Raw genomic sequence first — 139,302 nt, forward strand, 5'->3', positions numbered from 1 at the left:
AAGAAGAAAAAAAATTATTTGTTTTTATGGAAAGGCTGTGAAACAGTTTCTTTTGTAGAAGAGCTGCCTGAGGAGGGTTTCACGTGTGCCCTCAAAGACAAGCTCCAGCACCTCCATAGAAGCTTTTGTTTCTCTTTCTTCCTGTCATGGATTGTGAGAGTATAAATGTGGCTGGAAAACACAGCTCCAAATAAAAATCCTTACCTCCGTTTCACCTGAGGGAGCAAAGCACCAAGAGAAGAGAGTTCTCTGCTGTCAAAAAGAGATTTCAATAAAGAGATACTTGTGATATCAGAGAGATGCTGCCAAAAGCGAAGGCTTAAATACTGGTGTAGTTTTCACAGAAAGCAATAAAAAGTATTTTCTCAACAGGGAGGGGAACAGATAATAAGCTCAAGTAATTTCTGCCTCAAGCCTTGAGGGCAACATAGTGGCAACCTAAAATTGCTTAAAAGCAAATAAAATCTGGTAGCTTTCGGGGCTGTTTACCACAAGGACCAGGTAGGCTCAAGTGCTTGTTGTCCTGCGAGTGATAAAACTTAAGGACTGAAAAGTAGAAGAGGTTTTTGGGGATGCATGTTTAGCACTGCAAATCTCTCTGACTTTTGAAAAACTGGTTTTCCTCCTATCTGCTCCGAGGTGCTTTTTCCCCTCCCTTTTCCAATGGTATGTGGAAAGATGTGAGTGCACCTGCTCCATTTATGCTCTCTGATGCTGAATATTATAAGTACAAAGGGAATAACAAGCAATAGGGAAAGTGATAAACAAACACAACAACATAAACTAGACAGGCTAGGGATAAAGGGCACAGTATCTGAGACTAAAATCCTTCAGCCATTAGTTGATGGCTACTGAAACTAAAAGGCATAGCCTCAAAGGGGTTCATCCTGGACTTCGTAACTGATAGAAGGGAAAGAAGATTACTAGGAACATTATGGGATACTCAAGGGGAAACTCTGGGACTGTGCAAAAACTTTTAAGGAAATCTCCTTGATTTATATGTCTGAGCAAAGAGACCCTGCAGACGCTGATGTCATCAATAACATTATATATCTGTAGGAAATGCTACATATTTGTGGCCAGAGGGACTCAGACCCACCATTTCACTTGCGTGACCTCTGCTTCAGAAGCAGCTGATAAATCAAGGGAAAGGGAAAAGGATCTGCTGGTGTGGGTGTGTTGCTTATTTTGAGTGCATCAGGCTGTGGCCTCTCAGTGGGAGAGCATAAAACCTTGCAATTACCTGAAATGCTGCTGTTTTGTGCATGCTGGAAACAGCAAAGTGAAGGAAACAGTGAAACCCAGAGATTGCTGGAGTGGATGGAATGCTGAACAGTTTTACTTTTAACAAGGACAGGAGATGGTTGGAGGGACAGGTCACTCCCAAGTGACAGCAGGATGGGCTTTACCTCTTTCTGCCTTATACAGCCCTCCAGCTCTGTATCATTAAGCTTTGGGCCTCAGTGACTCCAAAACACACTTTGGTCTTGTGCTGTAAAATATTACTAGGGGTGGCTGTCAGTGCAGCTACCAGATGCATACAGGGATATTTATTAGATATTTTGGACAGGAAAAACATTAAAAATAAGATCTCCCAGCGTGCATGAGCCATTTTAGGCTACAGGTTAACAGAAAGGGCACCAGCTCTTCCACAGAGTGCAAGGAAACAGCTGTAAGATATGAAAGATGCCTCATATTGACTTTTTCTTTTTTGCACAAGGATAATATTTCCCTTTGTCTTTACAGAAAACCATCAGCTAAACCTTGGCATGCCTTGGGATTGACTTGCTTTATGGTGGAGAACAGGAAACTTTGCTCCTAGTAAAGGCAGTGGTAAGTTCTGCATATATTGTGTTTTATTTCTTATTTTTTATTTCCCTTTTCTCAATTTTTTGTTTCAAGGACTGTGCTGAAATTGCTGTTGGTGTTTGTAAAACTGCTTCATTTAGGTAATTCTAACAGAAAACAGGCCTGTGGCTTATAAAGTGACCTGCAGAGGGTATCTATGCACTATTTAAAAAAAAATGCAGGACTATAAGCTGCCTATAAGAGCTGACCCAGGTAGGGGTGACCTGGATGGCTGCTTCCCACACTGATGACCCTGAAGCATCATGAAGGGACACAGCTTTGTCCAGTGTTCACATGGATGATTTCCTCCAGGAAACTGGAGATACCAGCGACAATGCTCTCGCTGCCAAAACATAGACACTGATCTCTTTCCTTGTATTATCCCTTGCAGGGTAAAACTTTATCACATTCTGCCAAACCCAGAACGGAGACAGCTCATATGAAATCTCTGTGTATGGTTCAGGCACATTTGCCATCCTGGAGTGAAGTTAATTTATGTTATCTGACATCGCCTTGTAGCAAGCTGAATGTAAATAGAGAATTAAACATAGCTGTGGGCAAGTAGTCTTTTTGTGCACAATTGCAGTAATAATTTAGAGTTATTTCTTTTGATATTTTGTTATGTTCAGGTTTTTAACATTTGTAAGCCATTTAAGATTAAAAGGCATAAAAGGGGAGGTTGTTATAAAAATGCCTCGAGATGCCATTTAGAATGATTGTGATACTCCGGCTCTGTGCAAACCTTTCACAGGGAGGAGGTAAATAACACTTTACTTAAACAGGAAATGGCCACAACAAAGGTCAACATTAAATGACTGCAGGAAGCAACATAACAATCACTTCTTTCAAAATTAATTCCTTTTGATGAGCCTCCAACCCTGGCACAATTTTGCCTTAAGCACTGGGTTCTAAACTAAAGGAAACCATTTAAGGAGAAAAAGTGTGAACTGTCAATTATGTATGAAAATCAGAGTTGATCATTTAACAGCTTTTATACTGTAGGGGATGCTTCGAGATCAGGAATTGACTGGGAAATAAGCAGTCTCTGTGTTTATTGGGACTTTCTTCTTTTTTTAAGCAAGGACACTGTACTGAAAAACAGTGTCCTGCGAGTGAGTATCTGGCTGTGCTGTATAGTGGGACTTTCTTTTCTTACAGGCTTTGGTTTGGCCCTTCATTTTGTCATTGGAAATGTGAAATTCACTCTCAGAACTGCAACTTTGCATAAGTGAACTATGACTGAAGAACATTTCAGCCACTAATCTTTACTAAGTGTTACAAACTCATCTAGACAGAAAGCTAAGGGAAAAGATTTATTCCATTTTTGTTTGGTTTGGTTTTTGCAAACCTCTTAATAGTGCCAGGAACATGGGAGGTGGGTCACAGAAAGTACCAGTGAAACTCCCACTATCCATTCTGTGATATTATATGCACATTCTGGAAAATTGGTCTGAAGTTTTTCACATTTCCCTCACTCTGTCTGGAAACTAGGAAAAAAAAAAAAGCTTTGTAGTGATAGATGGAATAAGATTAATGAAGTTCAGCAGTTCAATTCAATCTGATCCCTGTTAGTTTTTGAACTTTCAGTGAATCCATGAAATAAATTGCATGGGACACTGGAAGGAAAATTGTACATCTTTACCTGACTCCTAATGACTTGTGAGATTTACAGTAAAACAATGCCGGTAAATTTTGTCCTTTCTAAAGATGGTATCCATACTTTTATACAAATTATTTTACAGCAAGAAGTAATTTTTCACATTAAATGGCTTGCACATAAAAACTGATAGTAATCCTGAGAGTAAAAAAGGAGTAGAATTCAGAGAATGGGGTTATAGTTTGTGTGACAAGCTGTGAAGTTCTAGCACTGCAGTGGATGTGAAAATGGCAAAGCTGATTGAAGTAACTGCAGCAAAAATACATGTGGAATTTTGCATACAAAACCAGCAAGCCCAGCCCTGAGCCAGAAGAAGGTTGAATTTGAGAGATCACCAGATAGTGTCAAACTACTGTGGTCTGAAAGCAAAGAGCACATGGATGAGGTGGAGAGGATATGCTAAAAATAAGTGATGATGAAAGGATAAATTGGTCCAGACACCTCAAGACAACTGGGAACATGTAACTTGGGCACAGTCTGTTCTGATGTAAAGCAGGAGCCCCGTGGTATTAGGGAAATGCAGACAAGTGATATGAAGTGTTCCCCTCCTCTGCTCCCAAGGACAACATGATACAGCAGTGACAACCAGGACCAGGGTTTAGCAAAAGGAGCATCATGGGCTGCAAATTCCAGCACTGCTGGACCAGGTCCTTCCTTAGGGAGCTGCAACCAGTGGTAACCACAGCTAAGGACTACAACAGGGCAAGAGCTGTTCCACGTGCCTGAGACCCACCAGGAGATTTAAAGGCAGCTTTTCTCTATCATCTCCCTCAACTCCATTTTCTCTCCACAAATGAGATTCATATTTTCCTGGCAGATCCTTCCTAATTCCTTGACTCAACCTGCCAGGCATCAGAGAGAATTTGTGGCATCATGGAGAAAAGGGGAATTAATCTTGAAATTCGTCTCATTACAGGGTACTTGGTCTCCTTTTTTCCAGCTAGCACTGGGGATCCATATGTCCCTAATGCACCTCCTTCAAATCACACAGTTGACTGCGCAGTAACAAACAGCTTTCTATTTGCATTAGGGAGTCACAAAATAATACTATGTTTGGGGGATCAAGCAGTGACCCCAAATTAATTCTGCATGACCACACTTGGAGAATTCGCCTTGAGTGTTTAGGAAATCTTATCTAAAGGCTGATGCAATGAATTCAGAGTAAATTATGACTGGTTTCCTTTTGTCAGGTACTAGACTCCTGTAAATGCTAGCATGGTTCAGGGTGCAGTTATTTCGTGTCCTTCAAGAAGTAACCTGAGACCCAAAATTTTAGTCCATGAAAAATACTTGGCTTTCAGGCAGAATCAATACAGGAGGCTATTGGGTAGTTCTGCAGTGGATGCTGAGGGATGCTTTTTGTACTTTCAAAAGCAAAGACCATGGCATTAGGAGCATTGCCTCATGTGATGGCACCTCAAAGTCCTCTTTGCTTCAGGGGTCACAAAGGTGAGGGCAGACAGGACAGTGTGGCCCTTCTGCTTGATGGAGATCTTGGCATTTCTTCTCTCTTCCTCCATTTCAGTCTGTGTCATATATTTAAGCTGTAGGATCTTGGCATTTTGGCTTTTTTTTCACTGCCAAATCCCAGAGGACTGAGGATCAGAGACATTGTCTGTGTTAAAATCAATACCAGTGTCTTTCACATTAATTCAAGAGGCAACTGGTCCCTCACCAGCTGCCAGCACCCTCGGATTTATTTGCATAATGATCTGATCTTTTTTGTGCTGAAAAGTTGGTAGCAGTCTTTTGGAATGATAATGGTCTATGTGAGCGTTTCTGTGCACCTTATTAACTTTATAAAGACAACCAACTCTGCATTTGTAGCCTTAAGCTTGATGGTTTATTATGACACAAGTAAGTTATTTTTTTTAACAAAATTGGGCATTTTTTGTGTTCTGGAAGATTTCTAATTATTAAATATTCACAGAGCAATCTAACTGGGTAAACAAGTAATTATTTGTCTCAACAGTGGAGCTGTGATTTGAGTATGTTTTCACAATGTGACAGTCACCTTGATAAACCCAATTAGAGAAATATTAATTCTAATAATCTAGACTTTTTCACATCTATGATCCTGAAGGGATGCCCTGTTTTTTATTGTTATTTTCTTATAGAAAATAACCTTTGTCATTTCATCTGTATAGGGGATCTCAAAAAGGAAAGAAAACTGTAGTGTTTCTCGCTGCTGGGAAGATTTTATTTTTTCTGATTTTGAGTTCATTTCAGAAGCTTTATCCAACTGATAGCCACCTCAGACCACTACCTTGTTTTTTGCTGGTGATATTTAGATGCAATCAAAACTGGAGGCGTGATGACAGACAAGGGGACCAGCAAGAAAATCTCCTATGACTCAGGTCACAGCAACACTGGTATAAGCAGATCAATTAAAAGGCTAATTAGGATCATGTCCTTGAAGAGGTATTTTCCAGCACTGTTCTGAAGCTAGAGACAAGTGTAGGTGTGTGCTTCACGTCACAAGTGCCCCTTCTAAGTTTTCCAACAACCACTTTGCAAAGTACAGGAGCTTTGAAGTGCATTTTAGTCAGAGAGACAGTGAGGTGTTTAACTAGATGATTCATAACAGGCTATACTAAGACCCAAATAAAAAACCCTGGCCATTTATTTCTGAGATGATAATCAGCAGCAATCACTGGGCAGAGTAATGAAGTAACCTTTGGATAAGCTGCTCTTTACCATCTTGCTTCCAAATACCTGCACAGTTCAGAAGTGAATGCAATGGTAAAATCCAGGAGTGACCCCTTCTCTGCATTGGAGAAGAGTGATGGTAGTTCTGCAGAGCGGCACAGAGCAGCTGAGGGTGGGGGTAGACCATGTTTTGGTCTACTTCTGCTATGCTGCCTTTGTGAAGACCTGTGAACCTACAGGGTGGGTGTTTTCACATCTCTGTGGATGCTTGGGGGTTCCAAAAAAGCTCTATACCAGTGATTCAGCTGCCAGAAAGGCCTTATAAGCTGTTGGGAGGAAGGAGAGGCTGGAAAACCTAAAAAACACTTGGTGTTTCCGGGAGCTTGTTCTTCAAATACTCAGAGACTAGTCAAACAAGAATTGTCGTTATTCCCCAAAAATCTGAAATGGCCACCCAAGCCCTTCATGGCAATCTGCTCTTAGCAGGAACCAGTCAGAAACAGGCTTGGAAGAAACAGGACTCTGATTTTTACTTCAATACCTATGAATGTCAGTGATTAATGACCAACTTCTCCCTGATGTGGGAAATCAGAGAGATGAACAAGAGACTCTGCAAATGGCTTTGTAATGTGGAAAACTTTGGATTTATAGTGATAGCTAATGTTTTCCCCTATATGTATCAACCTAATTTCTTTCTATATTTGTAGTCTGTGTGTCCTTTACCCAGTCTTACTCCATAGCAACAATATCAAGCTGATTGCTGTACTATTGCAACCAGTGTCGATGGCAGTGAACAGATGTATTGTTTATTCAACAATAGCGAGGGTTTTATTTCTAAAAAATACTGTTTAAGTCTTCTAATCCAATCACAGACATTATCTTTTTGTTTCCTGAACTTTTAGTGAAGGAGTACTAAAAAAGTGCTTTATGTTTCATGTTTAATGGGATTCATGGCAGGCGGAGATGAAAAGCAATACAAACAGAAAGGGAGATAATTTTTTTTCAGCTCTTCTTTATTCAGAACTTCTTAATTTATCCTTTGCATGTCTTACATACTGTACCATTTCCACTTTCTGTTTTGGTGAAATTAGGGCAAGAGTAGAAGAAAACACTAATTTGTGCGCCTGATGTGATTTTTTTTTTTTTTTTAAAAAAACTCTTCTCTGATTGATCGTTTTTGTTGCAACCAGTGAATTCTGTTTCCTCAAGCCAAAAACCTCTTTGTTGTTTACTTCTCTCTCTCTAGGTTTCAGTTTGCTGCTAGACCTGCCTTTGGCAGCTGTAAGAGCAGAGTGATTTTCCAGAAAGACAGGACGGGTTTTAAAATTGCTTTTTGAATTAGAACCTATCTGCTTCACTCCTGTGACACTGCACTGGAGATGTGATCCAGGAAAAATCAGTCCTGCTCAGTACCTTTTGTTATATGTCTGCTACTGGAGAGAATTCAAGCATCTTATCTAGTTTTATTAACTTCTGAGAACTTAAGGCAGGATTTTAGCAGTTCTCTGCTAAATATTCAAGGAGGGACAGAGGGGAAGAAAAATAAATAGCATGTGTTTAGAACTTCTTCTCTGTGCAGAGTGTGTGTAAGATTTCATTTCATTTTGGCGTTTTGTATTCAGCTCCAGCATCGTGATGAGACATTGTTGAGACGTGTCTGACAGTACCTCCCCAAGGCGAGCAAACACCCCTGTGTGGATGCTGTTAGGAAAAACATCATCATTTGCCAGTTGTGTGGGTTTTGACTGGATTTCTGGGCAGCAAAAGGCAAGAACAGCTGTCGGCATCAGAGACAGGGAAGAGGTGCTGTGTGCACTCTGGTGCTGCTGGGGAGGAAAGAGACCAGTTTCTGGCTACCTTCTCGCTCCGTTTTTTGGTCTGTGAGGGCAGGAAGGGCTCATCATCTCTGAATGCCAGTTTAACCTGGCTGACTTTGGTAGCTGTGAGGACCAGAGTCAGCTTTTCAGATTTGTATGTGCTGGAGTGTGTGTGGCCTGTGGTTCCACTCCTCTTCCTCCTCCTCTTCCTCTGTGAAGGCAGCTGAAAGCAGTCATCTGTAGTTCCCAAGACACTGAACCACCCCTGGGGCAGAGACAGGAGAGGAGTGGTTGTTCTAGTCATCCTCCTCCTCTCTCCCCAATCTGCTGGAGGCTCCTGGCCCTGTTTGCCATGCTGGACCTCCTACCACCTCCACTGCTGAGATGCCACCAGCTCTTCCTCTGTATCACCGTTAGTAGCGTTACCCAAACAGCTTGGCATGTGCAGACAGCTGTTCTATACCAGCCCAAATTAAAATTTATCCTTTTGACCCCATTTTTAGGCTTTTCTTGTCTCCCTTCCTCAATTCTGTTACTTCATTCCTTTGGGGTGTTTTTATTTCACATCTCCTCTGGCTCCTGTTTTCCTTGTTTTGTTACAGGAATTCAGATTATTGCCTGCAGGGTTCAGGTGGAGTCCAGATTCAGTTCAGCTGTCTTTTCACTTTCTTCCTGCCCCCAGGAAATCAAGCACCCTCTCAGAAAACAAAGCTTCCTGCTCTTTTTTCCTGGGTGTAAGGAAAAACCATGTGGTTTATGAGGCACGCTATGTCTTTTTTTTTTCACATATTATGAACTCATCAGTGACAAAACTGTCTTTATTTTCTCTCTTTTATGCTGTGAAATATATTATTAGTCCTATAGAATTTTTATATCAATTACAATGTTTTTCCCCTCAAAAAAAAGGAATTGTCCAAATAAATTTTTTTGTGGTTTGAAGTACCAAGAAAATAGTCACAGTACTTTAAGCTTCTGAGTCAAGTTCTTACCAATGTTATTTCCACAAAGACTAAATAAGTATTGCAGTTTTCAGTGGTTTCAGGGTGACAACATGCAGACATAAGAGAGTATGTCCAAAATGTTCTGTTCTTCCAAATAATCAATAGTATTAAATAATGAAGTGTATGGATAAGGGGCCGTCCTGTGCCCCAAGTAAAGGGATGTTGAATGCTCAAAGGAGTGTTATCTGCATTTAGCTCAAACTTTCTTCTCACTTTCCTCAGTTCCACCTTTTTTCCAGGAGGTCTGAGGTCTAAACCAACTGTCATCTGTCAGATACCTCATTTATTTTTGATATGTTGTCCCTTGCTGCTTTGTACATTATTCAGAAAGGGAAAGAAAAAATTCCAGGTGGTTAGACTAAAAAGAAAGTAGAAAATTGAAAAGAAAATCCCAAGGATTTACCGACTTTTCACATCTGATCCTATAACTGAAAGAGCATCTTTCAGAGTGGCATTTCTTCTGGTTCACAGCCAAAATGAAGGGAAAAAACCTCTCAGCTTAACTTGGTAAAACTTGTCTACCTAACACTGTAATTGGGAAACTTAGTTACTTACTACCACAGACTTGCTAGGACAAAACAGGCACAAATTTACTGCTATTTGATTTTCTTTATGATCCCTACAGAAAATTAATCTGATTCCTGAAACCATGCCTAGCTCTCTGAAGAGCACAGCTGAGCACCAGATCTGTGCAGCAGACTTTCTGCTGGCCTGGTGGGAGCTTAGCAAAGCATCTATCCCAGGGCTGCTGTTACTTTGGGGTGTTTGTTTGAGCTGGTGTGGAGGGAGATGTGTCCTGAGCAATGCAGCAGATACACAGATACATTTACATCAGCCTATTCATAACCCTTGGAAGACTCTTGCTCGCCCCTTGACTGTTGCAGGGTTTGATCCCCTTGAGCAGAAGCAACAGCTTATTGCAGCACATCCACTATCACAACTAGGACAAAACCCAGCTTGTTTCATACCTCAGAGTAAATTCTCTGCAAGAATCGCTGGTCAGGGACTGGTGCACATGGTGCTGAATCTCCAATCCACAGCCTGTTCCTGCTGTAGGACTACAGCCCTCTGGTGGTACCAAATAATTTATTTTGTTAAAAGCTTTGTAACATTATCACTAAAATTCACCTTTGGACCCTGACTGATGGGGCTAAGAATATCTCTAGGGGAAAAGTCCAAAAAACAGGGTACAAGTCAGCATCCAGCTGTGATGCACAGCATGGATGCCACCCATCAGCTAAAAATTTCTAAGGCAAATAGAGAGACTGAATGCAAGTGTTCTTAGAAAATGGGAGAATATTTATCTCACAGGACTGGGAGAGACCTCAGAAATCATTGTTGGGGCACTAAGAGGCCAGTAAGGTTCCCCCCCCTTAGTGTCCTGATAGTCATCAACTATTCTCCTTCCTAAAGGAGGATTAATCAAATATCCCTTAGTCCTGGATGATGTTTGCTTAGCCTGATCTTTAAAGTGCTTCGGTGCCTGAGATTTTGCAATATTTTATTTCCTATGCTTCATTAGAGGAACAATTAGACTGTTTTTCTTGTATTTTGTTAATATCCTGTATTGATCTGTTTAAACTCATTATATCTTGTCCTATTCACTGTCTTCATGGAAAAGAAAAAAAAATCAAAACCCTTTATCTGTGTGCTGAACTCTTCCATATTTGAATATATGTCCTTTGAGCCCTCCTTGAATCTACTCCATCTTTCTCATTGATCATTTTCACAAAGAAGTTCTGCTTTGGATGCCTCACAGCAGCTCTTTTTAGCCACGTGATGTGATGTACTTGGACGTGGCTCTTGAGCATCGGTTTTCAAAATGAAGAATAACCTCCATTTCTATCCGATGAGATCTTGCCATGAACCACTGGTGACATATTTCATTAGTATGCCCTGCTCTGAAGTTTTGTTCTGGACTACAGGAAGAGGAGACTTTGGGCTGCAGTACTAGGCTCTGAATAAAACAAAATAACTGGAAAAGACAACAAAGATGAACTGAGTGCCTCAGCTGGCTGTACTGGTAGATGTGATCATTTTATATAGTTGTACCAACAAGCTGTCATGTTATTACTGAGAAAACACTGAGCTTGGAGGATTAATGTGAAAACCCTGAGCAGACTGCCTGAGGGGATATATTTTGGCTCTTACCCTGTCTCAACCCACTGATGTAGAAAGGGTTTTCCCTGTGACAAAAGGAGCAGAGCTGGAAGTCCCCTGGGTAAGGAGAGTACAGGAGCCCAAGAACTGTCTTGCAGCCATGGCCATCACAATCTGGCTGAATCACAGCTAAGGCTGGACTTGTTTGTACCAGAAAGATAATGTTAATTTGGATTGTGGTTTTTAATTTATAGTTTATAGAGTTTATAGAAATACAAGCAATTAAAGAAGAAACAAACCCTCTTGTACCATGGATTTATTGAGCTGTGCAGCACCAGGTAAATACACATTCTGGGGTGATGGTGATGTATGTGCATTTAAACAGCAAAGAACCAACCTTCCGATTCTGTTATTGGAAGAATAAGTCACACATATTCTGGGGACAAAAAGGGAAAAATGCAAATTGTTTCTGTATGTTCCTTCTTGTTTATACTGAAGGCATTAAGATAAAAAGGTTACATTTTTTTGTATAGAAATGTTCTAGTGTACACAATCATTGATTTAAATTTAAAAAACTTTCAAGCAGTTTGTCAGGCACTTCATTAATGTGTATATAGATAACCTTTCACTGTTTGGTGTTTGAGCCCCCTCTAAATAGGAAACAGTGGGCAGGATCCCTTTGTAGGAAATTCACCTTGGTGGTCCATTAGATGAACCAAATAACTCAGTGCGTGACAGGACCAGATTGATTTTTCTGTGGTGTTTTTGATTTTCTCTTTTTTAAAAGAATAGCAGCTGCAATCTGTTCCAAATTGTTTTTTCTTTCAGGCTGTCTCATCCTGTTTTGCTTTATTTGTGTTCAGTTTGGGGCTCCTCACTACAAGAAGGACACTGAGGTGCTGGAGTGTGTCCAGAGAAAGGCAATGAAGATGGTGAAGGGTCTGGATCATGAGTCTGATGAGGAAAGCTGAGGAAGCTGGGGATGTTTATCCTGGAGAAAAGGAGGCTCGGGGAAGACTTTATCACACTCTACAACTTCCTGAGAAGAGGTTGTAGTGAGGTGGGTGTCGGTCTCTTCTCCCAGGGAGAGAAAATGGCCTTAAGTTTTGCCAAGGGAGGTTTAGATTGGATATTAGGAAAAAATTTTTTGCTGAAAGGATTATCAAGCCTTGGAACAGGGTGCCTGGGGAAGTGGTGGTGTCACCATCCCTGGAACTGTTCAAAAATGTGCAGATGTGACACTTGGGGACATGGTTTAGTGGCGAATATGGTAGTGCTGTGTTGATGGTTGAATTGATGATCCTGGAGGTCTTTACCAACCTTAAAAATTCTAAGATTCTATGATTTGAATGGTCAGGAGCTGTCTCCTTAAGCCACCTCCATCTCAAAAAGTCAGTAACACAGAGCCTGGTCCTGGTAAAGCTGTGTGTATAGTAAGTCAACAGAGGAAACTGCCAAATGTGAGGTCTTGGAATCAGATATCCCACCTTAGAGACATGCATGTAATAGCAAAACATGCTATAGCAAACCCAGATTTTCCTAGTACAAAGCATGGGCTAAATTTTAATAACAAAAATTGGGACTGCAAGTGTTCCCCTGCAGACAGACCACTCTGTTTAGGGACATGGTGGGTCACTGAGAGGCCTGTACAGAAATTTTCCTGTAATTACCTAAGGAGTTAAGGTGCGTGGTCAGCATGGAGTCAGTGCTGCTTCCAACCTCAGAGAGAGGGATGGAATAGCACTCACACAGGCTATTATTGTACTGAAAGGCTGTTTGAAGCCAAAAAACCTCTTGCCATGAAAATACACTGCCCACAGTCCAGCAGAATCTACCTTCTGATCTCTTCTGGAAGACTAACTTTGTAAAAAGCTCAGCTACATTGTTGGGCTGGGCAGGCTGGTCCAGCCAAAGAGCTGCAAATGCTGATGTGTTCGTGCAACATGGAGACTAGAGGTTTCACGTCTGATAAAGATCCCAAACATTTCTGAAAGCTCTACCCCTGTTTTGCCATTTATGTAGTTCTGAGGCAGTCTGTGGAGCTGCACAGTGTGTGTGTGCTGCCTACTTTGATATTCTGAAAGATCGTTTGATGCTTCCCCATTGCACTTCCAGATAATCTGAAGCAGAATAAGAAAGACGAAGAAAACTTTTAATGGATTTTTTTTCCTTTTGATTTGGATTCAATAACACAGAACCCAAATCATAGACTCATCTGAGCACCAGATTCTTTCTTCACCTCTGCACTTGCCATCAGTGAGGCTGCTCTCTGTCGAGCTTCCAACATGTGTGATTTAGATAGTCATTAAACATATGTTCATTAAAAAAATGAAAGTGACCTATAGGAATTATTAACAGAGATCTCAACATTGGACTGTCTTGATGTTGTGCTTTTTGGCTGGGCGAGTAGATGTGCTTCTGGAAGAACAGGCCCAAGAAACAGGATTTTTCAAAAGGAAAGACTGGAGGAAAAAAAAGTACTAGAGGAGGTACATCCATGATTTCCAGAATAATTAAAGCGTCTCAGGGAATGTCAGCACACAGAACTCAATTATGGTAGGAGTGAAGGAAGGAAGGAAGGATGGCGGGTCCCCATGGGATAATATGGTATGTCCACCAAGTCAGGAGAGGAGATGGCTTCTGTCTAGTCCCGAGGAAACTGGCCTCCTAATGAGGCCTTGTTAAGCCTGTTAAGTATTTAGTGCCACTGCTGCCTTGGTGCCTCTTGTGTCAGGTAGAATTAACCTGCAGAAAAGCCTGACATGAAGTGAGAACCAAACGACTAAATCTTGTCCTTGGAGCAGGAGTCATATTAACTTTTATACACCCATCCCATCATCCTAAATGATCACAAAACTGTCAAATAACAAAAAATCAAGCCCTACCATCCACTTGCACCATAATCCTGGCTCAGCAGAAGGCCTCTGCACACAGCCCTGGGGACACCACCATGGGACAAAGCTCTACCCCACAGCACAGCCATGAAAGGCTTTGAGCTCAGCCTCTGAAACTGCAAAGTGCTTGTTTTGTTGTCCATGGATAATGCTTTAATCCGCCGGGTGAAAGCTGGACGTTGCTCTCTTTTATTCTGGCCGTATGCAATTGCAACACTCGAAAAGAAAAGCCCCTCACCCTCCCATGCCCACTGCTCCTCTGAACTGCTGACGCCTGGATGGGCAGCTCCAAGGCGGGGCCTTTGGGATTTATTTAGTTCACTGCTGCAGACGATGCCTTTAGTGCCACAAACCGCCCTGGAGACAAGCCCTAATCATCTGGGGGGGTGATTATGTTCAGTTCTTCCTCCCCAAACCCCCCAGACACAATTCAGATCCAAACTGGAGAGACAGGCAGGCACACAAGAGGGGAACCCGGCACCGTGCAACCCCTCTGAAGCCATGTACAGGAGCAGCTTCCTCCGCGAGGTGCGCAAGGAGAAGTATGAGCGGTCGGATGCCTATGATGAGCTGCGAGGCTCCCCTGAATTTGACAGTTTGGCCCAAGCCCGGGGCCTGGAGAACCTGCAGGAGCTCAACGAGCGCTTCGCCAGCTACATCAACCGGGCGCGTGTGCTGGAGCAGCGCAACACCATCCTGCGTAAGCAGCTGGAGACCTTCCAGCGCATGGATGAGCTGGTGGGCCTGGACGAAGCATTCGCCGGGCAGATCGAGTTCAACCGGCAGCGGATGCGGGAGCTGGCCTCAGACAGAGCCAAGCTGGAGCGGGAGGAGAAGGATGCCCAGCGCATGCTCGATGAGTATCGCAACAAGTAAGGTTTGGGATGGGTGGAAGGTGGGTGGCGTCATTTCTGTGGCTACTCTTTGTGATAAGGACGGTTTTGGTGTTACTGGGCTGCTGCTTGTGTATTTGTGATGCCTCTCCATGTGTATCAGGCTTGTAGATAGGGATGTTGTAAGGGTCAAATGCACGCAGGTACCCCTAAAGTACCAGGCAGTGGAAGGATAGAGGAGAATTTATTTCCAAATTCGAGAACACTTAAGATCTCAGCATAAATCTGCACTGGGCCTAAGAAAGAGACACCCACTTGTTGTTCTCAGGGCTTTTATGATTCCCTGGCCCCCCTGCTGTGGAGCCTTCAGACATGTCTGCAAGAGCTTCTCTTTTCTTGTACCAGGGAGTCAGCTCCACTGGAATGCAGGAGGAGAAAACATCTACAACTGTCTCTGGGAAAGATGCCTTTTTCCAGGCGGGAAATCTTCCTTAAGTGAAAAACCCTAATCTCCTTGCAGTAACATCTTCCAGAAGGGTCTTTTACACTTACAGATGCCATGGTGAAAAGTAAGGTGTCAAGGAGCTCCAGTTTTGCATTTCATGGTCCATCTGCTACTAGAGGGACAATTGCCCTCTCCATTCCACAGTGGCAGGTCCTCACTGTGACACACGTTGGTTGCTATCGTTCATTAGTTTTAGAAGCATTTTGTTCTTAACTGCAAAGAGGAAATAACCCAGTTGAAAAACAGATGTCTCAAAGCAAGTCTTGTGTGTGAGCAGCACAGAGCTGCATGACCCCAAACACCTCCCGAAATGTGCAGAATCTGTCTGAGAAACTCTTATTTACAGGGGTTGTGAGGCACCTGGGCCTGGCTGTGCCAACCAGTACAGATGTGAGATGAAAAGAATGTAGACACATTTCTTTTCTTGGTATGTTGAAATTTGCCCTCCTCTTCTTCCTTGCATCCTTCATTGCCACATCATGCCACTAGAGCAATAGCTGTAAGAATAGGCTTCCCCTAATTCCACCTTTTGAACCTCAGTGGCATCATAAATCAAAGAGCAGGAGCATCAAGGGCTGGGGCAGATGAATGACTTCAAACACCTCTAGCCCCTTCCCTTCAGCAACGGGCAGTTTTGGCCCAATACTTGATTAATTATGTGAGAGTTGGTGAGAATTGCTCATAAAAGGGCTGCTTACAGGAGAGAAGGGTCTAATCCTCTTGTTACTTATTGGTCAGTGTTTCTTTTTACCCCCTAAAATGTCTATCTGGCTAATTCACCCTTGAAAATTTGGCACCCAATTCAGTATGCTGCCATGTGAACTGGTCGTGGGGGCTGTGAGCTACAGCACAGCTATAGAAATGCCAAGTCCTGATCTCACTTTCTCCCTTGACAGCAGAGAATAGCCCATCCATGTGCACTCAGCTTTATTGCTGCCAATGGTCAGATGTCCAAGATGTCTTAACTCAGTGCCAGCGAGTAATAAGCACCTAATTAGGCAGCTTTGTATTCCAATATTTATGAGCAGTAAATTCAGCTATGAGCCAATGCTATAATTTAGCTGTCAACTCTGGTACTTGCTCATACGTTTTTATTATATGGTGTCCATGAGATTTTGACTAAACTTGGTACTTAAGTGTCTAGCTGCATATTAGTTAAAAATCTGTGCAAACTGTGCAGGATTAGTGATGTGACACAAAGATAATTTAGTTTTATTAGAGCTGCTTTATGCAAGCTGTACAAAGATGGGGAAGAATACAGGGCATTGAAAGGGTGGGAAACATCCACAGGGTGGGAAACACACACGGAAAGGGCTGTGCTTTAAAAAGTAATATTTAAGATCTGCTACAGGGGTAGTTAATGACTTCCTAGAGAAAATGGGAATGTTTTGTCCATCCCATGTCCTGGAATATTCACTCAGCAGCTGTAAACAAAATAAAACTTTTAAACATAAAAATGAAACTTTGACCATATCTAAGCCAAAAATTGCAAAGATACATAAGGCCATTACAATGGAAGGGCAGGGGCTGCTTTTTGACCAAATTGCCTTCAGTTTATACTAAGAAGAGAATTTTGGGTTTATTTTTTTCCTTTTGGGAGCTGCTGAATTTGACTGGAAGACAGACATGAAAGCTTCTTCAGCATCTGACAAAAATTGATTGGGTTTTGAGTTTCAGGTGTTAAAACAAGACCAGTGCTCTACCATCCTGATGGTTCCGATTTCAGCTACTGACAGGTATAAATAAAGCTCTCTAAACAAAATATGGGAGGAAAAATTCTCTGTGCCATATTAGGATCTACCGAAACCAGAAGCATTCCTGTGCTGAAGACCTACCCTCCTCCCTGAGTCTGCGCTCAGTCGTCAACAGGCACTATGGGTTTCTTGCTTCATTTTGAACCATAAAGCATCTACTTTTGGCACACTGGGATTAATAATATCTCTTAGAGTGGAGCATTGTCATTCAATTAATTGACAAATGTCTGTGTCCTTCACTAATGCAAAGAATTTTACCTCTTGCAACCCATTCTTTCACTCACCTTTGCAATCTGGGAAATAGATTTATAGATATAAGTAAACCTCTTAAAGCTACATTTTTATAGATAGACCTTTTAAAGCTACATTTATATAAATAGGCCTTTTAAAGCTACATTTAAACACAGCAGGACCTGAGACTACTGGATCTTTACAATTAAATGTACATGAACCATTAAAAAGTAGACCTTATGTTAAAATTTATTTTTAAATTCTCTGTAGTCACATTCATAGCTTTTCACATTAACGTGAATAATTCAGATTCTGTATTGGGGAGAATTCTTTCTCTTGAAATTGCAAAAAAAAGAAGCATTGCTAGTAACTATTTGGATGCGTTTCATAAAGTCTAATTATGCTAATTTTATTGACCATCATTGTTATAGCAACATTGCATCTGGCTGTGGGAAAGTGTATTTCTCTCTCCATGATAGTAGGAAAGATGCTGAAATCCAGATTTTTAGCAGCCTTGACAGAGCAGGATTAATTAACTTCAGAAACTAAAAGTCTTGCTAATCAATTGTTTCATTTAAAAGTTCATTCACTGCTAATCTAGTGGGTTTTGCACATGCAGTATGATTCCCTGGAAGTTGCTAGCCATGGAAATTGGCAGTATGTTCTCCAAGCTGTGCTGCGTGAGGATGCTCTGATGAGCCTGACACCCTGTGTGGCCAAAGTAGAAACCCAGTACTTGTGACAGAAAACAAAAAAAAGAAGCAGGAAAACATGATATCTGGGATATGGGGACTCCACTGGCAAAACTGCCTTCCAACCCTGTCTGCAAGGATTGTCTCTACACTGCTGCTGCTTCTCTAATGATAGGAAGGACTTTATCCTGCTGCATCTGAAATGAGGAGGTTCTGTCTGCCCTCCGCCCCCTCCTTGGACCACTGCAAGCTTGCCCTGTGGCTGTCAGCCACTCCATAGTGTCTTCTTGATAACACAGGTAGCCACCCGCTCATAAATCAGCAGAGCACAGCCCTCATGGGGCTCATCTGAGCCTTCAGGGTATGAACCACAAACACTATTGGCCAGTGCCTCATCCTTGTGGGACCAGTGTTTTGTAGTCTGTGCTCTCTTTGGCACTTAAATTGCTGCTATCTCTGTTGAGAGAAGGTTAGTGAAGTGCTCAGGGCAAGGAAAAAGGAGAGAAATAGTAGCCAAGAGGCTTCATACATTGCTGGAAGAGTTTGGTAGGGTTCAACAGAGAAACACCATATAAAAGGCTCAGGTTTGACACCAAATTGGTTATCTGGCCATTGAGTACTGCTTGGATGGATTGTGACTGTTTTCTCTTTGGAGAGGAGCAAGCCCTTGCACTGCAGCAGAGGCAAGGTCCAAAAACAGAGGTGACAGAAACCTTTAATCCTCTCATTTGCTTGCTTTCAGCTTGGCAGCCCCCTCTACTCCATTACTTTCCCCTTATGCAAAAAAATTAACATCCCTTTTTTTTTTTAAACAGTCCAAAAAGGTTTGTTGCAGACCTAAAGCTACTTGACTAGGCAAGAGGTTTAGTGTTTGTTTGTTTGTCTGTTTGTTTTTGTAATGAAGCAAATTAACTTCATGCCTCTTAAGCTCCAGGAAAGTCTGACCAGCAACCATCTAAAAAAAACTTTTCAACAAGTCCAACCAATTACTTGAACACTGAAATTAGCTTTGAAGCATAACAGGGTTCTAATTTGTCAGCAATTGCACTTACACAGATATGTTTCAGTAGGCACAGAAGTGTCCTGAGGTCTCTAAAGCATTTCAAAGAGGTCCTTAACCCTTTTGCACTGAGTAGCTTCTGGAGTAGACTGAACATCACTTAAAAGCGATCCTCCTTCAAAGGATAATCACACAATACTAACTCTTTCAAGACTGCCAGGTGGACTTATGGCTGTGTGGCACAGCAGGTATTTTGGTTATCTGAGAGTGAAGGAAAATGTAGCTGAATACTTTAGTCATTGAAAGAATTTCTGAGTGACGATCTAGCAATGAGGCAGATCTGAGCAGGTTTGAATGACTTTAGGGCTGTCGTTTAGACCCTGACTCCATCAGATGGTTGTATATTACTGGGAGTGTAAAACCAGCCTTTTTTTGTAGCTGTGTATTTGATTTTCACAAGCTGCCACAATCTGCTTCCTCCTTTCTCGGTTGTCAGAAAGTATCTAAGTTAGTGAAGTGTTTACTGTCAGTTGCACACAAAAATTTCATGAGATAGATAGAAAACTGGTTGGAGATGAGCTACTTGTCAAGCAACAGAAACAAAGGCAGTCTCACTGCATATTCTTGTTGTATCCTGGGAAGTGAACCTGGTGTTAATACTATTTGGCAAAAAAAGACATTGTTTTAGATTTATCAGCAATTTGTAGGAGTGATAATGAAATGAAACCTCAGCATTTTCATGTGTTTCTTTGCTGCTCATGGTAAGAATTGAAAACAGACCAGCACCCCCTGCTAATATTATGGGATTTCAGAAGAAGGGAAAGTTGGGAAACCAAAGCACCAAGTCTATTTCTTTGTTCTGCCAAGTTCTTCCTTTGTGGTCCTAGTCAGTTCATGAGTGACATCATCCCTTCAGCTTTCCAGTACATGTTGAAAGAGATGATGATAACATTGGTTGTTCAACCTTTGGGAGACAAAAGGACCCAAGGTTGACACCATCATTTAAATTTGATCCTTGCCGTGTTCAGTCCAGGACCTGTCAAGTTCCCTGTTGACACAAACAAATCCTTTAGATACCAACGGCACATCTGGGCCAAATCAATGATTTCAGAAGAGAGACGAGGGCTTATGTTCAATTCTGAATTTCAACCGTGGTTCGCGCTTGTGTTGATGACCGCTGCTTGTACTGCAAATGAGTGAGAGTCACCACCAAAGATCACTTGTCACCCACTCTGAGGGTTTCTGGTAGCAAGTAAGAAAATGACAGCTTTTTATAACTCTGCATCTCTATTGTTTTAGGGAAAGTAAAGGGATAAACAGGAATAGGCTGTATTTCTGTACTTTGTCAGTGGCAGTTGTTGGAGTTTGATGAGACACTTGTTCAGTACTGATGGCAAAGGCTCATTGCCTTGTACTATAAAGACGCTTCTGGGTGATTATATTTTATTTTGTTGTTGTGTTTTTAATGATGTGGGTTTTTTTCGTTTGGTTTGGTCTTTTTTTTTATGGAATCTCATTAAACCACATTTATTACTAAACATTTTATATGCAGATTATTTAGGAGAGGAATAAACAACAATAATCAACAATTAGGAAGATTTGTACTCTGGGACCAAAAGGACTTACTAAAAGATAATTCTATCTAACATACAAAGACAGAACCCTAATTCTTAAAGAGTATGTGCTGTTTCCTCAAACCAAAGATAAACACAATATACATCCAAGGTTCACTCAGCACAGGAACATGCACTTGTGGACATTTTGTAAATGCATAAGAATAGAGGATAAATGCTGTCCTTACTAAGGCTCACATGTGATTTTGACTAAACTAAAATACGAATTGTCATTAAAGAGGACACAAAGCTTGTTGCATCAAAGCATCCTAATGCAACATTATTCATACACAGTCAACATATGAAATTGCAACCTTTGTGTTTAATGTGTCTGTCATGAAAATGCTTATTGAACAACAGCAGGTAGGACAGAAAACCAGAGGCAATGTAATGAAATGCTAATGTGCCAGTGTAGCAAATCCTCATGTAGTAACCACTGATGAACGGCTGTCACTGTAGTCCAATGCCAATGGAATATGCTTTTATTGTAAATAATCTGTTCTTGGGAGTTCCAAGTAAAAACGTGATAGCAAATGTGTGACATTTCATTGTATTCTGTAATGTTAATAGAAGACAAGCAGTTAATCAGTTCTGAAATGAGTCTCAGCATCCAGGACTAAAAAACAATTAATGCTAATGTATAAATAAATCTTTTGGGTCTCTTCAAGGTTCATATCCTCCTTTAGTGAGAAGTATATCTTGTGCATGACAGTGCAGATGAAAATGCAGTTCACAGAAGGATGAACCACTGACTTTTATCTCCTTTTCTCTATTTGCAGGTATAGAAATGAACGTGAATATCAGCAGAGGTTAAAAGAAACCCTTGAGCGCCTTAATAAGGTAAGCCTGAGAAAATGGCAAGGGAAAGGTCTCTATAATTTTTTTCCTTCGGCTGCATTTACTACAGCAAGCTGCTTTCAAGAAGCAGTGGGAAGATAAAATGTCAGAGCAAGACATTTCTTGTCATTACGCCCTGATGAAAAGTTCTCCTTCCCTTTCATCCCCCTCCCCAGGTCTTGTGCAAGTGTCAGAACCTCGATGTGTGTGTAGGCACTGTGTAATCCCTACTTTGCACAGTCCTGCTGATTTTGGTCCTGTAGCATGTGCCGCCCACAGACTCAGCTGTGCTCAGGACTTCATTAATTTTTCAGTGAGACCGAAGACTGGGAGGATCTACTGTTTAACACTCCTTTTAGAGCATCAGCAACTAGCCCTTGCACTCATTTCAGGACCTGTAGCTGACATAAGTGTCACAAATTCACCTTTGCTGAAGATCTGGAATATTTTTAGGTGCCTTTAATAGCTCTTCTTAATTCTTTTAACATGCTTTCACTTGGAAAATAATCTCTCTGAATGAACACAGGTAGGAAAAGTCCATTTATTAGTCATACTGTGCAGCCAATACACATATCTGAGAGTCCAAAATGTGACTGGAGAAAATGTGTTTGTTGCTAAAAACCTTTTAAAATTCAGCTGCTGTATTAAAATACTTTTAGTACTGATATCATGGCGTGAAAAATTGCTGATTGAGTCCAGGTTTTGAAATCTGGTGTGTCTCAAAACTCCTCAGTTCCTTGCAGGATATGATCAGCCCTTCCTTAGACAGATCCTCAGCTTCCCCTTAGGTAAAAACTGTACTTTTTTGAACTAATACCATGGAAAAGAAATAATAGTAATAACAATAACATCATATAATTAAATATAATAATAGTGATGCTCAGAGAAAAGATAAAAGTTGGCTAACTTCTTTTGGAAGTTTCCAGACCAGGTCTGTGAAACTGAGAAAGCCTGATTCATCCTTTCTTGTTGCTAGCTGTCATCTGAGTGAAGAAAGTAGTATTATGTCTTTTCACAGTTCTATTTTTCACAGATTACCTTTCATTTTCTGCATTGGGAAACAATTACAAGTGGATTAAATAGAGGCTATTATTTTATTTCCTCACTATAAATGACAGAAGCTGTTCTGTTTGAGCACTGTCATATCAATGATATGCATGTTTTATATTAAAAAAAGACAAAGTGCATTTTATCATTTCTATCTACAGTGAGCTCTAGACGTCCTAATGTCCAATAGCATTGGTGCTATTTTCCAGTGTACTAACAGGGCTCTTGGAAACCCGGCAAGCCCTTAAAAGTATTTGTGGAGGCAAATCCTTTGTTAAAGGTTGGTGTAGCTGGTAGGTCTTCACAGTTCCTCTCAGCTAATCTGTGGCTAAAGAAAAGTGAATTGATTCAAGTCCCAGGTACAGTTCAAAAAATCTTGAGAGACGGGGTGGGGGTTCTATCCTAGGATTTTCCTGGGCTGCCCCTGTTGCAACAACTCCTTGCACTGGAGCACCAAGTGGTGGTTTTCTCTACAGTGCCCAAGATGTAGCCTGAAATATGCATGTGCAGGTGTAAACCTATGCTTTATCCAACAGATGGAGAATCAGGTTGGAAAAATAGCAAACACTCATTCTGGAGAGATCCAAGGGATTTCTCTCCCAAGATAAATGAAAATGCTGCTTCAGCACATGGATCAGTGTTCTGGAATCAACACCTAAAGCAGAATGGTTTTTCAGAAGTTGAGTGAATAGCAAACTGCAAAATTCAGAAGAAAACATGTAGCCGCTGCACTGTTCTGACATGCAGCTTCATCAGTGAAGCTGGGCTCTCTGAAAGTGCAGAATAAGAGCAAAAATATTTTTCCCTCTTAAAGTATTTTTCCCATTTGGAAAGTCAAACGCGGCTTTTGTTTATCACATGCAGAAATATTTGCTTATCGGTATCATCTGGGGGCTTTTATTGGCTCCCCCCCCAAACCTCCCAGCATGGCCATTGTCCTACTGATCTGCCTCTCAATAGGAAGGCAGAGGAGTGCAGAAAAGCATCGGGCATTCCTGATGGCTGGCTCCGAATGTGCTGGGCTGGATGTGTCTGAATTAGCCACTGGCTCACAAAGCAGAGCCGGCTGGAGAGTTCTCTGCCCGGGAGGCTCAGCAGCACAATGGGACAGCTAGCATCGACACATTTTTGGAATAGCTCGTGCTGTGCACGTGCAAAAAAGAAAAATCCCCTGCTACCAGTCATATGCTGCACTCACAGATCTCAGTGGTTTACTTGCAACCCCTGATCCACTCGCTAAGATATTTTTACAGCTAGTAATGGCACATAGGCAATTTGAAACACACCTTTAAATTCTTTTTATGTTATTATTATTTTTTCCACTTTGAGTTAAATGCGTAAATCAAGACTTTCTTGAAGCAAATTGCGAACTGGTTGAGGAACTTAAAAGTTTTGTGGAGTTGCAGGGAAGATCCAGCTGACAACTTTTAAGATACTTCCTCAAAAGTGATATTTTACAATCTTAGCTCATGATAAACCTAACCAAGAATTCATGCATTAAGTAGGAAAATAAAACTTATTATTCGCACTTACATATTTGTAAAATATATTGCCAAGTATCATGGAAATTACTCTGTATTCAAGGATTTGTATTAAATAACATGACAGGAAAAATCTAAATTAGGCCTTTAAACAGAAATGGAGATGTCACTGGGTTTAAATACCAGTGCCACTCATCTCTGAGATTGTGATTGGTAGTCATACAGCTTGTGCTCTGAATTAATTAGATATTATGAACTTTGGTCCTTGCAAATCCCAATGTATTAGAAACTTCTGCAGCAAGATGATTCTTTTCTAGACCTGGTCATCTGTCATTTTATTTCCAGAAATGGCTCCAAATTTGTGTATTTGTGGCATTTGACAACACACCAAACAGAGTGCAAATACTTTGGACCATCATGGGATTTTATAAGGATTTATTTACTGGGAATATTAAAAAGGCATCAGGATACCTCAGATCTTGTCATAAATACTAGAGGAATCAATGCCTTAGTCTGCTGATGTCATTTGTTTAACACTTATGCACCATTCCAAGCTTTTAGCATCAAACTGGTATTTCATAGTGTCTACCACTTGGCTTCCAGCATTCATAAAAGCATATGGTAAACATATTTTGACAGTGCCAGCACCAAACTGTATCATTAATCATATTTGTGCAGAACATTGTGAATAAGATGCCTCTTTATTGCTGTTTTCATGATACTTCTGTATCTCCCAGTAGGTTTCACTATTCCATACAGGCTGATGGCTTGCATTATGCCTACATGGCTGCTGTGATTTTGGCACTCCAGCCACATGTGCTGACCATGACACGTGTCTCTGCATTGTAGGAAGCTGATGAAGCACTGCTGTGCAACCTGGAGCTGCAGATAGAGTCCCAGTTCCTGCAGGATGATATTAATGCCACAAAGGACAGATACAAGAAGGTAACTGGCTGAATTTGCCATCTTTCTTCACTCTTCCTTCTAGAGATAGATGTGAAGCCTTGCCTTTCTCTGGGATCAAATGGTGGCAAATTAAAGCAAATCCTAGTTGTGCTTTGGTGGGTACATGTAGAACCTTTTATTTTCAGTGGGCACAACAGCTGGATGGTTGCCAGTATCCAAACAAACTCCCTCAGGGTCCAGTGCCCACAGCTGCAGCAATGTCTTGAATTTGTTAACCTGCTATCATGGTTCAACCCAAAGTGCTGGACAAGCTGTCTTATATTTCACACTAAGAAAGCTGTTGCTTTCATCACCCAATTTTCTAGGCGAGAGCATCCCAGTTGATCAACAGGCATAAGCCTGTGGCTGTATGATTCCAGTGCAGCCTCCTTTTCCTGGGAATGCTGTGAGGCTTGAGATCAGGCCACTGCCCCATCTTTGCTGCTTTTGAAAGAAGAGACTCACTTTTTCAGACCATGTGCAAAGGTATTTGTGGTTCTCATTTTGAAAATCTCCTGTGAAATCAGAACTCATGGAATCTTTAAAAAGACTATGAACTGTATAGTCACTTAGCTAAAATGCCAGTAATGTATCCTCAGCATGATGAAACTGTTAGCACTCATGCCCTCAAAATCAGGTCTAAAATCACGCTGCAAAATCAGATCTGAACATGAACTGGACCTTTATATGCTGAAAGAAGTAAATATCTAGAAATAATCCCTAGAGGGGGAGCACCTTACTGTGGCATTTTCTGATGAAAATGGTTTTTACTTCACCACAGAACCTCATGGAAATCCAGACCTATGTCAATGTTTTGCAGCAGATCATCCAGACAACCCCTCGCGTGTCCCCCATAACCACTGGCATATGTGAGGCAAGTATTGCAGTTGGTAAATACTACTCAAAGTAAGAAAGAGATGAAGTTTACTCCTAAAGTGTCCTAGATCCTTTAACTCCCATTCCAAGGTTAAGTGAAAACTGTCACAACTATGCATAAGTACTGAATATGAGAGAAAAAAATTACCTGTAGCTTTGAAAAACTCTATCGATCTGGAAAGAGAGATTGCATCTGGTCAGGTGCACTCCAGCATATGTATTAGCCCCCAAAAAGTGCAGTTCTAAGGCAGTTGATGTAGTTGTGCTTCCTCTCTGAGGAGGAGCTGCAGGATAAATGAATATTTGAAGAGAAAGTAAATCTTGCCCTGAAGGGGTGAGAGGTGGTGAAAACTTGTAAATCAAATAAATTGATACAGACTAGATGAAAATTCGGTGATTCACACCAATATGACTGGCTATGCCAAGAACACGTATTAGTTGGAAGAAAGTGTGAAGAGCTGTATCTACAGGGTCTAATTTCAACGTAAGCTGTACTGTTACAGCCCTGCCATGTGACATCTTTATTCTTAAAGCCGTGCCACAGAAGTTGACTCGAGGTTCAATACCTATCTTTTTATCTATCTTTTGTAATTTTCTGTTTGTCTTTACAGTTTATTTCCAGTAGTGGAATTTCTTTTGGCTCTTTTTAAAAGAGTGAAACATACTTTCCTGTACACACGTTATTTTCTTCTAACCAGGAAAAAGTGATAGCAGAGAGGAGGATCCCTGTTCTGCAGAGCCAGCTGGAGGAATACAAGAGCATCCTCTGCCAGCTACAGGCCCAGAAATACAAGCTGCAGACAGAGGTACTGCCATCACTGACTATAAACACAACCATGATGCTCATGAATTGTTCTTTTTATGGTCACATGGTAAAGTCTGAGTGGCCTCTAACAGGGTCTTGTGAACTCGGTTGACCTGGAGGTGTGTTTTCCTTTCAGATTTCCATGTTTTCCTTCAGCTGTTTCATTCTCATTCTCTCAGTGGTCCAAATTGTCAAGTTTAAGATGGCCAGGGAGGGCTGTAGGGTAGCATAGGTGCAATGAAGCTGTCTTTGGTTATCAGAGTTGCTGGTGAGAGAATGTTTCTCCAGTGCAACTAGATTCCTGTAGGACAGAGCCAGCAGGAAGTGTGGATGGAAAAGTCCCAAGGGCTCTAGTGACTCTCACTTGCTGAACTCTGGCTGGAAATTGGCTCCATAAATCCGTGGGGGATCTTCAAGGCTCTGCCCAATCCTTTCTATCACTGCCCCATCCAATGATAAGCTTGCTGTGAGAGGACTGGACAGATTTGGTAATCAAAACTGAGATAGTTGTTGAGCTACATTTGGCATCCTGCAGTTATCCTTGTCACTCTAAGCACTAAGAAAGGATCTGCGCCTCTCCTGTGCTTGGACCATAATCATCTGCTTTTTGCCAGTTCCTGACTTGCAGAAAATATCTGGCCAAGACTTTGACTAGTTGTCCATCCGGGTGAGAGGAGTGAAATACTGGCATAAAACATCTTTTTTTGTGGGATTTTGGACTCCTTTGGACAGCCATAGCAGCAGCTCCTAACTTCCTGAGCATAACTTCTTTCCTTAGAGTTGGTGTGGACAGTGCTACCCCCAGGTCTTTTCCTTAGTCTCTTCCTCATGTCTGATGCTCTGGTGGAAAGGTCACATGTGCTCTGGGAAGGGCAAGAATCAATATAGAGATAAGTGAGATTATAAATCAATATAGAAAAAAACAGGAGAAAATCATCCTTCCGGCACCCTTTGGGGAATTAATCGTCCAGCTTTCAAAATCAAATCATCACATCCTGTTTAGAAAGAGTTTATTAACTGATTCATTCTTGTGCCTTGAGATTAAAAGAGTGAAATACCTTTATGAGTGGAGGTCAGTGACAGTGTTGCTTGTCATGGTGAAGGCTGGATCTGATGACTGAGATGTCATCAAGGTCCTTTGCTTTCCTCTTTCTGGACCTGAGAGCTCTGTTGCTGAGTGGTTGTGGACCCCACCTTGTGAGCACTGAACTGTAAAGGGACTTTGTCCGCTCGTACTCTGCAGTAGAACAAAACTAATGCCAAGGGACCTAGCTCCTAAATTTAGGCTCTTAAAAGGATTTTAAAAAACCCTTTGCCTGAAACAAATAGAAATAAATCTATTATTAAAGAACCCATTAGTCACTTATTGCCCCATTAGCTTTTTGTGAGTACATCTCTTTAAAAGCTCTTTGAAATGGGGGGGGGGGGGGCAAAAGTGATAAAAGAACTGTAATAAATAGCTGAAAATAGCAGAAGAAAGTGAGAGCAGAATTTCAACGTGAAATATCCCACCTGTAACTCTTGCTCCTTGATTTTGGAAGGTGCCTATCGCCACCTCCTGGCTGATGTGCTTGTTGGTTTTATCGCCAAAGTAAAAAAGCTGGGGAACTGAATTCAAAAGACGATCTGTTTATTTAAAATAAGACCTTTGGTCTTATTTGCTTGGTCTGCGGACCACAGCGAAGGAAGAATAGGTTTTTCCTTGGAACATCTTCCCGGCTAAGCACTTTTGCTGTCCCGGTAAGACACTGCCTGCTCTGCCAAGGAAGGGCACGGGGTACTGCAGGTCACACAGTGAGGCATCAGCCAGCCTCGTGTGCATGAGGAGGGAGACATCACACAGCTATTCTCTAGTCCGTGCTGATCTCATCATGCTTATTGTGGAACAGAAACCTTGGGACAGAAAAGGAGGCAGCAGGAGGAGGTCTTGTTTTTGAGTCACTGAACAAATGTAGTGAAATTGCTGCTGTGTTTCAGCAGTGCAATATCACATTGTAATAAAACATGACTTGCCTTTAATTACCTTTAAAGTATGGGGATGGTGAATGTTTCAAAGCTGCTTCTTTCACCCACCAATTTTATTCACCAGACAACCATGCTGGAGCAAGCAATTAAAAACACCCAGGAGAGTTATGATGATGAAATTCAGCTTTACAATGAGCAGATTGAAAACCTTAGGAAGGGAATAGAGGAGGCTGAGAGGATCTTGGAGAAGTACACGACCGACTGCCGCCAGCTGGTGATCTACCAGCAGTCCCTGGAGAACGAGCTGGAGCGGTACAAGCGGATCATCGAGAACGAGGACAGCCGGTAAGGCTGGATTTCTGAACACTCCCAAAGGGGCCAGTGATCTCTTTCATTTCTTTTGAAAAGTGTATGTTTAAGGACATGTGATCCACCCAAAGCTATGGCCTTTTCACACCTTTGACTGGTAGATGTCTGGGGACAGAAATCTAAATAGATGCAAAATCTCATCAAGCTTCTTCCTAGGAAATGGTCAGAGACATTTGGAGCTTCTCTTGTCCATTCATTCTGCTTTCCACATGCTGTCCTGGCATCAGTGCCCAGAGGTCAGGAGCACACAAAAACAATTTGAACACCCTCTACTCAGCCCAAGTGTTGGTAACACTTGCTGGGTGTTACAGGCATGTTGATTCTGGAGGGTGCAGACAGGGCAAATATCCTGTAAAGCAAAGCACCCTTTCACAGCAAAGCCATTCATCAGGCAAAGGGTAAAAAGGGGAGAATATGAGAAATTGGCTGGGATTTGGGTTGTGTTTAAACCTATGGAGGAACTCTGCCTCCCTCTAACGCCAACCATCGGCTGCACATGAGAAAAGGAGCTGGGTTTTCAGCAGCAGAGCCAGACCCCTGAGCACCCAAACTGCTGCTCCAGGTTGTCCTGAAGATGCAGGGGAGGGACACTGACTAATTTCATCCATTTTCAGGGTCTCATTTTGGACACTGAGTTCTGGATAGAAGTATCTCAACAGGGTAATTCTAAGCACCAAAAATCAAAATGGGCATCTCTTGCATATTGACACAGGTGTATATCCTCTGATAGGCCAAAATATCTCAAATTCTGGCACAGCAGACAGAAAAGGCCAAAGATATAGTACCTGGTTTGCAATAGGCCAGTCTCTTTGTTTTAATTTTTTAACCCTTAATACTGCTGACTCCTCAAATGTTTTCCAAGGAAGACTGCTCCATTTTTATCTCACTCTTCTTGAGTCAGGCATATGCAAGTTGCTTTGTAAGGGCTACCAAATTTTCTATTTTACCAGTCAGCATGGTAAAAATGAATTTATGGCTGATGTCTGGTAGTCTTGGATTGACTGTTTGCCCATCTAAAATCTTCCCATCTTTTCAAAATACCATGTTAAATTACAAAGCTGTTGCTATAGGTTATAATTACTGTTGTACTTTACCTTATGGAGCATCCCCTTTCTCCTCTGGGTGGCCAGCCTCACTCTGCTGAAGGTGCTATGGCTATGTTGATTTTCCCCTGACAAGAAACAGGCTCCTGTCATTCTTTTTGAATCCTTACCATATAGAAATACGTCTTTAACCTCTGTACTTCGATTTGCACAATTTCACTTGCTTTCACTGAAAATTATGGGGAGAGATCTGATTCATGTGTGTCTTCTCCACAGGTTAAATTCTGCTATAGCAGGAACTCCAGTCACACTCTTCACACAGATCTACAGACCTGCCCAGCCCCAAGTTTCGAGGGGAAGAGGTAAACCTGTGATGTCTTCCTGTGTCTGTCACAAGCAGCACCATTGTATTTTAAGTTTGTCCATTTGTCTTCCATATGACCCACCAGCTGTGACAGCCTAACTCCAGGCTTGCTAAGTAAATGCAACCATTTCAGCTTACCTCAGCTGGCTTTGGGACAAGCTGTCAAAGGCCAAAACCACAAGCAAAAGTGTTTCTTTGCTAATTTCTGTAATTTACTACTTAGGGCAATCGAGAGAGTAAAGTCAAAAGGCACCTGAAAGAGCTGCAGGTTTTGTGCTGACTTGTGAACTGTTTGTTTGCACTTTAGTGGCGTGCAAAGAGCACCAAGGCATGCTGAGTGCCACAGGCAGGCAGAGGACCCTTTTTGGAATCTGTTTTCCTTCCATGTTTTATAATGACTTGTTAGAATTATGATCCTTGTAAACCTGGTGACAAGGAAACGGTCAGGGACTAAACAAGCAAGACTGCTCTTGACAAAGAGAGAACTTGATTTATAGAAAGGTGCAGTAGGCACTAACGTTTGGTATGACTTAAATCCAAGGCTCACTGGGGTGTTACTAATAACACACTGCCTTGAGAATGGAGACAAAACATCAAATGACGGTTTTTTTCTGGAGTGCAGCTGCAATTTTTCTAACCGCTGTGTGAACTGTGGCAGTTTTATATGAAATGGGTCCACAATGCCTGAGGCCAAATCCTCAGCAGTTGTAGATAACTACCATCCTGCAAAGTGTTGTTTCATACCTGCTAAGGATTTGGCCTGTTTCTAGCAACACCTCTGCTTCTTCCTTGTGTGGTAAGCAGGGCATTTCATGTGTTTTACTGTACCTGTGACATGGGACAAAACAGCTGCCTTAGGGAAAGCATGTTAATACCTGTCTGTCTCCGTGTTACTGTAATTCCCAGCTCTGTGCCCACCAGCTGCTGGCTACTCCCTCCTGACATGCCTCTCAGAATCTGCCAATACCCCAAATTGCCATGAGTGGAGGTGTCTGGCTCACTTTTAGCGCCTCTTAGACACAAAGGCTCTCCACCTGCAGCAGTGAGAGTGAGAAGCAGCTCTAGCATTTGCAGCGACCGTCTTTGAGCACTGTTGTCTGCTTTGTTTTGATTTTTCTCTAGATATCACCCAAGCCATGCAAGACATTGCCAGTGTAAAGCCCAGACAAAAAGCACTGACAAAGAAAATTGCCAGGAAAAAGGAGCTGATGTCAAAAGATAAAACTGACAGTCACTCACCTGAAAGAATGTATGAAAGAACTCTGGAAGGTTTTGACCAAGATCAGATGGAGTACAGACATGAAGGCTCAGTCAGGTGTGAACCTGGGCAGGAAGGTTCAGAATTTGATGAAAAAGAAATGGGCCCAGAGGATGTACCTGACGGAGCCCAGATAAGTAAAGCCTTTGATAAATTGTGTAACATTGTGAGAGAGAAAATAAGAGTCCACAAGAAACCAGAGGCTAAGCCTGAAGCCCCTCCCAAAGGGCGTTACGTGCTGGTGACAGGGGAGGAAGGCTATGAAGAACCATGCATCTTGGCCCCCTCTATCCCTGCTGCAGGAGGGATCACAGTTTCCACTGGCAACGGGAAGGTGATGAATGGTGGGGAGGTGGAGCCCATACCGGAGCTGCCAGAACCTGCCGAACCATCAGAAAAAGAGAAAGCAGATATCTGTGAAAGGAGAGAAGGGTTTGAAATCCCAGATAAACAGAGAGAGGAAGAGAGAGAAGAGGTGCTTGAATGGGGCAAAAAAACAAGAGGAAAAATCGAGCAAATCACAAAGTATCCGGACATCTCTGAGCCTGAGACAGTTCCTTCCCCTGGTCTGATAAGCCCAACCGAGCCAGGACTCCTTCGAGAGACAGATTATGAGCGAGAAGACAAGCAAGGCCTTTTGTTCAGGGAAGCAGCCTTGCCTGGCTCTATGAGCTACGAGAAGGTGGAGGTGGTAGAGTCCATCGAGAAGTTTTCAGATGACAGAATTCAAACATATGAAGAGACAGCGATGATTGTTGAGACAATGATAGAGAAGACAAGCAAGAAGAAACCAGGAGACAAAGGCTCTTAAGTGACACACACCCCCTTGATAGTCAACTTGTCTGGCATAGTTATTATATGAATGTTTGTTTTTTTTTCCTGACCGAATGATACAGTAGTGAGATTTTTGCTGTTTGGTATGGAACAGATTGAAACCTTGATGACAATTCTGTCTGATGTAGGCTCACCTTTGGTGCAATGACCATTAGCACGCTCCAGGGTACATCCTATGCAACTGATTTTCATGATTAGGACACACTGCAAGTAACTATTATGACAGAGCTGCCTGGCTTTCCACAGTATCCGGGACAAATTTGCATATTCCTCTACTGCTCCTATAACCACCATACAATTCCCCATCTCTGACACAGCTGCAAACATTAACTTGTGACATCTGGTTCATTTAATAAAAGTTTTGCCTTCTACCGAAGATACCCACTGTGGGTTTGTGTTGCCTTTACCATTGACTGATAGTCCCTACTCGTAAACATCACCTGAGGTGTGCAGGAGTTTTCCAGGAGAAGGGCTGGATACCTGTTAAATAATTGCAATTGCAATAATAATTGCAAATCTCTCCCAGTTACAGTCTCTAAATAGCAATGAGCTTGGCAGACCTTTCATTTTGGATCTAAAGAAGAACTCTTTGTGTTTGAAATAAGCTCTTACTGGAGATCTCAGAATAAAACTTGAAATTCCACTGAAGTGGGAGATCACCCTTATAAAAGCTACTAAAGGCATTATTTGTCCTTCACCAACTCAACTAAGGTATTTGTGGTTGCCAACGAGCTTTCGAGTGGACTGCAGCCAAAGACTGTGTGTTTTGATATTTACTTGTAAAGTATTTCCTTGGACTTGTAGAGTTCAATACTGCCACAGGATCCTGTCACAACCCAGTCTCTTGCAGTCCCATGGAGTTCCATAGGATTGCTGGAATAAGCAACACTTGCAAGAGACTCTTGCAGCTTCCAGAAACCTTCAACTCAGGAAAAATAACCTCCTAAACTAAAAAACCAAATCAAAACCAGGGAAAAGAAACCCTTCACTTGTGTGTGTGCAAATACTGAGCTCTACTTAATGTGCTCATGCACCATTTAGGCATCAGCTTGACTCCAGGCACACAAATGATCCCACCAGTACTTACTGAAGTGCTTTACTACATTAGGCTCTACACATTCTTTTCCCATCCCAGTTCTCAAAGTTTTTGTTTCAGCTTTCACCATTTTTGTGCCTTTTCCTTCTGGCTGTTAACTCCTAGCAGCTGTGAAGGAAGGGACTAAAAGCCATTTGAGCTGACAAGCCTGAGCTGCAGGATCCTTCTCACAGCACTCAAGACTTTCCTTCAATAGTATGTTGAGTTTTTTCATCCATGGGTTCCAGCACAAGTGTAGCATCTCATCTGCTGTGACTGTTTTCTGTGGTAAAGTGGCACCTTCTTCTTAGAAACAGGGACAGCTGACCCTCACAGTCACAAAGTTATTCAGGATATTTTGTCGGTGCTGTTTTATTGAAATGCTGTGGGAGTTTATGCCAGACATGTCTTACTAGAGTGTGTTGCTTTTCAGTTTAATTTATTAACAGCGTAAATAACTGCAGAGAAGGAATTTATCAATGCATATGCAGGCTGTGCTCTGGTGAGCTGGGAGTAACTGCTCAGAATAACTGCTGCTGAAAGCAGGGTTTGACTACTGCAAGGGAAACAAACAAAAAAACCCCACCCAAAACAACCAAAAAACCCCACCTCAACTGCAGCAATAGGCAGTTTGTTTAATCTGTCACAAAACAGGGTGTAAACAGATTCAGGAAGTACTTAGACAGAATTGGATATTCTTCCCCCTCTCCCAGTCCATCTGATTGCACTGCAAAACAGTGTACACAATACTCAGAATACAAAAAAAAAGCCTCAGTCAATGAAAATGAGGCAACAAGTCAAGAGAGTCTGGGCTATGTGTCCTGTGTGTGAATACCCTCACCACCTTCATCTCTTTTGTGTTCTGGTGTCACTGCTCTTTGCTGATGACACAGACCTGGTTTCTGATGCCTGTAACCCTTGCTCAGCAGCTGTGCAATGTAAGAACTGGTCCTAAACTTGGTTTGATGGCACCTGTTGCTGTAGGAGTCACATACTTGCACTGCCTGGCAGCAACCTGAGCTGCAAAACATGAACCAAGATGGTGCTGAGCTGCATCACACACACCAACATCACTAGAGGTCAAGGACCAGGAAGAGCTGAGGGCTAAATTCTGCTACAATCTCTGACCTGCCTTTCACAGACATGGTAGTTGCCCCATAAGGCTGCAGATGATGGGCACCTTTCTGTAGATTTGCATGAAAATTATATGGAAATCCATTAGTAGTTCAGAACTGAACTCTGGTTCAGAATGACCATGCCGAAGGTATAGAATATATATATATATACACACACACAATATAGACATACTGTATATATATATATATGTATGAAATATATATAAAGGTATAGGAAATCTCATGATTTATGGGCTAACCTCTGCATTAAATGCAGATTCTCAATGAAGCATTTAAATGCTAAAGTCTAATGATGAAATACTTGTGAGCATCTATTCACCAGAGACTGGGATGAAACTCAAATTATTACAGGCACATTCTTGCCTCTGAGGCACCCAGAGCTAGATCAGGAGGTTTCCTGTAATCATCTATTGCTGCAGATACGGTAAGAAATTATAAAATGAAATGCACCTTCTGCCATGGGAACACATGAGCTGAAAAGTACCCAAAAAGTCTGGGTGGGAGACAGGGAGGAAAACAGGGCTTTTAGTGTGCTCTAAACAGCAGAGGAAGAAAAAAAATCAACTTGCTGTAGCATTTCTTTAGGGCCAGAGTTGCTTATGGACTGCAGTGCAAAACTGTCATTGTTTCTATTCCTGAGCATCCTCTTCCCAAACGTGTTCAGCTCCTGCACTGCTGCTGCCTCTGCAGAGCTGCCCTTGGAGCTAACAGATTTGAACCACTAACACCCACAGCTCTTCCCAGCCTGCAACCTGAATCTTCCTAGATTATCAGAGTTAACATAAAGCTCCTTACTCTTCACTTGTTGCTATCAACTCTTTTGGAGGATCATCTTTATTTTTTCTGTATTTTTTATCAGTGTAAAAAGCAGAGGAGAAGGAAGTCATCCCACTTAGAGCAGCATTATCTCCCATGTACCTTCAGATAGGCAACGATGATAGGACCTGCCAGTTTACAACAGCTCTTTATTTTACTCATATTATAAAACATCATCACTTTAGTTAAACAGTGTTCACCTATTTTGCATCATGAGCTTTATTTTCTCCTTTATTATAAATACTAACAAATTAACTTTATTTTTCATCAGCAATACCGTAAAAACCCAGTCTTAACTGGACATATTTTTCAGTGATCCCTTGAAGCAAAAATCCTAAAGAATTTGAAGTAGATCTTTGTATTGTATATACACATAGTTTTTTATATATACTTATATCAAAACTCACCATTTCTGTATATCTCTCATTATCATGATCGTTCACTTAATAAATTATGTCAGCATTATGAAAATATGAACAACCATCTAGTTATTTTGCTGCTTTATAAGATATTTAATAATTGAACAGAGAACTGGAAAATTACATTAATGCAATGGAAAGTCAGGTACATGTTCATTTAAGAATACCACATGGACTTTTCTTACTCCAAAACTTTTTCCACATTTTAGAAGTCCTTAAAAATCTTTCAGTAACCTCTTTCTTTGATCACATACACACAAAAGGTTGTGATGTGTATATATATGTATTATACATTACATACCATATGTAATTCTATATATATTTTTAAGCAAATATATGTAACATACTCTGAATATACATATTGTATGTAATATATATATATACAGAGAGAGAGAGAGATGCCACAGGTGTGTCATATGCAATTAGTCAAGCAGGTGTATGCATAAATATATATATTTATATGGTAAATTCTTCCTTTGGGACTGTTGCACACAATGAGGAACCTGTGAGTAGTGCAAGGCTCCTTGGCTTGCCTTTAGAGTGTAATTCACAGAGACTTTTAGTAGGTTGAGCTGTTTATTTTTCATTTGGATTTGTAAAGGAAAGAACAGACCTCTTATGGAAAAATAAAAGATGGATATTCACTCAAATTAACAGCACAGATTATACATTCCTAAGTGGAATGTGTCCACCCAAAAACCTTTGGGTTATGTTTTGTTAGATAAATATTTACTTACTGAATGAGTTTCTATCAGGACAACTCTTATTAAAACATTTTAAATTAATACTCTGCATATTAAAAATACATAATAAAATTCTAAAACCTGTCACTGCTACAAAGTAGATCTTGGGTCCGGCAAAGATCTGAAATGCCTGCTTAAACTTACCTACTTGAGTAGGTCCACTGGGGGCCTTTATCGTAAGTGCCTAAATATTTGCAGAATCAAGACTCTTTATTATTCAAATACTAAATTTGGGATCTCACACTTGGAAACATGTAGTGGTTGCTACCATGAGTAATTCCCACCAAGGAGGATGTTACATTTTGCAGTAATACTCTGAGGGCGAGAGAGACTGACTTTAACTCCTGTATAAAAAGTCAAGGTGGGACTCTTCAAACAGGAAAGAGCGACGACTGCCAACAAATCTTCCCAAACACACTATATTTTATCTCCCAAGAAGGCAAACTTTGCGCTACGCATTAATAACTTATACAGATATATTTAAAGAGAAAAATATGTCTAACATAAAACCAATAAATATTTTTTAAAAATGAAATTTGAATTAAATATTGCATTGGGACTGAAACTGCATGCTTCACATTTCTCCCACAGCAATTTATTGGCAGCCACATTGTAAACCCCAGAAAATAGGGGTCTGTGGTTGGTAATGCTGACACAGCCTCATCTTATGCTGCTGGAGTATATCTCAGTAGAGAGACCACCACATGCACTTCTGCACACAAGTTGCCAGAAATCCTACAGCTCATCCCTATGTGCTTGTTCAGCTGAAAGATGGTAAATTGATTCAAATTGCCAAAGTTAAAAAAGAAAAAAACCAAAAAAACCACACCCACCAAAAAAACCAACCAACCAACCAAATGAAGAACCTCCACCAAAACTGTAACTTGTGCTTCTAGAATGCCCTGACCCAGTTTGCAAAGCATTTTCCCCCCCATCACCTGGCTTTGGCATCACTTCGCCTTCCTTATGGCATGTTGACCCATCCTGTGGCTGAAGTGTTAGCATGTATGTCGTACAAGTGTATTATTAGAGAAAACAAAATAATTGGATTTCTGCAAGTTGGACTGGTGAATTTTCCTCATCTCTGGATTATTTCTTTTTGTAGGGTCTAGTGCTACTTCGGTTGAACCCAATGGGGAAAGTCCCATGGATATCAGTGATGCTGAAGGAGCTGTTAGACATTTAAAGACCTATCCAGACAACCTCTTTGTGATTCCCTCTCTCACAGTAATTTTTAAAAATGTGCCCATTACCACCAACTGCCAATGTTAAAATTCATTATTTTTTTTTAAATACAAACAACGTTTACCACAAAAATATGAACATAAAAGCCGTCAATTTCTTTGCAGGTTATTACCTATTTGTATGACACAAAAGAAAAAATCATTTACAGTCACAAACTGTACACAGTATCCGTTGGGAGACAGTACATTTGTGGTTTAGAGTAAAAAACGGATTGCTTCAGTGGCAAATAAAGTAGTTATTGACGAGATATAAGACTTTAAAATCAAGAAAGGGTGATAATTTGGCTACAGAGACGATCATTGTAATATGTCTAACACAGAGGTTTGGATAGTAGAAAGGTGAGTAGAGGGGTCTGGGGAAGGAAAGACACCATCATGCAGAACAGCACTAGTTCTTGCTCAGTATACTCTTCAGGCTTCTCTCCACTGCTTCATCCAATTCTTCTTCCAGCTCTTCCTTCTTGGACATGGCCAGTTTGGACTGATAATCTTTTACTATTTGGTCTATGTACGGTGCGCTCTGAGTCCCATGCAGCATCAGTGTCCACTCCTTCAGCGCACCCCTCTGGGGCTGGCTGCCCACAAACCCGATCTCCAGAGCCCAGGTGCCTCGGGGGTCTTCCCCCCAAGTGTGTGTGGTCATGAAAGGCCATTTGTCAAAACCCACCTTGGAGTCGTCATCCCTGGGCCGCCGGCTAAGCAAGATGGACTTTGTTCCCATGGGCGAGGTCATGTTGATGTTGAGGTCTCCCCGCCGGGTAGAATTCACAGTTATAACTGCCTGGACGTGCTCAAGGTATCTCACGAAGTTTTCCTTCCCCTCACATGCATCAGTTGTCAATGTGAGAACCAGTTTGCCACTTGGTGGTATCTTTCTGTGGGTCAAAAGGACAATTAAGCAAATTAAAAGGACATACACGGCATAAAATGGCTTATGCTAAAATTACTGGCGCCTCAAAGGAAAACCCCATAATACTTTTCTTATTAATACATGGAAAAGTAAGGAAATAATAGTTGCAAACTTAGCCAGAAAGGAAACATTCTCTCTTTAGAAAATGATACCAAAACCTTAATTTGAAAATAAATACAAAATGTACACCTACATAAAGAGAGAAGCAACACAATTGAGAAGGACCTACTGCTCTTTAAGAACTATTAAGGTTAAATAAATGGCTTTACTTAACACTCCTATATTGAGTAATTGCATAACAATGTGTATATTCAGTAGAAGAACCAGGAGCAGTCAGTCATGTCAGACAGTCTCTTAAATGACAGCAGCAAATGGCTGTCTGGCGCTGAAGGAGCCAGTGACACAGAATTTCAGTGCAGTCACATTAAAGCCTACATCCTTGTTCTGCTTTGGAAACCAGCACAAACAAGGGATCCCGGCATCAGCTCATTTGAAAAATACTTTTCAATTAAGACTTCCATCTCAGAATGGCTCCTGTACGAGAGCACATACAGCAGGGAAAGTAGTCACATGTGTTTACTGAGTTGACAAAGTGCTGTCTGGCCCAGGAGCTGGGGCGATCAAGTGCCTTCTAAACCCTTTGGGGTCAGGATGCAACTGGCAATTACCCACAACCTCCAGAAACTGGCTGGCAAAATACATAGGAGATGTAAAAATGCTCTGTGTCTTTACCATCAGTGTTTTGTGAGCAGTGTGATGATGTTCTCTGTCTAAAGGAAATAACTGAAAGACAAGAATTACTGCAATCATTAAAAGTGAGACTAAGTCACAAAAGACTCTGGTTACCTTGTCATTACCATTGTCTTCCAGAGCCTTTTGGAAGGGTGTTGACCAGTAAAGAACACCTTCTTTTCAAAAGAAATGAGCACCAGCTTTTTCCCTCTGCTAATAAAATACTGCATTCTTTAGAGACCAGTGAAAGCATTTCATTCAAGCCTTGCTTCCAGGAATTCTTTCCTTCTTGAGAGGAACTCCAGGTATTATGGCTTAGTACATCACTAATTGGCTCAGGCCAGTCTCTGTCCCCCTTTCATAGAGAGCCTTCTTGGGAGTACTTGCAGAGTAAAAAGTCATTCAGATTCAAGTCCTCAGGGCATTTAAACACTTACCTAAAACTGAAAAATCTGTGTTGTTCTGACTATTATGGATGCCCTGGAGCAGAAGCTGGTATAACATAAGTATTGTACGGCAAAAATCTTTGAGCATCTAATTATAACACCCTTGAGGTATTTACTTTGTGTGCCAAAGCACAAGAAAAATGCACTATATGCAGCCAGAGGTGAAGGATCATAATTTCACAGTTGCCATGTGCTTCAAGTTTCTCTGCCTGGGAAGCATCAATCTCAACTCCATCTAAATTCATGTTGTCTCACAGTCTTCTCACACAGTGGACAAAGCTCTGTGAAACACTGCTTTGTTCCCAGAGCTGTGATAAGTTTTATCTCCTCCAGTAAATGAGGAGGAACACCACAGTGTGAGTCTTTTCTACCCATCAACAACAAAACCCAAAGAAAGAAGAGCGGTGTGGTCCCACTCCATCTCTCTGCAATCAGCCTGACAGCTGCAGACAGCTTTTCTCTGCACCTTCTCAAGTGCTGCAGTGCAAAAGTTATCTCAGTTCTCTGAAACACAGGAGAAAAGGCTTGCTCTGTTTCCTCCTTTCCTATTAATTAGGATCCAACACTCTCTGCTTCGCTAGACTAATTACTGTAGTCCAGGTGAATTTTCCCAAAGAAACAAAAAGAACCGGGGGTGGTGGAAAAAGCCTGCACAAAGGAGCGGAAGAGAAGGTGGATTTTCCACAGCCTCACAGTGTGCCACTGCCCAACTTATAAATATATATATACATAAAATGTATTCACTTTTACATGGTGTAGTACCCAGTTAGAGATGTATAGGGGAGCTAACCTCCTTCCAGAATCACACTTGCATGTGCTCCTGTTCCTCAGCTAATGGACTATGATGTCCTAAATCAATCTTTGTGTTTCCCTAAACCAGCCAGATCCCTCATCAGGAAAAGTTCCTATTGCTAACAAGTGTTTTTACTTTATATACTGATTGCTTACAGCACACTGTGTTATTCTAGGCTGTCAATTATTTCCCGGCCTTTTGTCTAAAACACCTCTGTATCAGCTACTCACCTACATACATCTACATTGAACATGTATTTCGTGTATACAAATATCCATACTTAAATAAACATATAGAGCATATATAGAAAATATTAATCCAGCAAGACCAAACTAAAAAAATAACCCAATTATCCATGGCAGCGGTGCAGTGTAGTTTTCATTTCCAAGGAATTTCCGTAGATGCTGAGCTTTTTTCATAATGAAATCCTAAAAATGTAAATGTTGTACTTTGTGATGCTTATTATCTCCTGTCAGTGACATTTTCACTAGGGGACATAAATATTACTGCAGTGCTATTAACATATAGATTTCTCAGGCAAGTAGTGGGAGGGAGGGGGCACCCAGACAGCCCACAGAAAGAAATGTTCTGTCCTCCTCTAGGATGATCCCCATTTCAATAAATGGAGCTGCACTAAGATAAATGAGATTATTTGTCTGCATTTAATTATTAATAAACTAGAGATAGCTCAAAATTAGCTCTCTTACTTTTTTTTTTTTTTAACCTGTGAGCATGCATAGGCCAGATAAATTAAAACTCAGCTGCAGAATCTTGGATCATGCAAATACAAACCCATCTGGAAAGTTGGGGTCAAACTCACTCTTTGCCTGGCTGAGCTATGTGCCAAGGTGGCATACTGGTTTGTTTTCTTTTTCCCAGTAGAATAATGATGCCTTCAAAAACAGCACTGAAAAGTCCAATTTCAAATGGTATAGACATAAACTGGCCATTATTAGGTTAGTATTTCAATTACTTAAACTACAGCTGTTGTAGTCAATTAGTATTAATTCATTCACTTGTTGAATCAGTCACTTTAGTACATGAAGGTAAATCAGAAAATAATCTGACTATCTAGCCTGCAATTAGAGACTTGGAGAGCATAAACTAGGCACAATTAAATGCTGTAGTGTTCAAACTGAATCACTGGTACCTGTAGATGATTGTTTCAGTCTTCTGGACATAAAACTGTCTGCTGGGAAATGTCACAATGAGATATGACCTGGCTGACAGATATTTCATGTGGCAGCAGTTTATGTAATTTACAGTGGCAACCTCCCAGATTTTCACTCGGGGACAGGCTCTTTATTCACAGAAACTTTAGCACAAACATACCTGTGAGCACCCAGGAGAAATGGATGTTGCTATTACACTACTGGCACTAGCAACAAGGATACAGATGTGCTGTAGAATGTACTCCTAAAGCAAACCAGGAACTGAAAGATCATGTAGTTTTATCAACTACTGTTGATGAAAAAATGTTTTCTCAATTTATTACTGGTAACATTAGGCTTCCTCAGGCTATGTCTTTGCCAATGTAATTGCACACGTGCGGTCTCCTAAATGCCTGGAAGAAGCCAAACACGTACACCAGACTATTCACTTACTCAGGTTCCTGTATTGACCCCCCGACACAATGGAATCTCTCTGGGACAGTCTTCCAGTCTTTTGCCATCTTGACCATTGCTCCTGCATCCAGGACACCATAACCAAACAAATGGTTGAACTCCAGCCCAACGCCGTTCCTACGCCACCGATGAACCTCGTCGTGGAGCTGGTTCCTCTTGGAGGTGAGCACTGTCAGATGCTGCATGTCCCTCCATGTCAGATCCAAGCTGTGGAAGAACATGGAAAACACACAGTACAGTATTTCCAAGCAGATATCAGGGAAAGACTGTGTGTTTGAGTAAGCCACTTCGTAAATTTGCTTCTATGAATAACATTGAAATGGTATCTATACACATATCAATAACAAAGCTGCTGTTGATTTCAGTGGGAACAAGAATAGGTTTTAATTGTATAGTACTTCTCCAAAATATGTTTCCCAAAATTGCAAAATCATTTCTGATTGTCTCACTTCTTAAAAATAACTGGTTTTAACTGTACATTATAGATCCACCATTCAATTTTTAACCTAATAAAATGAGTAGGATTTTATACCAGATTCTGACAGAAATATAAAAAGATGATGAGAAAATTTCACCTAACCTTCCTCTTAAATCTTGCCCTCTTTGTCTTGCTTGCTACTCCTGCTTTTCCCATGGAGCTTCCAAGATTCACCCTGAGGAGACCCAGTCTGATGAAACTGATAAGCTCTAATGATACAGGTGCTAGTAGTATCAGGGTTCTGTGAATATAGGTATGTAGGCTGTGGGTGGCTGAAGGTTTGCATTATAAGGGATGGCAGAGGTTTGTCACCCATGATATACTAGCATGGATGGATGCAGTCAAGTAACATTTGCCTATATTCAATGGTCATTTTTCATCAGCAGCTCTTGTCTTCCTGGATGTTCAGTGATTATGACAGGAAGGGCACTTATAAGTTATTATTCTGGAAGCTTTAGAACTGACATTCTAATTCTACATAACTAAAGCTATTCCAGTTGGTTTATGATGAACTCTTTCAACATCACAATATGTCTGATTCAAACCATCAACCTAAAAGGATCTGCTTTTCAGTTTTCTGTGCCCCAAGTAATAAGCATGTGTGCGTGTTGAATGTACACCAGAATAGCCAATTACTCTCATTTCCCCAAGGTGACACAAGAGAGCTGAAAAGCAGATATCACTTTCATCATTCTTATTGAAATCTTTTAAGAGCTTGCTACATATCTTAAAGCTGTACTTTCCATTTCAAAGATTGGTCTGGTTTGAGAGACGTGTCAGACGTGTGTCGTGTATGAGCTGACAGACATATTGCAGGCAAGAACAGTTTGCATGGGAGATTGTCAGCCATTCCCAGGAAGGCTAGGGCAGCTCATCCAGGGTAGTTCTGTACAGTACCATTTAACAGAGCCAGACTGGAAGGAGATAGGAGACAATGACAGCTCCTTCTCTCCCCTGCTGCCTTCTCAGCAAACTCTAGTGCCAGCCAAGGGCAGTCTAATTCCTATTCATGATAAGTTGGCAGAGTAATTCCAGTCTTTAGTGATAACTCATATGAAAAGGAATAATAATCATTACTGGGATATTTAGGTTCCAGTCCAGTTTAAACATGCAGTGGTCAGAAAATTCATTAAACCTTTATATTTTTATGGCTATATTAATTTATTACATAGTGGCTGTCCCACTGAATGAGTTTGATAATAGGAGGAATGATCATCCAAAGTTAAACACTTGACATGTGTTTTATGAGTATAAAATTGAAAAATGAGATTTGGCCCAAGTCATGCTCTAAGCATAACAATCATTGCTCTGTTAATGGTGTAAACTTGGCCTCCTCTGCCAAATCTTCATTATTTTGCTCTGTTGAAGGAAACTATGTACACAGTGCTCACTTCATGCCACGGTCACAGCAACTGAAGCTGCAAAACTGAGCAAATGTTGCCTCACTTCATGAAATAATTTAACACAAAGTAAAAGGATGGCATAAGTTATTGTAAGGAACACTTTTCTTAATCAATGGGGAAGAAGATAATTATTCTGAAATATATGAGAGGGCTCCAGTTTTGTGAATAGCATGGAGATGGTAAACTGACAATGGATATTTATTCCTTCACATAACAGAGCAATTAGGTAACATAGAAGCAGCGATGGGTTGAGAAAACAAAAAAAAACATTCACCACCACTACTGCCAAAAAATATCGTGGAACTGACTGTCACTTGATGACACAGGTGCCAAATACAGACAACTTGGAAAAGAGTTAGGCAAATTTACAGAAGACCAGTCTGCCTGTGGCTATTAAACAGGATAGTCTGACTGCTTTCTCTCCAAACCACCAAAGCTCTTGTTGAAAGATCACTCTTAATCCCTGTTGGTTGTCCCCTCCCTAAGAATCTCTCATTGCAGACAGTACCAGATGAACTCCTGTCTGATACTATAGGCTCGTTCTTATGTTTTGTGGGCTGGGCATTTCACACAGGACATGTGGAGAAACAAAATAATCTCCAAACAGTGCAAGAGAAGACAAGTCCCTGGAAGCAGTGGATGACAAGGACACAGAGAGAGAGCCAGCCAGCCAAAATGTATCTGCCATACAGCTTTGGCAAGACTGTTGCTCCATCTGTAAGTCACCACACACATCACTACTGCAACAGGCAGCTCGTGAGCCGCTCATTCCAGCCCCGCTCATTCCAGCCCCGCGCCACAGCCAGCCAAGTGAAATGATGAACACCATTAAACAAACCACAGGCCCTCTCTTCCCTAGAGCTCCCAAGGAATTTTCCAACAGCGTACTTTGCCTCCAGGGCCAGGGCGAACACTCCGGCTGCTTCGGGGGCAGCTGCAGATGTGCCCGAGTGGCGCAGGGTGCAGTTGCCATACAAATCCGTCGTAGCCTGCAATGACATTAGATGTAATTAATGAAACCAGCTATTCCACATTCCTTGCAGCTACAGACTCAGAAAAATGCAGAAAGCAGTGTTTGTGCCCTTGCTCTTTAGACTGTGTGTTTGAGCCCACAATCCCTTTTTTTCTTTAGAACAGTGTATCGATTTCAAACCACAGTGAGACATGGTTACAGAGGGTGTGAATGCAAGAGCAAGTCATGAGGTAGTAAACCAATGTTCATTATCACTCATGAATTCATACAGATGGCATTTATTTCTTACAAAACAGATTTTAACCAGAGGCCTTAAATTCCTTTGTGTTGATCAGAAGGATTTGAAACTAGAATTGTTAACAGTATTGAGCTTTCTAACACTTGTGCAACTCCAGAACCAACAGTAGTACCAGGCTGCTGTTTTCTATGCAGATTAGCCACTAGAAGAGACTAGAAGAAAACCTTAGAAATACATTTTATGGCAATAATTAGAAAGGTGACACAGAGCTGATATCAAGACAGAAACCAATAATTCTCTGTCTGCTACCACATATGGGCATTTAGGATTGTATAATATGTCTCTGGGGTTTGAGACAGGGCCATGGAAAATGTATAACAGCTTTTGGCAAAAACTAACCTTAAGTTACACCACCTGAATTTTCCACCCTGTGAACTGGACTATGTCTTGGCTAGTCTGAAGGTGCTGAAGAGCACTGACCACTATGGTGGAAGAGAATCCCAAATACACCGGAACAGAAACTGCCTGTCTTCCAGCTGTAGGTATGGCCCTGCAGGGGGCACTGCTCAATGGGAGGCTCTGGGTGATCTGAACCCCCATATGTCCTCTAGAGTGACTAAATGTCTTTCTGTTCTGTGCTGCTTGTACAGCAGAAGTCTGCCAGTACAAGTAAACATGATCTCAGATGTTAACACTTTCAATTTAGATTTTTACAGAGACCTTTTGTCACACTGTCCTCTGGGAAGAGGAGAATTGAACTTCTAAATCTGGTTTCGAACAAAGGAAAGCACCGACTTTCCTTTGAAGGTCTAAGAGATGGAAGATCATTGCTGTTCTCAGTATTAATCCCACCTCTCTTCAGCTGACAGTTTTGGCACCATCATATAATGCAGATGACAAAACATGCATCTCAACAAAGAACCATCTGCTGCTCCAAAGCACACAGAGTTGTAATAGGTCATGGGAGTGCACAGAGACAGCAGCAACGGCACAGTAGTATCGGGACTCACCACACCAGCCTCTGGATTTCTCTTCCTGCCATTACTAAAGGTGGAGGCCAAGGTTGAAGAGCAGCTTTCATCGTACAGAGCTGTCCTTCCATCATTTATGGCAGAGTTGATGGAGATTGTCCACATGCTTGAGGCATAACCATCGCAGTTACAGTCGTCATAGCTGCCCCCATCTCCAGAGGCCCAGACATAGATGCTACCTTTGCCACCTCGGCCCTGTGAAAGGGGAAAATCGACCCTCTTGAGTCAAACTGCCAAGCTACACTAAACTGCACATGTCATTGTAAAGCTGTGTGTCTGTAAAGGAGAAAACTGGCCCAATGAAAATATACATCAACCCTAAGCTGAAAATACACGGATTTATGCAGGTTATTAAATCCAGGTAACTGGCAGCCACAGCCAGTTCTGCAGCCTTGTGTACACAGAGTACTTCCATTTATCTCCTGGTTTGCTTCATGCCCTGAAGGCTTCTGTGCCAGGCACTAAGACATTTTATAGATTCATTAGCATTTATGTCAAGGTCTAAGTGCTATGAGGAAAGTGTTTCTTTAAAAGGGATACAGGTCATCTCACAGGCTGGGTTTGTAAGATCCAATTAGGTTCAGGCAATGGCTAAAAAGCTCTACTGGCACCTTTTTCTCTCAATAGATTTCCCCTCCCCCAAAGCTGTTTTTTCTGACAAACCAGCTTCTACTTTTAAGGAGCAAATAAAGTTACAAGACCATATAAATAATCTAAAGATGGTCCAGCAATTACACTGAGATGGACGGGAGAGACTGAAGCTGAAGGGCAGCTATAAAGGCTTCCCATTAGTTAAAGGAAAGAAATCTGTATCCTCTCCAGAACTTCCAAATAGGCAGCAGGTGGGAAGGGATCAACTCAGCTGCCTCTAATCTCATTCTCAGAAAGAGGTAGAAGCTGTCTGGAAGAGTCAGACCTGAGAACCCCAACACATGGGGAAAGATCAGGGCTATTGAACCCAAAGCTCAGATCTCCCACTGATTCCAGCACAGCCACCATTTCTCTCTGTGTTTAGTCCAATATAATCCAACGTTTACTTCCAAGAGCACCACAAGGGTGCAAGGCCTGAATTTAACATGCTGTTTATATGCACTGGGCAGAAGATTAAAAAATTTCTTCTGGCCTCCTGATTGCCCAGCATGGAATGGAAGCTAAAGAATATATAAGCTTAGTAACCTGCAACAGTATTTTAATAGGGAACCTTTTCTCTCAGGATTTTAAATCAAATCTGAGTTCCCAGCAGCAGCTTCTATTTTTTATCGCACCCCACTGAACAGAGCAACCTCATTATTTCAAGCACGTTAATAAGTTGCATTATAATCCACTGAATTGCGCAGCAGGTTTGCTGCCACTGGGATATATAACATCTCAGGACACAGATTTTTATAATAAAGATAATGACTATGAAAAAGCTCAATGAAATCCATCTAAGAACTCCCATGAAGACCTGAGATCAGTCATTTGAGCTTCAAGGGAGGATGATACTGTTGCAAAAATATATCCTTTAGGAACAAAATCCTTCCAGCAATTTATTAAAAAAGAAAAAAAATCAGCATAACAAGACCAGTTATGCCTTTTTTTTCCCTTTGACTTTTTCCATATCCCACCTTGTGCTCTGACTGGCATTAACCTACAGGGCCCAAACCCAGCCTTTGAACTGTCTTCAGAGGCTACATCCCAAGCTTGCCACAACCATGCCCATGTACACCACCACACCACTTTGCAATCATCTGCCTGCTTTGGACAGCCTCTGTCCCAAAAAAACAAGCAGCAGTCCAGTGCAGAAGGCAGGTAGCTGCTGGTGGCAGGAGTAAGAATTTGGCATGTATAGATCCGTTCTTAAATAACCTTTTCCTTCCACTGCTTTTCTATGGAGCAAACCACTTCAGTTTCATGTGATAAATTCATCCAAGTTGCTAACAAAAAGTTAACCTCTGCAGTGTCCAGCACAGAGAAACAGACTTAGCTCTGCTCAGCAGGATTGTTCTGTGCTGCCAAGTATTTTACCCCATGGATGGGATTTGTGGTGAAATGGCAGAAAAAGGGTGTAGCAGATTGCCAGTGTGGAACAGGGAGAAGTCACAGAGGAACTGAAACTCTGGGGCAGGTTTTATGCACAAAATTACTGTAACTTGAGAATGGCCTCAAGACATCACTTTCATGACAGACACATGCACAAGTGCAGCTTAGTGTTAAAACCCATAATTCACTTCTTAATACTCTAATTTCAATCGCCTTTCCTTCCTAGCCAGGACTGAAAATAGGAGCAAACACTACTAGAATAAACTGTTAGCAGCCCAAGTGCCTTATTTGCAGTGATACTGCTTGTATGTCCCACAGCCAGACCTGCAGTAGCGAGACAGTTTGCACAGTGTCCTCAGGCAGAAATATATGGCTTCAGGGGAAGTGACTTTTCAGTTCTCTGGATGGTAGCAGTCTAAACTGATCTAGTCCTGATCTAGAGGGTGACATCCCTGCTCCCAGACAGGGCAAGGGGTTGAAACTAGATGGCCTTCACGGTCCCTTTCAACCCAAATCATTCTATGCAAAATAAATGAAACCCATTTGGGTCAACTAAGTGTCATATTTAAAGCAAACTGAAAGCTTCTATTTGCATCTCAACCTTATGTGAACCTAAAAAACTTCAGACGTGTCACTCAGGCTGCTGTACATTTGGACCAAAAATAGGACTGGAGAAGACAGTAGTAACATAGACTATAAACACCAGGGGGATCCTGAAGTAACAGTCATGAAGGAGAGAGAACACCAGCAAGACAGTAAGGTACATTTTAGAGTATCTTTCCTTCAGAATCCTGTGGAAATCTGCCCATTTCCCTCAAAAGTGATGCACAGCCTGGCACTCGCTGTTCTGAGACACCTGAAGGTGTATCTCACTCAGAGCTGAAAATTAATCTTGGTGCATTTAGCCCCAGAGAGGCCCACCTCTCAATTCAGGCTAAACCAGAATTAAATCTTGGGCAACGCTGCATGCTTAGTAACTCACAGACAGCTCCTGAGAAGCTCTCTTCCAGAAAACAGCAGGTTTTCTATTTCCAGTGTCCCTTGTGGGTTGTTGCGCTACCAGCAAACAATATCCCTAAGACATCCAGAAAGACTGCTTTACTGAACTGCCTTGCAAAAGTGAGCTGGCAGGGGACTACAGTCTATTTCACTTTATGTAACTTGAGGCATATCTTGAACTATTTTTTCCCCCTTATTACTGGTGTTCATTCATCATGCTTGCTGGGCTAGTGCCTGAGCCAGTGTTTCCCAAAGTTTTAACTGCTGGATCACACTTTCCAGAGAAAAATGGGTGGTATTTGACAAATAAATCTCCTCCAGCTTCCCTAAACTTTCCCGGCAAGGCTGGCAAGCTCCCACGTGAATAACAGCCAGGTCTCTAACATGACATGGGCTCTGCAATGGCTCCTACAGCATGTTTCTTGTGCCCTTTGGCTTTGGCCTAATCCTTCATTCACAGATCATGATTAACAGTTTTCAAACAATAAAATAAAGAACAGACTCCTGCCCTGAAAAGCCAAGTACGAGGGAAAGACAGAATCAGGACACCAGCAGGCAGGTGGGAGCAGGATAAGAAGGAAAAAGAGCAGCACCTGACTGTGAGGAGGTATTTTTTTAGGTGCAGTGACATTTCAGGATAAGGATGTCCAAATGGTTTGCTGATGTTTATGGACTACTTCTATGGAAGCAAATGCAGATGGAGCACATTTGAAAAAAACATGAAAAATTAAAAAACTGAAAACTGCTTTCTGTAACAAATTCAAAGCACATATTATTTTATAAGCATCTTTCTTTTTGCATGGCATAGGATAGCTATTTTGTGATTCTTCCTCCTAAAAAACCAAAAGTGTTTCGGCACCTTCTATATAATTTAATAGCAATTTATTACCATTTTGCCTGCTATGGTAAGAGATAGGCTGGTTTTCTAGGAAAAGCAAAAAATTCTACAGCTTCTTCATATATTTGTCATGGGTTCTACTGACTTAGGAATAGGACTCAGTTAGTTTCCATCCCCTGTTAATTTTGACTGTATTTTCCTCTGAAAAGAGCATTCCCTTCTCTTCATGACTGAATTATTTGAAAATCCTTACATGTTTTGCAATCAAAAACTGCATCCTTCAGTACAGATTGCTCATTATTGCAGAAAGTGTAGTTTGCAGCCCAGGCAGGCAACACAAATCGCCATTGTGTCCCCAGGCTGGGACACACCAAGACAAGGACAGACTGCAAGAGCTGTGGGACCATTTTCCTGCTGTCATGACCTGACGGGGAGCATTATATGGGGGTCCCAAGACTTCCAGGAGACGACACAGAGATCTTGCTCTGCCTTGGTCTCCCCACACCTCCTGTGCACCATCAGTCTGACTACTGGAGCCAGCTGGAGTCAGCGAGTCCTTGGTATCCCTGAACTGCTGCTCATTTTTTACACTCCCAGTTTTTTCTGGAGCCTGCCTACATGTTCCTGCATCCCTGACACGAGCCCTCGCTCTCCTGGCTCCTCCAGCTGCTAGGCTGATTTGCCCAGAGCAATTTGGTAGCCTGTGACTTCCTGGATCCCTTTGCTCCTTTCCTATACTGATTTCTTGGGCACTGTCAAAACCTAAAGCAAAATCTGCCTGAGACCAGCCAAGCAATCTCAACTTCACCTCTGTCTACCAGAGTTTTAAGTAGGAAACATATTTGGATAGCCAAAGTTTGCCACCACACAGGTCCAGGGTGACAGCTGAGCTGAATGCCTTAGCACTTCTCCCATATCCAGTCCCTTCTGAAACCCAGAGCTGCTGAACTGTGTCCCCAGAAAAGCCCAGGATGCCTGGTCTGCCTAGCACAGCCACAAGTCATAGAGTTCAGCTCTGAAGAAATAGCAGCTGGGTTATCCTCCTCAAATTCACCACTGCTGAAGGCTGTGTCCCTTCTGGGCTGTCCTGTCTAACCTTCTGGCATTCAGTGGAGGAGGAGAGGTTGTTTTGGCAGGAGCAAGAACTCAGCTCAACGCTTGGCTGCTATGCAGAGGATAACTGTCACTTAGAACCATGTTTCAGTCATGCTTCTCCTGTTTTTGTCCCTTTCACATTTTGCTGTCTTCAATAACTGGCTGCAGTTCCTCCTAACAGATTTCTGAAACTATTTGGGTCAAGTAATAATCACCCAAGTCCAAAAGACTGCTGCAAATGAGATTCTCAAAAAGCCTAAGCCTATAATTCGTAAACCCTAACAAAAGGCTTTATGTAACTTATTTTAGACTTCATCACAGAAGAGTACTGAACTCACATCCACCAACCCTTAATTAATTGTGTAATTGTCAATACCTCCTTTGGCTAAAAATAATGCTTGAGCCATTTTCTACATCTAAATTGTTGTTGAAATTGGATGGACTTCTCTTGGCCAAGAGAAATGAATGGAAAATTACACTTTTGGTGAAGAGGGGAAGCATTAGGTTTCAACTGGGTTTCAGTCTAGCAGAGAAATGAGGAGGGAACTTTAAAAATGCTGAGGCAAAGCCTTTTAATTAGCCATTCTTTTTTGTTGGATGCTGGGCTGCATACCACAAGTAATAATGTATTTACTCTAGTCCAACAATTCCACAGGCCTAATTCTGGTATCAATAATATTTGAAAAATTCCACCTCATCCTCCTAGTATTTCTGGGCTAAACGGTCCTTGAGAAGTAGACTAAACACCCAATTTACTTTCTACCAGTGACAAAGCTGGTTCCCCCACCCAAGTGCTCCCAAGTGGTGTGGTGAACTCTGTCCTCACAGCTTCACCTGTGCCTCTGCCAGCACTGTACAAAGGTTCCCAAATTATAGAATCAGCCTTGCTGGGAGACTAAAGCATGTCTGCTGAGTTGTGGCACAGAGATTAGGCAAAAAAAACACTCCTGGAGTCAGAGTGAGACAGCAAAATCTACATTTTTGTAGAGGCTACATTATTGTCTTGCCACCTTAGAAAACAGTAGAAAACATGTCAATGAAGAAAATATTTATATTTGGAGCTTACAAATATTGCCACATTGGCCCAACCTATTGATGCAGTAGCATTCTGCTGTTTATGTGACAGTCATTTGAGTTTTTGTGAAGGGCAATATTTAACCCTGTCACAGGCCCATACAAAGCCCAAACCCGCAACAGCCAAGGTCCTCAGCTGACCAAGGCATCCCTGAGGATGCCAGTATCACAACAGATGTCAGTGGGGGATGAGATTTGCCCCCAACCTGTCCTAAGAGGCACATATCCATTCCTTGAGCTGTAGCAGGAGAGCAAACTGCTGCAGACTGATCTCCAAACCTGGGTCATGTACTCAGTCATAAGTCACGTATCCTGTCACCAGGCTGGAAAAGCTGGTCATGCTGTTTTACAAAAGCCTGAAAACATCCTTGTCAGATGAACTGGGTTCAGAATTCAAAGAAGACACAACATACTCATGTGGGGTTTTAATAAGGTTTGACTTTATCTTACATAAATAAGACAAGGCATGGAATTATAATGCATATTTCAGACACAATGGCAATATAATGGTAAAGGGCTCCCAAGTTATAAAGAAGCTTGTTGGGCTCACTCAGAAATGGAGTAATCAGATGGTCGCCAGATCATAAACTAATTTCCATGTCCTCATTTGGCTGTTGAGCAAATAAAACGATGTTAGAGATATCTAACTGCATGTACTTCATTAACGTGCCATCTTCAGCATATTTTAGAGTACAATAAAATACAAAATGTCTGTGCCCTTAGAGGGAGGCAAATAAGAAATATTTCCCTTTACTTTTAACAATGTCCTTTCTTCTTTCATTGGTCAGCCCAATTACAAAGCCATGATGAGACTATAAATTTGAAATACTGTTCTCCTGGCAATTTGTACTTGGGCAGCATTTTCTTAGGTAGAATCATATTATGGAAGCAATAATGTTTTCACCAGCACAAGCACGAATGGATCATGTCTTATATATTCTGGCTAAGCCAGTGAAGTCTCAAGGAATTAATTCTGTCCGTGAGCAATCCCTCACAACCTAGTAATATAAAAGCCTACATCATAAAAATTCAATAGATAGAAACCAGCTTAGCTCATTACTTCTTTTTATTGCCCTAAATTCCAATAACTGAAGTTGGAAAGAGCTGGACTCGCAAAATGGCAAGTAAGAAATGTTTACTGGACACACTGCATTAAAGACAGGATGTACCATAAAACATGAGTGGAATTACTTCTTGACCTAAGTAGCCTTTTCCTGTTTAAGATGACTGCTGATACAATTCTGGATGCAAAGTACCAACAATCAAAAAGTCTCTATTTAAGAGAGATGTGCTATCACAGGATTTCCATCTACCATCCCTACCTCCCTCTCGAAGATGTCCTGCCCCAAAGCGGGTAAGCACAGCTCAGACAAGGGATATGTAAACTACACAGTATTGCTTTCTCCAGTCAAACTATACATACAATGAGTGCAAGGCCCCCTCATTAGGCAGGTACTGGGTACTCACAAGTTTCAACCTAGTATTTAAAAACTACAACTTTAAACATATTGTATTAGGTATTAGGTCCTTTCCGATTACATCTCAAATACATCTTTTCTAGCAGCTGAAATGTGCATTAGGTGAGGGTGTTCATCTGTATCAGACCAGAGCCAGTAATTGTCAAACTCTTGTGGACGTTTGTGTGTAAGAAGCTCTTTTAATCCCTGTTCTCAAGCACCTCAATTCAGCTGTGAGCTCATTCGTCTTTGTAGTGCAACTACCACTACTCAGGGATTCAGTCAAGCTGCTGACTCTTGTCCCTGAACTAAAACCATGAGATAGCACAGTGAAGGAAGACTGCACTCAAAAACTCGATTGTGTCTTATTAACAAAAAGCAGCTTGAGTCCCTTTCCCAAGACCTTCTGATTACATGTGTTATGCTGACACCAAGTTCATGCACATACCATCCCTTTTGTGTTCAGCCTTAGAAATGCAGTTATTAAGAGCCCATAAAGGAGTTGCCAGTGTGATGGACAGATTTTGCTCTCCCTAATTATTCTATTTTAGTGCTGCCTCTATTCATGCTATTTACCTTCCACGCAAACAGGGCACTGAAGGGAAGGCATGATTAAGACAGAAGGCAAGGATGAGCTTAACACATGCCAAGAACAGGTAATGGAAGCGGAAAGGTAAGAAAATAGAATCAGATAATAGTTTGGGTTGGTAGAGACCTTAAAGGTCAACTAGTCTAACCCACCTTACAATAAGCAGGGACATCTTCAACTAGAAGAAGATAAATCAGATATAAAAGATATGTCAGCCTTAGTCCACATAGTTATGGCTGCCTGGCTTCAAGCCACAAAAACAGACTTATTAACAAGAAGTTCCACAGTTTCTGCAGTTTTCATCATCTTGTTGTTATCAGTTGACCAGTTACCCCCACATCTCAGCAGCTCTGGAAGGAGGACATCTAAAGGACATGACAGTGCAATGGAGCTTGGGGGAAGGATTAAACTCTTTTCAGTGAGTTTCACCCAAGTGTGGTGGCAACAAGGTAAATGTTATCTGTGTTTGTCAGCTCAGTTAACTGCATCTTCCCTGTGAGAATTTTGTATCATTTCTACTTACTGATTTTTAGTTTTGCATTAGCAGCAAGGATATTAATCTTGCTCCATGAAAGAGATCTTACATTGCCTTCTAGGACATTTGGAAGCATTGCTTTTAGTTTAAGAACATATTTTTATTCTCAGCATGTTGCTTCCTCCCTGCCAATATTTCAGCTTCATCATTAATTCGTGAACCATCACTCTGGTGAGAATCAGCTCTAGGCTGATAAGAAGAATTCCTACATTTATTTGTCTCTGTTTATAAAAGATCCTTTTTAATAAGCAGGAGGGTTACTTTGAAAAATGATCATAAATTAGATTTACATTTGTACAGTCAATAGAGAATTTGATGCATATATTATAGACCTAAACTAGGTAAAAGAATATTATATCAAAGGCTTGTTAGTCTTCGTTTGCACGCAGGGAAGTCTGTAGTGTGTTTTTCAAAGCACCGCGGAGATTACCCAGCATCCACTGACAGCTTGAGGTATCTCTAGAAAATCTGGCACTCCACAAAAGGAGATCAGAACAAACCATTCCCAAAAAAATCGCTCTATGACAGGAAATGTAATGAACAAAATAAGGGTAGTTAGAGCTATGATCACAACGCAAAGTGAGTTATTTGGGGTGGGGCTGTCTCTTCTTTTGTGCAGGTATTGCCAGGAGTTCGCTGGGTTACTGCCACTACAAGATGAAGTGTAATTTTCCCTGGAAAACAGCATTTTTCTTGGGTAGAATCCAGTACCATTCCTCCTAATTCTGCAATGGCTGACAGAACTGCTTTCTTAATGCAGGCTCTCCTGTTGATTTTATGTCTGATAAGGTATGAGAGCAAGTCATGCCAGAGCACAGCTCACTGTCACTGTTCCCTCTCCTTCCCAAGCCTTCAACCCAAGTGACCTTAGGGCTCCTTCTGATATTAATATTGCAAATTATTTCTTGAAGGGAATCACAGACACTCCTGAGGGCAAGGCAATTAAAAAAGTAATATGCCCAGCACTCCAGGTATGGGACTACAACCAGGCAATAAAACAGAAGAGAAAAATCCCTTCTCCAATATGTAACATTCCAAGAGGTTAATTCCAGTGTAACTCCACAAACTAAAGCATAAGGTAACACGACAGCAAGTTAATTGAAAGATCTTTTACACACCAAACTATAAAAACCCCCATGACTACAATTTAAAATCTGCTTCTCTTGGAGGGTAAAATAACTCTATCCAGTTCAGTTTGCATTCCTCTGCCAGGATTATTTGTGCCTTTTCTGCTACTTTTAGACAAGTTCTGCATGGGAAGAGATCAACACAAAAATTATATGGGAATTTTTCTATTTTCAGTATTTATGTCTGCTCCAACCAACATTAGTGGAAGAAAGACCAAGTAACTAAGACATTAAGGTGTTGCTAAAACTGCCACATACCTAAGAAAGATCCTCCTCAAGACCAAAGTATATAAGGGCATCTTTACAGAAACACTAGATAAACGAAAGAAGGTTACAAGAAGAAACACAGCTTGTGTAAGATGACTTCAGAGGGACTCTAAACTCATCAGAGGTTTGTAGAGTTTATACTATAAAACTGAGCAGACTCAGGAGGAATTTGTGATAAGTCTTCCTGTGTTATTGCAGTATATTGCTAATTTTATGGCAGGAGCATGAGGATAACTATAATCAATCTGTTATAGGCAAAACATTTGGGGTTCAGGATTTGAGAAAGCTTTAGAAGCTTCACTACTTACCACAGCAGTAGATTTAATTATCATGTTACAAAACAGGGTAAACTGAATGTGCTGCTCATAACAAGGTGGTGATGAAGAGTGGGAGAAACTGGCACGAGTAAGAGGACGAAATAGTTTGGATGGAAAACTGAGTAATCGTGGAGCTCCCACACAAAACCACCCCAGATGTTCTGGGGAATTTCAGATCTTGTCAATATGGAAAGCCATCTATAATCAACCAAGGGGAGGAGGCTCATTCCCTACATTACCAGGAGCAGCTGTGGTTGATCTGGCTGCATGACACTGAAGAGATGCAGACAAAGCCATGCAAGGTTGGTTGGTTTGTTTTGGGCTGATTTGCTTTTTTTTTGAGTTCTGGCACCCATGTTCCCAACCTTCTAATAGTGTACAGGCTAAAGAGATTACAGGACAATATTGAATGTCTTTTACAAAGACCACAGACTGCTCCTAGAAGAAGGTGGAAAGGTGGGAATAAACAAGGAGGCTCCTGCTACTGGGAAATGATACTACTCCGTGAACATCTAAACAGCTGCAGTTGAATCAAGCTATAATAATGACCTTATATGAGTGACCTGAAAGACATTCTAAATCCAAAACAATAATTAAATTGGTAACACACCAAAACAGACCATGTGGCATCAGCACAGCTGGCATGTTTCAACATGGGGAATATTTACAGGATCAAGTTCTTCCTTGTTGACTGTGTTGGCATATGAAAAGCATATGTAAGCAGACTAGAGATAAACACAGTATACTGAGACTATACAATAAAAGCAATGCCAAAATATTACCAAAATATTGCAGAGAGTAGCATATTGCAATTGCAGCATATTCCAATTAACAATGGAATATGCTGAAGGTTGGAATAATTTACACAACTGCACTGTGTTCCCAAGTCACTGGTTTCAGTGTGAGCCCGTACACACCATTCTGCCCCAGTACCCAGATTATTAATAAGACTGTTACCTTGTTCACACCATCTGCCATGGCTTGCAGTGTTAGCTCTCTAGGTCCATCCACAGTCTTCCCATTATCAGTTGGCCCCCAGCTGGCACTATATATATCTATGACTTGAGGCATATGACTGATGGAGGAAGCCTCAATAATGTCTGTCATAAATGGCTGGTCAAGCATTCGAATACCTGTAGATTTAATCAACATAAACATGAATTATGCATTACCCAGCACAGGATAAAATCTCAGCACCTGCAGAAGGTCCCTGGTAATACAAGTATTTTAATTCACTGGCAATTTCAATCACTCAGTAATTCCACACTCACCATTCCCATTTCACCAGGGTGTGCTTACCCAGCAGGATGTCAGTATTGAACACCCAGCCACAGCAAGGCAGCGTGGCCCAGAAAGAGAAAGTACTTTATTGTTAGCTTTCTCATTACACAGTATTTTCCATCTACTATTGGAGAACACTTAAAAAATACTCGTATTCAGCAGTCTCAGAAATGTGTAGCATTTAAATAATATTAATGGTATGTAAAGTAGTATTTTGTAACAACTAGGGAAAAAGACTAAGGCCACCCTCATCGAATTAATGGTCAGTTTTGTGTTGACAGGTCATTAGTTTTTCAAGTAATTTTTCTATTTATTTTGGTGGCTCTCCAGAATTTAATCAGAGGAGAGAAACACACTACACCGCAATTTCCTGGAAAAATACCATTGTGTCAACATGCAGATGCAATAGCAAAATACGGTCAGTATTTGGAGGAAAAAAGCAAACTAAAACCTGCTTCCTTTAACCTACACTGCAGTAGGAGTTAAGAGTTTAAATGATACAATCTTAGGACATGTCAACTTCATAAAACCTCAAAGCGTTGGCTATAAGCAAGCCAGAGTGTGACAGACAGCAGCGCAAGCCCTTACATCCATCATGCCCCACACATAGGACAGATTCACTGAGAGCCAACCGGCCGGTGGCCTCTGGGTGAGACCTGAGTAACCAGGGATTCATTCCAACTTTCATTTGTAGCCCTGAGTGGAAGTTCAGTTTTTCCCAGTGGTTTAGGACACAGATGGGACAGAAATCAGTAGCACAGAGCCAAACAGAGTGAATGGTCGTGAGGACCCTGATTCAGGAACCAGTGGTTTTACTATGTTCAGTATAAACCCCATATGCCAAATATGAGGCTGGAAAAAAGTGGTATAATATTCAAATAGAAACCAGACCAAAGCTGCATATTCCTGATCTACTATTTCAAGCTAGAAATGACGAAGTCAAATTCAATGATTGAGAAATCCCTTCATGTACTTGTAAAATGCAGATCTGCACTGAAACCACAGAATTAATTATTGACCCTGGGGAGATAAGGAAACAACAGGAAAAGCCAAGCCATCTTCAGAGCAAAAAAGAGGTACAAGAAGAAAAACAAGTGACACTCCAGATCCTTGGCTACCAACTTCCAGTTCCACTTGCAAACATGGACCCTGAACCATGACAGCAGCAGACTCTCAACTTGCATGGACTTCCACATCCCCATGTACCACACGGTGGTGCTACAGGTGCACACTGTTCTCAGGCAGGGAAGGTTGGCTGGCACTTCCAAAATCCTGTGGGGATTTTGCTATGAAGTGGGGAAGTAGAGAAGATTATTTGTAGGCTGTTGGTCACCAGAAAAAGTCTTCACTTCTTTATTTTTAAGCATCCATCTTGAAGTTGTAGAGTTAGATGAATAACCCAGACAAGGTCCAGCCAAAATCCCATGCACCAATTCACATTCCTCTAACAGTAGCTATTGCCAGAATGCAAATTTTGTGGAATGTCCATCCCTGAAGGGGATGTTACCATTACTGAAGAAAGGAGACATGCACGAGACACGGCTGGCCAGTTACTAACTCTCAGTGATACTTCTTGGGTAACAGCTCAGCAAACATTGCTTGGTGCCCTTCTACAGTGGAGATTCAGCTTTTGATTGTGTAGGTGACAGACAAAACGTAGCCTTCCCCAGATTCTTCTGACACTGCAGTGAAACAGGGACTGGCCAAGCAGAGTAGAGCTGTCCATGCACACATGTTGTGAACCATCCCCAGGAAGCAACAGCTGCATCCACACTGGTGTCCTGGTGTGGATCAGGGGAATTTAAGTGAAATTCATAAGCATCTATTTCTGCTTGCTGTGGCTCGTTTCTCAACATGGAACAGTAGGAAAACTGGATTTCTTCAGTTTAAACTAAACTAAACACATGGTGTCCAAGAGCCTAACTCACTCCAAGCACTGTGTTCAGTCTATCTGACTGAAAAGAGCCTGTTAGAAGTAAAAACACCCAACACACACGAAGTGTGAATGCTGGGTACTACCCAGTTCATCCTCTGCATCTGCTCCTACCATTTTGCATCACTGTTAAAACAGCGGAAACCAACGACCAAAGAGATTTACAGCTCTGCAGGCCCTGCCCTGTGAGAGCCTAAAGAGTAAGACCAGCATGAGATTTGCCTTTTCAAATAGTTTCTGAGTGTAGCAGGAATTTATACTTTACCTTCTGCAAAATGAGATTTGCCAGAAATGATTCTGCAGCTACGCAGGGAAGAAGCACTGAAAATCAGCGCATGAACAGGAACTGGCATATGAAGGAGCAGAGCTGTTCCTTTGCAAAGTTATTAAAGAGGCTATTAAAGAGGCCTTTGATTGAAAAGGCAAAGCCATGGAGAAATTCCTCTCCTCAGCTTCTGTGAAAAGTAATAAATACATGGCCCGGTGCCAACCCGTAGTCCTGTCCTGGGCAATGCTCCCTGGCTCTGCAGGAGAAGTTCTGCCTGAGGCACAGTGACCATTTATCCCTCAAATTGCTACCATACCTGCAACCTTAGAGTTGTAGGCGACTCCCACGCCGCAGATGTTGTTGTTGGCAGCAGCAGACACCTCTCCTGCACACCTTGTCCCATGGCTGTGAAAGGGAAGACAGAGAGACCCACATGAATCCCAGCTAATGCATGTGCTGAATTGAGCTGGATCATCAAGAGCTTGTTTTTCCTCAGTCAGCTCTCAGTGCTGCAGAGGAAAACCATTCCATGGCAAACTGTTGAGTGCTGTACTTGGATACCTGGATGACCTCATTCCTTCCTGAAGCAGGAGGTATCCAACTTCCCCTCTGCATACTAACACTGCATTTTGTTGCAAAGTTATTCAGACCATTTCTTTTTAACTCTGTCAGAGAGGTTCTGCCTCATTACCAAATATTAGTCATTAGGAAACAGGCCCCTGACAGAACAGTGTAAACATAAGATCAATATTAATTCCTTTATTTTTGTGGCTTGACAGCATGACACTCATTACTTTCAACCCTGCAGAACAAAGGCTGATTGACTTTTTGCTATTTGAACATGTGCAAGGAGCACATCCCTGCCCACAAAAGAAATGCTAAGGGAAGAGGTGGGTGCAATACCAAGCTGGAATAGCAGAAGAGAGCCAAAATGGTCACTGCACTTCTCAACAGCAGAGCTGTGGCCTGGCTGACCAGGCCCAAAGCTGTCAGACCTGAGAGCACATGCATGCCTCTACCCCAGTGCCTAATTCCCGGAGGAGCTGTCAAGGTGCTCCAGCTGTCAGCTCATGGTGCTACTTCTTTCTGCTCAAATGGGAAATGTCTCTGCTCTGACACAGAGGTCTAGGTTTGGGCTGACATATAGCATTTCAAAAACACCTGGTGTCTCTGAAGTGCTTTGCAGCCCTTAACAGAGACCCTTTAACAGGCAGGGACTCTCAGACAGTCCTGCAGGAAGGCAAACTGCATTTTCCTTTCTCCTAATTCATCACAGAAATTAAACTGCAGACAAGATAAACATGGACAACACAACCTAGTTTTAAAAAAATAGCACAGCAGGAAAACTGTTGAAACCTGTGCTGCTGCCAGGCTTTTTTTAAGTTTAAGATGTTGAATCAATATGAATCCATCCTACTGCTCATGCATTCTATTCTGTGCATTAAAATTGGCATTGCTCCTATAGCAAGTTAAGGATTCAAGCAATTAACAGTGCTGTATTGTAAAGGCTATTCTGACTATCAGATGGACCACGCTGGGAGGCAGCAGAATTAAGTTTTAATCATCTTTTTTCTCTCTCTTTCCCTTTAAGCACCTCTAGCAAAGGTGAGAGTAAAATTAGTAAAGGGGTGAGAAGCAACAACATTTCATGCAGTACTTGGAAGAATATATTTTTAAAGGTACTTCCATGAAAGCAAATGACCAGTCTTGAACGTACACAGTGAATGATGACAAAAGACTGAAGATCTCATGTATGTCGCTTTTTCAAAGGGGGCAGTGAGAACAGCAACATACATTTGTTATTCAGCTGCTGCACAAATTTCTTTCAGCAATCAAGCATGTTTTTCCTCATGCCCTTGTTCAAGGAAGTGTGAAAAAAACACACTGTGCTAGGCATTCATTATCTAGTCACCTGTGGGGTAGCTATAAGCCACAGAGCAGAATAAATGGCTTTGTTAAAAATTGGCTTGACTGATGCTGGGGTGCAAAAAATCAGTGACGTTGGCAGGTGAGCTCTTTCTCTCACAGATAGAAAAACTGTATTAGGACTTCTCTTGTGAAAAGGTTTTACAAAAAGGTCCTCTCCCTCGCCTGGCCTCCCTATCACTGTGGCCCTTATGATGGAGACTGCAAGCAGGTCTGTTCCAGCAGCTCGGGGTTTCAATATCATGCTGCTAACTAGAGAAAAAAAAATAACCACATATGAATGAGTGGAAATGCATTTGGTTGAATTATTAATGGCAAATAGCAGACTTTTCCAACTTAGCACTATTTGCTGTTCATGTATCATTGATAAACCCATTGTGGTTTCTATGAAGTGATCCATGTCATGAGCACAAATCACACCCTTTCTCTACAGTGTTGACTTCTTCCCTATTATTCTCATGGTTGAAACAAGGGGATAGAAGACAATGAAGAATATTTTCACTTTTGAACAAGTTACTTCGAAAGTAAACCACATATTAGCAAGACGAGCAAGTCATATGTTAGTACGTGGAGAAAGTTTTCCATAAATGTTATATAAATGAAAACATTTTGCATGAACATTCATGAAAAAATAAGATGGGAGAAGGGGATTCAACTGAAAAACAGTTTTGCCTTCTGCATTTAAGTAAGGTACCCGTACAAGTCATGAAAATTTCACTCTGTTTTGTCTTTAAAAACTACTTTTGTTTCTAAAACCTACTGCTAATGCTATTGTGTGTGCCCTTCTATCAATGTGTTTTTTGAAAGTGTCAGAGGTGGCACATATTTTCATTGAGGTCCTTTTTTATCTGCTCTGAAATGCTTCTGCAGACAGCAAAGGACAGGACCTATCCATCCTAACTTCAGCTGCAGAGCTGCAGTCTCAAGAGCTGGGACCATCTGAGTATCTTGATCATTTTAGCTGCTTGCACTGGGCAGCAGTTAAATATGCAGAGCTCACAGGGACACTTTTGTGAAGCAAATGACATCCCCTTTTTATTCACATGACATTATCAGCCTCTAAGCATTTGAGTGTTTGCAGAAGGGAAAGTGTTCCTCTACTTTGCTTTGGATCCTTAACTAGTAAACGACATTTTTACCTCTGAAGAATATGGGATCTCCAAGATAGTGAATATATTTAGCCCTGCTAACTCTTATCTGAGTGAGAGAATATACAAAGGCCACAGGAGTGGAAATAATTACTGGTTATTTGGATCAGTTATTTGTAATCTCAGTGCTCTGAGATGGGGAGCCCAAGCTGTGCCTTCTGCATGCTCACAACAAGAAATCAGAGGGCTGTACAGAAAGGCCAAGCTATCACTGATCCCTATTGGTACCTCCACACTGTACAACGTGGAAAATGCCAAGGTACTGAATGTGGTTCAGGAAGAGAGGGTGTTCAAAATCACAGGTAGTTCCCAAAGTGGTTCCTAAAAATCACTTTGAGTGTTGTGGGGCTGCCTCTGTTTTTGGGAACAGGGCTTAATTCCGGTTTTTTCACTGCTCCTCAGGCTCAAACACAGCTCTGTCCCAGTGTCCCCTCTCCTGGCTTGGTCCCCAAGCTGTGGGTCTGAACACAGCCAAGCAGTGAGTACAGTAAGCATGGAAATAAATCCCTTGGCTGCCCAGCCACCCATATGCCTCTGCCTGTAGCAGCAGCTGAACTGCCTGACTACAATTCCCTCTCTGAGGCACCACACTCTGCCCTTCTAAAATCCACCTAGCTTGGTTTCATAGGCCACTGGCTGTTAGACGGAAAGGCCAAAGTGCTTCCAGCAGCCTTAAAAAGCACCAAGTGGAAGGGGAATCTGTGCTTACAAGCAGAGCAGCTGTGATTAATGAAATACTCCATGCAAAACCTCCCATTTTTAATTAAAGTCTAATGACACTTTGCACATGCAGCTGGCACCTCACAAAAGCCCCTGGGTGATCAGTCCTCTGCTTCTTGTTCCACAAATCACTTGAATTGCTCACAGAGAAACGCATTCTTCAAGGAAAAAGGGATATCATGCTATCCTGTTTTGAGTCTGATTCTCCTGTATGCATTAAATTCAATGGGAGGTGCATCACTGACTGCAAACAGAGCAAAATGGAGCCTTTATTGCAGGTTTCTCTGAATAGCTTTTCTGTGTAATCACTCCCTATCCAGATGCACTTGTAGAGCTACACATATGGACAGACTGTCAGAGCAGACAGTTGTAACCTACCAGTAACAATAATTCAGAAGTCAGAAGTCATGGTAATAGCTTATATAGGAATACATCAACTCAATTAACTGTATAAGCAAAGAAATATGCAGAGAAAAACAGTCACAACTACTCCTGAACAGCTGAATACAGTGTGTTGGTTTGCATCTTAATCTGGAGAAAACAAGAAATCTTTCATCTTAAAGCTTTCTTATATTGTGAAGGCAGGAAATGGATGCTTTACTGCATGTGTTGCTCCCACGATTTACCTTGCAAGGCAGAAAATTCCCCGTCTCATGAAAGAAAACTCAAGGTTCACAGAATCACAGAATGGTTTGGGTTGGAAATGACCTTAAAGATCATCTAGTTCCAATCTCCCTGCCACAAGCAGAGATGCCACCCACTATATCAGGCTCCTCGGGGTCCCATCCAACCTGGCCTTGAACACTACCAGGGGTAGGGAGTCCCATCATCACAGAGGTTCACTGGCAAAGAATACTATACACTCTAGGTACCAATTTTTTTTTCTCAAAAGAATAGTGAAGTAAATCCGCAGAGCAATTTCTCCATTGCTCTCCTCCTCCTGACTTGCTGACTTGAGCTCCCCATTCCCTCCAGATACAGAAGAAAGTGTTGCAGTTCTATGAAAACCAGAATTATGTTCTTAATTACCACAGACTGGGTCAAAAGTGACCATTTACTTTTTCACTTAAGTGTCTGAAATTAGCCAGAGGCACCTAGGACCAGAGACCATGACCTCTGCCACATTCAGGATGCCTGAGGTCTGTTTGAAGAGGCTTTAGGAGGTAACTCTCCCTCCAGGGCCACTTTGAAGAACAGGCGAGGACTGCAGACTGGACCCCACTATAAAATACTTGACAGCAGCACAATCAGTGTTAATGGGGCTTGGCAGAACACAGTTGTATGCAGTTCCACATTGAAAACGACAGAAGCCACCATTACCCACTAAAACTAAATTTAATTTTCCTCCTCTCCAGAGCTAAGTGATATCTTTCTCCTATAATGATCCTTTGCATAAATAAAGCCAGAAAGGCAGTAGACCTTCACAAATTAGAGCCCTAGTTCTTCTCTGACTTTCCTTTCACCAATTGGATTCATACTACTTTAAAAATGTTAGATGTCCTTCCCCAAAATGAAGGAGAAATCTCTTTGGGATCTTGCTTTAGCTGAAAAATGACAGGACTACAAAGAAGGACATCACAGCTACTAAATCTGTTTGATCCATTCCAGGAGGCCTCTGTTTGAGGTGGAAGCACAGGTACTTCTTCGTTGTGGCACTCTGACAGAACTACAATTGACTTCTTAAGAAATAAAAACAAAAAACCCCCTCCAAAACTCAAAGACCAGTCAGTCATCCCAACCACAACAAATAGGCCTGAAATATTTTTTTGATAAGCACTAAGACTGAGCCCTGAAACCTTGAAAAGTTTTCAAATCCTCAGCACCGCTGTTACATAAATACTGGCAACATCTGCCTAGAAGACATTTGGAAATTTCATTGAAAAAGTCCTGAAACAATTTTTTGAAAATCCAAGTTGGAACCTGCTGAGACCTCAGGGCAGATCCAGAGGTGCTGTATGCTGAGATCACCAGGTTATAATCACACCTTGTGGGAGTACCTTGGACTCTGCACCCTTGACTCTACTAATGTCTTGCTAGGAGCTGTCAGAAAGGGCTTTTCCATGGGACAAATGCAGAACTTGGGATACACATGTTTTGTAAAATCTGTCACATGTTTCTATGCCATGTGGGAAAGAAAAAAAGTTTAGGGAAACCAAAAAAGTCACACTTTCTAAAATCTGAAGTCTTCTCTTTTGGGCCATTCTTATTTACACCATACCTTGAGGACCAGTCCTTCTCCTGCTGAAAACTGGCTAAGTTCAGAGCCAAGTTCAGAACATATTGAAGAAGGAATGGGTCTTGGGCATTCACTATGTATTCAGGACAATTAACACAACAAGCACAGCTGCACTGTTGATTCCAAGTTTATAAACAAAACAGAGCAGCTTTCCAGTCACTGTATGTGGACTTGAACTTCTCCAGTAGCTAGAAAAATGTTACTCTTGTACGTTGCCCTTAAATCAAGGTGAAAATACATGATTCAGAACTTAAAATCTAATTGTTTTTAAACTGGTCGTTCTGTACCATGCTGCTTTTCTACCTTCTTAGCCTACAATGAGATGAAAAGACTTTTCCCCCCAAAAAAAAATCTTTAGTCTCTCCAGCTTACTTGCCTTTAAAATTAGCTGGCAGTAATACTTCCTCAGACACAGTTGATGGGAAACCAGTTTATACAGTTTGGTTTACTGGAATGTCCTAGGACAGCTGACAAAAAGGTATGTAGCTTTCACCTATTCAAACAATCTAAAAATACACTCTTCTGAAGCAACAACTTCATTTATAAACTATAAAATGGCTGTTCAGTGCTATTTAGAGGTTACCTAAAAAAATGAAGTCATAAGTAACCTCTAATTTTCAAGCAATAGTGAGACTGCAGTGTCTGTTCTGGTGACCGCTGAATTTAGCAGAAAACAGCCATTTCACAAATGTCATCAAATACTCAGAATTTCTTAAGCAAACCAAAGTGAAGGGCAAGCCTGCCTAAAATCCACTTACCTGTTAAACCAGTCATCTGTGTAGCGGGGGTAGGGGTAGGGGTCATTACTGCTGAAGTCGTAGCTGGCTTTGGCATTCTGCAAAACACAAAGAAGTTCAGAAAGTCAGATGAAAACCAGACACACAGGGGAAAGTGAAACACAAACTGAAGGGGAAGCTGACAATCATCGGCAAACTTCATTCTCTTCATTCTGCAAGACGCATCTGAACAGAAACCAGTCCCTGTTGTGCCACTTCCCATTTCCCACACCAGCAAGTCTGGGAAAAGATGCTTTCTGGAGAGCCAAGCCTCCTGCAGACCACTGGTATTTCAAAACAGTGTGGCTAATTGTAGGGTGGTGTGAGAGCTCAGGTCACTGCTGAGGTACTTTTCATCAACACTTACAAGAGTATTCAGGTGTTAACCTTGGTGTGGCAAAGCAAAGGTTTAATCGTATTTTCCAGACAGTGTTGGAAGTGACCAGACACATAGGTCTTCTGAAATAGAATTATTTTTTAAAAACTCATTTGTGGTACTACAACAGCCAGATTTCTAAAAGCATTTCAATGCCTAAGAATGTAAATTTCTCAAAGTTCAACTGTGAAAGCTGCATTAATGGTCAGCACATACGCCTGAAAATCCCCTTGCATATTTTCTTGATCCTTTAGCTTGTGAACAGCTTCACAAATGTGCCTTTTGGGTGCTTTTCAAAATGTCATCCCATGTCTGTGCTTTCCATGTAAATCTAAATCATTCCTGATTTGCCCTATCAGCAGCTAAGGACACTCAGGAGCTTTTTGATGCTATATCTAAGAAGTAAATGGAAAGTTTCAGAAAGTCAAGTGCCATCTTCTTTCTTCTCTCTTAATCAAAAAATAAATAAAGGGTGACTGAAAATTAGGCTTTAAAAATATTTGGCAGCTTCCTCTCAAGTGTATGTTCACTGAGTTTACATTTTAATAATCACCATACTCAAGGAACAGAATTATGTTAATTCTTAATTAATGTGTACTTGTATTCCTTTTAAGATTTGGCTGAGCATGCTGTTGAAGATAATTTGAGACTCGTGTATGAATAGCTTTGCTCCTAAAAACATTCCCCTTCAGCTGATTCTCAGTTCCTGGGGTACAGGAATAGACAGTCCATTGGTAGCACCCAAGTGTTTGGGGTTTAGATTCAAAATCCCTAACCCCCAAAAAGAATGAACAAGGGACAGCATTGTCCTTGATACTTGTAGGGTAAAACTAAGTATCTTTTAAGTTACTGCACAGCTGGGTTTTTTGGATGCTCATTTCAGAAAGCCTGGTTGCTTATATTCAGCACAGACAACAAATATTTTTCAGCATTTTGATGGAACAGAATGGCTCTCACATGGCTTGATGCTCTCCTCCAGCTCACAGCTGAATCCCTTTTTGAGATCCTTCTTGATCCCTCCCTATCTTTCACTAAGACCTTGATTTTCAGCCTGAAGATGCCTTCCAATCTTGTCAGCTAGAGCCACAAATCTTCAGTCCTTCTATGTGTCCAGGTGTCTGATTAATTTACCTCTTTTAATTATCACAACTGCTTATACAGCACTTTGAATGGCATAGGTTTGCATGAGCTAAGAGTAAACAGAACACGACTTTTCAGCCAGGGAAAAAAGGGGAATTTGACAGTTGTCTATAAATCATTAGAGTACAGAGAAGGTGGACAGGGAGTTATTATTTACTACTCCTCATAATACTAAGGCTAATAGGAATCTATTGAAATTACCAGAGGGGAGACTTAGAAGCAGCACAAAATAAGTAGTTTCCTACAGAACATGTAATGAGTTACAAAATTCACTGCTGCCCAGCAACACAGAGGTTAAAAGCCTGAATGAAATAAAATTTGGTTAGATAAAATAGTGAAAGGTAAATGTGGATGGAGTATTAGGCTGCAATTTCTCCTTCTCCAGGAGTCCATAAACCAGAATGCCAAAAGCTAGGGAGGCACAGCCTCTGACTGGGTGATCATGCTGCTCCCCAAGCATCCAGCACTGGCTGCTGCTGGAGGCAGGATCCTGAGCTAGAAGACTTTGGGCCTCACCAGTGTGCCTGGGTATCCCATCTTAATGCAACAGAGGAAGTCTGGATTCTACAGCATCCAGGCAGTGAAAAGGACTTGTGCAAGGGGCCAGGCTTCATCCATGTCGGGGGGGGGGGTGTAACCCTCCCTGGGAGGGAAATGGAACTAGGATAGGTCACTTGATGTATATTTTACCAATAAGCTATTCCACACTAAGTTACATCAGCTCAGATATAAAGAGATGAGAAGCCCGGCTACGAGAATTAAGAGGGAAGAAAGCTAGTAAGAAAGTCGCCCATGCAGTTGATGCAGAGGCCCTGGAAAGAAATCAGCAACCTTTGAGACACAAAAAGACTGAGATAAATTCCTGTGATCCTGATGAGGGGACCTCTGATTGGGCAATGCAAAGGTCAGACAGTGAATACTCTGATCAGGAACAATAGAGGGGCCCTGCCTTCAGCCAGGAGAAGGAAAGGGACGATAGGGTTTACTGGACTGCGCAGATTCAATGGCCTGGCACGTCGGATCTGCAGATATCGAGCTTTAGTAGACACTGGTGCACAGTGCACCTTGATGCCATCAAGGCATAAAAGCACAGAGCCCATCTGGATTTCTGGAGTGACAGGAGGATGTCAAGAATTATCAGTGCTAGAGGCTGAAGTGAGTTTAATGGGGGACAAATGGGAAAAGCATCCCATTGAGACTGGTCCAGAGGCCCCTTGCATCCTTGGCATTGATTACCTCAGAAGAGGATACTTCAAAGATCCAAAGGGGTATCGATGGGCTTTTGGTGTAGCTACAGTGGTTACAGAGAAATTTAAACAATTATCTACCCTGCCTGGCCTCCCAGAAGATCCTTCCATTGTGGGATTGTTGCACATCAGAGATCAACAAGTGCCAATGGTCACTACAACAGTACATAGATGACAATACCGAACGAACCGAGATTCTGCAATTCCCATCCATAAGATGATCCGAGAGCTGGAGAGCCAAGGGGTGGTCAGCAAGACCCACTCACCCTTCAATAGCCCCATCTGGCCTGTACATAAATCTGATGGAGGATGGAGACTAACTGTGGACTATTGTGGCTTGAATGAAGTTACCCCGCCATTGAGTGCCGCTGCACCAGATATTTTGGAGCTCCAGTACGAACTGGAGTCCAAGACAATGAAGTGGTACGCCACCACTGATACTGCAAATGCGTTCTTCTCCATCCCCTTAGCAGCAGAGTGTGGGCCACAGTTTGCTTTTATGTGAAGGGGAGTGCAGTACACCTGGAACCCACTGCTCCAGGGGTGGAAACACAGTCCCATCAGCTGCCATGGACTGATTCAGGCTACACTAGGGAAGGGTGAGGCTCCAGAACACATACAATACATTTATGACATTATTGTATGGGGGGACACAGCAGAGGAAGCTTTTGAAAAAGGAAAGGAAATCATCCAGATTCTTCTCAAAGCTGGTTTTGCCATCAAAAAGAGTAAGGTCAAGGGCCCTGACAAAGAGATTCAATTCCTAGGGGTGAAATGGCAAGACGGACATTGTCGGATTCCAACAGAAGTCATCAATAAGATCATAGTGATGGCTCCACCGACTAACAAGAAGGAAACACAAGTTTTCCTAGGGGCCATAGGTTTTTGGAGGATGCATATTCCTGAGTACAGCCAAATTGTGAGCCCTCTTTACTCAGTGACCTGTAAGAAGAATGATTTCCAATGGGGTCCTGAACAACAGCAAGCCTTTAAACAGATTAAGCAGGAGATTGCACATGCCGTGGCCCTTGGACCAGTCAGGACAGAACCAAACGTGAAAAATGTACTTTATTCTGCAGTCGGGGATAATGGTCCCTCCTGGAGCCTCTGGCAAAAGCTGCCTAGTGAGACGCGAGGCCGACCACTTGGTTTCTGGAGCCAAAGCTACAGAGGATCTGAAGCCAACTACACCCCCATGGAGAAGGAAATCCTAGTGGCTTATGAAGGAATACAAGCAGCCTCAGAGGTGATTGGCACAGAAGCACAGCTTCTCCTGGCACCCCGACTACCGGTGCTGAGCTGGATGTTCAAGGGAAAAGTGCCCTCTACACATCATGCTGCTGATGCTACATGGAGTAAGTGGATTGCTTTGATTATACCATGTGCCTGAATCGGAAACTCGAATCGCCCTGGAATTCTAGAGATTGGCCTGAAGGTGGAAACTTCAGTCTGGCAGATGAGGAGGAAGAAGAACAAGTGGATCGGGCTGAGGAAGCTCCACCATACAATCAGTTACCTGAAGGAGAAACACATTATGCCCTCTTCACTTATGGTTCTTGCTGTATTGTAGGGAAGAACTGGAAGTGGAAAGCAGCTGTCTGGAGTCCCACCCGACAAGTGGCAGAAGCTACTGAAGGAGAAGGTGTCAATTCACAGAACTGAAAGACGTTCAATTGGCCCTGGACATTGCTGAATGAGAGAAATGGCCAAGGCTTTGCCTCTGCACTGACTTGTGGATGATAGCCAATGCTCTGTAGAGGTGATTGGATTGATGGAAGAAGACTAATTGGATGTGTAGAGTAAAACCCATCTGGGCTGCTGATTTGTGGCAAGACATTGCCACTCGAGTTGAGAAGCTGACTGTGAGAGTCCGCCATGTAGATGCCCATGTAGGTTGGGATGAGTATAGATATTGGGAGGCCTGGCAGGTTGATTATACCACAATGCCACAGACTCGCCAAGGTAAACACTATGTGCTCACCATGGTGGAAGCAACCACTGGATGGTTAGAGACTTATCCAGTGCCTCATGCAACTGCCCAAAATACCATTCTGGGTCTTGAAAAGCAAGTACTGTGGCGACACGGCACCCCAGAGCGCATTGAGTCAGACAATGGGACTCATTTCAAAAACAGTTTAGTTACCACCTCGGCAAGGGAGCATGGCATTGAATGAGTATATCACATCCCATATCATGCACGAGCAGCTGGAAAAGTTGAGCAGTGTAATGGACTGTTGAAAACTACTCTGAAGGCATTGGGTGGGGGGACTTTCAAGAATTGGGATCAGCATGTAGCAAAGTCAACACTAGATGCTCCATCAATCAAGCTGGCCCTGCCCAGTCAGAGTCCCTTCACACTGTGGATGGAGATAAAGTCCCAGTAATTCACTTCAGAGGTATGTTAGGTAAAGCAGTTTGGGTTAACCCTCCCTTGAGCAAAGGCAAACCCATTTGTGGGATTGTTTTTGCTCAAGGACCAGGATATACTTGGTGGATAATGAGAAACCCAGTGTGTGCCTCAAGGAGATTTAACCTTGGGAAAAAACTAATTCATATTCTGAGTTGTATGCTGCAGGAAATAAGTCACCAGACAATAAAGACCCAAACTAAGCTGATGCTAGTGCTCAACGATAAGACAACCGTAGAAGACAAGACCTGTATAAGCATGGGATATAGGAGAATATGGGACGTAGTGTGATGTAAAATGGTATGGAATAAGGGGTGGAGATTGTAGTGGGTTTGTAACCCTTCCTGGGAGGGAAATGGAACTAGGATAGGTCACCTGATATATATTTTACCAATAAGCTATTCCATACCATGTTACGGCAGCTCAGATATAAAGAGACGAGAAGGAAACAACTTCCTTCTTCTCTTCCGGGACAGTTGCATGGGATAGACGGCAGTATTCGGAGGAGGAAAACACCTTTCATGGGGAAGTAGTCTTTATTGTTAGTTTTCCCTATGTGTATAGTGCTTATAGTTCTCTTTTTCTTTTCTGTGTAAATATAAAACCGCCTTTCTCAGCAGCCTCAGTTTTGCGAGTTTTTTTTCCTTTCCCCCCTTCCCTCCTCCTTTCTCCCTCTGGAGGGGTGGTTGGGCAGAGTCTTGGTGGACACCGGGGGTTCAGCCAAAGTAAACAATAACACCATGGCATTTAAAAGAAATGAGCTTGTCAACAGAAGATCCAGTCTTAGTCTTTATTACTAATACAGTATCTATTCCAGTAGGACAAACTGGAGAACCACATCCTATGGTAAAGTCAAAAGAGAAATGGTGACTCTCTCTGAGTAATTTAATTAGCAGATAAAACCTACTCTGTCATAGAGCCTACCCTGGCAACCTTTGGAGAGAAATGCATTTCAATCACAAACTAAAGAAATTTTCTTGCATTACTTCCTTGGAATAGACAAGGCCTGGAAGCTATTCAGACTGCAAATAACAAAGCTTAGTTCCAGTGATTTCTGATCATATCTTTTAGGTATGACCTAACTCAGTACTAAATGTAATTATTTCAATATATTGCCAGCTTCATATTCACTCAGAACTGCCTTCATTCTAAAAATATTGTACAAATGAAAATTTAAACTCAGTCACAGGTCAGCTGTGTTTTATTTTCCCATCTGGAAAAAATGCAGTCTTACTTACGTAGCCTAAGACCAAAGGGGGTCTGGTGAGGCTGAGTTTTCAGGACATCACCAGACATGTGAGCACCTCGCACTTGCTATCCAACCACTCCTGACTCTAGAATTCCCTTGTACAAAAATTATGGATGGAAAGCCCTTCTAGCTGTGCCATAGTAGTGACAGACAAAGGGATTCCAGCCTGAATGATTCAGACACCCTACAGCAGATTGCAGCCCTGCTGTATATCCCATGTAACCCAATACCAGCTTATGGAAAGGTGACTTCAGGCAGGCTATGAACAAAGTTGTGCAGCATCTCCCACATCCTCTCATTCGCTTCATTTTGGATTACTGCACTCAAAGGAAAAAGATACCTAATGTTGCAGGAACCATCCACAAAGGGCAAAATTAAGAAGAATTCTTGAAAGAAAACAACTACTGACTGCACAATTTATCTTCATTATGGTCTTTGAGAAAAGACAGTGAGGAATATTCCACCCACACTATGAAAGCAGTAAAATGGGTAATGAAACATCAGAGACAAGTACAAATGGGCTGCTTTAAGTTCCTAATTTAAAGATCAAATCCACAAATATATGTCTCAGCCTTTGTTAATTTTTTATTTTATTTTTTAACCATAAGTGAGAAATTAAATCAGTTTCAACACTGCACCAAAAAGGAAACTGCTTCGGTGGATAGCTAAAATATTTCATCTTGTGTTTTGGGAAGTGAATTATTAAAATCTGTGGTCTGCCATTCTCCTCCACAGGCTGGAGTCCCCAGCAGGCAGCAAGAGAGAATTTATCGCTAACATGGAGAATTAATCAGGGTAGGACCCTGGGAGGTTGCAATCAAAAGCAGTGCAGATGAGAATCTGCAACAACACACTGAAATGAAAACACTTTGCTTTTCCACTCAGGTGATTCAGTGTCCAGTTTTAATGCCAAACTAACCTACTGGCAGTTCCTTCTCTTGGACTTGAAGTGTCTTTCACTTGGTTTTCAATATCTAAGGTAGTTGCCAGATCTTTTCCTCCAGGGAGGACTCAAGCCACCAATCTTGGACACCGATCACAGACTGGCATCTAGTCTTAGCTTAGTCATTAAGGACTCAGTGTTAGAACAAGATGAGTCCTATCCCTGGTGTTCAATTAAAACCAGCTCATTGTTGCAAAGTGATTTGAACCTGATGTTTATCAGTCACCATATATACACAATTACTTACGAAAAACACCTATTACATAATAAAAAAAGCTATTACAGAGAGGAATGGTATTGCTTTTTAAGGCATATCTCTATTTCTGCTTTCTAGCCTCTATGCCAAATAAAATGCTAACAGAAGAGTACTGGATCACATGATGAGACCCTTTCAATCATTTATTAAGTAACAGCTTGTATACCATGGCACAAATGATTAAACTTTTGCCTGTGTATAAAATTCTGCTTTCCTTAAAAACAAGATTAGACCAGAATTTTCCAAAAATTGCCCTGTACTTTTTTAAATATATGCAGTAAAATCTTCTGTGGAAAACATTCATTTTGTAAAATATGACTATAACAGTAAATCAGTTGTCCCATGTGTTGCTCAGCTCTGTAATAAAATTATATACCTTGAATAATGCAGCAAGCCCATAAATTTTTATATGACTTTACAGGCCTCTGTAGCGTAATTCACATATACTTCTCTTTTTCTCTGTAACTCGAGGAATATATCTATGCCCACATGCTACTTAATCCAGGATACAATTAAAGACACACATCCCACTGGTCACAGTCTGATTCTACTCATGACGTTAAAGCACTGGCGAATTTAGCCCAGAGATTTGTATCTTTTCAAAGAAGAGAAACATTTTTAACAGAGATGACATCTGGTCTTACCCTCTTAGGCAACTACAAATCTTTAGAGATCTCAGGTAGAAGATACCTTTCGCTTGTTTGATTTCTTTACTGTTCCAAAGAGTGAGCAAACCCCCGGGCTCAAATTACAACATAGAACATCTCGGAGAAACTGTATTAAAATAACTCCCAATGTCATGTGGTGGAAAAATGAAATTCAGTTTTGTACACACAACCTTAAGAAAATGGAATATGCTCACCAGGAGGCGAAAAAGGAGTCAACATGATATTTAGCCTAGGAGAGGTGCTATAAGCCTTAAAGGTCATTAATGAAAAACAGAGGCACTGCTGCTCAGTCACCTGTCATACAGTAAGCCCTCTCCTCTCTGCCATGGGAAGCACACTGTTATATTTTGGTTTGGTTTGTGGGGGGTTTTAAATGGAAATGAAAAAGAAAAAAATCTGCAATTTCGTAAATTGTGCCTCTACATGAACTAATGGATATGTCCTATATTACTATTCAGCAAATTCAGAGCTGTATTCAAGACCTTGTCAACACAGAGAATATATACAAAGTTGTGTTCGAAAATATTAAACTTCAAGAGCAAATTCACAGTTGGTGAGTTTTGCCATCTCTCTCCAGAAACAAAAATTACAGTTCTTACAGGTACATCATACAAGTAAAAATACTGAGCCAGACAACACCAGCCAGATCTTGAATAATGAATAAGACAGCAGCACACTTGTCTGCTATTCTCCTTTTCAAAACAGCCATCGAATAATACATCAGAGCATCACTTGAAATGGATGGAATAGTGTGCTTGGCCCAGAATAATACCTGAAGTGCCCATAAGCCCTTCTGGTATTCCAGTTTCAGGTATTCACTAGAGGCTCTGCTTGCCCACAGAACGAACAAGTACAGAGCAGACCACAATGGCGATTTCGTTTTGTAGTTATCACTGAAAAAGTTCTTCCTTCAATTCCTTCAACACTCACCAAGCATCTGGGATTAGGCCAAAACTAGTAGAATTACAGACAAAAGACGATAAATTGACTGCAAACAACAAAGAGGTGATTACTTATTATTTAGACCAGTAAAAATAGTTGAGATAACAAGCAGTAAGAATTCTAATAATCCAGCTTCTGAATTTATAGGAAGACATGTTGGCTGTCCCATCTCTGATCTAACTTATTTTGCAAGGCTGAAAGTTTTTCACTGCTTAGTTTTAAAAACAAACAAACAAAAAAGGTAGCTGGAAAAAACATGGAGTCTCACATTAACATTTATCTTCATTAAGGTAGCATTTAAAGCTACAGTTAGTTATGAAGAAAAATAGTTTCACTAAGATAATCTCGAATTGTTTTCTTTTCTACATTAAACAGATTTCTTTGTCAAGTAACTGATGATCCTTCTACAATACCACTTCACACTGCAATGTCACGGAATCACTTATTTTACCTTTTCCCCACTAATTTCCTTCCTACTTCCCCTGCAGACAAATTCACAGAACCAACACGAGTTACACTGCTGGCTGGTGCTCTTCAGCACATAAGCATCTTCAAAAAGAAAGGTTGCAGCTAAACACGCTTTTTATTTCACATGGGGATAAAGCAGATGGGCAGTACAGCAGTGCTGTATAGCACACTAAGCACAAACATTTTCCAGCTCCAAAGAACAGAAGAAATTAGCAATTCCATTCTTAGGTACCAGGATTGTTGAATGTTTTTCCAGTGAACAAAATGAGAGTCCAAATGCATCCAGCTAAATGCCATCTAAACCTGTGGTTGTTTGCTAACGCTTGGCTCAGAGGTATATAGTTAAAGAGGACCAAAAATAAAAAGGAATCACAAAGACTCAGAGAAAATTTAGGTTGGGCAGAATTTTTAAGAGGTGGAGAATTTTTTTTCTAATCAATTTTTACAAATAAAACTAGCTTATTGAAAAACCTTTCATTTCCTCTCCCCTGCATCTTTATCTGATGTAGGGAAACAGGTAAGAAACTGAGGGCGGCATGACACTTTATTAAAAAGTAAGCAGCCAAATGAACTTGTGTTTATAATAGAGACACTGCTTCATGATTCACCTCTTGGCATTCTTAGGCTGCTCCACAGTTTTCAGGTTGATGTGGAGAAAACCTGAAGCACATCGCCAGTTGTTAATTACTCAGAGCCAAAGCTCTGAAGGCAAGTTAACCTACAGAACACTGAAACCTATTTCTGCTCAGCCAAACAATCCTTAATTTTCAGAGGAGATGCAGAAGAATCCCTAAGCTGTAACCACAAAATACCAAGAGATATGTTTACAGGGAGTTATTTGGCTAAAACAATAAAATTAGTAAAACACAAATAAATTAAGCAAGTAGTAACTGTTAAAATATTTTCAAGGCAAGCAGTAAGTTTAAAGCTTTAAAGCTTCAGATTATGGAATGAACTCCTTGATTTCTTTAATTAAGGGGGGGGGGGAAACTGGCATATGAGTGGCTAGAGATTTATGGGCCACTGGATTATTTTACCATAGTAGGAAATACAAACTGTGCAATGACTTTCACTGAAAAATACTGTGAACACTAATTTCACCTAGCTTTAGTGTTCTGTTTTTAATAAAAACCTGGCCCGCATTCCCTTTCCAATACATGGATTTTTTCTCCCCTTTCAGATACTCTGATTATGTATTGGTGTGACCTACTGAAGTTGAGAGAGTAATAGAGTTATAAAGCTGACAGCAGAGAAATAAGGTTCAGGTCCATTATTCTTAGTTATATTCCTATAAGAAATAGCTGACAAGTCTGTCAGTACATCAAATATGTGCTGGGTGCTGAGCTGCAGTAAAGGTTGTCTTTGCAGAGTTTTGATGGCAGCCAGCACTTACAGCCTCTTGGAGCGATGAGTGGGAAGAGAAGGGGAGCTAAAAACTCCTGCTTCTGTCAATGATCCCAATCTAACATCTACCAATATCTGCCATGGGCTCTCCCACCAAGCACAGCAAGATTCAGATCACAGCATAAAGGTCTCTTAAGTGGCATGTTGGGGATAAGGGAGAATTTTTTTCCATTATTGTAAGAAAATCAATAGCTCAGAGCCTGCAATACAAACTCAGCAGTCATTCAAGCCCAGTCATTTAGCATGACATAGTCTGGGCAAAGAGTAGTCACTTGGGCTGGGAGAGCCAACACTCTGCTGTGGTGTGTCGTTAGCAGGTATTGGCATCACAGATTCGTTAAAACTGATCAGTTGTCAGCAATGCTCACAGCTAAGTGCAGGAATGCTGGGCCCGTGGTTGTAATGGCATTCATAAAACAAACCTGGCAGGTTGTTAAGGGTGACCACCTTCAGAGGTAACACCAGTCTTTGTTATGGAACTGACAAACTGTGGCTTTGCAAATCAACGTGGCTTAGGTGGTTTGGGAGTTTAGCTACAACAGAGAGACCTGGTTTGCAGTGGTTATGGAGAGGGGAGGACAGGGAGAACTAATCTGGTGATGCATAGGAACTAGAAGTGAGAACAGATGAGACAGAAAAGCAGTTGAATGTTTTCCTTCTTGTGAAAGGTTTCTCAGCTAACAAGAGAAGAAACTTAATAACTGCACAGCTCGTGTTCCACCTAAATTGCATAAATATTGAAGAAGATGAATGGACACAAAAGTGACATTTTAGGTGAACCAAAAGGAGGTGAAAATTTCAGAGAAGAGACTCAAAAACATAATGCAAACTTATTATCTACATTTCTTCTGTCACAGAAACCAAACACAGGTTGATTTATAAGCCTCAGAGTTAAAAGGTCTTGAGGATCTATTCTGCTTTATTCCAGATGCACGCTGACCTCATTAGCATGGTTTGTGAGCATGCCAGGGGAGTATTAATTATGTGAATATCTGTTAAGACATGCTGGGCTCTCAGGGATTTTAATGCACCAATTTATATGCCTTTGCATTAATTAAAAAGTTTGCATTGCTTATTCCATGTGGAATCAGCCAAACCAATGGACAGCTAAATCCAAAATTACAGGAAGAGAAGGTGGGATCTTCAGAATGTTCTCATGGAAATCCACAGATAGTATATTCTGCAGGTATTTATGCTTTTAAATAGTACATGATCATTCCAGATTTTTCTCCTAAAGATTAGTATATTTAATCACAGTGAATGTTTTTACAATAATTTACTCAATGTGTAAATTCAAGAAATATCCTAGGTATCATTAGCTGACTGACAGAAAAGTTCATAATTACATCAGTCAGACAGGGTATCATGGTTGACTAATTCTGCAACTGAGTTAAGTGCCACTGAATTAAAGTGATTTAGTTTCTCATAAGAAGCAATTCTAAAAAACATGTGCCAGCATTGAAATTATGAAGTCCCTGAACACAGCACAATCTTTGTGCTCTCCTCGGTACATATTCAAAGAGAGATTCACCTCATTTAATAAAATTCAGAACACAACCTGCCTGCAAAACATTTCCAACAATCCCCAATCTACATCAATGCTTACAAGTAAGGAAAACAGAGGGGACATGTGACTGCGGTCTGCGCTACCACATCCATTTAAATTTCACCAAACAGTAGCTACATAGTACTGGAAGCAGCCAAAATTTCATTGCATACAAGCTCCTGTTCTACAGCAAAACATGTTATCCCAGGTAGTCATGTTTCCACAGCTCTTGGTATCATTATTTGCTCTATTGAAGCTGATGCCTCTTACTGTGATGATTAAAAAAAAAAAAAGGAATACACAGCAGAAGAAATATTACAAACCTGTTACTTGTAGTATCTGCCAAATTTCAGATTTCTCTGAACTGTACAGAAAAACTATCAGTGACTTCAGTGTGGCCAAAATTTTATTAGACATTGTGCGCTGCCATTTTGTTCCCTGGTAAGAGATGTTTCTTATGCTTATTGCTTCTGTTGGGAATGCAACAGAAATTAAGAAAATTATATTTAAATCAGAGCAATCCGAAATAGGGTAGGTGTTTAAAAATATCTTAACTACCTACATAGCTACCAAGAAGTAAAGTATTAATATGGAGAAAATAATTACAACTAAAATCAAACAATGCAAAGCAAACAACCATGCCAAGATGAAGTGCCAGGACAGAAAAGATTACATTAATTTCAAATTAACCTAATTAATTTACAAGTTCAGTGAAAGATAGATGTTTAAAGTATTGCAGATCATCTGCATCTTTATCTACTGTATTTAGGTCATTATGGTTTCGCAGGAGAAAGGGGACTCCTTGAGCATCCCTGCTCTCCTCTCCTCTTTTGCTTTGCAAGTTTGGCTTATCCAGAGGGCTTGGCCAAAACTCTCCTTGTAAAACCAGTTGCATGCCCACTAGGTAACAGTGGGTTTGCAACTCTCCTTGCCTAAATCATCACTGGGCCCAAAAATCTCTCTCTAACACTCATCAGATTTTGATGAAGCTTTCTGAGGGACTACAATTCCCCACATGCACCAATTTAGACTTCCCTGGTGATATCTCGGTAGCCAAAATGTAACTACAGTATAAATTTTAATTAAGTTCCATTTGAATACTGATGGACATTCATAGATTTCCACATACTATGAGAAGTTAAAATAACTATTCTTAGAAAAACAGAAAATAAGAGCTTTCAAATGGAAAAATCTTCCCTTTTTTTTAGCATTTTCAACCCAAAATGTATTATTTTCACTTTGGGGAAATAAAAGCTCTTTCCTTCAATTTGCTGAACTTGGTTTTAAAATTCCATGGTGTGCATTGCCTCCAGGGGACTGTGTGTCTGACCTTGTTCTCCCAAGTGGACCATGCATCAGAGTGGGATTTTGTTGCTGCTGTTTTATTTCAGCATGTTCTAGAAGTCAAACATTTAAAATTAGGTTGAACTGATCCAAAACAAAAATATTTCACTTCAATTTTCCAGTGGACTCTTTAATTTTATAAACCACTCATCTTTACTAGCAAAACTGCTGTTCTAATGGAAGATTTCTGGCCAGTTCCAAAAGCTAATTGGTCTGCAGAAAGGCAGACAATTAGAAAAAAAAAACAACAAACAAACAATCGAAGCAACACCAGCTCCCTCCACGGCAAACAGTGAAGACCAACATCTTTCCTCTGCTTTTCCTGCCTAAATAAAAGAAGAAAATATTTCCAAAAGACTTACTTGGAGAGACCCTGGAGAGAAGCACAAGCCAGTTGCAAAAGCATCAGCCAGAACTGATGTAGAAATATCCACTACTCTCTTCCATCCCTGTGCATTTCTCATTTCAACAATCTTAATTTACTTTCCACAGATGATGCTTTAAGTGAAAATTAATACCAGTGCTTAATGATTAAAGCAATTAGCCACCTTGCACTTTCTCAGTGTGCAGCTGATTAATTAAGTACATTGATTATAGAGAAAAATAAATGCTGTGGACAATGAGTGGTTGTTAGTTTGCAAAAGGAGTGTCTTTGGAACCATCTCATGTTGCTTACACATCAGGAGTGCATTTAACTTGAAGATTATCCCTTTCAGGTGGTTCTAATATATAATAAAGCTGGAAACTTTTTGCCAGCATTCAGTGCTCTGAAAATAATATCAGGCAAATACACTTACAATGTGTTAGTATCTTCTTAATCCAAAGGAGCTGTGTTTTGAGGATATTTTACGGCCACTGTAAATCAGTCGATCCTTCTGGAGAGGCCCACATCAGTGGAGCCGTGGCAGCTCCAGCATGGATCGTGCTAAGCACCAAGCCCCAGAACTTGTCAAGCATTCAGAGTCCAGATCTCTCAAAATGGGCTCTAGCAGAGCCATTGCATAACATCTTTCAGTGAGAGAAATCCAGTTTTCAGCTGCAAACACAGCTCTGTGACACAAATCATCTCTCCTTCATTCTGTCTCAGCAATTTCTTCATGAAATTTCTGCCACAATCTGCTTGCAACAGCATCCATCCATCAGTGTTCTTACTGCATTTTTAGTGCTAGCAGGACGTATTATGAATTTATCCCAGGTTTTGGTTGATAATTTTTAATTGTTATAAAGTGTTTTTATTTTAGAGACCAGTTAGCAAAAACTCAACTCCAAAGCAACACCAAAAAACACAAATGAAACCAGCCAACCCAAAATCTAATTAGTGATGTGCTGAAAAACCTGAAACAAGTTTATTCTGTTCTTTATTTTTTGATAATAAGTGCTATTTCAACATTACAATTAAAACTAGGCACTAGCAACGATGGGCAGCACACAGAGTTTGCCCATAAAATAAATACATTTGATTTATTAGCAGCAAGGGTTTATTGAAATTTAGTGTCTAGTGCATGTGCTCAATAAGCCTTTGAAATGCAGTAGGAAATGGCAGTGTAAGTGTCTCAGGGTCTTTTGAAAATCCTACTGTAGGAATGGGGTCTCATGAAGACAAGTGGAATCATTCCCTGACTCTGCTATGGTTTGGCTCTGCGATCCCTGTGGATCCCCTGGGTTGACATTAATGACCATGCAGAGACACTGGGAGCTTTTCAAGGTCTTCAGAGTATTTCCAACAAATATTAGATTTGGAAGGGTAACATTTTTCTCCCCACCATTTACACGTGAACTCTGTTTGACTCAGGCAATTACATCAGCTGGGATTTTGGGGTGATCATCAGGGTCAAAGCAGCACATGGTTCAATAGATGTCAGTGGAGCTCTGTCAACTCACAAAACCCCACAACTAGGTCCCAGTGATTTTAGTAGAGATATTGATGGTTTGTTCTGGTGAATCACTGTGATCAGGCAATGAACAGTTTGCTGGTCCTTTTGGTGGCATGCAGGGAGTCCAAAGCATACTCAGAAATTCATGCTAATGAAGGAAAAACAGATTTTCTAAAAGAAAGAAGATCCTTTGTGCTGTCACTATGCTTTGCTGCACATATTGCAGCATATAATTTATTGCCTGTACTATTTCTTATTTCTTTTGTGGCTGAAAAGATTATTCAACGATGTTTTTGTTCCTCTAGCAAACAATGGCAAATGCCGCTCGCAACAGAAGTAGAACATTTCCCTGCTTCACTGCTTATGTGATAATTATTCCAAAAATATGCTCTCACTTGCCTCTCAGCAAGCTAGGGGGAGCTGTTATCATATTAGCTGGTGACAATTTACCAAAACCTGTGAGAGAGAGGCTCAACGAAGTGTATGGAGTGTTTGGAGATGTCAACAAAATGTAAAGAGAAGACAGGTAAGACCATCTGCTGTTCACATCTGAACAAGAAATGGTAGATTACAGAAAACATCAATTAACCCTGGGGTAAATCCAAAAAGTCTTCCCTCATAGGGCCTTTCCCATGGATGGCTTGAATGACAGTTGGCAGTGACCTTGGAAGATAAGGTTGCACCATAATGATCCACGGTACAGAGAAGAAAAGACAGGAAGTTTGGGTAAGGCCAGCAATGAAGAGCTGCTCAGATGACTGCGCACTAGTTTGTGAATGTTACATCTGTGTAACTTCACAGATTTCAAAATCTTCTTTCTTATTTGAGTATCTTCAATTACTATCTATTACTAAGAATTGCTGCATGATTCTCATCCTACATTTACTGATACTTTGTGAAAACGTTACCTACTCACACGGTTGCCTCTGGTTTTCCTACAGTGTTTGTTCTCTTTCCCTCCCTAGGTTTTTTGAAACAGGCTTTCAGCTTCAGGCAGAGTTCAGACACTGAAACCGGCAATTTTCTACTCCTGGCCCGAGTCTCTTGGTGGGATCCTGATTTTCCTCACTACTGCTAATCAGGAACAAACCCACTTACAGGAGATGATCAGCTCCCTGCTGCTCTAAGTGGGATAATGCTGCTACACTGACCTTCACCAGCAGACAGTGGCTAAGTATAAAATACCACAGTACAAACTGATATGAGAGAGAGCTCAGCTTATGTTTCTGTAAACATGAAAAAAATCTCTGTTTGCTCTCTTAGGTTTTTTCTTTAAAACAATGTACTGAAATTTGTAATGTCCATCCCCCATGGCTGCTGTTTTCTTCTTTTATTAGACATACCTCATATGCAGCCCTTGTAACTTCACTTTCTTTCTCACTCAGATGCTGTATCTTGGAGAAGTCAGCCCTGAAAATTGCTGGCTTTATATGTACATTCTGAGTTGAAAGAAAACTATAGAGTACATTAGGCTCCAGCTTTCTAATTAACAGTTCATAATGAAGGACTCTCTTTATGGGGAAAAAAATAATTTCCTGAAGGTTGAACCTCTGCAGGGTTTCCAAGGCTTGGAAGAAAATATAGATTGTTTGACAACGAGTCTCTCTGCATTCACAGTGCAGAATGGAAAATTCCAGCTTTGCCATAGCCCCCATATCCCAGAAAAGCAAGTAGATATACTGCAGCAAGCTGGGAGGTGGTGCTGGAAGAGCAGTGCATCCTGACTGTGAGCAGGCACACTCCTTTCCATGTATATAAAGTGCATTAAAACCAGAAATGGATGATTCAAGCAGTAAAGCTCAAAAACTGCAAAGAAAAATACGGATAGAAGTGCACTCCATATGACAGGTTCAGCAGTTTTAGGAAAAAATACAAATTGGCTTTTTCTTCAGAAAGACCTTTTCCTTCCCTGACACTCCATTTCATCTAAGTGCTAACCCCCATTAAACTATTCATGGAAGAAACCCCAAAAGTCAAAATTGTAAAAGCCAAATTAAACTGACTAACCAATGCCAAGTTTTTATACTTGAAAATGCTCAACTGCCAAAACCACCACTTTTGAGAGACTCTCTAATTGCTCCCAATTTTCCAAGCAAGATGTACAGACATTACCAGGGTACGCAGGCACTTACACACTTGATAATATAAGTTACAAGCTTTTAATTTCCTAAAAAAATAAACAATATAACTTCAGAGAAGGTTGCCCCAAAGTGCAGATGTTGTGAAACAGCAAACATGTGGTACAGGAGTCATACAAAAGTGATTGCAATTGTGCCAGCCAGAAGCGAGGTAACAGCTCGTTCCTTAAGAGACTGGTTTCATTCCATTTTTACATCTAAACTGATGCTTCCTTCAGCTGAATTTAAGTCCTTGTCTTCAGTTCATGCCCAAATTACTGCCTACTGGGAAAAAAGGGCCCTGTGGCCTCTGAGAGACAGCAGATGCTGCCAGAGCAGGATATCCTGGGATTCAAGGAGGCCTGTGCAGCCTCTTGGCGAGAGGCAAAGCACAGGTGAACCAAACCCCACAACTGCTGTGCTGTGCTTGGGTGAGGGAGGGGCTGGCAGGTTTTAGCAGCAGGAGAAGGAGTCAACTTTCAGCCACCTCTCAGACACAGTGCTGTGACAGCCTGGAACCAGAGATTTCATGTGACAGCTCGTATTTTTGTATTTCTGTATTAAAAGCATTGGGGTGTTATCTCCTTTAAGACTGTGATCTTTCATGCGGAGTTTCTGCTGCTCCTTTAATGACTGTCTTATCCTTGTTGCCTAATTCTGCAACTTGTATTGGCCAGACAATCTTCTTGTATCCCTCCACAGCCTGATCACTGCTCCACTACAGAACCTCTCCTTGCTTGGACAAAGTCAATCCTACACAAACCGTTTCAGATTCTCATCTCAAGGTCAGTCTCCTCACAAGTCTTTCATGACTGCCATTAAAAGTTTGCTGTCCCCATGCCCAGACAGCTTTTCTTCTTCAATTTGCAACCCAATATCTCTTTTCTCAATCCTCAGATTTCTCTCTAGCTCCATTATTTCATGATTTCTACCATCATGTCTGTGCACAGTCATTCTCTGTGTCATTTTCCATTCATTTCCAGAACACTCACTAATGCCACTCTAAAAACAATACATTTCTGCCAAGCCTGACAAATTGAATCCATCAAACAGAAAATATTTTTGGAATTTAAAGAGAAAATACTGTATTACAGCGAAATCTATTCTTGGTTTCTGGGTATAATCCTAAATCCACTGTTAACAACAGAACTGTTACATTACATACGCTGTACAGACTTTTTGCTTGTTTATTAGAAATATGATTTTTGGAAAAATAATATTCCCACATTCTCTGTCTATGCCTGCTGCTGAAAAGTGAGTGTAGAGCATGTGCTGTGCCCACATCACATTCTAGAACATATACAGAGCACAATTCTTGCAAAGAAAAAGGCTGTCTTTTACAATCTTCTTTATTTCTATCACTTTATGGGAACATCCTTCTGGGAACATCCTACTGAATTATTTCTCTTGGGAGAGAATTTTGCAGTCGGGGCATAGGGTTTAATTAGCTATCATCAAGTTATTAAGCCAGTTCATAAGGAGTGAAACTGGCTAATCTGCACTCTGTGGTCAGTTGTTTTCCGGAATCCTTGTGCAACACAAACACCTTCTATAGCCATTTATTATCTACCAAATGTGCTTTGCTACTTGCAACAACAAATAGGTTTTCATTCTGTGTATTAGTTTCCAATCTGCAAGTATGTAAAAATAACAGCCTTTCTGATTTTGGAGCTGTTCTATCTGAATGGCTCATATTTGTATCAAAATCTCCAGCTGTCTTTGTTCTTTTTTTTCATTTAGTTGCAATTGCAAACTAAACTGCATTGCTCAGCTGAAGCAGCCTGGGCTTCCCTCAGGAAGACACTGACTGTAGGAGAAAAGCAAGACCTCAAGCAGAGACACTCCAACTCCCCTGGCAAGGAGCCTCTTGTTGCCCATGACCCAAGGAATTGGCACAAGCACAGTGCCAGAGCAGCCCATGGGTGCTGGGAGCCCTTGTAGGCACCTGGAGATAGGAGTGCCAGCATCAACAGGGGGTTGGAGAGAGCCTGGAAGAGTTAAGAAATATGAAAATCTCTAGTCCAAAGGTATGAAATCTGAGGCTTGAGGAACAATAAACTGGCACAGTATGTGCTGAGAACACACAATCTGCCCTGCGTGTGCTTTGAAGCACTGGATCAAAACACCTGTTAGTAAGGAATTAAACTGTTCCTGTAGGCTTTTAAAAGCCTTGCCACATCCCACAGCTCCATGGCCCTCCAAGTGACAGCAGCATTCTGCATCTTAATAGTAGGATTTAGAGCCAATTCACAGGTTACTCATTCTGTCCCAAATCCAATATTGCAAGCTGTAGCTCATGCAATGTGATGTAGCACTGTCATTCCTCACAAAGTGCCTTGTCACCTTGCCATTCCTTGCATAGGTAGTCCCATTTTCAGTCTGCTTCTTTCAATGGGAAATTCATCATTGTAAGATCAGAAGTTCAGCTGTACACTGCTGGTCTACTCACTATTTAAAATTTTGTAGCAGAGGGACTATAATAATAAGAAAATCCACACTTTACAGAAAAGGTCAGCGTTTACTTACGTAATTTGATGCAAGATCTGGATGCAGATAATCAATTCCTGCAATAAGACAATGACAGAACAGAAACCAACGGTTACAACTTTCAAAAAAAATTTTCAGATGATTTCAGGACAAGATTCCCTTGCAACCATAGGAAAATGATCATGGCAAAGACTGTAACAGGGCACTGGTGTGGAATATACTCATTCTAATGGCAAATGTACAAATCCTAGTGGAAGGTATAACAGAAGTAGCAGATCTACATTCAAATGGGATAACCTGAGCTATTACATATCCAGTTAAAACATACAAAGAAATGGCCAGCAATCCCATATTACATCTTCATTATTTCTCTGTTGTGTCTCTCCAACCACAACACCATTATAAGCTCTATTCTATTTGCAATGAGAATGCCATATCATCATGGTTATTCTGATGAGAGATTATCTCCAATTTTGTAGTGTCCTTAGCACTAGATTTCTATGAAGAGACCCTTGTACCTTACTGATCCAAATGGTAAATGAGCAACAAAAGCCTCAGTGAAGAATCCTGTTATTCAGGCCGTCTTTTCTGGAGTTACTGGAAACAAATTATAAGGCAAAGCTTTCTCTAAAAGCTGTATCTGATGGGCATTCGGCTTAATTTGACCTGAAGCTTGAATAGTTTGCCATCATTCCCATCACAGTCATAATCTGAAAGCCAAGTCCCGCCTCTCTGGGATCAATGAAATTGTGACACATTAGAGATCATCTCTCCCACGAGATTGATCTTTCATCAATATACAGACCAGGTTGCTCAAGGCCTTATCCAACCTGGCCTTGAACACTTCCAGGGTTGGGGCACCCACAACCTCCCTGGGTAACCTGTTCCAGTATCTCACCACCCACACAATAAAGAATTTCTTCCTAGTATCCAGTTTACTTTCTTATTTCCACAAAAACCTTGTCTTAGGAGTAAGCAAACGAGGAACAGAAGTAAGTGAGGACAGATCTCAGTTGACCCTAGAAAACATACGTGGATTCAAATATTTTAGTTATTTATTTTTAATATCATTCTTTCTTCATAAAAGGAAAATATTCAAAATTTATTCCAAAGAAAAGTGTTGAGAGACTGCACAGAATTCCTGTACTTCAGCAAGGAACCCATAAGTAGAACAACTATAACTTCAACTGTAACTTTTATGTTCATCTTTCCTGAACTTAGCCTCAAATTAGTAATATATTTAGTATGCAGATCTTCATTGACATTCAGCATGAAAGTGTTTAATTATTTCAGCTGTCAAGTATGACTTTGAGAATAATGTAACCCAGAAAACATTTTCCTAAGTATTTTTTGCAGAGCAATTACATCCCCTAGTCAGTGCCTACAGAAGTTAAGGGGAGTTTTTACTTTGGCTCAAGGGCCATTACAGTTTGCCCTGGAAGATATCTGAGTGATATTGCAAACTACTTTTAATATTTGGATATCCATGCCTCGGTATCCCTAGTGAAGTCTTTCTATATCATATTTTCCCTGAAGATCTCAAAGTCTTTATGGAGGCTAATAGTCTCACCACTATAAGCAATCTAGTATTACTTTTTAATATTTTTTTTGACTTTGACTACATGAAAAAAAGCTACTTAAAAATATTAAATTAGCACTCAGTCTTCACTTACCATCATCCATAATTCCTATGGTTACTCCCTTCCCTGTGTATCCCAGCTCCCATGCTTCAGCTACATTAAGGTCAAGTCCAGGCGTCCCATCTGCTTGACCAGTGTTAATCTAATAACATCAGTGAAAAAGAAAAATAGCTTTTTTTACTTGACTGACATATTCCCACAGCAACGGAATTTTTCTTTATGTCTTTGCATGTACCTTTGGTACGGAAAATATATCCCATTTGTTTTGGGGTGCATATCTGTACATAATCATATCTACTGCAACAATGTAACTGTAAAAAACCCTAAAAAAACCAATACTGGGTAAATCCAATTTTTTGTGGTTTATAAGATTTGGTTAAAGACTGAATCTTTTGGACTCCAAAAAAGACTTTTCTGCTTAAGCATGTCAAGCCAGTGGGTCAATCCAGAAAAAAGTTACACCAATGGATTTTACAGAGAACTTACTTACGAGCAGGAAATCCTTTTCTCTTGAAAGCAAGGATCTACTACATAGCTTCCTAAATTTTTGTTATTTTTTATCACTGCAATATTTTGATGAAGTACCAGAAAAAAAATCCACACATTATTTTATCAACTCATCAAGGATGAAATCCCATCCATGCTAATGTGCCCCCATGCATCTGAAAACTCTTGCCTTATGAAAAAAACCCACAGCTATACTGGATGGATTCATAAAACGTAAGAAATGGATTAAGAGAAAAGAGAATAAGAAACATTGCTCTTAAGCAAAAAGACCATTCTAAAGTTAATGAGGCAGTACTGCATTTTTTAAGTATCATAAATAGATTGCAACATTAAAACTGACTAGAATTACTTTATCAACTTTTTAAATAGAAAAATCATTTTAATACTCATAGAAATTTCTTTACTTTCACATAAAAATATGATTTATCCTTTAAGACTAAAGACTTCTCTCTATAAAATATGACACATTAAAAATGAAACAATTTAGAAAAGTATTAATTTCTTTTGACATTAGCTTGATGACAAATGATGACAAAATTCATCATTTTTCAGCTGTTCTGAGTCTGACAGAAGAAAATCAATTAATATTCAAATTTCCATAAGAAAATAAAACCCTAAACTTTTGCTAGCCAAGATACCAGAACTTTTTGTTCTATCCATAACAATATTTTACCTGGCATCAGATCAAAGATATGATTCATATGCAGTTTTAGGGATCACATCAGCACACCAGGAATGCCCACAGGACATCCATACAGTTCTCTTTCAAGCCTTCTAAGGACCTTTCCATTGACTGAAATGAAATTTAGCTCTTAAAACATGCTGGGTCTTCCCAGTATAAAAGGGGTACAATTAAAAACAACACAACAGAGGCTTGGATCCATTCCCAAGTTCTCGTGGTGTAGGTGGAAAGAACTCTTGTAAAACATTGCAGCAGCACAGATTGGCTTGAATGACAATTATTTAGGTATGATCAGTGTGATTTTCTTTCAAAACTTACCAGGTACCATTGCTTTGTAAATAAAGGGTCGTTCATGTTGATGTCAATGTCATTGATATCTCTATATCCTCTCTTCCTTCTGCTGAAGCCCTCCTGTTGCACAGCTTTCCTCACCTGGAAGAGTTAATTTTCACATCTTTAGCTCAACATTCTTGACCATGAAGCTTTTTTAATCTTTCTTTCATGAGAGATAAGGGTTATGAAATCACGCTATTTGTGTCTGTGTCATTCCTTTGCAACTTCTGAACTGGCGATTGATTTCAGTCAAAATTCACAAAGAGGTAGAGAACTTCAGGACTACTGCCAGCTATGAGGGAAAGGGACACTCAGAGTGTCTTATCTGAAGGAAAGCTACAACATGAGCATGTTTTAGACACCAAACAATCAGTGTAAGAGCAAGCCCCTATCCAGGCATCATTATCATCATCAATTTTCTTGCCATACTTTTATTTTTCATTGCCAGAACCTAAAATTATTTAACTAATTCCAAATATGCCACAGTTCCAAGCTGCAGACATTTGGTAAAATGAGGATGCAGGTCTCAACCGCATTTTTAGTTTTTAAAAGTTTTTCTCCAGGGCATTATCAAAGCATTAGATAGCCTTTCCTGCCAAAGAGGTTTGCTAGGAGAAAAAAATCTGGTGGTGTGCACTTTCATCATACTCCTGAGGTTCTCAAAAATGTGCCTTGAAAGTGACCTTCTTTCAGGGATTATCCTTGCAATATAAAAGTGATAAATAAATACACTGGCAAGAAAAACTACATGGCAAGAAAGCCACTAAACTGATCAAACTGGCTCTTTTGTAAGATACAAAAATACAGATTATGAAACACAAGTAGCCATAGTTTTTTTAGAAATCATTTGCTTTATGCACAGCAAATCCATAAAACATTTAAGCAAGCACTGTAGAAAAAAAGTCAGACACACAAATATCTTTGGAGACAGGAGCTTCAAATGCCATACTCACCTTACTTGTACCCATGCAAAAGAGCATTTCTAGAGGAGACTACTGAATGGTTGTAATTGGAGTTGTAACATGTACTAACATACAGACCTTGCAAAAGTGCTGTCAAGTTTGGCATACTCATTTTGTACTCTTCAGCCTAACATCTGAAAACAAGGTAGCATGAAGAGTCCCAGCATTTAATTTAAAAAACAAAAAGCCTTCTTGATCAAAGAGGAGTGCTTAAAACCATAAACTGAGTACACCTTGAGGTGCAGTAAGAAGGCAGTAAGCCCCCTAACATTTCCTTAGGCATGTTCTTGAAAAGAATGCATGGTTATTAAATAAATCTAATAACTCGGAGAACCTTTTCTACCTCTGTGGCTTTGGCATTTCAGATTAAAAATGCGTACCCAGGAGTTACATTACTGTGTCACAGCAACTCATATATACAGTGTCAGTCAAAATCAACAGAGGAGAAATTCATCCAAAGGCTAAATCAGATCTTAGGTCAGTTGAGTCATTCTTGGACGTGTCTTTCTGTCTCCATTAATTAAAGCAGGAGCCTCAAAAGACAGTGCTCAGTGAGGTGTCTAAGGTAGAGATTAAACTGGGATCTAACTGACGGGGGCTGAAAGCTATTTTCCTCAGAGCTGTATTGCTTCATTATAACCCCAAAAACCTAATACCAATTCATAGAGAGCAGGAAGGGGCACACTGTGCCCTGAAAAGTCAAACCTTTCTAACAATCTACTTGTATGAATTATAACTTCTTAACTAAAGATAGCAAACAGTAAAATATTGAATTGGTAAGTGCTTTCTTTTGTATGTGTGTTCACATATAAAAGTTCATTAAAAGTGTAGCAGATTGAAAGTAAAGAAAAAAACTAACATAAAATAAGTTTGGAAGAGTGACTAAGTGACGAAGCAGGAGCCACACTTTGTGTACTTAGTGGCGCCAGGTAGCTGTACAGAGCAAAGAAAGTGCTTGATACCTCTAAGATAAGGCTCAGTGATGCCATGGAGACAACAGAGCAATCACTTGTCATTATGCCTCCCTCCCTCCCTTCCCACCCCTGCCTCCCTGCTTGCCACTGCAAACCTCGAGCTGTCACCACAGAAGATAACTAGGAACAGAAGCCAGCCTTCATTCAGAGGGATGCCAGGGAAAAAGATTTCATGTATTCGTGCTCCCACATGAGTCTGCTGGCTCTGCAGGACCTGCTGCATTAAGGCACTGAATTAGGGTTTAGTACAAAAGGATTTCTACTAATTAAAAAGCAGTGTTGCGGAACCCTGACTTGTCTTTAAGACAACCTGGAGGAAAGAGGGGGAGCAATTTGCAGAAATAGCATGGGCTGGTTTCCCTCTTCAGGATCATCTCATTTGTCTGATTTGTTCCATCTTCACAACAAAATATAATTTACTTTTCTATTATATTACATTATACTATAAGTTCCTCAGACAAGGAAATATATCCCTCAAAGAGGTATAACCTTCTCTGAACTGAAACAACTCAGCAGGCTGTTTTCTGAATGTTTCAGTCAGAGAAAGGGCATACAGGATGTTACCATCCACAGATATAACAGCCTCAGAAATTACGGGTCCTCTTTTTCCACCATAGAAACAAGGGGGTTTTCATCACATTTGCAAATGACAAATCAAATCCAAATCATACAATCAAATCCAGAAAAAATTAAGCATTTTTGTCATGAAATAAATTGAAAGGTTTGGGTAAGGTCCTGGTAGCTTCTCACATCAAATTGCCTCATTCAGTTGCCTTGTAGGAAGATCTTGGCCAGCACGAGGTAAGAACTTACACTTCTCCTCATGAAGATGTGTACAGAAAGCAATAATCCCAAGAGCATGTAACATCCATACATTCCAGAAAAAAAATCCCCAAAGAACAAACCTGGAAAATGATAATGCAAATCCAATGATCTGAGCAGAAAACTGCTCATTTACTGCTGCAGACAGCTGACTCAGTAAAATCCCAGTCTTCTCACCAACTGGGTATCTATATTAGAAAAGCAATATTTTTTCCAGAGCTGAGAACTCATGCTTTCATATCTAGTCTAGATCAGGAGAGGGATGCATCTGATTCTGCTTCTATTTCTTGTTTTTCTTCTTAAAGAAACGTAGGCCTCCCCATGACATCAGTAACCAAAATGCATTTAAGTACCACATTGGAGGTAAAATGCTTCAGCAACACATACAAGAGACAACACCTCTGCATGTCCAACACTAGAAAAGTATTGGAAAAGATTCACTCCTTGTAACAGTCATAATCCCACCTACTTGTATGGAGTTCAGACCTGGAATCCAGCCCTCAATCCCATGCACCATATAACCTCATGACATCTTTTAAATACTTGTTTCTCTAACTGGAGCAGGAAAAACAGCATTCATAAGACTCAGGTTTCTGATAATAGTCTCTAAATGATTCAAGCCCGTGAAGCATGATACTTATTAGAGCCTAGTGAAGCAACAAGATTTTCTTACTAAAATACCATGAATTTTACCATCTCAAAATTAGGCTTATTTATCTACAGTAACAGCCTTTTGTTTATTTCATTCTTAATTAATTATTCCTTTTTCATTAGGATAGAGGATGAAGTAGAGATCAGAATCCGAGCATCTACTTTATTAGCATAGGACTAAATCATGAAAAAGTTACTAGCTGCGTAGTAAGTATGTAGCCCATGGATGATAAGATCTTTACAAGAAAAAAAAGGTTCAAGTATTGATTTTTAATATACTTGTACTTATGCATGGTGCATGAAGTCACTCGGAGGATAATAAACCAGCAGGATACCAATGCAGAACAAATTAGCAAAATAATCAATTGACTGCAATACTGCTCTGGGAGGGCCAGAAACCACAGCACTGTAACTGTGCTCCCTGCTCCCATGAATGCCAAGATAATCAGCTCCTCATTTTGATGGAACAGGGTTAATTGTACTGGTGAGCTCCTGCAGTTAAATGACTCTGTTATACTGAACATAAATGACAGATTTACTAAATTATACCAGTGGGTGTACAAAAGTACAAAAGTGGAACAGTACACACAACCCCAACCTCAGAAATCAAGAACTTCAGAACAGGAGAATTTGGGCCAAATTCCAGAGGAAGAAGGCAGTCCCAACTGATGACATCTAGTAGGCATGTCTGTCTTCTTAAAAAAAACCCCAAACATATAGCCATGAGTTGATCAAACAAAGGAAGTCACAGTTCTTTATTCTCTAAAGTCTCAGGATCAACACAGGTCTGTTCCTGAAAGTGAAGTAAGAAGTTAGAAACCCATAGCCTGTATTTTTGGAGAAGTCAGGCTGGTGGTTAGACTTAGGCCCCAAAAATTGAACTGAAGACCAACATCCCTTGAAGGTGGTTTGAAACAGTGTGTCCAGATGCACAAAGACATCATCAAAGAAACCACCTTCAGGTAGCAGAAACCTGTCCTGACTTTTGATATCATTAATTTCTGATATCCAAAGAAACATGGTGGCAACAAAAGAGAGAGGCAAAGAAGTTAAAGTGAGCCAGTCATATGCACAGCCAACTCTTTAAAAAGTAATGAGAATGGGATAGCAGGTGCATACAACAGCTTTTTGGGGTATTATCCAAAAATGACATGCCCCTGCTTCTAAACCTCATGAAGAGTTAATGAGCGTGTCTTTTTCATCTCTGATTTCTTCCTAAGTAAACAAAAAGGCATTTAATTTTACTATTCACTCCATCCTCAGAAAAGATGTACATATTAGGGAAATACAATGTCAGAGAGTATCACCTATCTCACATTCTACATTTTTGTTAAAGCCACAAAGTAACTGATGTTTGTGTGACTCTCCACCACAAAATGAAAGGAAAAACATTGAAGCTCCTCACTAGCAAAAATAAAGTACAGAACTACTTGAACTGTAACTAAAGTCAGATAAACCAAGCAAAACTGAAGCACTTTGAAATGGCAAAGGAGACAGCTCACTTCTATAACCTGAGGTGGTGAAGTTGCTCAACTCCATCCAGCCAATGCAACACAGAAAATTGATGCCTTTTGTTGCGACATGGCTGGATCCATCTACTTGAGTTCAATCTTTCTGAGCCTGTTTCATGGCCTAGAAAGAATGAGCACAGATGTCAGGGGCCTTGTGAGTGTCGCTGACCATCCAATACTTACTAATCAAATGACAACTGCTCCTCTTAAGCAAGCTAATGACTTTCAAAGGCTCTCATGGATCTCTCCACACCTAGCAATGATTTGCTAAACATATGTGTTTCTGGAGGATTATTCATAAGAGCTTTCAAGTGCCTCTTCTACCGTACCCATTAATCCCTGGGGAGTGTTCTGCACAGGGACTCTTGCCCGAGGATATCTTGCCACTCCTCGGCCGGTGCAGTTTAGAGCCACTACAGCAGAGACATAGCAGCTGTTAAAGCACAAGTCCTTAGAAACTTCAAAGTTTATCAACCCAACCTTCCCCACCACTTCTAATCAAAGCACAGAGGAAGAAATTCTTTTTTTCAATTTAAAAATCTCTTTCCATAAAATACTTGCATAACTCTTGGTTTATATGCTTTTAAATGGCTATTTTCATAACGACAAACAGAGACTGTATGAGAATTGCTTTGGTTTCTAGGAAAAGTAATGTCCCCTTAAAATAGATCCCTTTATCATTGTTTTTAGCCATCCCTCTACATTGTTGTTACTTTTTAGTTTTGTTACTAGTTGCAACAGAGTCACTGGATATCAAGGACCTGCTGGGGTTTTTTGCTTATTACACTTGGATGTTCTGGACCACTTCTAATTTTTCACTTTCTCTAACCAGCCCCATTTGCCTGCCCAAACACTTCTAAGCTTACACAGACCAGCAGCAGAACCTAAAGTCTCTGGACACTTATGCTGTCTCCAGTCATCCTTCTTGGCATGTCTTCTCATTTTTACTTGACTTCACCTTGTGTTCTTTGAACTATTTCTCTATCTCTCTGGACTTGGTATTGCAAAATATCACACTTCCAGGTGAACAGAACAGGGACAAACAATGCATCATAAACTCTAACAAAAGACTTACTGATTGCATTCCACAGGAAATCCTAGCATAGCTGGGACTGCTCATTAACTTCTCTGCAAAAATTCATGGAAAATCATAAGACAGAGGTATGGCCATTAAGGAAACAGCCCCAGAAGTTCATCATCAATCAGACAATAGTAAAATATGAAGCTGAACAGCTTAAGCTCAAAGGTTCCACTCAAGCATTAAACTTTCTTGATGGAAACACAATTTAAAGGACTCCGGATTCAACCAGGTTTATATGTTTTTAAAAGAATATGAAAGAACTGACTTGCTTCTGCCTTATTTCGTGACCTTTTGTTTTCCTCATATTATTTCAGTGCTTGATAAATAAGGAGCTTTCAAAAAATAAAAGAAGGGGAAAAGAAATCAATATTTTTGTCCATTTAGCAGGCCTCTCACAGTTCAGTGACATTCAGGAAGCAGTGAGTAAAGAGACAAGGAATCAATGTGTAAGAGGAGGCTGCAGATCATATTCAACCTGCTCAGCTAAGCAATCAATACCTCCTCTAGCTTCTACTTTGAAATGCAAGTGAGCTGTTCAGACTGCAACGTAAAATGAATGCTGAGCATGGATGGGCTGCAGTGGAAAAAATGCCAATTGGATAAAACCAGAAATTTTCACAGGATCATGCCCTCTTTGACAACATTTTTTTGCTTTAGGATAGAATTTATTAAGGGGAAAGACCAAGACAGAGAAAAAGCCCTGGATATCTTGATATGCAGTGCACTGTCTCAAGAACAAGCTTCACACTTCTGTTCTCTCCTCAGTTTGGCATGAGGGACATGTTAGGATCTACACTATCACAGGTACTGGCTATTCTAGGAACTCTGTTTCCAATTTTTTTCACTGCTTAGATGAGCCAACACGAGAGGAGGAGCATTTCTGAAATCTTAAGATACTTCCAAAGGAATGAAAACCTGCTTCTTATTCTATATAACGACAGAAGAGACAACATCTTATTGCAAGACAGCGGAAAAAAAGAACAGTTAGTTACAAAATCAACAATCTCTGTAAGAACTAAATTCCCTGGAAATGGGCTATAACCACATCTCTCCAGTAGATCTGGGGAGCCTGCAAACCACAAGGACACCATATCAGCAGCCTGTGGGTAAATTTTGCACTTTGTTGTCTCACCAGTCACATGGGTCACAGAAATGATCAGCCTCTCCAAATCAATCAGAATAACCACCCCTCATTGTGGATATAAACAACAGCATGCCTGGTGACAGAAAATTGGGCCTCATGCATGTAGGGCATTATCAACTGCAGATCCTCCCTTCTTAGCTGCAAAATTAGTTTCTGCAAGTCAGTTTTCCCTTCTCTTACATCCCTCTGCCACATGCTGCAGGCCTTTCCTAAATCACCATGGTTGGAAAAAAAACCTTGCCCTCTTCTTTCTCAATAGTAAGTCTTCTCATGAAGCGATTTTCTCTTATAACAAAGGCCATCATCAACCTTTGAGGTGACAATCAAAGTAGGTCTAAGTTACATTCATAGCCTCTCTGTGGTATAGAAGGGTTTTAGTTTAAATGAAAATCAGGCCCAGCTCATCTTTAAGATTGCAAACCTTTTGGCTATATCTGTGCAGTACAAAGAAGAAAGGTGCTCACATGACGCTGAATCTTCTGATTTGATTATTCTCTCTGTAACATTTTTGACTGTTTTTTATACCCCTGGGCAGTTGGCCAGCAAAGGACTTCCCTCCTACTTCACAACAGCTCACTGGTCCTACAAGGAGATATGTACTACATAGTCCATTCTTTATAAAGCCTCCTTTTAAAAGATTCCATTAGTACAGTTGCTGCTTCCACACAAGCGATGAATATCTGATACATCCCAAGAGAACAGGAGTGCTCACAGGCTAAAGATTCCTCTAACTCTGTTGATTTTAAGCTAATTTATTTCACAAAGCTAGTCTCCAGATAAGTGAGGACCATGAGAAAATATCACTTGGAGAAAAATCTGCACAGTTTGGTTTCTAAGGGAAGACTCAACTGACAACTAAACTTTTTATTGAAGTGTACCTTGACTTGCTCTGACATGGAAGAGACTTCTTGTAAATGCATGAATATTTGTGCTAATGCTCAAACACATTTGAAGTCATAAAGCATCATTTGTAGCAGCTTTACCTCTAACTTCATATATTTCCTTTCCCAAGATGCCAATTTGCTCTACAGACATTAAGCGTACTCTGTATGGACACACTGGAAGTGCTTCACAAAACACCTATGTAGGTCTGCATCATCATTTAGGAAACTGAGTCAGCAGAGGATGAGACTTTAAACTAAGTCTGCAGCATATGCTGAAAATAGACTCCCTGATCTCCAAAGTGATTCTGCACTTAAAAACTGCCTTCTGTCCTGTGCTGTAACTCATCATACTTCCATTTCATTCCCCACAGCCTCCTTCCCACTCAAATGTCACCTAATAGCTCATCACTCGCCTTGAAACATCTGCTTGGAAAAATATAACATGCATTTTTGCTCATGGAATTACTGGCATGGATTATCCCCTTTGTGTGTTACAGTAAATACACCATAATGTCACACGCATTGAAGAGTTGCCATGTCCTTCATGTAATTTATTTTGCTCTCTACTTGTACTCTTTTTCTAAATACCTTCTGAGTCAAGAAACCAAACATATTTATGGAGCTGCCCCCCAAGCCTAAGACAGCTTTCAGTCATGGTAACCATGGCAGGAGCTGTTTGGGACTCCCCTCATGCTGTGGGACTTAAAATAAAAGTTTATTTCAGCTACCTCTGCTCCTTCTGAGCAGATGGACACCACTGGATCCAGTGGCAGTGAAATATTTTCACACAAAATTGTTGCCAGAATCTCAGCTAAAGAACAGTTTCTCAGAATAAAAATTGTATCATAGGTCTAGGAAGAAAGGTACTCAGACTAATGTCAGTGCTGCTGTCCTACAGGCAGTGCATGAACCAAGCTGAAAATCAATCTAATATAAATTAAGAAATTCTGAATTAAAAGAGTTATTTAAAACTGGCTCTGGGTCCTCAAAACCTGGAGTCATGGGGTGACAGTGAAGAAAATGTTGGCTTCATCAGGCAGAATCTAGGCTTTCTCTAAACTGGTTTCAGGAAAGTCATAAGTGCCTTTTGATCTCTTTTTCCTGGCTGCAACGCTGTGAGCGCCCTACAGAACACAAATCTTCTCTTTTGCACTGTCATTGCTCAATACAATTTTTCCTTTCCCTGCTTCTTCTGCTCTGCAAGCAAATGGTGCAGTTTGAAACTGGGGAGAACACCTCCCAAAAAGGCATCTGCTTTGGCCAATGTGGAAGGGAGCACCTCTGCATAAGGAGAGGAGGACACCACAAACAGCCACATACTCTTCCTCCAGCAGCTCCTGCAGTCTGACTCAGATCCCCACTGCACCACGCCGATAGGTTCCTAGCATGGATTACTGCTCACTGCTGTCAACACCTCCCAGCCAGGTGGTAATGACATCTGCAGAAGGCCCATTTAGCTTTAATAAAAAGCAAAGCCTGCTTTTACAAAGCTGCCTGCCTGGAGTGATATAGCAACAACTGCCAAAGGAATCTAAGCTTATTCTAATATTTCACACCTGTAATACTTAAAAGTTCAATGTTCACATGAGTGGTAGTGATATATTAGCGAGCCTTTCTTGTCCATTTTTAACACCTTCAGAGCTCTGTTGCTATCACAGTGGAGATGAGAATACAGAATTGCGAGCCACTGACCTTCCTAAAGTGCTGTCTAGTGGGAATTACATGGGCTGTACAATGTCTTCTCTCAGGAAATTTCATAACTAGAAGCCAGACACAAAACAGAAGCCAATCTTATGACAGAGGGAAAACTGCAATTATGCTGCTGCTCACATTCACATACTTGCTCATGCACCCAACAGCGGAGTAGCTGTTTATAGCACAGCTACTTCTTTATTCTATTACCATAAATACAATGAACAGAAAAGACACTGGAGCTTGCTCCCATGGTTGCCTTTCTCAGCCCAGTTGGAAGCAACTGATGATTTATATTGACCAGGCTGTGCAGGTTGCAATTATGCTTTTTCAGTTCTTTGATTCAGATGTTTATGGATCCCCATCACAAAATATGTTAATAAAATCAGCAGAGGGTTATGTGTCACTGCTGTACAGTACTGGGTTACCAGAGTAGAACTGCCAGGGACAGGCCATCTGCCACACAGGAAGCATCAAAACAGAGTCATTTCTAGAGAAAAATTTCTGTATTAAAAAAGGGGAATAAGAGATTGGTTTGCGAAAAGGAAAGAAATAGCTGATGTCCTATTATTTTGGCCTTTGTCCAAATCACTTTTTAATTTGATACTTTTAAAGGACTGAACTTGATCCTTGTCAAGACAATGCTATACGTCAGAATCCTTAATTTTAATCTTCAAATGTTATCTTCCAATTCCAGTCTTGGAGCCTGCAGAGTGCAGTTGCAGAGCTCGCTGGTGCCCAGCACCATGGCAGAGAGCACAGCCAGGGCAGAGATACCCACATCAGGACACTTTCCCCACCTCATCCCAGAATCTGGCTGTTATCATGTGGCAAAAAAGCATCCTTCTGCCCCTGAACTCCTGAGCTGCCCAGCGCTTGGCTTGGGCAACGTACTGAACACACATTTCCCCAGGCAAAGCCTGCAGCTCTTTTCTTGACAACAGGGGCACCAGGTCATGAGCGATTTGGCAAAGGAATCACATCTGGTATGAGACTGTAGGCAGGAGACTTAACACAGAGCAGTGGTGGGGTCAACAATGCAGGGAGAGATGCATAGAGCTGGTCCCAGCAAAACAGAGCACACAGAGAAGGAAAAACCCGTGAAACTGAGACAAGTACTAACATGCTCAGTTTATCCTAGATGACACTGTTCTCTGTGACAACACAGAAACACGGCATTCCCCATCCCTGGAAGTGTTCAAGGCCAGGCTGGATGGGACTTTGAGCATCCTGGCCTAGTGGGTGTTGGAACTAGATGATCTTTGAGGTCCCTTTCAACTCAAACCATTCTGTGATTCTAAGGCATGGAAGTGTGGTCTAAGTATTCTCTATCGGTTTTCTCTGCACCTCCATTAGTAGAGAGGCTTTTTACATCCCTGCCCATGTTTTCCAGCAGCCTGTCCCACTGGTTGCTGGCCAAGCCTCTCTGCAAAGCATGTCTGCACAATTAAAATTCTTTTCAAAAGTCTTAGAAACGAAGGGATTTCTGCCTCGATTTCAAGGGAACAAGTCATCTGAGTGGTTCAGATTTGTCACAAGCCCCTCTATTTATCCACTGCCTAAAGCAATGTAAAGTGGGCCCTGAAGACTACAAAACTCATTATTAATTGCAGCTGCATGTGCACTAGGCAGGGATTTTGGTACCAGAATTTTCCCTAGTTCCCACTGGATCAGAGCACAGGCTGGTTTAAATGCAGTTATAAAATGATCATCCTGCTGCAAATTCTTTGAACTATTGCTGCTTTTTTTGGCTAGGAACGAGGAAGTATCTTTTCAGTTCAGTTATTAGCATAAAATAATTAGACTTTGGGGTATATTTTGCTCCCAGTGCACATACATAACTTGCATTAATATTAATAGGGACTTCTCTATTCACACGCATTGAAAGGAGCCTGTACCCAAAGGGACTGAGAAAAGCAAAAGCATATTTAGGGTTTAGTCTGTCACTGAAGATTTCCATAGATTCCTATAAACGGCTATCCTCATCATACACTTCTTTCCCTTTCTAGTTTATTTCCATTGAGACAAATGTTTAGCAAATCATGGAAGGAAATAATTTGCTCAGGATTCTCACAGCAGGCAATCAAAAATTATGCACAAATTACATGAAAATCACTCTTTGTGTCCAAACTTTGAGACCCAATTCATGTTACGGTTTCCACAGAGCAAAAATGTAACAGAAGAGCTTTCCTCATGAAACTGTATTTCTTTGGTATGAGAAGTGATGAATCTCTGGTTGACTCTAACAGTGCCTGCAGTGTGCACATTTAGGGGCTCCTCATATTTCCAAAAAGCCAGAGTTAACCCGTGTTACAGCAAGCTCTGAAGAAGTGCCTTGAGATTACCAGAACTTCCCAGAGTAAAAAAAGGGAGATTTAGGAAAATCTACTACAGCAGAAGGATTGATTTTATGGCAGTTCAAACAGATGCCTAGATTGGGATAGTCTTGCATGTCTCGGGCAAGACTCTTTACTATGTAGGGCATCTCATCATTCCTCACTTTTCTTCCAGGAAGGTTCAACTCTGTTTAAGTTATTCCCTCTTGTTTCATATCGCCACACGCCACTCTGGACTGAATTGCAAATGAAATCAGGGAAATGCTCTAGCTTAGAAAGAACTTTTTTAAAATGCAATCATATTCCCTATCCTAACACCAGCTATCCCTGCAACAAAAAAAGTGTGAATGGTGTCAGAAGAACAAACAGTAAGAATGGAAGAAGCAGAATGCTTAACTCAGGAATACCACAGAGAAAAAATCAGGTGAACCACCATAGTGGAACAACAGTGTATGTTTGGTATTAAGCTTCTTGGCTGAGATTCAATTTTCCAGAAATGCAAAGACCCAGGTCCTACCTCCTCTGGCCCAAGGGTAAATACAGACTTACTGCATTCATTTCAGTGAAATTACTTCAGATTTTCACTGCTGCAAATTGGAGAAACGTCTGTCTCTTGTGTTTACTACCATCCCTGTGAGGAAAAACACTGCTAAAAGCCTCCCTCCAGTTGAATTCCAGTTTGAACTTGCTGAACTTGTGAGGACAAATTATTATTCTTTGCTTCAGGGGAGAACACCTGTTTCTGAAGAAGTAAGCAAATCAAAATATACAACCTACTAGGTGAGGAAAAGACACTAAGATATTGAGGGGGAAGGAGTAATCAGGGATGCCCAGAAGAGGTGCACCCTACCAAGACAGAGCAGCATGCAGAGCTTTGAAAATTGGTACATTCAGGCACTTCAAGCAGCAAGGGCACATGGACATGACCTAGAGACCTCCTAGTGCAGAGAGGATGAAAGCATAAGCTCCTCACACCTTACATGAGTGTGTAACTGAGGTCATGGTTTGGTCAATGATGAAGAAAGCAGATGTTTATTTTGTCTTTCTTGAGATCTGTTATGAAAACAGAGTCCTTGAAATGTACTGCGTTGTTCAGAAAAACTTATTTGAGGTCCTTATGGAAAATAGAGCTGAAAAGAAAAAAACCCCACTTTTCCTGTTAATCTTCACAAGAAAAAACAAAGGCAGAGCTGAATAAAGTTCTCTCCTATTCCCCCCTCATATGTCCCCTCTCAATTTAACCCAGGATTTGACAAAAAAAACACACATAAATTTCAAGCAAATTATTCATCATGTTTTTCATTAAGATCACTAGCTCCTCTAGTCAGGCTGAGTAGGCAGCTGCTGTTTCAATCAGGCAAAACATATTAAAACAGGTTTGAAATCACCTCACAAAAAGGATAAAAACTGTTTATCATTTTACTTCCCATCTCCATCTGAGTGTAACGCACTCAAAGATAACAAAACCCTGGCCTGGAGGCGTTGCTGCAGTTTGGGATCGGAGCTAAGATGTCGTGTCCTTGTGTTCTACTTGATGCTCCTGGTAGCTGGGGCAGGAGAACTGCAAGGAGCTAAATGTCAGACACCCAGGAGAGCTCCGGTTTCCATGAGCAAATATTAAAATAAAAACCTGCAACACCTACACAACCCTAATTGCTAAGAAATCACTGATACACCTCTCTGACAAATAAGAGATGTACCTTCCCCAGTTGATCAACACAAGTTTGGGGTCAGTAGTATAGTCTAAAAAGTTGGTCTAAGGAAGTACAAAGACACACAATTCCTCAACTTCCTGCTTCTTTTCATCTGAAAATACAAAGGCAAGAGGCTGTTGGATTTTACCTTCTGAGAAACACTGCATCTGTGTATTTTAGATACATAAACTGAAACATGTTCACTCAAATAACTTGTGCAAAGTTTATATAAAAAGTGAGTTGTTCACTGGACAGCAAAGAATGAAACAGTAAAATAAAAAATGTTACTTAGGTTACAGTCTCCTGAGCACAAAGTCTTCTCCCTCAAATCTCTATTAACGCCAGAGAAGTTTTCTCCATCTGCTGCTGCTGTTACCCAGGATGAAGAAGCACCTGGGGAAAGCTGGAATGAGCCATGGGGAAGCAAGGACAGGAGCAAAGGCAGGACCACTAGTACTGGATTATACCCAGGGCAAATGACTCCATACAATTCTGCTATTATTTTATGCTTAGATAGCCTCTAGCACAGTAATTTCCCCTGAGCCTCCAGATCATGCATGAGGAAACACTAAACGACAACAGTAATTACAGTTTAAGGTTACTGTCCTTTGTCTAAGTCTTCTGGGCTTCAGAGGATCTGTGCTAATCTCTGGGGTTTTATTTTTTCCCCACTGTTCTCATCTCAGTTTTCTTATTGCCCAGGTGTTATAAAGACTACAAATGACTATAATCCAACCTCTTTTTTTTTTTTTCATCCAGACGGTAAATTGGCCATCTCAGATCTACTTCCACTTTTGCTCTGCTTTGCCATTTGACCTTTTGGAAAATTTAAAATCCTCTTCCTCCCTTCATTTCCAGCACTTGTGAAACACACATAATCCATATTTGAAACACGCTTTGAAACCTCTAGTTAAATATTTAATTTATTAAATACTGTAAAAGACCAGACATTATTTCAGATGAACAGACAGATCATTTCAGTGGCAGATCTGCAGGTATGAAGTCATCAAAGCAGTCCCTTTCTCACTGTTTTTTATTTTGTAGGCAGGCAGAAAGTATTTGGGAAGATTTATTTGACTTTCTGGCTCACACTAAATTATTCAGTGTTTGCAAGTCAGGTAGGTAATTCACCTTGCACACACTTCTCAAGTGCAGTGCTAGTAAGGAAACCACGATGAATAGATTTTTCTGACAAACAACATCCTCATGTAAACAGCTGTCCTTTCAGAAATACATCCTCTCCTTATGCAAAAATGTTCAGTATTCCACAGTGAATGGCATGACACCAGCAGATGTCAGATTGACTCATACTCCTAAAAGCAATGTCCTTTTTCATACCTGTCCATCTGGAATTTGCATTTCTTTCATACATTCCAACTTTCTTCAAAACCTCACTGACACATGAAAGTGAAAACAATTCATCATTAGACTACAAATTCCACTGAGACTGCATATGGTAACGCTGAAATGAAACAAAAAGCATTTTCTTGCTATGGCAAGTTGCTCACCGCATACAAAGTTTTCATCCTTAAAGACGACTACCCAAATCCAATCGTTTCTATTTTTATAACACCTTTTCCAGGTTTTTCTCCAGCTAGTTTACAGGAAGTAATTAAAAAAATACTATTTATATCTTACCTTCTGTATATCTCAAGTGAACTACTGGGTTTTTTTTTCAGTTTTCAATGAATTATATTCTGTGGGTAAACTGCTTCCTCCTTTGGAGGACTCAGCTCCCATCACCTCCTCAGAACAGAGTTCAAGATGTTAAGTCTGCTCTTACAGAGGAAAACCTCAGCCTCCTTTAATGCTTTTAAACAAGGCAGGGTGAGTGGAGCTCCCCTGGATTTGTTTGTGAGAAGCTCTAATCCTCACAGTGGCACTGCTGCCTTTTAAGTTTGTTCTTAGCCATTTAGAGTCAATTAAGAAGAGCAGTGAAGTGAGCAGTTAGATACCCATTTCTATGAGCAGGAGAAGGCTGGAGTCCTGGCTGATCATCAGATCCTTGTTTCAGAGGCTGTCTTCCACTAGCTATTTTTCCTTGCAAGAAACGTATTTTTCACATTGTGGAAACTGGAGTCAGACCTATGGAGATCCAGAAATAGGATGTTCACTTGGAAAGAAACAATGACACTGAAGAAAACAGTCAAAAATGACCATGAAACAAAATTTATAAGGTTTCAACTGAAAATGCTAAACGCTTTTTTCCTAAATAAAATTATTTGATGCTATAAAATATTTTTTTGTGATTAAGTATATCAAACATGAAAATGTAGATTCTATTTATTTGTGATTCATTATCAGAAATATAATGGGTTGAAGTCTTAAAAATATTTTTTCTTTGGGAAAATAGTAATTTTAGTTAGTTGTTGTTTGTCCAATGAAAAAATTTTCATAAGTTTTTCTTATAACATGCCCTGCACAACTTGGGGAAGGACCCTTGAGATTTATGGGACATGTATATGGTTAGAACTGGAAACAAGGAAATTAAGGTTGACATGGGTGATTCCCTTCCTCTTTTCAGGAAATAAACAGTCCAATAGCAATCAAGGGAATTATTCCAAGAAAACCTCATGTTCCAAAACAAATAAAACATATTCCAGTGAATGTTTTCCCAGGAGACCATCACAGTTGAGAAAGAAAAACAGAGCAAGCACTGTACAATTAGGTCAGTTATATCCTGACCTAAGAGAATTAGCATTTTTGCCCAAACTCTGCCAGAGATCTTTGTTGCCCCATGGTAGCAGACCCAGTAGATGCATGAAGGTTTTACAAGATTCAGCTTGTCTGGAGGTAGAAATAGAGTAGTTATAATGGTACCTATGAGGAATCTCACATTTTTAAGTCACTGTGTAGTCACTGACTAGACTGTGTTTTTTCCAAAGCCCAGAGTAGCTGGAGCTGACAGCTCCTCCTTGTTTTGCCAGGAGAAAAATGCCTCCAGACGCAATAGCCCTGACTTTGGTGGAACCACAGGGAGGACAAGAGTGATTCAGAAGCTCTGCAGGGCAAGGTTGGCTGAGTGCCAGGGAAAGCAGCAGCCTAACACAGAAGATGGGCTCAGCATTGAATTTATCACATTTGCTGGATGACAAAGCCAAGTTAGATGGCAACAAATGTAATCAATCTCTCAGACTCCAAGACAAAACACAGGGCATCTCCACGCCCCAGTGGCTTATTCTATTTTTCAGGTTCTTGATGAGGATACATCCAGTGCATGTGGACTTCCTCCAAAGAAAAGGGATAGGAGTGTGAGGAGCTGGCAAAGAAGAAGAGAACCAGGTATTAATGTGGAACACAGCACTGCAGTGTTACATAACCTAGAGTCCAGTTTAGTGATACTGCTGTGAGACCAGGAGCATAACAATAATATTTTGATCTGCCAGGTCTGGTTCTTCTGTGAAGACTTCACATCTGCAAGGCTCATGAATCCCTTACATGTACTCCTCTGTATCAAGAAAGATAAAAAGGATGAAGACAGACTATTTACATTTAAGAAATATTAAACCTACACATAATAACAGTGTATTTCTAACCAGCACTCAGACAGTGGATGGCTATCAAAATACAACATAAAGCTGTATCTTCACAGAAATATGGCCATTCAGCTATCACTTCTTATAAACAAAATTGTAATATTGACCACAGTCCATTTATAAATGTATGGGACTTACACTCTACAATTAATTAGGAAAATTATGTACCATGGAGATGTTTAGGTATTTCACAGTGCTTCGTTCTACCCAGTTCTGTTCTCTCCCTCAATATGGAAGTTCAAAAGTCCAAGAAATATTTATTCAACTTCACTAAACCATGACAAACGTATTAGCATTTTAATTACCATTGGCTATTCTCAGATATTAAGAGGCACCCATTTGGCTAAAAAGCCATGTTCCAATGCAGCGTCAAACAATTACTGCAGCCAACTCCTCAGAGATAACTTCAATCTAAACCTTTAATTTATTTCCACTGTGTCTCTAAATACTGCAAACAACTTTGTAAACGCCTTTTTCTATTCACAGAACACATAAGCATACAAGCAATGATTTCTCAGATGTATTTAAAACTCTTTGTTGACTTCTGGGCTGTTGAGTTGGTGGCAAAAAAACCCCCAACCCTTAATATTATACTTAAGATAATGCATACACACTATGAAGATCTGGAAACACAGAACGCTTGTAGCAACAGTGTTTTGGAAAAGGCTGCAATAAACCAATAGACCAAAATGCTGTTCAGAAAAGAAAACACTCATCAAATTTTAAACAGTAGAGTATGTTAAATGGATGAAATACATAACATATTTATTGTGTGATATAGTAGCATATGCCGTTGCACCAATTCTTTTAGCTCAAGTCTCTCAGCAAAAAGGTGATGGGGCTTTTAAAGTCACAGCCCTGTAACACAAGCCCTTGTACAGCATGTTCTGATAGCCCCCAAAACTACACTAAAAAATATTCCAGTCTTATGTTGTTATTGATTTAACTGTACCCCCATTTATTTACTGTCAATGTCATATACGATAAAGGGTTCTGGTCATCTTACTGAACACATAAGAAACCCAGTCAACTGTTTTAACAGTTGATTTTCTGAAGACAAGAAAGAAGAGAAATAAACTGTCATAAATTTATTTTGTTTCACTCTAGAGCTACCATCTCACAGTCTAAAATACATGGGCATCATATACTATCAGGTACAATATATTAACTAATTCTATAATCTTCTGTTATATGTCAAACAATGTATTTGCAGTCTTTCAAAAGGGTTTAATGCAAAGGCAGTTTTCCAGTCTCTATATTTTCTGTTAGGCTTTGAGATTTGCCAAAAGAAAACTCCAAAATGTCTTGCATTGTTCCTGAGGAAGCTTTTCTAGCATAAAATTTACTTGTACTGGAAAGAATAAAGTACATCTGAAGACACACATTTTCTAAACTGAAAGTGAAGGTAACTTTGAAGACGAAGGAAGGATACTGAGGTCCTGGAGCAGGTCCAGAGAAGGGCAACTAGGCTGGTGAAGGGACTCAAGCACAAGTCCTATGAGGAGAGGCTGAGGGAGCTGGGGCTGTTCAGCCTGGAGAAGAGGAGGCTCATCACTCTCATCAACTCAACCTCATCACTCTCTACAACTACCTGAAAGGAGGTTGTAGCCAGGTGGCGGTTGGTCTCTTTTCCCAGGCAATGATCAGCAAGACAAGAGGGCATGGTCTCAAGTTGTGCCAGGGGAGGTTTAGGTTAGATATTAGAAAGAACTTCTTTACAGAAAGGGTGATCAGACATTGGAATGGGCTGCCCAGGGAAGTAGTGGATTCTCCATCCCTGGAGATTTTTAAAGAGACTGGATGTGGCACTGAGTGCCATGGCCTAGTAACCGCAGCGGTAGTGGATCAAGGGTTGGACTTGATGATCTCGGAGGTCCCTTCCAACCCAGCTGATTCTATGATTCTATGAACTTGCACTTGGCAGTCTGAATTCTGTCATAGTTCTAATGTTGTTGACTTGGTCACTTTTGAACCCCCACGTATTTTGCCCTCATCAAGCAGAAGTGCTCCCAGGTCATAACTGACTCTTCCAAGTCAACCCCAGCTGTCCTGAACTAAGCCCTGGCAAAAGAAAGGGAAAGGGCCACCAAGGATCCAGTGACAGCCCAGAGAGGGCTTCCCTTCTTTTCACCAACACGGGTTGCAGCTGGTTCAGGCTTCCCAAGGCAGAAAGGCATGATTATCATCAACACTACTCCTGTGGATTCCTGGATTCAGTGAATGCTGAGACACTCATGACCTCCAGTGACTGTTAGCTCATCAAAGTACTGCATTCCTTTTTCAAAACCAAACCAAACTAGTCTCAAACCAAAGTAAACTTCTGCATCACACTGGGTTCCATGTTAATTCAAAGCCACTGGCCTACACTGTCCATTCTTCTCTACGTCCTACTAACAAAAACCCCCAAACCATGTATTCTCTGCACTGCCACTGATTGTAATATAATATTAAACAGACCCCTCTGAAGATCCAAGGCTGGAAATTGCACAGACAAATAACAAAATCAAGGTCTGCTCCACAAAACAGAGACTCTATTCATCAGGCAGGAAACAACAGGGAGACAGGAAAAGGCAGAGGGAGACTGAAGTGATGCTGTAGTCAAAAGAACAGACATCAACAATAAAGCAGAAAACTTAACTAATGCCAATTCACAGGCACCAGAGCAGAGGCTGAATGTGGTCAGCTGTCACAACAGGTTTTTGTAAAAGTACTGAACTTCCACGTGGTAACAAGTGGTTTTGAGGGATAAAGCTCATTCTACTGCCTTACCCCACCTTTCCCCAAGTGTCACGTTCAGCAGTACGAAAATGATGCAGTATGTGACAGGAAGCAACTTCAAGAGGTCACCTGAGCCATCCCAAGGCTGCAGGGAGGAATCGGCCACATCCAACTCAGCCGTGATCACTGCCTAACCTTGTCTTAAAACCAGTGAATATGTGGACTCCCCAGCCACCAGTCGCACCAGGACTCCAGTGCCATCACTACTTTTGGTTTTGGAAAATTCTGCAAGAATCTGCACAGCACTGCCTTTGCTTATCAGTAGCCAGCAGTACATTCATTTATATTTTTTTCTAATAGAAATAGTTTTACCTTACACTGTAATTTCAGTTATACAGTATTTTTATAAAAGGCATTGTATGTTGGAGTTTGGTGCTGTTCTGATAGTCTGTTATTTTATTGTGTGCAGCTAATGGTGCTTTTTGATATAATACAGCTATGAAAGATTTCCAACATTCTTTAACATTGATGTTGATGGCTTGGGGTTTTTTCTTCCTGTCTTTCTAGCAACAAATAAAAATAATAGATCAATTAAGCTGAGCTTTTACATTGTGCTGGATATACTTGCATTTGCTCCAGGAGCAAATTATTTGAAATATTTAATGTTGCATACTTAATAGTGTTGTGATATTTTACTTCAAAACTGTATTGTACATCACAAATACAATACACCTATGCAGTCCAAATACAAGCCAGCAATGCCACACTTAGTATGAGGAATTTAAACTCAGAAACTGAAATTCTTCAGCACATGCTTAACACACTCACACTGCAGTGAAGCGGACTACCGCGTCAACTTAAGTGACAGCTTAAATATCTGAGTAACTCTAGGCCTCGTTATTTTTTTATTATCACAAAAAGAGAGTTCTTTTTATTCGTATTACAGAAACTGACTGTTACATAATAATTGTGATATCTCAATTAAAGAGCAGCTAAGTACTTTACAGCTGGAGCCCCTGTTGGTCAATTAAACAAAACACAGCTGGGCAGGCTTTCCATGAGGAGTTAGACTCCATCAACCTTTGCTGGGCAGGTGCAGAGTCTACAAAAGCCAGGGACAACAAGAAATAGGACTCCCTCAGATTCAGTTTTCTAAAAGCAATCACAGGTAATTCAGCAATCACTATCTGCAGTGACAACAGCCATGCTATGTGTATACTGGACTCACGAACCAAACTCATTGAATTTCTGACATATTTCTTTCAACATTATCACAGAAACAAACAATTTCATGACCTAAGGACTAGTTTATCCTCTGCACTCCGGAGGCACAGCAACAACCCCTTACTTCTGTCTTCAGTGCAAGAATGGCGAAGTAGTGGGAAAATATTTTTCCTCACTTACCAGACACTTAAATCTCCTCTTTGCAGCCCTATTGATTTCTTGTTTGGAATGACACAGTTCATATAACTATGAAGCATGTTTCCGACAATTACTTATCTCTGCCTTTCTGGCAGTAGGACCCTTTCTCTTTCTAGGTCTGAAACACAGCTTGAATTCCACCGTCCCACGAACTGAACTCTAAGTGACCTTTTATTTAACACTGTGCTGTAATCTCTGCTGCTTCTTTCATCTTATCAGATAATAGTGCTCATGAACTTGCACATTTCAAGAACCACCCACCAATATCTGCAAAGGGTCTAAATATCACTAAGAAAAAAAAATTAAAACATTAAATTCTCTCAGCAATTAGACATACACCAGATCAATTATCAGATGATATACAGCTGTTAGAGTTTCCTCAAGAAAATAATCTTTTTTTTCCTTTCAATGCTTGCCAACTGGCTCCATTATGAATTAGAAACACAAAATCTTCAAAAAGGGTCCAAAGCTGTATGGGAAAGCAAAACAAATACAGTTCAAGATGGTATCAACCTGAAAAAGTTAGTAGTACAAGAAGAGGCCTCCCTCTGTGAACTGGAAGAGACTCTTGGAAACCCTTCCTCAAATACACTGGATAAAGCATAAGACAACCTAAACCAGAAACAATAACCCAGGGATCCATTTGTGGAAGTCACTGTCTGTTTTCTGCACAACATGCTTCATTTTTTCAGGATGACTGATGACAAAAATTTCTTCAGTTCCTATTTGGTAAACAGGTTGCCAATGCAGCTTCAATGAACAGTGTGTAGGTTTGAGGGTGGTTGGGGTTTTTTTCCAGCATTGCAAAGAAGACATTTCCCCTAATGAGTTTTCCCTGGCTGTTCAATACTTATTACAGGTGCTTAAGCAGAGCTTTTATTACCTAATGTTCCATTTCCTACCAAAAGGATAACACCAATGCTCATGTAATGCTGCCCTATAGTCTCATAAAATTGATGGCAGCTCCAAACTTTTCCTGAGCATAATCCTACCAGCATGCCAGCCCATGACAGCAGATATTACAGCAAAATGCTAAATAGACTTCACTGGGAAGTCAGTCACCTCTACCATCTGCAATTTACAAAAAAGAGATGAAAACATGAAGGGCTTTTTGTCCTGCCATTCTCCCCTGTCTCTTTATCCTAAAGAACACATCCGTAACTCCCTGCCTGGCAGAGAACTGAAGCCTCCCTGAAGAGTTGAGAGTGGTAAGTCTTCGGCATTACATTCATTTGTGTTTATCTCTACAGTGGTTGGAAGATTTGTATGACTCTGGGGTCACTGCTGTGGTGAACTGCACAGAAACTAAGTCCTCTACTCACAAAGGAAGCCAACAGCATGATTACAACAGGGCACTGGCCCTTTTTTTTCCTGCTGCACCTTTGCTTTCAGGAGCAAACCAAACCAGTGTTCTTCTCAGAGGGAGGAAGCACCCTGATATACCTTCCAACCTTTGATCAGAAACTTACCGGGGAATGAAAGTCACCAGCACTGGTCAGGAAGTTGAGAAATCATTACGTGAAGCATGGGAAGGAGTAAAAATGACAAATATTGCCATTTTAATAAAAGTAACTGTAAATAGCTCTTATTGCTATGCTCCAGGGACAGAATGCTGCCTGTCTCCAGTAACAGAAGGCTAGAGAAACAAGTTACACATCCAGAGCAATTACAGAGGTCTGATCAAAGCTGCAAGAAAAGCTCTGACAGCTCCTATCCCTTGTATCCCCAGGTCACTGCACTCTACACTGGCTGAAGAACTGAGGAAAATTGAGTTTTCCTGATCTTATCAGGAAGATTTTCGCTTTGGCAATCTATGCTGCATCTAAGGGAGTGAGGCAAAAGTTTCCACCTTTAACCCAGCTCAAGCCTGTCATTACTGCTGCTGAAAAAGGCACTGAAAGTTGATTTACATTGCTCTGCCATCACTAAGGGCTGCTGCTTGTTAAGCAGCTGTGTTCCTTCTTCTCAAGCTGCCATCCATTCCTCTTTCTGTTAAAGGTGACCATGGATGAACTATCAAGCTCTGGCAGCACTTGGCTGCCCCTTGCCTGGCATCAGAGGACAGTTCTGCCTTCACAGGTTGCAACGGTCCCATCACAAACAAGCCAGCCGTGTTAAGGGAGCATGTGAAGGATCTCGGGTGACGAAGGATATGGGAGATTTTGATTTATTCAATTAAAAGCTTAGATCCTCTGTATTTACAGTCCCCTTTTCTTCCTTGTCCTATGAGACAAGCAGTTTATAAGTACTGTTAATCATGGTCACCTACAAACTAGCCCTGGAAGAAGTCTGTATCCACCTCCCCAGACTCCTGTATCAGCACAGATATCAGCCAAGTCTCTCTTTCTGCAGCGTAACAACTGCCATCACTGGGATGTTTATTGCCAAAGAAGTCATCATCTAAGTGCCAAACTCACTCACTCTCACTGGAAGATTTTCATTTCACCTTCCCTCCTCCACATATGTATTTATTCCCCCAACACCAACACAGATGCACTCACATACAGATATAAGTAATGGGACTCAGCTCTTCTCTGTATATTAAAGCCTCTTTCTTGAGTAGGATAATCTTGGCAGCTGTCTGACAAGAGAGACTGTGTGGGAAGAAAATGGTTTTATCTAAAACTTGAAAGAAAGCAAAATAATCTTCGAGAGAACAAACTATGTTTCAACTCTTGCTCCTTCAGTGGAAGACTATTTACTAACAGAAAATACCCACCAACAGCAATACAAAAAGTATTACTCTGAAAGGTAACATAACCACCATGCATTTTTTCTTTCCTTTTACTTACGTGGCCAGTTTTCAAGATGTTTGTTAATAATACAGCTGAGGCCACAGCTGCATTAATAACACAGAAGGTCAGAATGTAAGTCAGTTTTGAAAATCAAAATGTAGCAAATCCTGTGGATTTCTTTTCTTTTAGCTACAGTGGAGTAGGAAGTGTTTCTGCTTCCCATCCTGCCTCTACTGTACGAACAAACAAGACGATATGGAGTGTCTCTGTATTTCTGATTTACTTTTCCATGGCAATCACATGATGAAACATACCACTGTCTTTCATTATTAAAAACTGAGTTTGCTCTTGCAGAAGCTGTATTTCCCCTTGCTCACAGGGTAGACTCTAAAGATCACTTTGCTCTCAGGTTGTGTTGTGACCTACACTCAGGAGGCAGCACGTTTGAACGCCCTGTTTCCAGTCTCTCCAGCCCATCCCTGTGCTGCTCCATGTCCCACTCAGTATATAGGCTCCTCCATGCCCAAATAAGTCAACCTTCTCTCTGCCTCTGGGCTCTTGTTTCAGCCTGTCCCACTTACTCTCCCTTCACCTTCACATTGATGTCTGGTCCCATCCTACTCTGGCTCCTCAGGGCTTTATGTCACCCGAAGCCCCTGCCCCTATTGTCACCTGCTCCCAGCTGTCTGTGCCCACAGGTCATGGCAAGGACAAAGTACAGCAGCTCCTTAAGTGAAATCTCCCAAGGCCAAACAACTCCAACAGCTGACCTTTTGGTCTGAGACATTTCTGCTGAAGCAATTAACAGATAAAGGCAGACAAAAATGCAATTTCACATGGAGGATGTTGGAGATCTTGTTGTTATGTGTTAGCTTATTAAGAACTCCAGCTTAAATATGTAAAAATCTTAAAGGGAACCCTCCCCCCAATTTATTTGGCACCAAAGGTACATAAGCTAAAATGGCAAAATAGAAATGCACCTGGAAATCATGAAACTTTGCAACTGATGCAAAAGAGTCATTCATGAGCAAGTCCTGGAAGGTTCTCTGTATGTCAGCGAATGTAATTCAAATAACTAAACAGTCTCCATTTGAAGCAGTTCAATTCACTGTGGCATTTGCCATCGTGACAGGACAGTACTAACAGAAAAAGCCAAGGTGCTTCACATGCCTACACTTTTTTCTTGAACAGTTCAGTAGCACAATACACCATGTGGTACCATTACAGGTGCCTTCACCTGCTGCCAGGACTGCTTCAGGCTTCAGCAACACAAATGTATTGAATAATGTGAAAACCATTGTATTTGAGACTGTTCTTCAGAACAAAGATTAGCTCTTGCTGGATCTCTAGGAAGGAATCTTAATGATGTTCCATTTCCACCCCCTTGACAGCAATGATGTTTATCACACAACTTCTGTATGTGTTTAGTGTGTCTCCAAATTATTTTGGTCAAAACATGCAGCAAATTTTACACAACAAAGCATTTTTGAGCATTTCAAAAGACATGCAGAGCATGGAAATGATACAGTAACCTGTTTACACAGTTCTCTGTCATCTATCTCCCCAGACTCTTGAAAAACTGACATGGTTCCTTAAGGGACTTGCTTGATTAAAGAACATTAATTAATTGAGTGAACATCTGTGCTGTTTTTCAGCTAATAATTAAAATTAACTAGGAATTGTAATGTCCTTAAAAGTGAAAAGTATACAGAATAGGTGCAGCCCACTTTCTCACAACATTTGGGTAGGGCCAAGCAACTACAGCATTTACCATAACAGTTCCTGATTTGTACAGCCCTGTGGTGGAAGTTTTTTTCCTAGATAGCCTGACAACAGGAACATTTTATTCTTGGCTTCATGTGTTAACATATTAACCATGACAGTGCTGACATTTGTTGCTAAGTAAAATTGATTGTAAATGGTCTAGAAAGCTGCCATTAAATTTAGAAATTATTTCTGGAGTTTGAAATTAAGTACTGTCGACACAACTCATGTTTCCACTTATACTCAGATACAACAGGAATTTTAATGACTTCTCCAAACTCCACATATAAAAGAAAAAGGGAGATAAGAGTAATGATTTTAATTGCTCTCAAACTGTATTACATAAAGCAACTGGTCTATATGGTATCATAAGATCTCAAAGACAGGACAGAGTAAGCAGGAGGGCTAGATGAGAAAATGTCATGTTACATGTGGAAAATGAAATGTTGTCTTATCCCCCTTACATCCTCCACAGTAACCCACAAAGTCAGAATACACCAGGGTCATCCTTTTTCTCACAGAGGAGATATTCTCAGTTATTTAAACAGAGGGCTTTATTCCCTGAGATCAAAGGAAGAAGCCAAAGGGAGCTAAGCCATTGGTATGCAGCACCAGGATGAGGTGGAGATTAACAGCAAAAATGAGATTTCACTGCATGTGACAGAAGCCAACCAGGAGTCTAGAGACTGCAAATATCAGATGACTACAAAAGAGAACATCTCTGAACAAGAAGGCAGACTCATTTAAGCTGTTTTTAATAGCAGACACAGTCTAGAGGTAATCATTGCAAGAGCCAATCTGGAATTAGTACAGGAGTGCTCAGACATGTAATATCAGGCTGCAGACAGAATTGGTGGATTCATACAAATATTAGAGGTGTTTATAAAATTTTCAGAGGCTTACAGAACTATTTATTTCAAGTACAGAGTCACCTGCACAATGACTGTACTCAGCCACTAGTTTTCAATGTACTCAGTTGTGTGCTTTTTCTGAAATGATTTTACAAGATTGGGTGGTTCAAGGAAATGAAATACCTCTCTCAGGACATTTGCTTTGGTATCTACCAACTGTAGACTTTCCTCAGTGGTTTCCTTTCTGATCTCTGCTTAGTAAATAAAATGACGGAAGCCCAAGAATTTCTATTCAAGGCAGGTTGAATGGGTCCTCAAAACCCCCTCATCTGTACCTGGTACCAGCTTTGGAGAAGAGGGCCAGGAAAAGGTACCCTAGAGAACTGGAAGACCAGCAGCACCCCCTAAGAACCTGCCAACACTCAGCTATCAGCATCTCAGGACAAAGTGATGGGGCAGACAGCACCTGGAACCTGTGTGCTTCACTTACATGGCCCTCAGCCTCAGGAGAGACCAGACATGGGCATCCCAGCTGGACCTGGGCCCAGAACCACCTGAAATTTCTGCAGAAGCAGGAAGCTGGGAATTCATCAGACCTTGCTTGCTCTGGTGTCACAACAACAATCGTGATCTTATTTAGCTTATTTTCCGTCTCTTCCTACTCAAGTTTTTCATTGTCACAGGTGCTCCAAAAACCACATAATAACTGGCAGTCGAATTCTGTCTGGAATGAAATTGTTCCCCCTTCTTTTTTGCTCACAGTGCAGAGAGTTTAAATCCTATTGAAGGATTAAAAAATAATCTATTTGCTGTCATCATATCATTCCTCAGGCTTATCCACTTTCTCTGGGCAGTAAATATACTTGTTGTGCTACCTGGCCCGACTCCAGCCCAGTATTAAACTGGTGTACAAACTCTGCATAAAAGAAAAAGAATTTGCCAGCTCATAGCCTTCCACAAAAGGGGCCTCTTTCTCCTGTCTGAGGGGTTTATGCTTCTGAAAACTAAGCACATTGTTTGCAGACTGCAATCAAGAGCCTCTTAAGGAGCTACTGAAGTTTGACAGCGTACAGTCTTTTAGCAATTGGTGTGCACATCATTCCCTGAGAAAAAGTTCCAGTGTCATTGCAAAGTGCCAACATTTACTCCAAGGGTGGATAATCTGTGGATAGCAGGATGTGTGGAGGGGACAACCAGGAGATGTACCCTGGCTGGCTTCTCCACACAGTACACGGTGCACAGAGTTGTCCTGGGGACTATGAGATCACTGAGTCTTACTGGAGAGAGGATACAACTCAGAGAATACAGGACTATTTGTAGCAGTGAAATAAAAATAAAAGCTGAGGGTGTTTGGGAGGTGTGGGCATACAGCAGCCATCAAGCTTGATATGAGCATGGAGAAAAAAATGTAGCCATAAACACAAATTTGATCATCACCCCAATCTCATAAAAAAATGGTCTGTGTCACAAAGAAAACATGATAGCTGCATATAATGAGGAAACACTTACCCTGGAGTCCTTTTCCAGACGAAGTTTGTGTTGAAGACTGCGTCTACTCCTGGCTTTAGGAATGCCATTGTGATAAAAGAAGTATCCAGATTCTAAAAAAGGGAGCTGAAGAAGAGAGAGAAAAAAAAAAAAAAAAACATCATGGAGCTATCTGGCGGTTAGTAAGGATGACAAAAAAACTACCTGTGAAGTGACTCAGGCATCTATAATAAGACTTGCAAAGAGCTATGCCAAAGAGCCCAAATCCTTCTAGGAATGTCACTCCTAAGTTATTCTGAAAAGTGTGCCCAGCAGCACTGAAGTTGTTTGCTACAGGTTTACAATGTGTAACTTCACTTGTCTACACTCAGTATTATTTTCACCTTATGTTTAAGATCAACAGTGCCAATATTCCTGACATGCAAGCCTAATCACAGCAGGATGTATTCCCTATTTTCTGAAAAAAAAACCAGAATAAAAGAACAAAATGAACTGCAAATGATCTGAAATTACACAGAGCATCCTTTGCTGAGCTGTTATAATGCACCCAAACTGACACTGCAACAAATAAGGCAGAAAGCAAAGAAAAATATGATACTTGGAATTTCTTCTGAATGCCACGAAATGGAACATAAAAAGCATACTAAGAAAACAGAGAGCTCAGTGTCCACGTGGGAACAGTCTGGTGCAGTTTTAATGTCCGAGACTTTTGGGCAGCAAGAAAACACCTCCTGAGGACTTCCCAGCCCCACTGAAGGCAGGTGCTGAGGATGTAAGGTGTATGGCCATTATGAAATTCCCCTCTCTCCTCAGAATTGGCAGAGAAAGACTGGAAGGGTAGTAGACATTTAGCTTTGAGAAGGCTAAAAGACATGGTGTTAGGAGAACAGCACCCCACTTCCAGCAGTCAATTAGGAAGCTCAACTTGCATCTCAAATTCTACAGCTCTTTCCCCATTCCAACTCAGTAGGGACATTCTGGTTGAATGTTTAAATTGAAGCAAGTAACTGTGCATTTTTAAGCTAAGTAAAAATGTAAAAATTTTTCTCCTTGTAAAAGTTGAAAAAAAACGGTTGGAAAGGTATATTATATGTTGATGTTGTGAACATTTCAACTTCAAAGGTTTGACCACCCTGTATTTAAAATAACTACTTAAAAGAGATATTCCAGAACAGCTGTAATAGCCCGTTTCTCTCCTTTTTATTATCTATACTTCATGATAACGTAAACATCTTAGAAGGAGTTCAAAGTTCTTTATTGAAGTGCTGAGGCTGATGTCTAGACAGAATAATCATTGTGAAAACCTGGGCTGAATAAGGGTAGCAGGATCCTGCTGTCATAAAACAGATTCTGTTCCTGCATTCGGGTGCATACACAAATCTAAATTTCCTTCTCCAAAATGGTCTCCTGTTTCAGTCAATGTATCATTATATCTGGTGCAGTTCTGCAAACCTGTGAAGCAGTGTGAAAATGGAAGATAGTGAATTCTGAAAATTTAAAATCTGGTCACATTTCAACCATGAGTATGCGAGTTGGGGTTTTTGTTTTTGTGTTTTTTTTTTCCTAAAAGGTCCTTGTTTATGTTAATTGAAACATCTACTATCATTGAAATCAAAGCATTTCATTTTCACATTTAAAATTCCATTGTGTATGATACATACCACATCAGTGCAAAGTAACTTAAAAAAAAATAAAATTAATGTATTCTGTTATGATAAAAAGATCCCTTTTTAAGTGTATGTAAAAGGTTAAGAAGATTTCATCAAAATCATTGTGGTTCCTTGGAGCTGATCTGCATAGCCAGCTGGAGATGGAGACCTTTTCTGGGCAAATAATCAGAATATTTTGCATCAGCTGCATACATATGTGAAGAACACAAAAGCTGAGGCAGAAGGAGAAAGAAGGCTATGAAAGCTTACAGCAGTGGCCGCTTCATATATACCCTCAGAGTCACAGCTCTGAATGTTCAAATTCTCTCTGGGTTTAGGTAATTGTTTTAAAAAGCAGATTTACATTTAAGCTTGTATCTGACATCTTTACTAACTGGGTAATCAGGTATTTCCATAATCCAGAGTTTGGCCCTTCCCCCACATTGGATACATTATGCCTCAAAAACATGCAAGAGGAAAAAAACCAAAAAAATGGAAACCCACCATCTAAATAGTCAGATCAGTAACAGCTTGAAATCCATCTTGGCGTGCAAACCATTACTATCCATCGCAAGCTGTGGCCCAATTACCCCTCTAATTCTCTCAGTGAAGCCAGACTATTTCCTTTCTTTTTATCCCAGCATCAACCATTCAAATGAAATTCAGTCAAATATTGATCTTGATGTTCTAACATTAAGGAACAGTCTCAGCAATTTGGAAATATATAACACGTATCTGCTGTTCATCTTCTGTATAGGGTTAGTTTCCAGTGCCTCTCAGAATGAAACAATATATTACATAGCAAACTTTTAAAGCTAATGTATTCAAGTCTGACTTGCAATTGCACTTAGTACAACGATGACCAGATTTATGGACAAAGTCATGAATAAGTTTGACTATTTCACTCTTTCCACAGTTATCCCAGTAATCTTTGAGGAACTCAGATATTTTACAGTTCATGTGGTTTTCATCCTGGATCAATGAAGCTGGTGGGGACACACAGGAAGGCAGCTCAGTGAGGCAATACCTGAAAGATGACACGATCAAACACCATGGATTGTGAATATTTAGTAGGAGAAGCCAAGCAATTTGCAGGAAGAATCTCAACACTGCAGTAAATCCTTAAAATTAATGAATGTACACATGGGGGAAGTCAGAGGCCTAAAAATGTCACAGGCTTTGATGGGGATTTTGCATTGAGCTCTGTGAATACCGCAAGCAATGACTGAAGCCTCCAGTTCTGATGAACTCCTGCTACCAAGGTAGTAACTCCTCAGCAGCAACCAAACTGCAGGACGCAGGTAGCTCCCAGCAGGGTTTACATTCCCACTATTAACTTCCCTGGGAGGTCTCCTCTGATTTGGTGCTACAGCAAAAGGACAAATAGCAAAATGAGCAGTGCGTGTAACGAAGTGAAATGAAAGCAGAAGGGCTCCTGTTCATGAAGTCTCCGAAGTGTCACCAGCAGTAGCTACTCTGTAATGTTCTCGTTGTAAAGCTAGAATTGCATCTGAGTAAAATTCCTATTCTGGCAGCAGCAGGCTCAGCATGTACCATGGAACAACAATGCACTCAGCCTGGTGGCTCAGATTCTTTCTGTGAGACAGAAGCAACGCTTCCTGCCCTCAGAGAAAAATTAGCAATTAAGTAAGATAACTAATTACTGGAAAGCACTTGAATATTCAAGGGAGGAGGATTATTTAGAATTAGAAAAGGGTCTACTATTGCCTTGATGTACAAACACAGTCCAGTACAAAGCAAGACTCTCAGCATATACAGGCACTTTGTCACTTTCAGTATTTGTATAGAATTACTGCGGAAAAATACACACAAGCAAAACCAGAATCACAAATACAACACAGCAAGTAGAGCAAAACCTCATATATACACCTGATTCCTCCTTTTCTTCAGATCTGCAGCCTCCCTATGGTTATTAATAAGACTTTCTGAAGTAAAGATGAAATCTGTTTAACCTCCTTCCTGAAAGGACATGGACCAGAAAATGCGTTTTAAAAATTCAGTGTTCAACTAAATGGAGGAAAGAAAAACTCTTTCAATGGAAGAGGCTTATGTGAAAGAAAAATGGACTTGATAATCTCAAAGGTCTTTTTCAATCTTAACGATTCTATGATTCTATTAAAATGAGAGAAAGAAGCAGGAAACGCTTCATATTGTGCACAGTCTTAGCACCAATACCTCTGACTGAAGTATTACTTAGCTGTTCTCAGACTACTGCTCCACCACAGTAGTCCAGGTGTAATTATTGTTGAAATAAAAATAAGTAAGTTAAATTCATGGTTCCCAGCCTTTCTGTACTCTTCTCCTTACCTATGACAGTCTCTCCCCAGCAAGGAAAAGAAGCGAGAAACTCCTTTGTGTTTCCCTTGATGCCCCTCCTGGGAAAAGGGCTGTGAACAGGCAGCTACAATTCTCCCCTGCCAGGCTCGGGCAATGCTTCTGGGAGGCCATTCCCTAATACTGACAGGGAGAAGGAAGTGGAACAAAAATTACAGTCCACTGCTGAGCCCTCAATTACTGATCTGATCTGCTCCACAAAGAAAAAATCAGGTATAAGGTAGCCTGTTCCTCACAAGCACCTGATCTAGGATGGGGCAGCACACACATGGCTCCCATCCCATCTTGTCTACTTGACAGAGAAAATCAAACGGTCCTTCTTTCTTGGTTTTGCCTTGGACAATATACACAGTGGCACCAGACGTAGTTTTGCCTGTCACAAAGCAAAGGACAATATCAGCTGCAAAGTGGTGCAGGGATTTAAAGAAAAGACACCATAGAAAGACTAAATTCAGACACTGTTCTTTATTCTAAAACTGCAGCACTAGGGCCACCTTGGGCAGAGCTAACACTGAAAACAACTATAAAACAATCAGCATCACCTGGTCAGAAAAGCCCATCTATTGCAAAAGTATTGTGAAGCAGCAATAAATGCTTAAAAGGGAAAACTAAGCTGAATAAAGTTGCCAGTGGCATCAGTATTTTACCTGGCTCTCAGTGAGAGGTCCAGCATTCACAGCCTGGCACTAGTTTTAAGAAGTGACAAATACAATATGAAAATAAAGAGGTACCTTGGTTCCCAGGCTTATCTTTAACATTAAATTTTACTGACTCGCTTCAGGGCTCTATCTACATACATCTCACAAGCAAATTGTAGTGCCCACAAAAAGCTTAAGAGCAGCTTGGATTGCCCCCTCCTATTTTAATGGGGATGATCTCTGCCCAGTCTTTCCAGGCCTGTTTCACATAATGTAACATCTCTACAGCACAGTGCCAGTTTTTGTGCATCATTTCCAACGATTTCTCCCCAAAAACATAATATTCTAAAACCAGCTTACTTGAACCTTTTATTAAGGTTCCTCTCCCAAGTTACCAATGTCTGTAACAACTTTCTTTTGAATAAACTCATTTATAAATACAGGCGAAGGGTAACTTATAGCAAGTTACCTCAGAGTCACCTTCTTTGATCATCAAAATCAGCATAAATGGATCTATCAGTGAATGGGGTTCATGGAAAGCCCTCATCCAGCCAGGCTGACAAAGACTTTCCTCAGGGCTCCTTGCCTTTCTTAGTATGAATGTGCGGACATGGATGCGATGGGTCAAACAAACACTGATGCTAAAGAAACTCTTTGTCTGCTCTGAGGAAAAAAACCTCACAATACTCATCCCCAAAATAATTTAAAATAAAAATTTAGTTGTTTTTTTTTTTAAAAAGTGTAACGCAAAACATCTCTCCCCCGCAGAGTCCAAGCACTGCCCAAGTATCACTCCTGACTTTAAAAGGAGCCATAAAATCAGCATAGGTGAGCTCTTTCATCCCATTACTGATCACTAATTACACCAATGGAAAATATGACCTAAACCTCGTACAAGTAAATGTATTTGGAGCTTTCACAGGCCCCACAGGCCCCACTCCTTCAGTTGTCACTGCAACACAAGAAAGTGCCTTGGAGCAGAAATTAGAAACCTTTTAGAAACCTCTTCATCTGAGTTTTACCAAATGCACTGAGGATGCTTATAAATATTCAATATGAATTTTTAAAGTCTCTTTCTCTCATTTTCCCTCACCCCAATTAGCATTAGAAATCGTTTTACTTTTGAATACACAGATGGGAGCCAAGTCTGAAGTCAAAAGCACTCACTCACTATAGTGACGAAGGCCATGTAAGAGAAGAGTCAGCCTGAAACACAGGCAGCCCCAGGCACTAAAATAACACAAAACGAAGCATAAACAAGAAAGGATTAATTCAAACGTTGGTGGAGAAATGTGAAATAGCACAGAGGACTAAAGCTGTGCCAGAGCTCGCCCAACATGAAATCCAGTCCACCATGTCCCCACAGCCCCAGGCAAGGATTTCACACTTTCTCATTAGTGTCCTATAATTACTCCGAAAGCTCAGCATAAAGATATCAGGTGGAGCCAGGGATCTGCACAAGCTCTAAACAGCTGGCATAGTCAGGCCCCGGTCTGAGTGTCACGACATGTCACGGCTCAGTCTCCCTGGCTCATTTCTCATGGTACCCGTGTGTTATTCAGCTGCCTCCACCAAAACCTGAGCTGCTTCTCTTGGCAAATCTGGCAGGTGGATGTGTTAGCCATTACCCAAAATGTACATTTCATATTAAAATATCATCAGATGATCTTTGTGAAATCAACTGATTAAGACAGTGAAGCATTCTCCTACAAAATAATTCAGAAGTGCCTGACTTAGACACTTAGATATGTTTTCAGCTCTGTTTCATATAAATATCCAACCACCTCATAAAGGAATCAGCAAGAGGTGGTGGTAGTAAAGAAGGGCCATGACCAAGTAGAGAGATCCAGAAGTCATAAAATCCAGAAATATGGTAACACACATGATAACAAGGCCACCTGTTACTGTTAATTAGGGTATTGGTTATCCTATAAGAAAACAGTAACCTTGCTTAAAAAGTTCTTTTAAGTCTTTCTCAAAAAAACAGAAGTAGTTTCCAATGGTTTCTGAAAGGTTCCCTCACCCCCATAGCAAAATGTCTTTTCCTCTAGAAACAGAGTAAAGTCAAAAGCGATTTCCAAAGACTTTGCAGAACGTATGCCTTTGGATTTTATTTTATCCAAAAGGATAAAACAAAGCCTTTTGGCTAGTCCCTCTCGCATGCAGCAACCACAAGGTTAAACAGTCTTCCCAACAGCTGGACATGAGGAGTTTAGGAAATACACAGTAGTAAATGGAAGAAACAGAACCGGTTGTGGACTGCTATAATCCTTACATAACCAGTCTGTCCATGTGGAATCCATCTGAATTCATGGGAAAAAAAAAAAAAAAAAAAAGTGGCACATTCAAAGCATGATTCATTTGACCTATTTTAGGTGGCCATGTTAAAATACAAGCAGAGCTAAGCCTCCGGAGTAGCTCTTTGACACCAGAGTCTGTAAGAAAGGTACAGCTGTTCACGTTCAGGTAGATCAATTCTGATGTTAAATAGTTAGTTCTCATTTTCTCATCAGTTTCGTTGTTACATTATCACACCCAGTGCTTCCAAGCAATTACAAAACGCCGCTCCATTGGTCTGATTACAAGTTAGCAGTATTTGGAATTTGATCTGCAATTGAACGAATCACACAGGTGTAACATTTGACTCTATTTGTATCACTTAAGTTTGCCACTGAAGAGCTCCATCCTGCAAGCCCATAACAGTCATATAAGTCATCAGTGACAGGACTGTGGATTTGCTGATAGTTTTATCAGTGAACTAGAGAAGCCATTTGAGGCTTTTAAGAGAGTTATTCTAGTTTATGTGAATGGATCTGTGCAGTTCAGAGAGTTTTATCTGTTACTCCCTAGTAACTGTAAGCCCCCTTATTGATCCTACCACATGCACCATGAAAGCAGGGTACTCCCCAGATTTCAAGGAGAATGTTGTTGCTTATACACCAGCATTTACATTGGGCTGCCTGGGTTAATCCAGACTGTCACTACCTGGAGTAGGTGATTATTACTGTTTGGCTGGCAGCCTGAAATGAAGGCTGAGCAATCATCATTATGTCCTCTTATATAAATGTTGAGTATCCTGAAAGAAGACCACCTTACTCAAGCCCTGGGCACCAGGAAAAATCCCGGAGTCCAGCAGCCAGAAAAGTCACTGTGAGCATCTATCAGTTACGTTGTCATTTTTAGCCATAAGGAAAAGGAGACAGCATCCTTCATTCCACTACATGGCTCCATACCAACCCCACAAACAAACAGACACAGATAAACCACAACCACACAGATAAATATACACATCACTTATAATAATGAAGTAAATATGATTCCATCAGAAGTTGAATCAATTAAATTTCTTTAAGATAGGTATGTGTAACAGAAAATGAATTTTTTCCACAATTTGGGAGAATTTTGCCATCCGGTTGAAACAAAAACATCACCACAACCACACCCCCCTCCAAAAAAAAACCCAAAAAAGCAAACAAACAAAAACAGGGGAGAAAAAAAAAGACAAAGAGAAATCAGACTCCAGACATTCTTCAGAGGCACAGAAAGTCGGTCAGTACTTCATCCAGTTAATTAACTATAATTCATTTAGTCTGTGGCAGCTAATGCTTCAAGAATAAAGGGAGGAAAAAGGATGGTTACCCAAAAGAGGCTTTGCCAGTTCCACATTTTATTACCAAAGGTGAATAAAACTTTTGCTGTAAGTGCCTGTGTGGTGGTTTGGGCTAGGCCTTCCTTGGTGACCAGTTTGTAACCAAGGAACGGTCCAGATTTACCCAGTATTCCCTACGATTTTTACGTAAGCCAGATTATAAGAAGAAAGGAGGAGAGGCCTTCGTCCTCTTTCCTTCCGGTGGCTTGGAGGTGCAGGTTCCCTGCTGTTGAGTCTGCCGTGTTGGGGAGCGAGGCCTGGTTAGGCCTTGTTGACCTTGGGAGACAGAGGTTGCCGGCGATCGTTCCGGAGTGACCCTCGGTTGTCCCAGGAGAGTAGTGAGCTATTTCTTTGTTAACTCTTTTAGTGGATAGATATTGGGCTGCTAATTGGGAATATTATATATATATAATATTTTGGTTTTGTTCCTTTTCCCTTCCCCCTTCCCTTTCCCTTATTTTTAATTGTATATAAGTGCAAATATATTTATATATCTCATCTTTGGTTGTCTCTCTCTCGTTTCGGGTTTTCTTTCGTTTTTTTGTTTTTTTTTTCTCCCTCTTCTCCCTGAGGTTTGAGGGGGGGGGGAAACTCTGGTGGTAAGGTTTGGAGACTTGGCAGGGAGCCAGCTTCAAACCATATCAGCCTGTCTCCTGCTTGGTGCAATGGGGCTCCTCAGGGTATCCTGTCACTCTTTTGATGTTCTGCTGTGTTTTCAAAGCATCTCTCAGTGATAATATTCTGTAAACGTTTTCATGCCTCAAATAACTTTCTTGCCAAGTTCATTCAATCCAGGATTGTTTTCTTTGCTATTTCCCTCTTACTGTTGCTTCATATGGTAGCACTCTGCTATAGGACAGAGTCAGGACTAAAACTCACACAACGTGAGTTTCAGCATCTTCAGAGATGCTGGGTAACTCCAGTATCTCCTAATATTAGGAGAATCTCAGGCAACTAGGGCTGTAATATTCTTGTTTCAGTCCCATCCCATGTAAAATGGCACACTATAATAAGTACTTATTTATTCTATTTATTAATAGGATTCATTTAATTTATGTTTGTACAGCACTATAGACTGTGCTCTAAAACTATAACCATAAAACGTCAAGTGCCATTGTAAACACATATTAATGGGTATATCTACAAATATACCCATTATATATATCTGTGTGCAATCAGGTACTTCTTCAGCATCAAATATTTGGTAAATACTTTAATATATTTAATTAATATATGGTGGAAATCTCTTCTTCATATCAGTACAGCTGCCTTAAGGAAAACTCATACTATAAGAAACAGCTTGATTCAGTTAGAGTCTGCAAATTTGAATGACCATGGTATACTTCTAACTGAGCCAGATCAATACTGCTGACAGCAATTAGCACTGCTAACAAGAGCCACTTTGCCTCACGCCTGGTTTACAACCCATCTCTCCTTTTAAACACGTAACCAAACAGGTTGACCACTACTGTCACACAGGAAGCTGGTATCGCATGAGCTCCAAAAACACTGAGATAAAAGCTATGGGATAAAGTCTGTTGTTTAAAAAAAAAAAAATTAAGATGCAGTGTGCCCCAGAAACAAATTACTGGTACTCATATCTCATGGATGGAGAAGGGACAGGACATGAATTTCTGCAAGGCATGTCAGCATTATTTTTAAATCTACATCCACATAACAAAGTGTGTAGAATATAAATACGTGTGCAAGTGCCCAGCTCATGTGGCCCCTAAAAGCAAAGTCAGGAACTCAAACTCTAATGAAGTAGTGCTATAAGAGCAGCTCAGACCAGAATTAGTTGTTCACTGACAAGAGCTACTCAAGAAGGCACAGAAAAGGTGAATTACTCTAATGCAAAGATTCTAGCCCTTACCAAGACTCAGAGAAGATTTGAGCTCTCTTGCAACTCAAAACCCTTATCCTTTCCTTTTCTCTCCATATCTGTTTAATGCTAGGCTGCCAAGCAGTAGCCAATTGACAGAAAGTGCTTCACAGGGAGTTTCTGCCATTACATCACGCTGAACAAGTCTTCCAGTTATCAGAGAAGCAGCCAGTTCCTGGAGGAAAATATGTGCTTTATGGGAAAGAAGCTGATGGGTAACAATTGGAAGCAAAACTGTGACATTAAAGGACGGGAGGGTCACACTGTTTCTCCAGGGTTTTTTTATACAACATAAAATAGTAGGCTTGAGAAGAGCAGGGGAAGGAAGCTTTAAGAAAAACACTTCCAGCAGAGCCAAGAAAAAGAGGACATGTTGGGATGATGCTGTTTTCCTCATTTTTGTGAAGTTTCTTGACTCTGTTAAGAGGAAGTCACAGACATTAATCCCCACTATTACAAGACCAGGTCAGAGGCAAATTCTGCCATTACTTACACCAGGTTTTACTCTGAACTATATCTTAACTGTAGGAGAAATTGAATGGTTTTACAGCTAAGAGATGAAAAGTACATTTGCCTGTGAAGTTTGGGGGTTTAAACAGTAATGTAAAAATTAACGGGTGGAAATGCTGCAAAGAGAAAATTTCAGATGGGATCCTGATCCACAGCCATCATTCCACCAATGTTAACCGATTCCTCCAAACCTGCAAATGTGTTCCAGTCCTGATTTTTGACACTTCTTCACCCAAATTCTAAACAGACAGTTCTACTTTACAACCAGTTGGGAGTAACTTCTAAATAGCTAAATTCAGTTGAAAGAGTTCTAAAATTAATTGATACAGGGAAGCATAAGGTCCTTATGGGACTGATGGGAATCCACCAGTCATGGTTATAGCTAATTCACCGTATCTTGGCTGCAGTGAAAAACCTTAAACAGAAGCTTCTGCTGCACTTGGTGTTGCACAGTAGGTGACAAAGACAGTGCTCACCCACAGAGCAGATTTCAGAGTCACACTCCTTCATTTCACTGGCATCTAACAAAGAATGAGTACGCAGAAAGAAGGATCCTCTGTCACTGGGCAAGGGGAGGCTATACTTCACCTCTTTTACTACCCATACAAGGAAGAGATTCACCTGTTTGGCTCTAGTTTGATATCCAGCAACCATCTGAAACAGTATCAGTTTCTCTACTTATAAAAATAAAATTTAAATATTTATTTGTTAGGTTTCAGGTTTTCACAGTTTGGTTCTATAGGAGAAAGCAGCTCTGACATATTCCCATCTTACTCATCAGGTAAGCAAATAATCTAGTTCAGTCAGGAGTATCTGGGACATGCTGAGTGGTTTGATGTAAACACTGAGGTCACTATTTCCATTTGCTTTCTGTGGACAAAGTGGTTAAGAATGTAACATATACACAGAAGTTTTGTTTGAGAAGGTAGGTAATACATGACAAAGAACACTATGTCCCTGTTCACTCCTTGAGAGGGTAAACTGGAGCTTTCACTACCCAATTTGTTTACAATCCTGGTGTATAAATGGTAAGACTGGGCAAGCTCATAATTTCCTTTTTAGGTCCAAGCTCCTGCTATTTGCTGAACACAGCCAGCGTTCAGCTGAATTACACTTTTGAGCTCCTATCATAAATCCATGACCAAAACAGATTTCACACTGTATGATAAACTGTCTGTTGTGGCCACGCAGGATTTCACACAGCACACACCGAATTCAGCTCTCTCTGGGACAGTGCTTTCTGTCCCACAGCATAGGCTGAACTGAAATTAAATCTCCATTTCAGTATCACATGGTTTGTTTTTTCAATAAACTTATGAGAGTTAAATGTAGAGCTCGCCTTGATTTACAAGAGCAACACACCAGACTGTCTTTGACAAATAGTTGAGCATTTCAGCTTCCTCCCACCAGAGGCCAGGGATGGATGGAAGCTCTGGGCTGCTCACTGCAATATTTATAGCCACCAAGCAGCCAGCATCCTGTAGAGACCTGACCCATTTAATTATCTGAAAAAGTTGAAAGAAAAAAAAAAAAAGAACAGGGTTTCTGACGCCTGGAATAGCATTGCTGGACAAAGGTAAATTTTACATCCATTAACAACAGCCCTGAATTTGTCACTACAGCTCTCGCAGAACTACCCACCCATGCTATGGACTGGAACTACATAGGAGGGTTTCCAGGCTATAATATTTTAATACGAACTGGCAGAATTTATCATTCATTTTAGCACTTTGGCTTGATTTCCAGCTCACAGAATTTTCCATGAGCCTGGACATTTCTCAGAACTTACTAATTGAAACTATCTACCAAATAAATTCTACATAGCTTCAGCAACTACTTTGCAAATACTTTATTACAAGCATTTGAAACTTGAACTCTATGTATTAATTTTAATTGAATAATTCCACAGATGGATGAGGGAAAGGATCACATGCAAACTTCTACTTAGCTACACTGTAAAGTACTACCAGTATAACTATTCCAGGACGTTTGATGCTCTTTTTTTCTGTTGCTGTTGTTGGATTGGTTTGGGGAGATTTTTTTAAATCAACGAGGTCTTACTGTTAAAAGATCTAGTTTTCTGCTAATATTGTTCTGTCTTGGAATGAGTTGAACATGAACTCCTACACTGATAGTAACAGCACTGCAATCGGGTTTGTTTTCCCATTTTAACTACATCAGTATAGTTACAGCAGTAAAAGTTTTCCGAGGGTGGGTAGGGTGTTACATCTTGTCATCTGTCCTATTTTGTGAGAAGGCTAGAAGGCTATCTTCCACTTCCACACAATAGTTGGATTTTCAAAAAGATAACACAAATTCTAACACCTCTGTCCTTTTCTGAAGAAGCCAAGCTCTAGCAGTGTAGTCAGTCCCTGCGACCATTTGCCTGCTAATAAAAAAATGCCAAGGATACCACAGGATCTCAGATGGAAGCACTTCCAGCTGGGAGTGAACTGACAATTTATTTTGGTCTAGAGCTTTAATCTGGATTTGAACTCCCCAACTAGAAACAAATTGCTCTCCCTCATTCAGCAACCTAAGCCATCTGGGTCTGGTCATCAGCATGACAATGGGATCTGTATATCTGGCCTGATACCAAAAACCAAGTCTTCAAGGCAGGGTACTATTGCATAAACAGTTATCCTTTTGCCGCACAGCTCTGCAGCCAAAGATCAGGGGGAAAATTCAACTCTGGGTAGGTTAACAGCTACAGATATCCATAATGCCTTTCAGAAATGGCCCTCAAACTGCTTTCAGCACCTGAAAAGCCTACTCAGGGCTTTAAGGAGGACCATACACAGACCCACAGCATATGGGATCCCAAAGTTCAAACATATACAGGCAATTAATATATCTGCATGTTGTAGACCCCAGAAACAGCCTGAAAGTCATCTGCAAGAAAGTTATCTGGGCAGAAGGAAGGAGACCCTAGACTTACAGCAGGACTATTCTAATGATCTTTGTTTATTTAGTGGTGATACTGAAGTAACATCTTTGACTATAAATTCCACTGCACAGGTCTGAAATAACTAAGGAATTGGCTTCACCTGAAGTGAAGCAAAGCCAGAGATTTGTTTCCTATATATGAATCCTGTCTCTCGTGGTGCAAATCCTGAACCTCAATTGCGTGACACAGCAATCTCCACACACCATCATAACTCTTTTACACAGAAGTGCACAAAGGATAGAAACAACCCGGGGAGCTGATGTCACTCCATGCAATACTTTGAGGAGGTTTAACAAAACCAGGGAAAGGAGCATCACCAGGGTTAAGACACACAGTACAGGGCAACAGGCTGTTTGCTCTCACCAAGTATCAGCAAAGAACTTGCAGCTGCTCTGCTTGGTGGTTCCCCCACCTCACAAGCACCCTCCAGAGCAGGGGCTCTAGGAAAGTACTCAGGGGGCTACTGGCCACTTCCAGTGTCTTTGATGCCATATTGTCCTGGAACTGTTGGCCTGGTGGCATGCAGGCAGCTTCTGGTCAGGAGGAGCCTGGATAAGCTGTTTCTGCTCCAGCAGCTTCTGCAAGGTTGGGAAGGCAGGAGATGGCACCCCACAGTATCCCCACTTCCAGCACAGATGCCTCAGCTGCTTAAGCCTCTCAGACCTGGAGTTACTTCTTGGAGCAGAAAGGTGTCCCAGGTGCCTTCATAGCACACCACAACAAGTTTTCATCGGGCAGGCACTCAGGGCTGGATGGCAGGAGATGGGATAGTGCACACCATATTCAGTTCTGCTGTGCTGGGATCACACATTCTTTGTGTGTTTTCTCCCTGACACTGGCAAAACTAAACATAACGTAAATGAAAACAAATAACTGCACATCCCCAGTTGGTCTGAGCATCAGGAAAAAAAAACCAAACAAACAAAAAACAAGTGAAAAAAGAATTACTTGTGATGCAGTTCCTGGGTCTCTACCACATGTTCTATTTTGCCAGTGGGTTCAAGCAATATGGAATAAACAAAATTATAAATGCAGGCAGCTTTATAAACAGCTAAAATTTCATATCTTTGAGTTTACTGAGCTGTAGTTCAGGAAACAAAACAAAAATCTAGAAAGGTAAGGTTTAATGTGCATGTTTTGCCAAGAAACAACTACACCACATATTCAAAACAGTAATAGAGCAATTACAGCAGGGATCTCTGGTAGGGGAGTCTGACCTTCTTGTTTTACACTCAAATACTAAATGCTTTGAAAATGTGTCAAGGTAATTATTTTAAAGCTCAAACAGAACACTCACCGCCAACAAACAGTCGGTTTGAGTCTCTGGTAGAGAAGGAGCTCTACAGAAACTAGGTTAGGGATGTACTTGAGCCTGTGGTTTACCATCTTCTTCTTCTTGACAGTTCCAGCTTTCATATGTTTAAGTGATTACATTTAAGTAACAGGAGATTTTTTTTTTATTTTTTTTTTTTTTTTTGGTTCTGAGTTAGCCAGTTACAGTGTTTGCTCCTGGGGCTCTTGCTGCATCCAAGGGAGAACGCAAAATAGAATAAAATCAAAAAACTCTAACCAAAAAAAGCAACATTTTGAAGTAATACAGTATTTCCATATATGAGGCAAATTCACTTCTAGCACAGCAAAACTCTTTTTTAATTTCACTAATATTTGTCTTTGAGTGTAAATACGAGCAAACAGGCCTTTTCAGCCTGTGCCCAGTGACATGTCTGGACTCCACCTGTGAGGAGCTGACAAGGCTCCCTCCAGATGCAGATAGCAGCTCTCTCTGTATCTCTCCAGTTACTTTCTTCTAAGGCTTTTCTGGAAAAGGGAGCTCTACATCACCACTCAGCAGCGTGCCTGCCCACAGCAGGATAAAACTTTTCATGCTACTTAATTGCTTCTTCCCCTTATTTAAATACATCAGCTAAGACTCTCTCTAGCACGCAAACTGCAGCTTTTGCTGCTATGGTGAGCTGCTATGCCTCTTGAAATCTCAGTGCTGCACAATTAGCATTTGCATGTAATTTACATTTTTTTTGTATTAGTAATACAAAATTGCAACTGTGAAATCTAGGAAATTAAAGCTCTTGGGTTCCTCAGAAAATTTACATTGTACCTTCAATGTCTACCAGGTTTTTCTGCTTCTGTAATAAAGAAATGCTTTTGCAAGCAAACATACTTTCTTCTACACCAGCATAAAACACAAAGCTAATAAATTATTAAACATGTATTAATGCACAGAAACACTGCAGTCTGAGGCTTGATCTTAAGTCCTTGGACTCCAGCCGGTCTCATGTGGGGAGGCCTGAGCAATCTGCCTCCTCTTTGCACGGGATGCTTCATTGCTTCAGCATTCCTGCACTCTCTGTGCTGCCTTCATCTGGCCACAACTAACACCTGCACAAGCACTTAGGACAGCAGCACACGTGAAGGTAACACAGGCATGTTTATCTGTGAAGTATGGACCACCACCTATATGCGCAAGTGGGCTGGTTAGTACCTGTGCACACTGGGTCAGTCAGGAGCTTGGCTAAGAATTCACCTTTCTCTACTCTTCTTTGCTCCAAGCAAGGGTATTTAGGGAAAAGGAACAAGAAACATACATATGTATATAATATACACACATCTATAAACACAAACAGGCCCACATCCACAGCCAGCATTTTCCACATGCACAGAATCCCATCTGTCTGTCACACTGATTCCTGGGCATGCAGAAGCATAGTCTGGCACCTTAGATAGCCAAGCTAGGCAAACACTTCCAGATTTACAGGCTGATCTGCACAGGAGGGGATTTTCAAGGCTTTAGTGCATAAATACCAGGATGAAGTTTTCAGGATCCCTGCAAAGAGCTCCTAAGGCTGCAAAGTCATTATTCTGCCTCTTGGTCTTGCCTTCTATATCACATCAACTCCCACCACACAGGCTCCCAGCCTGGATGCAGAGAAGTGGGCTCTTGCAGCAAGAAATACAGCTTCTTTACCTGTTAAGTTTTGCTTTCAGTAAGTCTGTATTTATGCAATGTAAAAAAAAAAAACAAAAAAAAAAAAACAAACAAACAAACAAAATCAGCCCAAAAACTCCCCGTTACTGGTAGGCTCCACAAAGCTGGATCCTCAACCAGCAGCAAAAACTGGAAGCAGAGAAGTCACTGCTGTGAGATAGACGTTGAGTTTTCCAAAATTTAGAGGGAAAAGGGATCAGGTTATACATCAAGATAAAAACCAGATCAGCTTTGGGGAACATAAAAATCCCCATGCTTTGAAATCTGGTTTGGTCCTTATTTTAAAATCTGAAGCCATTGAATCCTAATTGTTTAAAACCCTTCACCTCAATGCTACCAGAAGCAGAACATTTAGCTGTTTAGCTATTGTGGCATTTTGTGGATTGTCTCAGTGCTGCTGATGAAATGGAAAGAGATGCCTAAACTCTGATCTCCAAAATAGGAGCATTTCTAAATGCTTCTTCCAACTCTCCTTGTTAGAAATTAATTAAGAATTGCCAGGCAAGGTCAGAAAGAAGCTTTTTTCAGCCTGCATTAAGAAATGTATTCTGGCGGTAACGATGCCAGGAGGCAGACAAAAAGGGAAAACACACCAAACAAAGCTAAAAAACTTGTTTCTTTTGCAGTTCTCACAATACTAGGGGGGCATCCTCATGACTCCTGAAAGCTCAGAGATAATAAGGCTAAGCATTTTAAGAGAAGAATATGCTTTATCACAGTATTTCACCAGAAATACAGAGAATCGATTTTGGTAGGTACAAACAGATTGACAAATTGCAGACATTAAAAAAAATAAAAATCAAAGAGCACAATCAGAGTTACAAAGAGGTATGAATTCAGGATGCATTCAGGGAAGGTTAAAGAGAAACTAACTAGTGTTTTTGACACTCTAACTCACATTAGAATCACAGATCTAAACATAAGCACCTGTTTATGTAAAGCACCAAGCCCTTCTTCATCAAGCATTGAATTTAAGGTAGACATTTAGCTCACCTAAAGTTTTGTAGTGGTTTCAGAATGATGGTAGGAAGCATGGCCAAAAAAATCAATTAAAAAGCACATCACATAGTTCATAACAAGAATCTTCAAGGCAATGTTTTCTCATGTATTTCTGCAGAAATCTGCTATTAAGTAAATGTAATATGCACTTGCTCAGAGATTGGTTGTTACCGGGGAAAAAACGTGCACTAAAAATATGTAATTTAAAAATCAGCTCCCATAAAGTCATGTTAAAAGGGGTCTGTGATACATAGCAGGTATAAAAGAAATCCTTCTCATACACATCTTAAATTCACACATAGAAAAAAAGGCCGAATCTGCCCTTGTGCTCCTACTGGGAAAATCCCTGCACTGAAATAAAGGTGATTATTTTCAGACAATGGCTTTTCTCCAGTATGGGCAAAGGTAACTGGATTTGTTTTACATAAAAAAATCATTATATCATCCAAACAGCATGTGTCATTGAAGTATCAAAAGATCACATCTCCTTGTGGTATAATTTGAGGTTTTTTCTGGTATTTTTTTTAATATTTCATTAGACAGCATATCTCCATGTGGTACTTTCCCCAGAGAGTTTGCCACTAACAGCTCTGCCTCTCTACACACACATGGCCACATTCAACTTTCTGCACCAACGTTATTGCCATTAAAGCTGAGTCTGCAGACTGTAAGCAGAGATGCCAGACAAGCCTGATGATAGCAAAAGATAGCTCTCCATAGCTGAAGAGCCACTGGAGTAGATGGCACAAGCTTTTATTCCCAGCCAAGTACCGCCACCCAAGCCCCGTTATGGGTTTCCCCTGCAGAACAGAGATTGCTGTCAGCCTCTCATGAATTATCCTCCAACACAGCCAGCAAAATGTCAAACCCCACCAACTTTTCCTCTTCCCTAAAATTACTACCTTGCAGATAGGAGGGTGCTATTTCCTTTCACATTTGTGTAGGAGGGGGTGGGAGGCTTTCTAGCTTTTCAGGGACTGGGATGACATAACCCAGAAATCTCTTGGGACAGCATGTGCCGGGTACAGAAGCCACTGCAACCACCTGCTGCCCCACTCCACAGGCACACACATGGCATGCCATGGCTCTGCAGGGCTTCTTTCCTAGAGCCACCTGTGTCCACGGGAAACAGCCAACCTCCACCCCCCCAGCGTGTCCTGGAAAGCAGGTACTTTCCTCTCACACACCCAAGGGACTTCCCTCCAGCTCTCTGTTGAGATGAGCTACAAGGCTGATTTCCATGATGAAGCTACATGTCTCCTAATGTGCCCGAGGCATCCTGGGGAGAGGCATGATGGAGGGGAGAGGATTCTGACAGCCCAGAAGCTGCATTTCTCCATCCTACAAAATCCTCTCTCCCCCTGTCTCTTTCCTATGCAGATCACAGGATCATCTGATAGCATCTACCAAAAGTCATAAGAAATTGAACTACGCAGAAAAGTACCGTTCCCTCCTCATAAGGCCTTATCAGTCAGATATCCCCAGGAGGGGGCACAAACAGGGAGGAAATAAAAAGGGAAAACTGTTGACTGAAAAGCTGTATATAAATTTCATGCAACAAAACCTGCTCCTCACAATGAATCTTTTCCCAAAGGCAACAGCAGCCCAGCTCTGTCACTATCAGGACAAGGCTCTCTGAGCCCAAAACAAAAGCATCTTATCAGCAGCAGGAGTTGGCTGTGGACACAGCAACAATGATCTTGTCCTCATTTCTCTAACAAGCTCCCACTGGAGTTGAAACAAGGCAAACCCGAGGGAGGGAGTCTCACTTGATAGGCTTTTTTGATTTTTATTTTTAAATCGAGGTTTTCAATCATTTCACTCATCCAAGTTCAGATGCTATTCTCATTCATTTCCTTGGAAGTAGGATCAGGCTCTCATTGCATAACTGCTAGGGAAAGAAAAAATCTAAACAAGAGCAGCAGGAGGAATGCTCACAGCCCGCTTTCCTTCCGTGCTCCTCCAAGCCGAGTCTGCCAGGAATTATATTGACCAGGGCACTCCATCAGCCTCTACCCTTGTCTTCACCCCAGGTCTGACTGTACCCTAGCATACTCAGAGGTCTAATTATTATCTGAATGGGAAAGATTTGTAGCAGAGCTATTTGTAGGAGCCAGGAGAGGATTCCCTGACACTCTGGCTACCTTTGATTTCCTGGGACCTCAGGAGTGAAAACAACCTCCAATGGCACCCGAAGTTTCCCAACTTACATTCAATAGTGAGAAGCACTGATTGCTTATCATGCTTAATACCAAGCAGCTTCTTCAGCCTAAGGTCATCCTATTTCCCGAGGAGAATAATAGGGATATTAAGAAGCCACTAGCCTCGCAAACTTGAGTGTCAACCCCCCTACGAAATCTTCCATTTAAATTCTGTGCAAGCTTCTCCATGGATATCATGCTTTAATTTTTTTCTCAGGTTCTCCGAACAGTTCCTGCCACGCTCAGGAAGCCCTGGGCGGCAGCCCCAGCCCCTCAGGATAGGGAGCTCCTCAATGGCAGGATGTTTACATAGTAAGTCGACCATGTGGGGAAACTCCTCTGCTCTCCAGTCCAAGACAGCCACCCTTCTTGCGCCGCCGCCGAGGAGCGCTTGGTACCCACTACTCCTCGAACCCCCTCGGGAAGCGGGCATTAACGCGAGGACAGCCGGACGCGCCCCGCTCCGTCCCTTCCCGCAGGTGAGC

The 139,302-nt window shown here is 41.0% G+C and overlaps 2 protein-coding genes across 2 annotated transcripts; one reads left to right on the forward strand and one right to left on the reverse strand.

The window, feature by feature from the left end:
• Nucleotides 1-14,238: 14,238 nt before the first annotated feature.
• On the forward strand, nt 14,239-32,790 carry BFSP1 (beaded filament structural protein 1). Its single transcript, XM_008932994.3, has 8 exons — nt 14,239-14,838; nt 21,374-21,434; nt 24,809-24,904; nt 25,686-25,778; nt 26,479-26,586; nt 28,675-28,895; nt 30,239-30,324; nt 31,449-32,790. The coding sequence occupies exons 1-8, from the start codon at nt 14,468-14,470 to the stop codon at nt 32,393-32,395; spliced, it is 1,983 nt and encodes a 660-aa protein (XP_008931242.1). The 5' UTR covers nt 14,239-14,467; the 3' UTR covers nt 32,396-32,790.
• Nucleotides 32,791-35,574: 2,784 nt separating this feature from the next.
• PCSK2 (proprotein convertase subtilisin/kexin type 2) lies at nt 35,575-121,686 on the reverse strand. The gene is made up of 12 exons (XM_029961630.1): nt 121,660-121,686; nt 119,005-119,109; nt 90,704-90,817; nt 89,230-89,338; nt 87,596-87,633; nt 67,071-67,147; nt 60,599-60,687; nt 57,758-57,933; nt 46,460-46,675; nt 45,127-45,227; nt 42,337-42,564; nt 35,575-38,726 (listed from the first exon to the last, which is right to left on the reverse strand). The coding sequence occupies exons 1-12, from the start codon at nt 121,684-121,686 to the stop codon at nt 38,240-38,242; spliced, it is 1,767 nt and encodes a 588-aa protein (XP_029817490.1). The 3' UTR covers nt 35,575-38,239.
• Between the last annotated feature and the right edge of the window lie 17,616 nt (nt 121,687-139,302).

This window comes from Manacus vitellinus, unplaced genomic scaffold (assembly GCF_001715985.3).
Source record: "Manacus vitellinus isolate BGI_N305 unplaced genomic scaffold, ASM171598v3 scaffold_38_pilon, whole genome shotgun sequence".
Taxonomy (NCBI): Eukaryota; Metazoa; Chordata; class Aves; order Passeriformes; family Pipridae; genus Manacus; species Manacus vitellinus.

Excerpts from the sequence above, each read along its gene's own strand:
- BFSP1 (XM_008932994.3), top strand. The coding sequence starts at position 14,468 with ATGTACAGGAGCAGCTTCCTCCGCGAGGTGCGCAAGGAGAAGTATGAG. Across the intron at positions 14,839-21,373 it reads CTCGATGAGTATCGCAACAA|GTATAGAAATGAACGTGAAT; the intron begins GTAAGGTTTGGG and ends CTCTATTTGCAG. Across the intron at positions 28,896-30,238 it reads ATCGAGAACGAGGACAGCCG|GTTAAATTCTGCTATAGCAG; the intron begins GTAAGGCTGGAT and ends TCTTCTCCACAG.
- PCSK2 (XM_029961630.1), bottom strand. The coding sequence starts at position 121,686 with ATGGTGTTTGATCGTGTCATCTTTCAG. Across the intron at positions 119,110-121,659 it reads TTGATCGTGTCATCTTTCAG|CTCCCTTTTTTAGAATCTGG; the intron begins GTATTGCCTCAC and ends TCTCTTCTTCAG. Across the intron at positions 67,148-87,595 it reads CAGATCTTGCATCAAATTAC|AATGCCAAAGCCAGCTACGA; the intron begins GTAAGTAAACGC and ends TGTGTTTTGCAG.